Source organism: Bufo gargarizans, chromosome 6 (assembly GCF_014858855.1).
Source record: "Bufo gargarizans isolate SCDJY-AF-19 chromosome 6, ASM1485885v1, whole genome shotgun sequence".
NCBI classification, from domain to species: Eukaryota; Metazoa; Chordata; class Amphibia; order Anura; family Bufonidae; genus Bufo; species Bufo gargarizans.
The window spans coordinates 193,654,664-193,786,127 of NC_058085.1; the positions used below are offsets into that span (position 1 = coordinate 193,654,664).

General features: G+C 43.9%; 2 protein-coding genes and 1 non-coding gene across 3 annotated transcripts in view; all 3 read right to left on the reverse strand.

Annotated features, from left to right (window-relative positions):
• LOC122942382 (pulmonary surfactant-associated protein A-like) overlaps nt 1–14,126 on the reverse strand; it is a 16,802-nt gene extending 2,676 nt beyond the window's left edge. Inside the window, exons 1-3 of the mRNA XM_044299961.1 lie at nt 14,050–14,126; nt 13,170–13,353; nt 783–902 (exon numbers count right to left, since the gene is read on the reverse strand). Of these exons, the coding sequence (XP_044155896.1) occupies nt 783–902; nt 13,170–13,341 (292 nt within the window). The 5' untranslated portion in view covers nt 13,342–13,353; nt 14,050–14,126. The remainder of the gene's footprint in view (nt 1–782; nt 903–13,169; nt 13,354–14,049) is intronic.
• A 45,708-nt stretch (nt 14,127–59,834) lies between these two features.
• Nucleotides 59,835–100,921, reverse strand: LOC122941579 (pulmonary surfactant-associated protein D-like). Its single transcript, XM_044298928.1, has 10 exons — nt 100,896–100,921; nt 94,157–94,352; nt 83,560–83,676; nt 81,554–81,706; nt 75,593–75,745; nt 75,326–75,478; nt 73,076–73,228; nt 72,810–72,962; nt 70,494–70,574; nt 59,835–60,387 (listed from the first exon to the last, which is right to left on the reverse strand). Exons 1-10 carry the CDS (start codon nt 100,896–100,898, stop codon nt 60,011–60,013), a joined length of 1,539 nt encoding a protein of 512 aa, XP_044154863.1. The 5' UTR covers nt 100,899–100,921; the 3' UTR covers nt 59,835–60,010.
• Nucleotides 100,922–119,598: 18,677 nt separating this feature from the next.
• On the reverse strand, nt 119,599–119,706 carry LOC122942916. The gene has a single exon (XR_006390754.1). It is a non-coding gene; the product is annotated as a U6 spliceosomal RNA (small nuclear RNA).
• Nucleotides 119,707–131,464: the final 11,758 nt, after the last annotated feature.

Genomic DNA, 131,464 nt, shown 5'->3' on the forward strand with positions numbered 1-131,464 from the left:
CTTAAGACAGAATGCTAAATAAAAAGGCCATTGAGGGGTTAAAGATAATTTAAAAAAACTGACCTCATCCACTTGATCGCAGCCGGTATCCTCTTCATTCTTCAGGACCTGTGTGACGTCATTGCAGGTCCTGCTGAATGAAGATAGAAGGGATGCACGATCAAGTGGATGAGGTGAGTTTTTTTTATTTATTTTTAACCCCTCAATGGACATTTTATTTAGCATTCTGTCTTAAGATTGGTATTATTTTCCATTATAACCCTGTTATTATGGAAAATAATAAAATCACCCAAACACCGAACTTCAGTAAAAAAAAGTCCAGGTACCCGAGCTTGCAAAGTTCAGTAAGTTCAGTTTGGTCAACCCTAATCATAAGTACTATGGAGGAGATTTAGGAAAATCACTAGCAATGAGATTCCAATTTTTATTATTCAAAGCTCCTTTGGAAAATGAAAGGAGGAATCTGATTGGTTTCTAAGCCAGTATTCCTTTGCACAAGTTTGATTAATCTCCTCCTATGTGTGCGGTTATCTGAAGTCTTCGTCCAAATACATTTAAGCATGCTGGTGTTTACTGGCTTCTCCAGAAAATGTAAAAGCTACCAGAAGAAGAATTTCCAAATTTAGAATGCATTATTAGTTCTGATTGGAAAGCATATAACACAACAATAATAGAAACAAACATTAAATAATGCATATTCAACATTGCTTGAATGTACAGGAATGTTCAAAACAGAGGTTTGTGTTTTTCCTAACAAAAAGAAAATGCACATATTCATTTACCTGGAGGTCCAATGTTCCCCTTCTCACCCTTTAACCCTTGTACACCTGGTGCTCCTGGTGCTCCAGTAAGCCCATCTCTACCTGGTAGTCCGGGGTTTCCTCCTGGTGGACCCATTGGCCCTGAAATGCAATAGTAAATACTTTAATCTTCTAAAAAATAAAATGATTTCTGAAAATATCTGGCAACCGGAAAAAAAGAAATAAAAATTATATAATATATATAACCTCACAAAAGTGAGTACACCCTCACATTTTTGTAAATATTTTATTATACCTTTTCCTGGGACAACACTGAAGGTATGACACTTTGATACAATGTAAAGTAGTCTGTGTACGGCTTGTATAACTTGGTGTGCCCTCAAAAGATCTCAACACACAGCTATTAATGTCTAAACCGCTGGCAACAAAAGTGAGTACACCCCTCAGTGAAATTGTGCCCAATTAGCTATTTACCCTTCCCGTTTCATGTGACTCGTTAGTGTTATAAGGTTTCAGGTGTGAATGGGTAGCAGGGTGTTATATTTGGTGTTATAGCTCTTACACTGTTATACTGTTCACTGGAAGTTCAACATGGCACCTCATGGAATAGAACTCTCTAAGGATCTGAAAAAAAGAATTGTTGCTCTACATAAAGATTGCCTAGGCCATAAGAAGGTTGACAACACCCTGAAGCGGCGCCGCTGCACGGTGGCCAAGAACATACAGCAGTTTAACAAGATTCCATTCAGAACAGGCCTCGCCATGGTCGACCAAAGAAGTTGAGCGCACGTGCTCAGCGTCATATCAAGAGGTTGTCTTTTCAAAATAGACTTATGAATGCTGCCAGCATTGCTGCAGAGGTTAAAGGGGTAGGGGATCAGCCTTTAAATGCTCAGATCTTACACCCCATGAAATTTCCCAGAAGGTCCCAGAAGGATGCTGTCATGCCCCACTTTGACGATGTGCGGAGGTCGGCCAGGATAGCAGCACGAGTTTAGTATTTGTTTTGGTGCCATGCTGGATCCGCCTCTCATCAGGTGCACTGGGTGGAGTCATTCGTTTAAATGGCCTCCAGCTAAGTGCTCTGAGCGGATTATACTCATCATTGGTGTCTGGGAAGCTTGGAGGGAAGGTTGGCTGTCAGTTCCTGCTCTTAAAGATAAGTGTAATTTCTAGTTTAGTTGTTTGTGTCATCTATCCCATCCAGGTTCTGTGCGAGCAGGCTGCTCCTATTTCCCCACTTCACCATCTCAGGGAATTCAGGGTTTTGTCAGCCCAGGCTGGAGGACACATCACACCTACCGTCAAGGTCTACGTGTGGGCTGAGCAGTGCAGGGAAAGAGGCCAGGGATTAGCTAGGAGGTGACCCTTCCCCTGTCTCTCGTCCAGAGCCTGGTTGGTGCGTTATCTGTTATACTGAGTGCACGTCCGCCGTGACATTATAATCCGCCATACTGTGTCTGCCATTGCTCAGCGCTTTTGTGATGGCGTCAATTGATGCACTGGTTGACCGCATGCAGGGTTTATCCCTAGAGGTTGCGGATATGCATAGTTTGGTCACACAGTGTAAGAGGGTTCTGGCATCAGGTACAGGTCAAATTGTTGGGGAGCCTAAAGTCGCTCTTCCCGAGAAATTTACAGGGGGTACGGATGATTTTTTCAGCTTCAAAGAGTCATGTAATTTGTACTTTCGATTGTGTCCATTTTCATCAGGCAATGAAGATCAGAGGGTGGGTATCATCATGTCTTTGCTTAAAGGGGACGCGCAATCCTGGGCTTTTTCCTGCCGCCCGGTTCTCTGGCCATCCGGTCGGTGGAGGAATTTTTCAAAGCCCTGGGATTAATTTACGATGACCCAGATCGAGTCTTGATGGCAGAATCGAAATTACGTAACTTACTACAGGGTAAACATACTGCTGAGGTTTACTGCACAGAGTTTAGGAGTTGGGCTACTGAGTCGGGGTGGAACGACCCCGCGTTACGTAGTCAGTTTTGTCAGGGGTTATCTGAAGGGGTGAAAGAAGCCCTGGCTCTTCATGAGTACCCAGATACTTTGGAGAATGCAATGTCTTTGGCTATACGTTTGGATAGACGTATCAGAGAGAGGTGTAAGGGTCCCTCCGTGCAGGGGATTCCTCCCGCTTGTGGTTTTGTTTCACCAACTGCCCAGGGTGATATTACTTATTTCTCTGGGGAAGGGGAGGAACCCATGCAGTTAGGTCAGATATCTTGCCATTCTGATAGTAGAGCCTTTCGAAAAGTGCACAATCTATGTTACTATTGTGGGAAGAGGGGTCATTTTATTTTTTCTTGTCCTTTTGTTAAACCACAGGTGGAAGAGAAAAAAACAAAAAAAAAAACTTCCCTCACACTTGGTAGTATGAATGGTGTGGTGGAGCAGACGGGTATGCAAGCTCCCTGCAATTCCCGTTTTCTCCTTTCAGCTATGGTGGCGCTAGAGTCTAGAAATGTGTTTGTTGATGTTTTCCTTGATTGTGGTGCTGGGGTAAACCTAATTGACCTTATTTTTCTTCAAGACCTAGGACTAAGTACTTGTACGTTAGAGAACGAGATTCGTGTTTTTGCAATAGATTTTTCCCCTCTTTTTCAAAGGAGCCTTACTCACATTGTTCATGGTATTCATTTAAGGGTGGGTGATTCACATGCTGAAATTATTTCTTGTTTTGTCATGAAGGATTTGCCTGCTCCTATAGTTTTGGGGTTGCCATGGTTGTCTAGACATAACCCAATTATAGACTGGCAAGCGAGACAAATCATTGGTTGGAGCAAGTTTTGTTCGGATAATTGTCTTGTCACATCTATATCTGATGTGTCCATTACGGCCTTGCCTCAGTATCTCTCAGATTTTTCGGATGTCTTTTCGGAGGGTCGGGCTCAGGAATTGCCCCCTCATCGAGACTATGATTGTCCAGTGAATCTCATTCCAGGGGCTAAGTTGCCTAAGTCTCGGTTTTACAACCTCTCTCAACCCGAGAGAGAGGTTATGCGAAAGTATGTCGCCGAGAGTTTGGCAAAGGGTCATATTAGACCATCTAAGTCTCCAGTGGCAGTAGGTTTGTTCTTCATGAAGAAAAACGATGGATCACTGAGACCGTGTTTGGATTTCTGGGAGTTGAACCGTATTACAGTCCAGGATCCAAATCCCCTGCCTTTGATCTCTGATCTTTTTGATCAGATTGTTGGAGCCAAGGTGTTCTCCAAGTTGGATTTGAGAGGAGCATACAATCTGATCAGGATCAAGGAGGGGGATGAGTGGAAAACGGCCTTAAATACGCACGAGGGTCATTTTGAGAACCTGGTAATGCCTTTTGGGTTGACGAATGCCCCAGCAGTATTTCAGAGATTCGTCAATGACATTTTTCATCACTTGGTGGGGAGGTTCATAGTAGTTTACCTAGATGACATTTTAATTTATTCTCCTGATCTGAAGACCCATCAGGATCATGTGAGACAGGTTTTGACGATCCTTCGGGAGAATAAGTTATATGCCAAATTGGAGAAATGTTTGTTTGCGGTGCAAGAGCTTCAGTTCTTGGGATACATGCTTTCTGATTCCGGTTTTCGTATGAACCCCGAAAAGGTCTGGGCGGTTCTGGAGTGGGACCGACCGGAGAATCAGAAAGCTTTGATGCGGTTCTTGGGGTTTACAAATTATTATAGAAAATTTATTTCAAATTATTCCACCCTAGTCAAACCTCTTACTGATATGACCAAGAAGGGCGCCGATGTCTCTGTCTGGTCCTCCGGGAGAACAGTGATTTTGGTGGTAGTTGACCGTTTCAGTAAAATGGCTCACTTTATACCACTAACGAGTCTGTCTAACGCTAAGACTCTTGCGCAGATTTTTGTGGATAATATTGTGAAATTGCACGGTATTCCTTCAGATGTGGTCTCTGATAGGGGCACACAGTTTGTCTCCAGGTTTTGGAGGGCGTTCTGCTCTTGGCTTGGCATTCAACTTTCATTCTCGTTGAATGGTCAGACGGAGCATACCAATCAAAACCTGGAGACCTACTTGAGGTGCTTTGTGGCTGAGAATCAGGAGGACTGGTCCTCATTCTTGTCCTTAGCAGAATTTGCGTTTAATAACCATTTTTTTGCGCATACGGTTTCCATCCTCAGTTTGGTACCTTTTCTGGGTCTGGTTCCTCGGGGATGACAGAGGAGGAGAGATTCTCTTCTGCCTTGTCCTCTATCTGGTGGAGCATTCAAGGGAATTTGGAGAGGATGGGTGAGAGGCATAAACGAATGGCTGACAGGAGACGTGTGACTGGTCCGGACCTGTGTGTGGGTGATCTGGTGTGGTTGTCCACTAAGAATATCAAGTTGAGAGTGCCATCTTGGAAACTGGGTCCAAGATTTGTTGGTCCGTATAAAATTGCGGTGATCAATCCTGTGGCATTTCGGCTGGATCTTCCGCAGACTTGGAGGATCCATGATGTCTTCCACAGGTCTTTACTAAAGAAATACGTGAAACCGGTGGTACCATCGCCATTGCCTCCTCCTCCTGTTCTAGTCGAGGGAAACTTGGAGTTCGAGATCTCCAGGATTCTCGACTCGAGAGTTCTTTGGGGTTCCCTCCAGTACCTGGTACACTGGAGGGGACACGGTCCTGAGGAGAGGATGTGGGTTCCGGCATCAGATGTCAACGCCAGCCGACTGGTGAGGGCCTTTCATAGGTCCCATCCGGATAAGGTTGGTCCGGGGTGTCCAGAGGTCACCCGTAGAAGGGGGGGTACTGTCATGCCCCACTCTGACGATGTGCGGAGGTCGGCCAGGATAGCAGCACGAGTTTAGTATTTGTTTTGGTGCCGTGCTGGATCCGCCTCTCATCAGGTGCACTGGGTGGAGTAATTTGTTTAAATGGCCTCCAGCTAAGTGCTCCGAGCGGATTATACTCATCATTGTGGTCTGGGAAGCTTGGAGGGAAGGTTGGCTGTCAGTTCCTGCTCTTAAAGATAGGTGTCATTTCTAGTTTGGTTGTTTGTGTCATCTATCCCATCCAGGTTATGTGCGAGCAGGCTGCTCCTATTTCCCCACTTCACCATCTCAGGGAATTCAGGGTTTTGTCAGCCCAGGCTGGAGGACACATCACACCTACCTTCAAGGTCTGCATGTGGGCTGAGCAGTGCAGGGAAAGAGGTCAGGGATTAGCTAGGAGGTGACCCTTCCCCTGTCTCTCGTCCAGAGCCTGGTTGGTGCGTTATCTGTTACACTACGTGCAGAATTATTAGGCAAATGAGTATTTTGACCACATCATCCTCTTTATGCATGTTGTCTTACTCCAAGCTGTATAGGCTCGAAAGCCTACTACCAATGTAGCATATTAGGTGATGTGCATCTCTGTAATGAGAAGGGGTGTGGTCTAATGACATCAACACCCTATATCAGGTGTGCATAATTATTAGGCAACTTCCTTTCCTTTGGCAAAATGGGTCAAAAGAAGGACTTGACAGGCTCAGAAAAGTCAAAAATAGTGAGATATCTTGCAGAGGGATGCAGCACTCTTAAAATTGCAAAGCTTCTGAAGCGTGATCATCGAACAATCAAGCGTTTCATTCAAAATAGTCAACAGGGTCGCAAGAAGCGTGTGGAAAAACCAAGGCGCAAAATAACTGCCCATGAACTGAGAAAAGTCAAGCGTGCAGCTGCCAAGATGCCACTTGCCACCAGTTTGGCCATATTTCAGAGCTGCAACATCACTGGAGTGCCCAAAAGCACAAGGTGTGCAATACTCAGAGACATGGCCAAGGTAAGAAAGGCTGAAAGACGACCACCACTGAACAAGACACACAAGTTGAAACATCAAGACTGGGCCAGGAAATATCTCAAGACTGATTTTTCTAAGGTTTTATGGACTGATGAAATGAGAGTGAGTCTTGATGGGCCAGATGGCTGGATTGGTAAAGGGCAGAGAGCTCCAGTCCGACTCAGACGCCAGCAAGGTGGAGGTGGAGTACTGGTTTGGGCTGGTATCATCAAAGATGAGCTTGTGGGGCCTTTTTGGGTTGAGGATGGAGTCAAGCTCAACTCCCAGTCCTACTGCCAGTTTCTGGAAGACACCTTCTTCAAGCAGTGGTACAGGAAGAAGTCTGCAAGGTAAGAAAAACATGATTTTCATGCAGGACAATGCTCCATCACACGCGTCCAAGTACTCCACAACGTGGCTGGCAAGAAAGGGTATAAAAGAAGAAAATCTAATGACATGGCCTCCTTGTTCACCTGATCTGAACCCCATTGAGAACCTGTGGTCCATCATCAAATGTGAGATTTACAAGGAGGGAAAACAGTACACCTCTCTGAACAGTGTCTGGGAGGCTGTGGTTGCTGCTGCATGCAATGTTGATGGTGAACAGATCAAAACACTGACAGAATCCATGGATGGCAGGCTTTTGAGTGTCCTTGCAAAGAAAGGTGGCTATATTGGTCACTGATTTGTTTTTGTTTTGTTTTTGAATGTCAGAAATGTATATTTGTGAATGTTGAGATGTTATATTGGTTTCACTGGTAAAAATAAATAATTGAAATGGGTATATATTTGTTTTTTGTTAAGTTGCCTAATAATTATGCACAGTAATAGTCACCTGCACACACAGATATCCCCCTAAAATAGCTAAAACTAAAAACAAACTAAAAACTACTTCCAAAAATATTCAGCTTTGATATTAATGAGTTTTTTGGGTTCATTGAGAACATGGTTGATGTTCAATAATAAAATTAATCCTCAAAAATACAACTTGCCTAATAATTCTGCACTCCCTGTATACTGAGTGCACGTCCGCCTTGACAGATGCCTCTTCTAAAGATGATACACAAGAGAGCCAGCATACAGATTGTTTAAGACAGGCAAACTAAGGACATGGATTAATGGAACCATATTCTATGGTCTAATGAGACCAAGGTAAACTTATTTGGTTCAGATGGTGTCACGCGTGTGTGGCGGCATCCAAGTGAGGAGTACAAACACAAGTGTGTCTTTTCTACAGTAAAGCATGGTGAGAGTGTCATAGTTTGGGGCTGCATGAGTACTGCCAGCTGTGGGGAGCTACAGTTCACTAAGGGAACCATGAATGCCAAAATGTACTGTGACATAATGAAGCATAGCATGATCCCCTCCCTTCAGAAACTGGGCTGCAGGTCAGTATTCCAACATGGTAATGACCTCAAACAAACCTCCAAGACGACTGCTGCTTTGCCAAAAAATGAATGAGGGTAAAGGTGCTGGCCTGGCCAAGCATGTCTCCAGACCTAAACTCTATTGAGCATCTGTAGAGCATCCAAAAACAGTAGGTAGAGGAGCACAAGGTCTAAGTGGAAGAGCAATTCAGTGGCAACCTGTGAAACACTAGTGAACTCCATGCCAAGAGAGTTAAGGCAGTGCTGGAAAATAATAATGGTGGCCATACAAAGTACTGACACTTTTGGGCACAATTTGGCCATTTTCATTTAAAGGTGTACTTGTTGCCAGCAGTTTAGACATTAATGGCTGTGTTGAGTTATTTTGAGGGCACACCAAATTTACACTGTTATACAAGCTGGACACTAACTACTTTACATTGTATCAAAGTGTCATATCTTCAGTGTTGTCCAATGAAATGATGTAGTAAAATATTTCCAAAAATGTGAGGGGTGTACTCATTTTTGTGAGATACTGTATACACAAAGGCTTAATCTCAATATTGTCATGTTCCGAATGACAGGAAAACCTCTGGACACAGGCAGATTACCGACCAGGAAACAAACTGAGTACTTTTTCACACATGTAATAAATGAACATGACAGTAACACAACAACATCTAGCAAGGATAATAGTGATACCACTGAACCCAGTGCACCGGCAAGACAGGAGGCCTGGACCCCATGCAGAAGTCAGCTGTCTAAAATGTATACAAATAAGTCACAGGGGCCTGATGGGATACACCCAAAACTGTTAAAAGAGCTTAGTGGTGTACTAGCAAAACCATTAACAGATTTATTTAATCAATCACTAGTAACAGGAGTCGTCCCAGAAGATTGGAAATTAGCAAATGTCCATTCACAAGAAAGGTAGTAGAGAGGAATCGGGCAACTATAGGCCAGTAAGCCTGACATCAATAGTGGGGAAATTAATGAAAACCATACTTAAGGAGAGGATTGTGGAACATCTAAAATCCTATGGATTGAAAGATGAAAAACAGCATGGGTTTACTTCAGGGAGATCATGTCAAACTAATCTTATAGATATTTTTCATTGGGTGACTAAAATAATAGATGGCGGAGGTGCAGTAGACACCGCTTATCTAGACTTTAATAAGGCTTTTGATACTGTCCCACATAGAAGGCTTATCAATAAATTGTAGTCTTTGTGCAGTGGCTGAGGGACAGACAACAGAGGGTTGTAGTCAATGGAGTATATTCAGACCATGGTCTTGTTACCAGTGGGGTACCTCAGGGATCTGTTCTGGGACCCATATTGCTACTAAACTAGTACATGGATTGCAGGATAAAACTTACCAGGAAAGATTAAAGGACCTTAACATGTATAGCTTGGAAGAAAGACGAGACAGAGGGGATATGATAGAAACTTTTAAATACATGAAGGGAATCAACAAGGTAAAAGAGGAGAGACTATTTAAAAGAAGAAAAACTGCTACAAGAGGACACAGTTTTAAATTAGAGGGGCAAAGGTTTAAAAGTTATATCAGGAAGTATTACTTTACTGAGAGAGTAGTGGATGCATGGAATAGCCTTCCTGCAGAAGTGGTAGCTGCAAATACAGTGGAGGAGTTTAAGCATGCATGGGATAGGCATAAGGCCATCCTTCATATAAAATAGGGCCAGGGGCTATTCATAGTATTCAGTATATTGGGCAGACTAGAAGGGCCAAATGGTTTTCATCTGACAACACATTCTATGTTTCTTAATGTAAGCATGGCAGTCATCGGTAGAGCTGTGCACAGACTAGATGTCCTCCCTCCGGAGAACCCAGGAGCCTTCTCAGCAGAAAGCACAGCCAGGGTATACATGAAACATACAGGATCAGAAGCAGTTAGGCACTGCCAGACTAGAAATAGAACAGACAGGATCATAAGCAGTGAAACAATGCCAGGCTATACATGAAACAGACTGGATCAGACACAGAGCACTGCCATGCTATCAGAAGCAATTAAACACTGCCAGGCTATACATGAAACAGACTGGATCAGAAGCAGTTGGGCATTGACAAGCTAAACAAGGAACACATAGGATCAAGACACAGAACAGGTACAGAAGATAAGGCAAGGCATGGACAAGGATGCAACAACAACAATGCTTTACCAGGCAACACCACACAGAAGGGCATATGGCAAAACCTCCTGCGTCAGCAGGAAGGAACTACACCCAGCAAGGCACAAGATAGAACTGACCCCAAGCCCCACAACTTACAGAAAGAAATAGCTGCAATAATGAAGGCACCTGCTAAGCCACACCCAGGAGCAGATCAGGAAAAGTTAACCCCACCAGAACCAGGAGTAACAAGAACCAAAGAACAACAATATGTGTCAGTTCACACAGTCACAAAATGCTGCAGCCAGCACGCCTAAATAACAACCACCATACGCAGGTTAAACTGTAGTCAATACGAGGTAACAGGCAGCCAGCCTACACAACAAGATGTGACAGAACCGCACACTGCATCCATACTCAGACCCTGTTCACACTCAAGGCCGCAGCCAGCATGCATCACAGAGCCAGCATACATGGAACACCCACAGCCAGTACACAAGGTACATGCAGCCAGCCTGCACAGCACCAGTGACAGGAGCCACAGAGATATGGACGTGGGTAAACACCAACACAGACAACAGTTCACACACAACACTGCATCCAGCACGCAGCCCCAAGCAACTAGCATACACAGGAATCAGCCTGGAGCCAGTATGTGAGAGAGCATGCAGCCAGCCCTCATGGCCAACTGTCACAGTGAACCGCACTGTGACAATTATGCTCTTTACCAATGGGGTGCCAGTCCTAAAGAGGGAGAACACAGCCACAAAGGAGGTGCTTTTTTTTCGGATCAACCCATAAAAGGCCATAATGTTAACCACAGATGCCGCAATGAATGTGGCACCTGAGGGGGAATGGTGCAATCGCCGTTCCCTGTCATTGCACCCACTACATCCAAAGAAATACCTTCAGGACAAAGTACTTAGTAAAGAAGTGAATTTCTTTGTGAAATTTGATGAAGCAACCAAATCAAATCTTTCTTAACTTCACTTATCTGTATTGGTGAGCATACCCTGTAACCCCTTAGGGACCCATGACGTACCAGTACGGCATGGTTCCCGAGTCCTTAAGGACCCATGACGTACCTGTACGTCATGTATAGCTCCGATCAACGCTGCCCGGCGGGCGGTGATCGGAACCCGATGCCTGCTCAAATCATTGAGCAGGCACCTTGGCTCAATGCGCCGGGGAGTCCCATGACCCACCCGTGTCGGCGATCGCCGCAAACCGCAGGTCAATTTAGACCTGAGGTTTGTAACTTTTACCTGGTGCGGCGGTCGTGGTGCCATCGGGTACCCATGGGGCTGTAGGGGGGACCCGATGGCATGGAAGGCAGCGCGATGCCTTCCTGAGGCATCGTGCTGCCTTCCGGTGAAGAGCCTGTGAGTTCCAGCCCCCTGGATCTCACAGGCCGGAAGCTGTATGAGTAATACACACAGTATTACTCATACAGCCAATGCATTCCAATACAGAAGTATTGGAATGCATTGTAAAGGATTAGACCCCCAAAAGATCAAGTCTCAAAGTGGGACAAAAAATAAAGTGAAAAAATAAAGTTGAAAAAATAAAGTTTTCCCCCCCAAAAATTTAAAGTTTCAAGTAAAAATAAACAAAAACGTAATTTTCCCCAAATAAAGTTAAAAAAAATTGGTAAGAAATAAGGGGGAAAAAAAGTATACAAACTAGGTATCACCGCACCCGTATCGACCAGCTCTATAAGCATATCACATGACCTAACCCCTCAGATGAACACCGTAAAAAATAAAAAAGTGCTAAATAAACATTTTTTGGTCCCTTTACATCACAAAAAGTACAACAGCAAGAGATCAAAAAGGCGTTTGCCCACCATAATAGTACCAATCTAACCGTCACCTCATCCCACAAAAAATGAGCCCCTACCTGAGAAAATCGCCCAAAAAATAAAAAAAATATGGCTCAGAATATGGAGACACTAAAACATCATTTTTTTGTTTTAAAAAAGCTGGTATTGTAACATAGTAACATAGTACATAAGGCCGAAAAAGACATTTGTCCATCTAGTTCGGCCTGTCATCCTGCAAGTTGATCCATCCTGCATATGGAACTTACATAAATAAAAAAAATTATACATATTTTGTATTGCCGTGTTCATATCGACCGGCTCTATAAAAATATCACATTACCTAACCCCTCAGATGAACACAATAAAAAATAAAAAATAAAAACTGTTCTAAATAAACCATTTTTTGTCACCTTACATCACAAAAAGTGTAATAGCAAGCGATCAAAAAGTCACACACACCCCAAAATAGTGCCAATAAAATCATCACCTCGTCCCGGAAAAATCATACCCTGCCCAAGATAATCGCCCAAAAACTGAAAAAATTCTTTCTCTCAGACTATGGAAAAAATAAAACATGATTTTTCCCAATATTTTTTTTAAATGTTGTTCCCACAAAAGCGAAAGCATGTTTTAGATATTATATAAAAAAATGACAATGAATTATATGTTTCTGACTAATATATGTGTCAATATTATTTTTATTATTATGGGCCTGGCTGATGCAGATAGAAAATGAAAGGTAAATGATGAATACGAAATAGGGTCTGTGGGAATTACAGGAATAAATGTAATTTGCCTGTCCAAAAAAGTGTCAGCAAATTCAGTTTACAGATGCCGAGTACAGTCTATGCCCTGAGGACACGGGAATGGGAGGGAATTATCATATTAGCAATGAGCTGATTATGTCCCAGTCTCTACAGCAAATCTAAATAGTTAGCTGCAGAAAACAGGAAAAAACAAACTATTGTCTGTGCTCAAGTGGCCGACGTGAAAACTGGAATGTTTCAGGACTGTAGGGGATAGTATATTCCACTAAATTGAATTCTGGAGAAGATAGGCAGCCAATGAAATGACTGACGTAGTAGAAGCAGTTAGTGTAGTGAATGGACATACAGATCAACCTGACTGCTGCATTTAGGGTACGCAGCAAGAGGAGGTTGATTGAATGGTGCAATAAGAAGAGTCATACTGTATGTTTTTTCCCTTTGAAAAGAGTATGGATAGGGTACAACCAAATATATGGTAGGTAACTAACATGAGATTGCACTGGTACAAATTATTAAAAACACTAACTACTGTATATAACTGCTCACTCTTACCAGGTACACCTGCGTCCCCTTTCATGCCATCCCTGCCATCTCTTCCTGGAAGACCATTGTTTCCTGGTGTGCCTGGAATCCCTGGTGCTCCCATACATTTATCAGAAGACTGAGCATGACATGTCACTGAGATAAGTGTGACAATTAACACAACTGATAGCCGGAGCCACATTTTTTGGGTTACCTGCAAAGTAAATGTCATTTTGTATAAATTGAACATGTATCGCTTCAACATGTGTGTGGTCAATGTTTTGGCATGTACGCTGTGAAATTCTCCTGATAGATATGTCATGAACACAGCCTATTTCCACCTTAAAAGCAGACTCATATTTTGTATTGGATGACATGCAAAGGGAGCAATTTGTTGTTTTGAGAAATTGTAGTAAAACAACTTAATAAAAATGATAAAGCATTTGATTGCCTTCAAAAGAGTAAGCTAAAGAATGTCCACTGTTGCTAGTGGATTGTGGGATTCCATGCTGAGCTCCTTGCAAGTAATTGACTCCAATAATGTTCTTGCAATGGGGACTCTGCTCTTTTGTTCACCATTAGAACACATATGAAAGTAACCTCAATTTGTATTACACAGGCCTATGTTACTGCATAATGAAAAGTTACATGCTTTTAGTAAGCCATTACAGACAATCCAACTGAACCTAACAACCAGATTTGGTGTGAACCTAGGCTGGTGTTGTACATGTCTCGAATACCACGCATACTGTTATTGTTTACAAAACAATTAATACTCTTCTTGGTATAGATGTTGTGTGTGTAAGTATTCCCTAGCAATCATGGCCTAATCTACCTCATTCAAAATGTCTAGAATCATGCAATAATGAAATATATACAATATTTTTATAGGTTTACGGAAATATCATACCTTTTGGGAATTGATTGATCAATGAGATGGTAATGGCTGTCCCCTTGAATGAAGAATAGCAATGAATGTCACCTTTTTATACAGAATAAGGACCTCATTGTCGACACTCTATTGCTGCATTATCAGTAATTTCCATGGTTACACTGAACCACAAGTGTCTTGAGCAATATACTCTACAATCTTTCTGTAAAATAAGAGTTTACTTAAAAAATTCCTGCTAATATCTGGTAGTCACTAGAACTACTACTAGAAGTAGTAGAACACCAACAAATGTTCTGTGCAATATTTCCCTGTGTTATAATGACAATTATTTCCATGAACTAGATATTTCTAAACTAGAGATTCTGTAAAATTTAAATCCTAGGAGAGAGAAAGCATATATTAGCATTTTCTGCAGAAGTGCACATAAACATTTTTTTTTATACTTTGTATTGACAGAGCCTACCAAAACATACCATATAACACCAATTGTGTGACCTACAGTGTGACAATCCCCATGTGGCCACTAGTGGAAAATGCCCAACTGTGGCCACTAGTGGTCACATGAGTTTGCCACAAGCCTACGTGTCTATTGGTTTCTGTGGGTGAGTGTGGCTTGGCAGCTTGTGGCCAGTCACACAATGGGGTTGCAACTTAATAATTTCCAATAATAGTCTTGACATTTACTAGTTATATTACTAACATTTTAGTATAATATGTTGCTTATATAGTGTCAACATACTCAACACGTACAGAGATCACTCACATCAGTCTCTGTCCTCAAAGAAGCTTTTACAAATTGAAATTCCATATATTACACACAGAGCAATTTTCATAGCTAACTAACATATCACTATGCTTTTGGAGTGAAGTAGAAAACTGGAAAACTAAGTGGAAGCTCAAGCAAAATAGATGAATAAATCTCAAATAGTTACTGACAGACCTATTATATGAAAGAAGGCTATCTGTAAATGATAACGTACTCCTTTCTAGTTTTTTAACATCATGTATACTTATCTTTTCTTAGAATTAGACCTCATGCACATGACTGTGCCTGCATTTTGATCAGCAAAATACAGATAAATTACAAACAGATAAAATGTAAACAACTATTCTTGTCAGCAAGAATAGTTGTATAATTTGCAGAATGGCCACGCTGATCTGAAAAAAATACACATGTCCATGGCCCCCAAAAATTAATGGGTCTATGTGCTATCTGCAAAAAAGGTTAATAGCACACAGATTTAAAATGCCATCATGTCTATAAGGCCTTAAGGGGATTCTTAAAGGATTTGTGCAGCAATATTCTCAAGATAGATTATCAATATCAGATCGGTGCTGTTGGAAGAGAAAGAGGCACTCCATGTGAGTGCTGCTTCCTGTTTATTACACTACATGTTATTTCCTGTGGAGTGGTGGTGTAGTGTTATTACAAGTACTTGTTCCTTTCAAATGAATGGAGTTAGTACTTGTTATAACAGTGCCGCAAACTTCGGAGACAACAGGCATTGTAATGAAGAAGAAGCAGTGCTCATCTTCAAACAGCTGATCTACAGGGGTGTTGGCTGTCGGACCCCCACCAATCTGATACCAATGACCTTGAATTTTTTGAAGGAAGGATAATTGTAAGGTAGAAATTTGACCCAACTTGTTGACAGTAGACATATCTTTTCATTAGATATGAGAGAACCTGTTGAGGCTCAGTTTGGTTCAGGTTCAGCATTATGGAGGCAGCAGCAGTCATATGGAATATGATAGTAGGCAGGCAGCAGCAGTGTCACGATGGTGGCAGTGACATAATGGAGGCAACCACAGCAGCAGTCACATGGAACATGATGGTAGGCGGGCAGCAGCAGTTGCATAATGGCGGCAGTGGCATAATAGAGGCAACATCAGCCATTCAAAACATGATGGTAGGCAGGCAACATGGTGATAGGCAGGACGGTGGGCAGGCAGACATCAACAGTGGGAAGATAGGGCATCGTCATCATGAAGTGTGAAAATCCTCCTCAATCCAGGTTTGGTATATTTTCACAAAAGTGATGTATTTCACAACTTGGTATATTTGGGTGTCACCATGCTCCCTGGGATGACACTGGAGGCTGGGCGATAAGGAAGAAAGAGAGCATACTCTGTCAGTTCAGACAACTGTTCCAGTCTGCATGTCCAAAAATCCATGAGGTCAGGGAACAGGGTAAGTGCCGGAGGCAGGCCAGAGTGTAGGTAAGCCTGAACTTGGCCATTGAGGCAGGAGTGTTGGTTTGCTGGTTGGCCTCAGCCTGGCAGGGCATGTGAATTAGAACATGTCAGATAAAGTGTTGGAGAGCTTTCCTGCCACATAGGAATGGATGAAATTTGAGGAGAGTCTCCTGGAGATTGCTAGCACCTTGTGCAAGTCAGTGTACTTTGAAAAAAAATAGTTGCATGACTAGAAAAATTATGTGCCTAATGCATGGAACATTTATTATTTTCAGGTTCAGGGTGGCCACGATGTTGTAGCCATTGTTGCTGACCACCTTGTCCAGATGCAGTCAGCGGGTTGACAGCCAGTGGATTGGATTGCTGCTTGATGTACTTTGCTGCTCGTCTGTGTGGACACTGTAGCCAAGGCCAATCAGCTCCAACATCACATAGCAACACTTGACTTGACACGTGATAGAAAGGAGGGTGAGTGGGAGAGGGAGTGATGCTGTGCCCTGCTACTGTTGGGGACAGAAGGGTTCCCATGGAGGAGGAGGTGGATAAGTGCCTGGTATGGAAGCCAGACCAAAACACTCATAGGGGGTCAGAAGCACCTAGGCTTATTCCTGGGGTTCTGCCTCATGGCTATCATAAAAAACATTGATCCAGTTGGCAATGAAACACATGTACTGTCCATGCCCGTAACAGCTGCTCCAGGTGTCCACTGTGGCATACACCTTGCCGAATGGCAGCGATCACAAGGAGTGGCACGCATTCTCCACCGTGGGAGCTTGTAGGCAAGCTTAATTCTTGTTGAGAAAAGTTTTTTATAGCCACATAGATGTTTCACGATGGAGCAGAGGATAAGGAGGAGGAAAAGTCTTAGGAGAAGAAGAAGCTGATGATGACGAGGACACTGTATTGCATTAGGGTGTGGGTTTGCTGCCACAAAGAGGACCAGGAGAAGAAGGACAGACTTGTTCTGATTGGTAATGCTGGCCAGTTGCATTTTCCCAAAGGATCCAGTGATGCCACCTCACGTGCTGCAATAGAGCTCTGGTACTTATGTTTGTGTTTGAACAGCCATGGCTTATTTTAATCCTGCAAATCATGAACACAGCTGTGGTGTTGTATGTTCACCTTGTGGAGAAAAAACATCATATGGAAGTTGCTTGCACAGAACTAGCGGATGACAAGCTTGGTCTATGTCTGGCATGTTTTACGTCTGCGTCCACAGTATTAGTGGAATCTTTAGTTCCCGAGCTGACCGCAATATAAGCAGATCTGGCCCTACTAGTTCTTTGGGAGGTTTTGGCCGTACATTTCCTTCACTCTAAATTGCCACTGCGGCCACTACTGTCCTCCTCAGATTACTCCTGCTCCATTCCAGCACCTCATATTGGCTTCCAGATCCTGCCCACACACAATCATCATCAGAATCCTCTCCCTTATCATACTGTGACTGTGATCCTCCTCCCAATTCCCTGCTCTGTATTTTCACCAACTGCCACTATCGCTGCCCCCACCACCAATACCATTGATACGGGTGCTACTATTACCACACAACTATGTATAGAGTCCTCCGCCTCCTCCTGAACCTCCTCCTCAGGGCAGCCCAAACAGTGACTGCTTTCACTCAACTTGTCAATAGGGAGACTTTCTTGAGTATCTGCCATAGTGCATGATGGGGATTTCTTGCCATTTCTTAGAAAAATGGAAGGTGCCCACTAGGAAGGGGCAGTGATGACAGAGGAGTCCACTTAAAGCCTTCTCTGGGGTGGCAAGCAGGAGGAACAGGAGGAATTCTCCATGGCATGTTGTCAGACTCAGAAGTCATCCCCCACATCATCCAGCTGTGACTGGGAGGGACAGGAAGCTATCCAATACACAATCTTATCCTCTTTCTCCTCAATGATATTGTTATGCCTTTTCAAAAGCCAGGTACAACTGTGGCCTACTACTACTACTTCTGGCCAGATAGCTGGTGCTGCTACTAACCACATTTCAGCTCAGGGAGAACAAGGCCTGGCCCTAGGTCTTTTGTTTGGAAACCTTCTGTATGACATTTTTGGGTCTATTGTACACAGTCACACAGTATGGAATGGTTTGCAAGTCTGTTTTCTAGAACTTAAAAACTGAGAGGCATAATAAAATGTCCTTACCTTTCTACAAACACACTGCAGAACCTGCTACTGACTATTGATTTTGGAAATAATGCAGTATCAGCACCATCAATAGATTTGGGCCTAATGTCTTCTGTGCATTCAAATATGTAGATTTAGAAAAAAGCTTTCTGTAGTGTAAAACTTAAGTTGTTAACCTATTATGAGATTATTTTCATCCCCCCACCCCCACCCATAAACATTTGGACTGTCTGGAGATGCACCAACACAGAATTTGGCCTAGTATTTCATGTTTCCACTCAGAGATTTAAAGGGAATCTGTCAAAAACTTTATGTTGCCCATACTAATGGCAGTATAAAGTAGAGAGAGGTGAGTTGATTTCAGCGGTCTGTCATTTATAAGTTAAAAGTAAGTGGTTGCCGAGAACCAACATCACAATTATTTCAAATTGGGCCTGGAAAAGTCACGGCCACCTGAGAAGAGTCATGGTTATTCCTAAATTCCTGCTCTCCCGGCCCACCTGCTGATGACTGACAGATTTCTGCCTTGTTTTCTCCCTTTCTCTCTAGGAGAAAACTGCCAACCATCAGCAGATGGGCAAGAGATCAAGAGATTATGAATAACCATGACTCTTCTCAAGTAGATTTAACTCTTTTCAAGGCCTGGGCTGCAATGATTATGATGCTGTCTCTCAGAAACCATTTAGTTTTAGCTCATGAGTAGGGATGAGCGAACTCGAACTGTATAGTTCGGGTTCGTACCGAATTTTGGGGTGTCCGTGACACGGACCCGAACCCGGACATTTTCGTAAAAGTCCGGGTTCGGGTTCGGTGTTCGTCGCTTTCTTGGCGCTTTTGTGACGCTTTCTTGGCGCTTTTTGAAAGGCTGCAAAGCAGCCAATCAACAAGCGTCATACTACTTGCCCCAAGAGGCCATCACAGCCATGCCTACTATTGGCATGGCTGTGATTGGCCAGAGCACCATGTGACCCAGCCTCTATTTAAGCTGGAGTCACATAGCGCCGCCCGTCACTCGCTCTGATTAGCGTAGGGAGAGGTTGCGGCTGCGACAGTAGGGCGAGATTAGGCAGATTAACTCCTCCAAAGGACTTGATTAACTGATCGATCTGCAGCTGTGGATCATTGAGCTGCTGATCCTCAATTGCTCACTGTTTTTAGGCTGCCCAGACCGTTTGTCAGTCACATTTTTCTGGGGTGATCGGCGGCCATTTTGTGTCTTGTGGTGCGCCAGCACAAGCTGCGACCAAGTGCATTTAACCCTCAATGGTGTGGTTGTTTTTTGGCTAAAGCCTACATCAGGGTGAAGCTGTCACACCAAGTGCATTTAACCAGCAATAGTCTGTTTATTTTTTGGCCATATACTACATCAGGGGCAAGCTGCGCCTGTCACCAAGTGCATTTAACCCTCAATGGTGCGTTTGTTTTTTGGCTAAAGCCTACATCAGGGTGAAGCTGTCCCACCAAGTGCATTTAACCAGCAATAGTCTGTTTATTTTTTGGCCATATACTACATCAGGGGCAAGCTGCGCCCGTCACCAAGTGCATTTAACCCTCAGTAGTGTGGTTGGTCAAGCTATCACACCAAGTGCATTTAACCAGCAATAGTCTGTTCATTTTTTGGCCATATACTAAATCAGGGGCAAGCTGCGCCCGTCACCAAGTGCATTTAACCAGCAATAGTCTGTTCATTTTTTGGCCATATACTACATCAGGGGCAAGCTGCGCCTGTCACCAAGTGCATTTAACCCTCAGTAGTGTGGTTGGTCAAGCTGTGACACCAAGTGCATTTAACCAGCAATAGTCTGTTCATTTTTTGGCCATATACTACATCAGGGGCAAGCTGCGCCCGTCACCAAGTGCATTTAACCCTCAGTAGTGTGGTTGGTCAAGCTATCACACCAAGTGCATTTAACCAGCAATAGTCTGTTCATTTTTTGGCCATATACTACATCAGGGGCAAGCTGCGCCCGTCACCAAGTGCATTTAACCCTCAGTAGTGTGGTTGGTCAAGCTGTGACACCAAGTGCATTTAACCAGCAATAGTCTGTTCATTTTTTGGCCATATACTACATCAGGGGCAAGCTGCGCCCGTCACCAAGTGCATTTAACCCTCAGTAGTGTGGTTGGTCAAGCTATCACACCAAGTGCATTTAACCAGCAATAGTCTGTTCATTTTTTGGCCATAGACTACATCAGGGGCAAGCTGTGCCCGTCACCAAGTGCATTTAACCAGCAATAGTGTGGTTATTTTTTGGCCATATCCCAGTCTTATTCTGTCACTAAATCCATACCGGTCACCCAGCGCCTAAATACTAGGCCTCAAATGTATATGCCGCTAAATCTCTCGTTACCGCTGTCCTGTTGTGGCTGGGAAAGTTATTTAGTGTCCGTCAAAGCACATTTTTTGTTCTGGGTTGAAATACAATTCCCAATTTAGCAATTTAAAAATTTAGTGGTTTCTGCTATATCAGAGCTATTTGAAATCTATCCCTAAAAGGGTATATAATATTCAAGGTGCACATAGGGTCATTCAGAATAACTTCACACACACACGCTACTGTGCATATCCCAGTCTAATTCTGTCACTAAATCCATACCGGTCACCCAGCGCCTAAATACTAGGCCTCAAATTTATATCCCGCTAAATCTCTCGTTACCGCTGTACTGTTGTTGCTGGGCAAGTTATTTAGTGTCCGTCAAAGCACATTTTTTGTTCTGGGTTGAAATACAATTCCCAATTTAGCAATTTAAAAATTTAGTGGTTTCTGCTATATCAGAGCTATTTGAAATCTATCCCTAAAAGGGTATATAATATTCAAGGTGCACATAGGGTCATTCAGAATAACTTCACACACACACGCTACTGTGCATATCCCAGTCTAATTCTGTCACTAAATCCATACCGGTCACCCAGCGCCTAAATACTAGGCCTCAAATTTATATCCCGCTAAATCTCTCGTTACCGCTGTACTGTTGTTGCTGGGCAAGTTATTTAGTGTCCGTCAAAGCACATTTTTTGTTCTGGGTTGAAATACAATTCCCAATTTAGCAATTTCATAATTTAGTGGTTTCTGCTATATCAGAGCTATTTGAAATCTATCCCTAAAAGGGTATATAATATTCAAGGTGCACATAGGGTCATTCAGAATAACTTCACACACACCCGCTACTGTGCATTTCCAAGTCTAATTCTGTCACTAAACCCATACCTGTCACCCAGCGCCTAAATACTAGGCCTCAAATTTATATCCCGCTAAATCTCTCGTTACCGCTGTCCTGTTGTGGCTGGGAAAGTTATTTAGTGTCCGTCAAAGCACATTTTTTGTTCTGGGTTGAAATACAATTCCCAATTTAGCAATTTCATAATTTAGTGGTTTCTGCTATATCAGAGCTATTTGAAATCTATCCCTAAAAGGGTAAATCATATTCAAGGTGCACATAGGGTCATTCAGAATAACTTCACACACACCCGCTACTGTGCATTTCCAAGTCTAATTCTGTCACTAAACCCATACCTGTCACCCAGCGCCTAAATACTAGGCCTCAAATTTATATCCCGCTAAATCTCTCGTTACCGCTGTCCTGTTGTGGCTGGGAAAGTTATTTAGTGTCCGTCAAAGCACATTTTTTGTTCTGGGTTGAAATACAATTCCCAATTTAGCAATTTCATAATTTAGTGGTTTCTGCTATATTAGAGCTATTTGAAATCTATCACTAAAAGGGTAGATCATATTGAAGGTGCACATAGGGTCATTCAGAATAACTTCACACACCCGCTACTGTGCATTTCCAAGTCTAATTCTGTCACTAAACCCATACCTGTCACCCAGCGCCTAAATACTAGGCCTCAAATTTATATCCCGCTAAATCTCTCGTTACCGCTGTCCTGTTGTGGCTGGGAAAGTTATTTAGTGTCCGTCAAAGCACATTTTTTGTTCTGGGTTGAAATACAATTCCCAATTTAGCAATTTCATAATTTAGTGGTTTCTGCTATATCAGAGCTATTTGAAATCTATCCCTAAAAGGGTAGATCATATTGAAGGTGCACATAGGGTCATTCAGAATAACTTCACACACCCGCTACTGTGCATTTCCAAGTCTAATTCTGTCACTAAACCCATACCTGTCACCCAGCGCCTAAATACTAGGCCTCAAATTTATATCCCGCTAAATCTCTCGTTACCGCTGTCCTGTTGTGGCTGGGAAAGTTATTTAGTGTCCGTCAAAGCACATTTTTTGTTCTGGGTTGAAATACAATTCCCAATTTAGCAATTTCATAATTTAGTGGTTTCTGCTATATCAGAGCTATTTGAAATCTATCCCTAAAAGGGTAGATCATATTGAAGGTGCACATAGGGTCATTCAGAATAACTTCACACACCCGCTACGGTGCATTTCCAAGTCTAATTCTGTCACTAAACCCATACCTGTCACCCAGCGCCTAAATACTAGGCCTCAAATTTATATCCCGCTAAATCTCTCGTTACCGCTGTCCTGTTGTGGCTGGGAAAGTTATTTAGTGTCCGTCAAAGCACATTTTTTGTTCTGGGTTGAAATACAATTCCCAATTTAGCAATTTAAAAATTTAGTGGTTTCTGCTATATCAGAGCTATTTGAAATCTATCCCTAAAAGGGTATATAATATTCAAGGTGCACATAGGGTCATTCAGAATAACTTCACACACACACGCTACTGTGCATATCCCAGTCTAATTCTGTCACTAAATCCATACCGGTCACCCAGCGCCTAAATACTAGGCCTCAAATTTATATCCCGCTAAATCTCTCGTTACCGCTGTACTGTTGTTGCTGGGCAAGCTATTTAGTGTCCGTCAAAGCACATTTTTTGTTCTGGGTTGAAATACAATTCCCAATTTAGCAATTTAAAAATTTAGTGGTTTCTGCTATATCAGAGCTATTTAAAATCTATCCCTAAAAGGGTATATAATATTCAAGGTGCACATAGGGTCATTCAGAATAACTTCACACACACACGCTACTGTGCATATCCCAGTCTAATTCTGTCACTAAATCCATACCGGTCACCCAGCGCCTAAATACTAGGCCTCAAATTTATATCCCGCTAAATCTCTCGTTACCACTATACTGTTGTTGCTGGGCAAGTTATTTAGTGTCCGTCAAAGCACATTTTTTGTTCTGGGTTGAAATACAATTCCCAATTTAGCAATTTCATAATTTAGTGGTTTCTGCTATATCAGAGCTATTTGAAATCTATCCCTAAAAGGGTAGATCATATTGAAGGTGCACATAGGGTCATTCAGAATAACTTCACACACACACGCTACTGTGCATATCCCAGTCTAATTCTGTCACTAAACCCATACCTGTCACCCAGCGCCTAAATACTAGGCCTCAAATTTATATCCCGCTAAATCTCTCGTTACCGCTGTCCTGTTGTGGCTGGGAAAGTTATTTAGTGTCCGTCAAAGCACATTTTTTGTTCTGGGTTGAAATACAATTCCCAATTTAGCAATTTCATAATTTAGTGGTTTCTGCTATATCAGAGCTATTTGAAATCTATCCCTAAAAGGGTAGATCATATTGAAGGTGCACATAGGGTCATTCAGAATAACTTCACACACCCGCTACTGTGCATTTCCAAGTCTAATTCTGTCACTAAACCTATACCTGTCACCCAGCGCCTAAATACTAGGCCTCAAATTTATATCCAGCTGAATTTGAATACAATACATTGGGCCAAATAATATTTTTGTTGTTGTGGTGAACGATAACAATGAGGAAAACATCTAGTAAGGGACGCGGACATGGTCGTGGTGGTGTTAGTGGACCCTCTGGTGCTGGGAGAGGACGTGGCCGTTCTGCCACATCCACACGTCCTAGTGTACCAACTACCTCAGGTCCCAGTAGCCGCCAGAATTTACAGCGATATATGGTGGGGCCCAATGCCGTTCTAAGGATGGTAAGGCCTGAGCAGGTACAGGCATTAGTCAATTGGGTGGCCGACAGTGGATCCAGCACGTTCACATTATCTCCCACCCAGTCTTCTGCAGAAAGCGCACAGATGACGCCTGAAAACCAACCCCATCAGTCTGTCACATCACCCCCATGCATACCAGGGAAACTGTCTCAGCCTCAAGTTATGCAGCAGTCTCTTATGCTGTTTGAAGACTCCGCTGGCAGGGTTTCCCAAGGGCATCCACCTAGCCCTTCCCCAGCGGTGAAAGACATAGAATGCACTGACGCACAACCACTTATGTTTCCTGATGATGAGGACATGGGAATACCACCTCAGCATGTCTCTGATGATGACGAAACACAGGTGCCAACTGCTGTGTCTTTCTGCAGTGTGCAGACCGAACAGGAGGTCAGGGATCAAGACTGGGTGGAAGACGATGCAGGGGACGATGAGGTCCTAGACCCCACATGGATTGAAGGTCATGCCACTGACTTTCACAGTTCGGAGGAAGAGGCAGTGGTGAGACCGAGCCAACAGCGTAGCAAAAGAGGGAGCAGTGGGCAAAAGCAGAACACCCGCCGCCAAGAGACTCCGCCTGCTACTGACCGCCGCCATCTGGGACCGAGCACCCCAAAGGCAGCTTCAAGGAGTTCCCTGGCATGGCACTTCTTCAAACAATGTGCTGACGACAAGACCCGAGTGGTTTGCACGCTGTGCCATCAGAGCCTGAAGCGAGGCATTAACGTTCTGAACCTGAGCACAACCTGCATGACCAGGCACCTGCATGCAAAGCATGAACTGCAGTGGAGTAAACACCTTAAAACCAAGGAAGTCACTCAGGCTCCCCCTGCTCCCTCTTCTGCTGCTGCCGCCTCGGCCTCTTCTGCTGCTGCCGCCTCGGCCTCTTCCTCCGCCTCTGGAGGAACGTTGGCACCTGCCGCCCAGCAAACAGGGGATCTACCACCAACACCACCACCACCACCTCCGTCACCAAGCGTCTCAACCATGTCACACGCCAGCGTTCAGCTCTCCATCTCACAAACATTTGATAGAAAGCGTAAATTCCCACCTAGCCACCCTCGATCCCTGGCCCTGAATGCCCGCATTTCTAAACTACTGGCCTATGAAATGCTGTCATTTAGGCTGGTGGACACAGACAGCTTCAAACAGCTCATGTCGCTTGCTGTCCCACAGTATGTTGTTCCCAGCCGGCACTACTTCTCCAAGAGAGCCGTGCCTTCCCTGCACAACCAAGTATCCGATAAAATCAAGTGTGCACTGCGCAACGCCATCTGTAGCAAGGTCTACCTAACCACAGATACGTGGACCAGTAAGCACGGCCAGGGACGCTATATCTCCCTAACTGCACACTGGGTAAATGTAGTGGCAGCTGGGCCCCAGGCGGAGAGCTGTTTGGCGCACGTCCTTCTGGCGCCAAGGATCGCAGGGCAACATTCTTTGCCTCCTGTTGCCACCTCCTCCTTCTCGGCTTCCTCCTCCTCTTCTTCCACCTGCTCATCCAGTCAGCCACACACCTTCACCACCAACTTCAGCACAGCCCGGGGTAAACGTCAGCAGGCCATTCTGAAACTCATATGTTTCCACACCGCACAGGAGTTGTGGCGGGGTATAGAACAACAGACCGACGAGTGGTTGCTGCCGGTGAGCCTCAAGCCCGGCCTGGTGGTGTGCGATAATGGGCGAAATCTCGTTGCAGCTCTGGGACTAGCCAATTTGACGCACATCCCTTGCTTGGCGCATGTGCTGAATTTGGTGGTGCAGAATTTCATTCACAACTACCCCGACATGTCAGAGCTGCTGCATAAAGTGCGGGCCGTCTGTTCGCGCTTCCGGCGTTCACATCCTGCTGCTGCTCGCCTGTCTGCGCTACAGCGTAACTTCGGCCTTCCCGCTCACCGCCTCATATGCGACGTGCCCACCAGGTGGAACTCCACCTTGCACATGCTGGACAGACTGTGCGAGCAGCAGCAGGCCATAGTGGAGTTTCAGCTGCAGCACGCACGGGTCAGTCGCACTACAGAACAGCACCACTTCACCACCAATGACTGGGCCTCCATACGAGACCTGTGTACCCTGTTGCGCTGTTTCGAGTACTCCACCAACATGGCCAGTGGCGATGACGCCGTTATCAGCGTTACAATACCACTTCTATGTCTCCTTGAGAAAACACTTAGGGCGATGATGCAAGAGGAGGTGGCCCAGGAGGAGGAGGAGGAGGAGGAAGAGGAGGAAGAGGGGTCATTTTTAGCACTTTCAGGCCAGTCTCTTCGAAGTGACTCAGAGGGAGGTTTTTGGCAACAGCAGAGGCCAGGTACAAATGTGGCCAGACAGGGCCCACTACTGGAGGACGAGGAGGACGAGGATGAGGAGGAGGTGGAGGAGGATGAGGATGAAGCATGGTCACAGCGGGGTGGCACCCAACGCAGCTCGGGTCCATCACTGGTGCGTGGCTGGGGGGAAAGGCAGGACGATGACGATACGCCTCCCACAGAGGACAGCTTGTCCTTACCCCTGGGCAGCCTGGCACACATGAGCGACTACATGCTGCAGTGCCTGCGCAACGACAGCAGAGTTGCCCACATTTTAACCTGTGCGGACTACTGGGTTGCCACCCTGCTGGATCCACGCTACAAAGACAATGTGCCCACCTTACTTCCTGCACTGGAGCGTGATAGGAAGATGCGCGAGTACAAGCGCACGTTGGTAGACGCGCTACTGAGAGCATTCCCAAATGTCACAGGGGAACAAGTGGAAGCCCAAGGCCAAGGCAGAGGAGGAGCAAGAGGTCGCCAAGGCAGCTGTGTCAATGCCAGCTCCTTTGAGGGCAGGGTTAGCATGGCAGAGATGTGGAAAACTTTTGTCAACACGCCACAGCTAACTGCACCACCACCTGATACGCAACGTGTTAGCAGGAGGCAACATTTCACTAACATGGTGGAACAGTACATGTGCACACCCCTCCACGTACTGACTGATGGTTCGGCCCCATTCAACTTCTGGGTCTCTAAATTGTCCACGTGGCCAGAGCTAGCCTTTTATGCCTTGGAGGTGCTGGCCTGCCCGGCGGCCAGCGTTTTGTCTGAACGTGTATTCAGCACGGCAGGGGGCGTCATTACAGACAAACGCAGCCGCCTGTCTATAGCCAATGTGGACAAGCTGACGTTCATAAAAATGAACCAGGCATGGATCCCACAGGATCTGTCCGTCCCTTGTCCAGATTAGACATTAACTACCTCCCCTTAACCATATATTATTGGACTCCAGGGCACTTCCTCATTCAATCCTATTTTTATTTTCATTTTACCATTATATTGCGAGGCTACCCAAAGTTGAATGAACCTCTCCTCTGTCTGGGTGCCGGGGCCTAAATATATGCCAATGGACTGTTCCAATGTTGGGTGACGTGAAGCCTGATTCTCTGCTATGACATGCAGAATGATTCTCTGCTGACATGAAGCCAGATTGTCTGTTACGGGACCTCTCTCCTCTGCCTGTGTGCTGGGCCTAAATATATGCCAATGGACTGTTGCAGTGGTGGCTGACGTGAAGCCTCATTCTCTGCTATGACATGCAGACTGATTCTCTGCTGACATGAAGCCAGATTCTCTGTTACGGGACCTCCCTCCTCTGCCTGTGTGCTGGGCCTAAATATCTGACAATGGACTGTTGCAGTGGTGGCTGACGTGAAGCCTGATTCTCTGCTATGACATGCAGACTGATTCTCTGCTGACATGAAGACAGATTCTCTGTTACGGGACCTCCCTCCTCTGCCTGTGTGTGTGCTGGGCCTAAATATATGCCAATGGACTGTTGCAGTGGTGGCTGACGTGAAGCCTGATTCTCTGCTATGACATGCAGACTGATTCTCTGCTGACATGAAGCCAGATTCTCTGTTACGGGACCTCCCTCCTCTGCCTGGGTGCTGGGCCTAAATATATGCCAATGGACTGTTGCAGTGGTGGCTGACGTGAAGCCTGATTCTCTACTATGACATGCAGACTGATTCTCTGCTGACATGAAGACAGATTCTCTGTTACGGGACCTCTCTCCTCTGCCTGGGTGCCGGGGCCTAAATATCTGAGAATGGACTGTTCCAGTGGTGGGTGACGTGAAGCCAGATTCTCTGCTATGGGACCTCTCTCCAATTGATTTTGGTTAATTTTTATTTATTTAATTTTAATTTTAATTCATTTCCCTATCCACATTTGTTTGCAGGGGATTTACCTACATGTTGCTGCCTTTTGCAGCCCTCTAGCTCTTTCCTGGGCTGTTTTACAGCCTTTTTAGTGCCGAAAAGTTCGGGTCCCCATTGACTTCAATGGGGTTCGGGTTCGGGACGAAGTTCGGATCGGGTTCGGATCCCGAACCCGAACATTTCCGGGATGTTCGGCCGAACTTCTCGAACCCGAACATCCAGGTGTTTGCTCAACTCTACTCATGAGTAACAAACCGCTGAAATCAGCATTTCTGACACTATTTTATGCTGCCCTCAGGTCAGCATAAAGTTGATGACAGGTTCCCTTTAAAATGCTATTCTCAGTATTGTAAGACATGTGTATATTGCTATTTTCCCAAACCCCCCAAAAAAATTAAAAAATTAACCTGTCTGGAGATGTCCTGACACAGATTTCAGACACATGGCATTCAGAGATTTAAACCACTACCCTCTGTATTGTAAGCCATCCGTATATTGCTATTCACAAACAAACAAAAAAATAACTGTCTAGAGATGCTCTGACAAGGATTTCGGAGTAGTAGTAGTTCACGTTTTCACTCAAAGATTTAAACCAATACCCTCTGTACTATAAGACACATATATATGCTATTTTCCTAAACCCCCCCCCAAAAAATATGAATTTGAACTGTCTTGAGATGCTCTGACATGGATTTTCACGTTACTCAGAGCTTTAAACTGCTACCTTCTGGATTGTTATTTTTCTATATTCCCAACCCCATTCCCATCCAAAAAACATTCATTTAAACTGTCTGAAGATGCCCTGACATAGCTGCAGCTGTGTTATAAGGCAGTAATGCAGCTAGAAGGCACTGCCAGCACACCCAGCCTCAGCTCCTCACTCTCCCTGGATCAAAGATTTCCCTGCCTTTCCCTATTCTATAAAATTCTTCTTTCTAGCCTTTCACTTCTCTGTCCCTCACACTAGAATAGAAACTTGTTCATGACTGTACACTGTCCCTAAGATTGTTTTCTGTCAGACATTCCAGAATCCATCCACCTTCATTCACAGCCCAACAAAGAATGACTTTCTGCTTGTTCTGCAAGGTCCCCTTGCCTGTTGCACCACTGATTGGCTAATCTACGCTGTCTGTTGGCTTGTGAGCCAATCAGGGCAAGCCCTCTCCCCAACTTCCTCTTAGGGTTATGTGAGCATCCTTCTTCTTCCTACCTAGTACTTTTTCCCACTGGCATGTGCAGTAAAATGGCACTGTGCACCCTTCTATTGGATTCGTCTGAAGTTAACCTGAAAAACTTCAAGATCGTCTTACCAGACTAAATTTTGTCCCTTTTTTATTGTAAATTTGGAATTTGTCCAATGTCTCGAATAAATACTCAGGTGGCTTAAGTGTTTTTTAACCCCTTAGTGATGTAACTAATTTTGACCTTAACAACCAGTGACATTATCTCTGTTTTCCAGCAGTCTGTTTTAGTTTTCATCATTATACGTAGCTGTATGAGACCATATATTTTTTGTAGATTTTAGTGACCATTGTGTAGGAACCATTTTAGGGTACATAAAATAATGTATTAAATAACTCTTATTCATTTTTATTTGGGGGATAGAAAACAGCAATTTCAACATTGTTTTTGGAATTTATTCATAACACAAAGGGTTAATGTCTGAAGACATTTTAGGACAAAAGAAAGGTCTGTGAGCCTCCTCCTCTCCATCCATCTTGCATGTGGTGTTCCGCTGATTCTGGTTCTCAGTGGCTCCTGAAAAAGGCTGATCAGTGGGGATGCTGGAAGTCATAGCTCCACTAATCTGATATTGAGGTACTATTCTAAGGTATAAACTCTAGAATTAACCTTCCAAAGAACTTATTAACTGTAATGGCGTGTTCACTTATGGAAGACCTGTGGCATAGAATTCTGCTACTGTCTCATTCCTCTGAATGGAGTTTGTGCAACTCCATACCATCCAGTCTCAATCCATATCTATCTGGTCACATGTAATAGTGTGAGCATTTATGGTTGTAACAATTTTAGGAGAAGGTCATTGCAAATGAGTGCTAGTAGACTTACACAGAGGTCATTACTTATTTTCACTACTAGATTCCCCTCTGTAAGGCTGCTTTCACACTAGGTTTTCTGCGGATCCGTCATGGATCTGCAAAAACTTTATAATATTACAACAGCATACATCTATCATGAACGGATCTGGTTGTATTATGTCTTACAGTATATAGCCATGATGGATCCGTCATGAACATCATTGAAAATCAATGGGGAACGGATCAGTTTTCTATTGTGTCAGAGAAAACGGATCCGTCCCCATTGACTTACACTGTGTGTCATTATGGATCCGTCTTGCTGCACACCACATCGTTAACAGAAAAACGCTGCTGGCAGCGTTATTCTGTCCATTATGGGAGCACAACCAAGCAGAACGGAATGCATTCTGATGTATTCCGTTTTGTTCAGTTCAGTTTTGTCCCCATTGACAATGAATGGGCACAAAACTGAAGCGTTTTCATCCGCTATTGAGATCCTATTACTCTGGTAAGCAGTTTTTCATAGGTGTTAGGAGCTGCATTCTGAAAGGTACTATATTGTCTCATCAAGGATATGTGAAACAGGCCTTAGTGAATTGATTATAGTGTCCATGGTTGTGTACTATCTATTGAGTTTCAGTGTGGTGGGACATAAATAAATGGCTGACATTTATTGTATAAGCTTGAATTTTCTTTCATGTAATACGTGGTATATAACTAATAGATGGCTAGATATAACATGGCTAAGTGTCTGTGTATGTCAGCACCCTATGGCGGCCATTTACTAAGATCGGCATTTCACACACTAGCATAAAAACCTTGCCGAAAGAAGATCTGACCAATTTATTAAGAGGCGCATGCCTGTTAATACATTTGTGGCATCTTCCTCTGACTGTGCACAGGAGCTGGTGTACATTTCCAGTTTAATGTGTGTCAGTGTTCTGGCGCACAAGTTCTTAAATGGTCGTGGAGCTCCTGGCTACAGCATTCCTCCTTTCACCCTCTTTGTAAAGATGCCACTTGCAACTAAATTTGTGCCTTTTTTTAACTTCAGGAAACTGGTGTAGATATATGACCCCCTATGGCACCTACTTTTCTATGATTTTATGATCAGTTCTAAAAATGGCTCATAGCTGAAACATACAGTGATCAGCTGGTGTCTGCAAACGGGTGACCATGATTTTGTTGCAGAAATTTCCAAGACTGAAAATCAGTTCCATTCACCTAAACCGAGCACTCTATTGAAATTAATGCAACAAAATCTGCTGCGTGCGATTGTAACAGGTAAAGCAGTCTCCAAAGAGAGAAAAGAAAAAAAGCTGTTCCTTTCTTCAACCAGGTTACTAAAATTTAGTATTTGAATCAGTACCCCAGCAAATGGTCTGTTCGTATTTCTACTGTATATTTGGAGGTGGTTGCAAATAATGTTGTCTGGTATATTTCCTAAGTTCCCCAGAGGTCAACCTTCAAACTCATACTTTATGTCCTGATAGTTCTCATAAGTGTGCTTAGTCTCTTTGACTTTCATGCTATACTTCTTTACAAGTACGCCTTGTGTCATATTTTAGAGAAATCAGATAAGAACATATCAAAATTCTTAGCCAGTAAGTTGCAAAACCTTTTAAGAGTTTATTAAACCAGCCTAAAGAACACTTAATCTTCTGGGAAATTTTTATCCTAAGCAGGAAAAGCAATTTAAAAAAGTATGCATCTCTGTTTATGTATATTACAAACAAATATCTGACTGGAGAGACACATTATCAGATTGTACCTATCTCCCAATAAAATGGAATATTTATATTTGAAACAATCATGCTGCGTGAACACAAAAACAGCCAAGCAGTTGATAACTTTAAAAACTGTAGTTCAGAGCAGCAGCCTATATGGACACCATTTTCCAAATATTCACCAAATATTCATGGCTCTCAGAGATAGAACCCTATCAAATATGCATGGAATATTTTGTGAATATGCCATACATGTCTCAGGTGGGAAGACTGTTCTAATGGCTAAATATAGGCAAAACAAGTAAGAGGTGCTTTAAAGAGGTTGTCCCACTTCCTATATTGATGACCTAGGCTCAGGATCATATCAGAAGAGGTCTAACTGTTGGTACCATCATCAATTACCTGTTTGAAGACAACGCAGCTCTTCTCTTCACTGTTTACCTGCTTGCTGTTGACATCACTGTGGCAAGCAGGTGTAATTGCAGCTCCTCCTTCCACATTTACTTCAATGGGAAGAAGCAGCTACACACCATCTGCTTCTTCCCATTGAAGTGAAGTGGGGATAGAGGAGCTGCAATTACACCTGCTTGCAGCTGCAATGTCGACGGTGGGCAGGTAAACAGTGAATAGAAGGCAACGCTCATACGAATGCCTTATTCTCTTCAAATAGTTGATTGGCGGGGGGCCATAAGTTGGACCCCTACCAGTCTGATATTGATAACCTAGCCTGAGGATAGGTCATTGTGATGAAACACCTTCGTCACTGGGAGTTGGAGAGGCCTGCTTGCCAGTGTGACTATGGCCCCTCGGACACTATTTGGGCATATTGGATATCAAAAGTTCTGTTTCTGCCCCGTGGACTTTTTATTGGAACTATTTAGGGCACAGTGGGGCAAAAATAAGACTTCCAGGAAATTCCTGTACCCCTGAACCCATCTGGATGATTTTTGGATGGGTTGTACACCTTGATCGAGGCAATCAGGGGATGTAACTTTTATGGGGATATGTGGTGTTTTGGGGTGTTGTTCTGTGGTTGGGAAAAATGTGTATTTTATGCCTGTGAGTAATTAAGTCCATTAAGTTTGTTAAATATATCACAGACAGAGTCCATTGTGTTTGTTATACATGTCACAGGCAATGCCATTGTGTTGTTAATTGTGTCACAGACAATGCCTATTCTGTTATTGATTGCGTCACAAGCAATGCCATTGTGTTTGTTGAATGTATAGTTTTTGTGTTTAAACTGTTCCTGGTTCCTTTGGTGGTTACAGTGTCAAGCGGAGTGCTTGGAGCCCTCGGGAAGCACTAGGAGCATCCATCGCCGGAGGTACCCAGTCGGGGTGCCAGGAGATCTGTTACAGTCATCAATATAGGAAATTGGATAACCCCTTTAAGAAAAGTCAAATGGGGACGGAGCTTGGCTGCGGAGCAAGATGCACATGCTTGTGTGAGCTCTGCTGCAAACATGGTGCAAACAAGCTAAATCAGCACACCAAGAGCGGCGATAATGGCAAAAATCGGACGAGAGATGGAGAAGTTTTTCAAGAAAAGAGCCCAGATACCCCGGGCAGAATCCAAGATGGCGCGGGAGAGAGTAGCAGCAGCGCGAGACAAAAAGGCAGATGCATCTGCAGATTCGGACAGAGGTAGGGAAAGCGAAGAAGAATCCCTACACACTGGAGAAAATCTCCCAGTCTCTAGATCTTTTATAAGAGAGGCTTTAGGGGTGGCATTAGCCCCTTTAAAACAGGACTTGCAAGATATAAAAGTGACCAGAAACAATTGAGAGAGTGGAGGTGCTTGAGGCTAGTCATAAAGAGTCAATTGCTTTTAACACCGCTGCATACCACAGTTTTGAACATGCACAAGCCCACACAAATCATCTGTATAACCTGGTCGAAGACCAAGATAATAGGGGACGGAGACACAACCTCCGAATTAAGAGCATTCCAGAGACTGTATTGTCTGATTCTATCATGCCTGCGCTGAAAGAGCTGTTTCTAAACCTATTAGGCCCTGTAACTACAGATGACCTCACTATGGACTGGGCTCATAGGGTGCTTCGCCCACTTCCCAAGCCGCAAGAACCCCCACAGGACATAATTTATAAACTGGTCACCTTTAGCACCAAAGAAAAATTGCTTAAAGTGGCGCGAGAAAAACATCCACTTGCCTGCTTCGGAACTACCGTTTTTTTGTTCCAAGATCTATCTCCAATGACATTACAGAAAAGAAGAGCGCTCAAACCTCTCCTGGGAATTTTGCAGCAGAAATCTATCACCTATCGATGGCTTCATCCGTTTGGATTATTGATTAACAATCCAGGGCGCAAGTTAGTGGTCAGATCCCCCTCTGACCTACTCTAGAAATTGACCCGTTGGATAGACTGGACTGGTACATTGTTAAAAACGTAACAAACCAGCTAAACCTGTGTTGGAACCCTGGACCCCGAGTGCTTCCTCCAGATCCCAACGCCTGAGGAGAAAAATGATGAAGACGATCCCGAGGAGGATTTCCTTGGATCTGGACTGATCCCCTACATGAAGATCACCTGATACCTTCTCTTCTCCTCAATCACTTGATGGATCCTTCATTCCTGGACCACAAATACTGCACAATCCAAATGGATTTGTAGTACTTTAGAATATCTGCAAAACTTTGCGGAGAGGTCAGTTATCATAGGAGGTGACTTAAACCTGGCACTATATCCACAACTAGACTCCTCAACCGGCTTATCCTCCAAATCCAGAACAGCTCTGGCGAGAGTCAGGTCCATATTGGAATCGCTCGGGCTAATGGATGGTTGGAGATCTTTACACCCCAATACTAAAGATTACCCTTTTTACTCGGTGGCACACCGTTCGTACCAACGCCTAGATTACCTTTTCTTACCCATTCAGCTTTTATCCACCTGCAGAAAAGCACAAATAGGCTCCCTATTGCTTTCAGATCACGCACCGGTGTTCTTGGAGGTGATCCTCAGACAGCTCCCCAAACCTATGTCTAATTGGTGGTTGAATGAGTCTTTGCTCGATTCTCCAGACCATACTAAGAAGATTGCTGAGCTGCTTGAGGAATACTTCAAACTCAACAACACTCCTGACGTGAAATATAGCTCTATCTGGGAAGCACACAAAACGGTAGTTAGGGGCCACGTAATGACTAGGATCTTACATTAAAAAGCAAAAAGAACAACAAATATTGGCCCTGTCTAGGCAAATCCAGAAACTTGAAAATATTCATAAGAAACAAATATCTGAGAAGACCCTGAGCCAACTCACAATGCTAAGATCTACCTGTCACTACCAGAGCTTTGAGACGTTCTCACAGCTCTGTGTCTCCACCCCTGTGATGATGTCACTTAGAGTTTGGAGGTGTTCTCACTGTTCTGTTTCTCCGCCCCTGTGATGAGGTATTTACTCCCAGCTGTCTCTCCTGCGTTTGATTTCCCTGCCTTTAAATCACCCCTCCTCCTATTGCAGGGCGTGGATTATATTTCTCTTTTCAGTTGTAGCTCTGCCTTGAGTATCTTCACTTTTTAAGCTACTAGTTCTCTGGACCTGTGTTCTGCTGCTGCAAGCACTCCGGATATTGCCAGCGGCCCTTGGATCCGTCTTCTCTGCGGCTGCAGCTCCATCAGCTAAGTGTGCAGACTTTGTTGTGTACCTGGTGATTTCCTGACTGGATCTGAGGTGGCCACGGTTCCCTCCATATTCTGAGCAGGGCATCGGTGGCCGTGCCCCTTCCACTATTGTAGGGGTTACAGGGCTCATCAGTCTAAGGTACGCGGGCATGCCTCGTTCCACCATTTGGATCCAGGCATGTGCTTTAGCAGCATAGGGAGAGTGTTGAGGGTCTGACAGGGGTCACCCTTTCTCTTCCCTAGTTTGGGTCCGGTCAGTAGCTCTTCTTACTGTGTATGCTCTGGTTACCCTTAAACAGCCGTGACATTATAATCCACCAAAACCGTCCTTGTTGACATGGATCCGCTTTCTGGCTTGGTTGACCGCATGCAGGGTCTTTCTTTGGAAGTAGCGGATCTCCGTCAATCTGTGACTCAGCTACAAACATTGGGCTCTGCTTCGGCTCATGGAGTCTGTTGCGAGCCAAAGGTCTCACTTCCGGAAACGTTCTCCGGGGGCAGTGAGAATTTTGTTCGCTTCAGAGAGGCATGTAAACTCCATTTTTGTTTGTGTCCCCACTCCTCTGGTAATGAGGAACAGAGGGTGAGGATTGTCATCTCCCTGCTCAGGGGTAATGCTCAGACTTGGGCTTTTTCGCTGTCATCAGGGGATCCCTCCCTTCGATCCGTGGAAAGATTTTTTGTGGCCCTGGGGCAGATATATGATGACCCGGATCGTGTTGCTCTGGCAGAATCAAACTTACGTGTTTTAAGCCAGAACAAACTGTCTGCGGAGCTTTATTGTTCTGAATTTCGGAGATGGGCAGCTGATTCAGGCTGGAATGATGCTGCACTCCGAAGTCAGTTCTGTCATGGTCTCTCAGAGGGTTTGAAAGATGCCTTTGCTTTCCATGAGAGACCAACGTCCTTAGAGTCTGCCATGTCATTGGCGGTACGCCTTGACAGGCGTCTAAGGGAAAGAAACAAGACCTCTCCGTCCAGCCATTGTCAGTCTAGGGGCAATGGTGCGGACTCATTCAGTATGCAGGGGTCTCATCCTGTCTCGCTCCCCTCTGAGGAGGAGCCCATGCAGCTAGGCCGACTTGCCCCTGATAAAATTTAGTCCTCAGAACATGGTGTGTTTTTGTTGTGGGGGCATAGGTCATTTGGCAAATGTTTGTCCGTCTAGGAGATTCCTGAACTGTACTAAGAGCGATAATAAGAGAAAAACCTCAAGAGGTAGATCATCAAGTTCTGCTTCATCTGCTACTTTGGGCAAAGTTGATGTGGGAATTGATGCTATTCCTCTGACCTGCAGTTCCCGTTTTCTCCTGTCTGCCAGGGTGGCGCTAGAGAGCAAAGTAATTCCTTGTGAGATTTTTGTCGATAGTGGAGCGGCCGTCAATCTTATTGACACTCAATTTGTAGCCTTGCATGGTTTTCAGGTTTGTACATTAGAAAAGGATATACCTGTTTTTGCTATCGACTCTGCTCCACTCTCGCAGAGATCTCTGAAAGGCATTGTTCACAATATCCGGCTAGCTGTAGGTGACACTCATGTGGAGGAGATATCTTGTTTTGTCCTTAACGGATTGCCTTCTCCTCTAGTTTTGGGGCTACCCTGGCTCACTAGACATAACCCCACTATTGATTGGCAAGGAAGGCAAATAAATGAGTGGAGTGACTTTTGTAGAGAGAATTGTCTCACAGCGACTTTTGCAGAGGTGTCTACTAAAACTGTGCCATCATTTCTCTCTGATTTCTCGGATGTGTTTTCCGAGAGCGGTGTTCAGGAGCTACCTCCTCACCGGGAGTTTGACTGTCCCATTAACCTCATTCCCGGCGCCAAGCTGCCAAAAGCACGCCTCTACAATCTCTCACAACCGGAAAGACTCGCAATGCGAACCTATATCTCCGAGAGTCTCGAGAAGGGGCATATTCGTCCCTCAAAGTCACCTGTTGCCGCGGGTTTTTTTTTTGTTAAAAAAAAAGATGGCTCTCCGAGACCTTGTTTAGATTTTAGGGAGCTGAACCGTATCACGATTCGCGATCCCTATCCCCTTCCTCTGATCCCGGACCTCTTCAACCAAATTGTTGGGGCCAAGGTGTTTTCCAAATTGGATCTGAGAGGCGCGTACAACCTGGTCAGGGTCAGAGAGGGGGATGAATGGAAAACGGCCTTTAATACCCCTAACGGGCATTTTGAGAATCTCGTTATGCCTTTCGGCCTGATGAATGCTCCGGCCGTCTTTCAGCATTTTGTTAATAGTATTTTCTATCATTTAATGGGGAAATTTGTATTGGTGTATCTTGATGATATTTTGATTTTTTCCCCTGATGTTCAGACCCATCAGGATCATCTTTTTCAGGTCCTGCAGATACTGCGGGAGAATAAACTGTATGCCAAGCTGGAGAAATGTCTTTTTATGGTATCGGAGATTCAATTTCTGGGTTTTCTCCTCTCTGCTTCTGGTTTTCGCATGGATCCGGAGAAGGTCCGTGCTGTGCTGGAGTGGGAGCTTCCTGAAAATCAGAAGGCATTGATGCGCTTTCTGGGTTTTGCTAACTACTACAGAAAGTTCATTTTGAATTATTCCTCTATTGTCAAACCCCTTACTGACATGACAAAAAAGGGGACGGATTTTTCCTCTTGGTCGGAGGAGGCGCTTGCAGCCTTTTCTAAGATTAAAGAGAGTTTTGCGTCTGCTCCCATCTTGGTGCATCCCGATGTTTCCTTACCTTTTATTGTTGAGGTGGATGCTTCCGAGGTGGGTGTGGGTGCAGTTTTGTCCCAGGGCCCCTCTCCTGCCAAATGGCGACCTTGTGCCTTTTTCTCTAGAAAACTCTCCCCGGCAGAGAGAAACTATGATGTGGGAGATAGGGAGTTGTTGGCCATCAAGTTGGCTTTCGAGGAATGGCGCCATTGGTTGGAGGGGGCCAGGCACCCTCTCACCGTTTTTACCGACCATAAGAATCTGGCGTACTTGGAGTCGGCCAGGCGTATGAATCCGAGACAGGCCAGATGGTCTCTGTTCTTCTCCAGATTCAATTTTGTTGTTACTTTCCGCCCTGGGATCAAGAATGTGAAGGCTGATGCTCTCTCTTGCTGTTTTCCGGGAGGAGGAAACTCCGAGGACCCGGGTCCCATTTTGGCGGAGGGGGTAGTTGTTTCTGCTCTATATTCCGATTTGGAGGCCGAGGTCCAGGCTGCCCAGACTGAGGCACCTGCCCGTTGTCCCTCCGGGAAGTTGTTCGTGCCTCCTGAGCTACGTCACAAACTCTTTAAGGAACATCATGATACGGTTCTTGCTGGTCACCCCGGGAGTAGAGCCACGGTAGATCTCATTGCTCGGAGATTTTGGTGGCCGGCTCTTCGTAAGTCTGTGGAGGGTTTTGTGGCTGCTTGTGAGACGTGCGCTCGCGCTAAGGTCCCTCGTTCACGACCTTCAGGTTCCCTTCTCCCTTTACCCATACCTTCCCGTCCTTGGACACACATGTCCATGGACTTTATCACGGATCTTCCTCGTTCCTCTGGGAAGTCGGTGATCCTGGTGGTCGTGGACCGTTTTAGCAAGATGGCTCATTTCGTTCCTTTCCCTGGTTTACCCAATGCTAAAACGTTGGCGCAAGCTTTTGTCGACCATATTGTTAAATTGCACGGCATTCCCTCTGATATTGTTTTCGATAGAGGCACGCAGTTTGTGTCCAGGTTCTGGAAGGCTTTCTGTTCTCGCCTGGGGGTTCGGCTGTCCTTCTCTTCTGCTTTTCACCTGCAGTCGAATGGTCAGACTGAGCGCCTCAATCAGAATCTGGAGACATATTTGCGCTGTTTTGTGGCGGAGAACCAGGAGGATTGGTGTTCATTTCTCCCTCTTGCTGAGTTTGCTTTGAACAACCGTCGTCAGGAATCTTCTGATAAGTCACAATTTTTTGGTGCATATGGGTTCCATCCGCAGTTTGGGACATTCTCGGGAGGGGCTCTTTCTGGTTTACCTGAGGAGGAGAGATTTTCCTCGTCTTTGTCTACCATTTGGCAAAAGATTCAGAGTAATCTCAGAAAGATGAGTGAGAAGTATAAGCGTGTGGCTGATAAGAGACGTGTGCCTGGTCCGGACCTGAATGTGGATGATCTGGTGTGGTTGTCTACAAGAAATATTAAACTGAAGGTTCCCTCCTGGAAATTGGGTCCCAAGTTTATTGGGCCTTATAAAATTTTGTCAGTCATCAATCCTGTTGCCTTCCGTCTTGATCTTCCACGGGTTTGGAAGATACATAATGTATTTCACAGATCTCTCTTAAAACCATATGTCCAGCCCACGGTACCCTCCTCTTTGCCTCCTCCTCCGATTTTGGTTGATGGAAATCTGGAGTTTGAGGTTTCCAAAATTGTGGACTCTCGCATTGTCCGCGGTTCTCTTCAGTACCTCGTTCATTGGAAGGGTTATGGTCCTGAGGAGAGGATGTGGGTTCCGATGTCGGACATTAAAGCCACTCGCCTTATCAGGGCATTTTATAGGGCTCATTCTGGGAAGGTGGGTCCTGGGTGTCCGGAGTCCACCCGTAGAGGGGGGGGTACTGTCACTACCAGAGCTTTGAGACGTTCTCACAGCTCTGTGTCTCCACCCCTGTGATAATGTCACTTAGAGTTTGGAGGTGTTCTCACTGTTCTGTTTCTCCGCCCCTGTGATGAGGTATTTACTCCCAGCTGTCTCTCCTGCGTTTGATTTCCCTGCCTTTAAATCACCCCTCCTCCTATTGCAGGGCGTGGATTATATTTCTCTTTTCAGTTGTAGCTCTGCCTTGAGTATCTTCACTTCTTAAGCTACTAGTTCTCTGGACCTGTGTTCTGCTGCTGCAAGCACTCCGGATATTGCCAGCGGCCCTTGGATCCGTCTTCTCTGCGGCTGCAGCTCCATCAGCTAAGTGTGCAGACTTTGTTGTGTACCTGGTGATTTCCTGACTGGATCTGAGGTGGCCACGGTTCCCTCCATATTCTGAGCAGGGCATCGGTGGCCGTGCCCCTTCCACTATTGTAGGGGTTACAGGGCTCATCAGTCTAAGGTACGCGGGCATGCCTCGTTCCACCATTTGGATCCGGGCATGTGCTTTAGCAGCATAGGGAGAGTGTTGAGGGTCTGACAGGGGTCACCCTTTCTCTTCCCTAGTTTGGGTCCGGTCAGTAGCTCTTCTTACTGTGTATGCTCTGGTTACCCTTAAAGAGCCGTGACACTACCCTTAAGGACATCCTAAACGTCCGCACAGCCTAACTATTTTTATCTGCTAAATATAAATATTATGCACATGGCGACACAGCCTCAAAGTTCATGCTCTCACAGATTAAAAAACGGAAAACCAAATCCTATATTCATATGATCCGGTCTTCCTCTTCAACCCCTCTAAGAAACACAGGCAGCACACTCTGGGATCTGCATATGTAAAGCAGATGATGACTCATGCTTTCTGCTTCTAAAACCAGGAAGTGCTGATCTGACATGGTGGAAGCACTGTTCTTTGAGAGACTGAATCCGATTCCATCCTGGCTTGCAGAAGTCCGGTAGTGAATGGACACGCAGAGGAAGGATATTAGCTGTCGTCCCCTTACTGGATCTGGCTCTTTGAAAGTAAAATTGTTCAAGCAGGGCCGCACGGTTGCTGAGAGGTTGGTGGCCATCCCGGGTAAGCGGCATCCTCTGGCCCAGAACGGACGCAGGTCAGTACACCTGGTTACTGATTGTATTCTACTGTGTGGCGCCTGAAGTAACAGAGACTAGCCTAGGCCTTATGGTAGTTATATAGTTAGGTTATATGTTTTGCTAGGCCTTACTGTACTGGACTGCGGTGCAGTATTTGACTTGCAGGCTCTGCTGCATCCGCCACCGGCTAGGTGTGTCCTCTTTAGCGGCACAGCACGACTTGCAGGCTCTGCTGTGTGCGTGCCATTGGGCTAGGCCTGTCCCTTGGACAGGGACGGTGACTGTGGGCCTGGGGTATAACTTAGTTGGTGTATACTTTATATTGTTGTGTTTTCACTATTGTTAAAGCAAAGTTTATGTTCTTCCATATAAAGCTGGTGTCAGTGTCGCTTTTCTTGTCTGTGACTTTGCTGTATCCTGGGGAGCCCACCCCGATACACGGCTTACAGTACTACACCCTGGAGGTCTTGCACAAAATATACCCAGATGTCAGTCAACTATGCTGGCTTTGTAAACAGGAAACCGGAACATTTATACACACATGGTGGCAATGTATCTACATAGCCTCCTTTTGGAAGACAATATGCTCTACCATAAGTGAGATTTGTAAGGCTAAAATTCAACCCACACCACAACTTTTCCTACTTAACCTGATGGATCCGATAACACTCCCTAGACATGCAAAAAAATTGATAACTTCCTTCAGCTAGGATACTCATAGCTTCTAAATGGAGATGCGACTCACCTCCTACATTAGCCATGTGATATAATAAATGTGATGATATTTACAGAATAAAGCAGATAGCTGGTTGGGAAACTAGATGTACCCCAGCTTTTCAGAAGACCTGGAATCCTTGGGTGGCGTTTAGAGGCTTAGAAACTATACAACTCATAAACACTAAACATATACCTATGGTCGACTGAATCCTCCAGGTAGTATATATTCCAGACTTGACAGTCAATCCTGCTGCAAATCCCATTCCCCCTTTCCCTCCCCTCTCCTTCCCCCCCATACCTTACCCAGTTTTTTCTCTTTATTTTAAATGATAATACCATATCTTTATCATATGTAAAAATACTACTGTATTTCTGATCTTTAAAAATTTTACTTTTTATTGAAACATGAAACACAAAATGATACATTTAAGTAAACTATACTCCTCAATAAAAAATGTTTTGAAACTAAAACTAAGAAAAGTCAAATAATGTATTGGTTAACAAATGACTGTATTTCTATAAACAGTGGACCAAATCCTTGAAGGTTTTATGTCACACTTAAACTGTGCAGAATCTCAACGTAGTGCTCACTTTTGAGAAGTCCTTTACTAACGCAGTATTACGAGTCAGGCTGCAAGAGAAAATTAGACTTTATCCTTCCTTCATTCCCACTATAGGCCAGGGCTTGTCCCAACTAGGCATTTCTCATGGGGTTGTAGCAGCCATTTCTAAAAAGGTTTGCTTTGTGCCTCTGTGGGTTCTTGGCACTGCTAAATCACGTTGCCCCACTCTCTCTTCAACAAGAGTATTGTCCCAGGTTACTAAGTGTCCACACAATCACAGTTCAAGTTCTTATTGTCAAAATGCCGCTGTATTTCAAAAGACAACTCACTTTTGGCAGCAACTCAGTCGTATAATTTCAACAGTAGTTCAAAAATGTTGTTAATTTGATTAACTTCACACGAGTTACTCTTTTACTGTATACAGGAATGGGTTACTCCTCTAACCTCAATTTGCCTTGCAGGGGCCCCTTGAGCTTTTCCTATTCTAAAGCTCTCACACAGCCCAGAGGGTCCACAGACTCAATACCAGGGCTGAAGTCTTCATACAGTCCACACAGTCGTTCAGAGTTGGGTATTACAGGGTATGCAGCCTCACATAGTACAACAGTTCACAGGTCACTTCACTCAGCTAGATAATCGACTCTTCTTGATGACCTTGCTATGTTTTACTGTTTTGATACTTCTGGATTTCTAGGTCCCATTCACAACTTCACTACACTAATCACACTTCCTCTGCATGGACGGAGTAATGAGTGTCTGGGTCTCAAGTTTGTGGCTGCTCTCTTTTTTGGAGTATCATTGTCCTAATTGGGTTGGTATTATATGATTTGATCTACAGTAAACTTGCAGCTTATTGTAAACTGTGAATACTAATTTGAATTATTATTTTGTCTGCAAACTGACATGGCAAAAAGGACCTGTAGCCAACATCTTTTCTTAAAGAGGCAGATAACATTTCTTTCTGTTTATCGAAAGAGGTTATCCTAGGTGGATGTCACAGAGTACCCTACATAAAACTACCAAAAAGTCCTTTCATGATTTACTATTTAAACACACCATTAATAAAAACATATCCAATCTACCTGTTCTCACAAGTTGGAACATTTATTAGAAAAGGCCCTCCCACTGGAAGTCAGGTGTCCACGTTTTTCTGCATCCTGTAGAGCATAAAAATAATTGGGTTACACTGCTCTAAATTCTACAGGTGCGGTTCTCACTCCTTCAAATTGTTTTCTTTTGTGAAACCAGCCAAATTATTCATTTAGGGCATCTTCATATGCTGCCAATTTTGTTGCAGAATTTTTGACGCTTGAAAATCAGTTCCATTTACCTCAATGTGGCTTGCAGAAATCCATGTTCTTGCCTCAGATTTTTATTTTATTTTTTTTATTTAACAATTTTTATTTTCCAAGAAATAAAAAACTGTATACGGTACATATTAGACATGTAAAGCGTCTGACACGACACATCAGTAAGTACAGATATCATATAATCTGAGAGAGGAGAGGAAGAGAAATGAGAACAATTACGCATTCCAAGATCCTAAACCATAAGTTTGTAGACAGGTACAATCTTACAACCAGAGATTGAAAAACAACAACCTAGTGAGATCCCTATGTAGTCAGAAGATCTTTCACCAAATACAAAATACAATAAGATACGGAAAGGTACAAAGGATTAATAGTACAACCCTTTCTTGAATCGAGATGGAGAGAGCATGTTGGTCAATGAGAGAACCTGAATTCCCGCCAGAGCTTCCATTGTTTTACAAATTTTTGGTGGTTCCTAGCCTCCCAGGCAGAGAGTTCCTCAAAACAATATTATTGATCTATTTTTTGCCTCCATTGTTTCATTAAAGGAAGGGTAGTAGAAGGCCAGTGGTTCGGGACTAGCAAACGGACAGCTATAATCAATTGCCTGAACAGAAAAGGGGGGGGGGGGCGAGTATCAGTGGGTTCATTCGAATCATATATATTAAGTAAAGCTTTTAGAGGGGAGACTGTTACTGAGGTTTGGCAAATCTGGTTGCTAAGGCGAAAGATTTCCTTCCACCAGTTTTTTATAATGGGACAGTCCTACCAAATATGCAGGAAAGATCCTCTATTATCCAAGCACCTCCAGCATCTATCCGACGCTGATTCAGCAAAAAGACATCTCACGTCTGCAGTTTTATACCATCTGGTTAACAACTTGTAACCGTTTTCTTGTATACGGACACATCGAGACGTGATATGCGGAGTTAGAAGTATGTCAGGTAGTTTGGACATAGGAAAATCTTGACCCAAATCTCGCTCCCAATGCTTTATGAAGGCGGGTTTAGTGATAAGTGGGGGAGAGTTCAGTCTATGAAATAGTTGGGAAATCAATTTTTTAGGTGGTATGGGGTTGTTGATAAGGGCTTCGGTCCAGACGAGTGGTCGGAAAAAGTCACTTCTAGAGACATGTTGTGAGAGATAAGAATGTATGTAAGATAATGGGGAAATACAATGTTGGTGTGAGGGAAACTTTTTTTGGAGCTCTAGTAAGGGTGGCACTTTACCATCCGAGTCAAACAAAGAATAAATAGGAATAACTGATTCTTTCAGGGTTCGAGGGGTACATTCAGTCACCAAGGTAAGAGCAGTGCCCAATACATCTTTCAGAGAAAGGAGAGGAGACGGAAAGGGTATTGAGCAATGTGTAGTTTGAAACCATTTCCACGCCTTCAGTGTGGCTTGTATGATAGGGTAAGGTGAAGAAGGAATATTCATGAAACTGGAATTACCCAACAATAAAGAGCGAAATGGTTTTCCTAGAAGTTCTTGCTCCATCAACACCCATGGTTTGGGGTTGGAGTTTCTGAAGCCAATCAACTGCCCTGGAAATAAGAACCGCTTTCCCGTATAACTCAGGATCCGGTAGAGACATCCCACCATACTTTTTGGGGCGAGATAAGGTGTGATATGACAATCTGGGACTTTTGTCATTCCACACAAATTTGCGGAAGATCTTTCTAAGTGATTCATAGTAAGTGTTGGGTAAAGGTATGGGTAAGACCTGTTGCAAATATGTGAGGCGAGGTATTATCAGGGACATGAGAAGATTTTTCCTACCTATCCACGAAATTATATGGGTGTTCAGTTTATCTATACTAGAGGATATGGATTGTAGTAGTGGGGCGTAGTTGAGGGAGAAGAGATCAGAGACATTAGGGCTTATTTTGATTCCTAGATAAGTTAGGTGTGGGGATGACCAATCAAATGCTGAGTCCTTTTTTAGCCTTTGTTGCTTTGTTAGTGGGATTCCAAAACAGATGACAAGTGATTTTTGCTGATTAATTTTAAAATTGGAGAGAGTACTATATTCGTCTAGATGATTTTGGATAGCTATAAGGGATACCTCTGGGTTTGTGGTCATAATCATAATATCGTCCGCAAATGCAGCCAATTTATGTTCACGACCCCCCAATAAAATGCCTTTTATAGCAGGGTCCATCCTTAACTGTGTTAAGAGAGGTTAAAGGGCTAATACAAATATAAGGGGTGAAAGAGGGCATCCTTGACGAGTGCCGTTTCGTATCGAAGGGCTCTGATAGATCACTATTAACTAAGACCGAAGCTGAAGCCTGGGAGTACATGGTGAAGATAGCTTGAACAAAGGGACCAGGTAGGCCAAATCCCAGCAGGACTTGTCTTAGATAGGCCCATTGTATCCTATCGCACTGCTTTCTCCGCATCTGTGCTCAGAAGGAGAAGAGGTTTAGATCGGAGAGCAGAATGGTAAACAATATTGAGGACTCTAGATGTATTGTCTCTTCCCTCTCTGCCCCAGACGAAGCCCACCTGGTCCCCATGTATCAAGGATGAGAGGACCGTAGATAGTCGGTTCGCTAACATCTTCGCCAGTAGCTTAAGGTCGATGTTAAGAAGTGAAATGGGTCTGTAGTTAGCACACTGGTTAGGGTTCTTCCCCTCTTTGGGTATCAAAGTTATATGGGCCATTGTCATGTCTCTCGAAAGTTGTTTACCATGAAGAGTCGAATTGCACACTGAAAGCAAGTGGGGGAGAACATATTGTTGGAAAGTTTTGTAATAGGAGACAGTCAGACCGTCTGGGCCTGGGCATTGAGGACAATTTCCGCTTGGCTTCTGTGGAAAGAGTTGGAAGGTTAAGTGAACTCAAAAAGGAGGTTGTTAGGGAGGAGTGGGATTCTGGTGTAATTGTGGAAGGTAGATTATATAGGGATTCATAGAATTCCCTAAAACGGGTTGCTATTGCTGTGGAGGAGAAAAGTGGGGTGCCCTGGGGAGAATCTATTTGGTGAATATAATTTGCTGCTTTCCTATTTTTTATTCTGCTCATCATGAACTTTGATGCTATGTCGCCATGGGCAAAATATTTGTGTTGTGAACTAAGGAAGTATTTAGCTGATGAATATTGTAGAAGGGATTTTATTTCTGCTCTAAGATTGGAAAGCTCCTGTAAATGGGAATCTGATAGAGAACGTTTATGTAGAGATTCAAGGGATTTTATTTTCTGGCATAGGTCGTCTAGCTTTTTTCCCTTTCTTTTTAAGGAACGAACCCAGGCTAATAAAGTGGCCTCTGATATAAGGTTTATGGGCGTCCCATAGAGATTGGTTCGAAGTTTCTGGGCAATTGTTCAAAGTAAAGTACTCTTCTAAAAGGTTCAGCTATCTTTTCTTTAGGCCATATTATTGCCCAAAAGTGACTCATTCAGTCGCCATCTAAATGTATTCGGGTTTGGGGTAGGGGCTGAGACAGAAAGAAAAGATGGGGGCATGGTCGGATAAATGGATTGAGCCCAGTTTAGCCTCTCGGCACAGTTCCAGGTGAGTTTTAGAAATAAATAGGTAATCCAACCTTTGATATGTCCCATGCACGTGAGAGTAAAAACTATAGTCCCTTGCTTTAGGATGCAATGTGCGCCATACATCTACCAGGTGTAAGTTCCAAAGACTTTCCCTTATCCAACGTAGAGCGCTAGTGGATAAAGCGGATCTCTGGGTGGAGGAATCAATTTGTGGGGTTAGTGTAGCGTTGAGATCCCCTCCCAGGATCACCAGACCCTCTGCAAAGCTCTCAATGATGGGGAAAACTATGGAAAACCATTTAGCTTGGCCCGAATTGGGTGCATAGAGGTTAATGATAGTGTACAGCTGAGGGCCTATATTACCCTTGACTAAAATGTACCTCCCTTCTGGGTCCTGTCTATGGGATGCATATTTAAACGGTACTTTTCTCTGAAACCCAACGCTCACCCCGCCGGATGCAGATGAATTCCCACCACAGTGATACCACTGAGAATAGTGAGAGTGAGATAGATTAGGATAATGGTTGAATTTAAAGTGCGTCTCCTGGAGAAGCAAGACACTAGCCCCAGATTTGCGCAGCAATGTAAAAATCTGACTCCTCTTAGAGGGGGAGTTGAAACCCCTAACATTATAGGACGCAATCGACAAGTCAGCCAATATATCTTAAACGATGGGGGTTACCTTGCTGGGGCGCGTCTGTTCCCCCAGGAGACGCACTTCTCTCACTAGAGAATCAAGCTATCAGGTCGGGTCGGTTGGGTGTCAGATGCTTTCTATACAAATTCTGTATGATCAGAAAAGGTGAAATATGTACCTTTAACAAAATAAATGTAAAAACAACAACAAGTAAAACAGAAAAAGAAACTGTCAGCATGGTGAGCCTTTGAAAGTAGGTCATCACAGTATAGAGTGGGGGTCGTAAGGGGGGGAAAAGGTTGAACAACCCATTTGCGATCCCCATCGCACCGGGTAAGGCCTCACATAGGAGGCTATCAGACAGACACGAGAGAGATGCCAAGAACGGCCTAGCAATGGATAGGCATAGTATGAGAAAGTAGGAGAGAAAGGGCAGCTGGAAATGGAGGGGAGTAAGCAAGATGAGACATGAAACATGAGGGTAGAGGTGCTTCATAAGGAGTGAATAGGTAAGGGATAGCCCAAACTAAGCATGTAATAAACATTTAGTGAAGAAGGAATTATCACTAGTGCAGGATCCTCATGGAGTGAACTGTATATTTCTTCGCTTAGCCTTCTGCGACTTTGGAGTGCGAGGGTGTTCAAAGGGTGCGATCACGAGAAGCTCCGGTAACTCCAGGATGTCTTGATATAGCTCCCAGTTCTCGATTTCCATGCGCGGAATCTGTAGATGGTCGAATACTCCGGCTAAATCGGCGAATGCGGAGATTGTGAGACGGCGACCCTCATGGGCAAAGGTAAGTCCAAATGGAAAGTTCCACCGATACAGGATCTTGTTGGACCGAAGCCAATCGGTCAGGGGCTTCAAGGAGCGCCGTTTTCTTAATGTTGAGGGAGCTAAGTCCTGAAAAATCGTAACAGGCGACCCCTCGCACGTTATGTTGTCTTGATTTCTGGCCGCCTCCAGCACTGCTGCTTTAACCTGAAAATTTAGGAAGCGGCATATGACATCCCTGGGGGGGGTCAGAATGGCTTCGGTTTAGGCCTCAACGCTCTGTGAGCGCGTTCGATAGTAATGTCCATCGGATGTTCCAGGCCTAGCAGGGACTTGCACAACTCCATGACAGTAAGTTGGTATTTCAGAGGCAAGGACTGTTTCGGGTATCCCCCTGAGCCGGAGAATATTCCTCCGTCCTCGGTTTTCCTGATCCTCCATAGCACTGTGGAGGTCATTTAAGTGAGTATGGCACTTTTGTAGGGAGGATGCTGTGGCTGTTTGGTGCGCCAAAATCGCAGCCTGGTGGGACTCTAATGAAACCACTCTATCCCCGACATGCAGCATGTCCTGGCGGAGAGCCGTGAGTTCGGTCAGTATTGGCTCCATAGCTTTACTAAGTGCTTGCTTTAGAAATCTGCGGGTGATCGGGAGCGCTGTTCTGTTATGAGAATCTTTGGTGTCCGTCTCCCCTTCAGAGAGGTCCGCAGCGCGCTCACTGACCTTAAGCGAGGGTGTCGGCGCCATCTTGGGCTCCCGGGCTTCAACTGTGGCGGCTGCTTTTCGGATAAATTTATCCATTTCTCCACCCGGGTTAGCAGTTTTGTTGGAGCTAGATGAGTCTCCATACTTGGATTGGCCTATCTTGACCATCTCTCCAGCTGTCAGCTAACGTAAGCTGGTGCTTTATGGGATCTGTGACGGAGAGCTCCTGACTAAGCTGCCATCACGGTCCGGCGCTGGCTCTGCCCCCTTGCCTCGGATTTTGAGTCGTGGAAAATACTGCAACAAAATCTGTAGCGTGTGAAAACTCAGACAACTCCCACATTTGTTATATAAAGGATTATATTACTTGTTATTCAGTGAGTTAGTGAGTTACTTGATCACTTGTAAATTATGCCATAAGAACTGAACATCTCAATAATATTCAAAAATCTGTAGACGGTACTATTTTTGGAGCTTCCAAACATTTTAGAGAATGGAATGGAGAAAGGATTGTTTTGTTTGAGGTATTTAGAAGGTCAGGGTTCCCCCTTGAGGTGGTAATGTGAAACACTATCTATTAGACTAAGGCCTCATGCACTCAACCGTTTTTGTGGTCCGTATTGGAGCCACATTTTTTGCGGCTCGGGTGTGGACCCATTCACTTCAATGGGGCCACAAAAGATGCGGACAGCACTCTGTGTGCTGTCCGCATCCGTTGCTCCATTACGAGGCCCCGTAAAAAAAAATATAGCATGTCCTATTCTTGTCTGTTTTGCGGACAAGAATAGGCATTTCTACAATGAGCCGCCTGTTCCGTTCCGCAAATTGCGGAAGGCACACGGGCGGCTTCCGTTTTTTGCGGAAAGCAAAAAATGCCACGGTCGTGTGCATGAGGCCTAAGGCACATATTGAATTTTAAAGTAATGAAGAATTTCATAGATTTTATGTTTCACTATTAAAACCATTGCTTATTTATTTATTTGTTCTGTATTATCTGCCTAATCTATAATGTTTTTAATTTATTACATATTGTATATAATTAGGTGGTAACTTGCACCTGAATTCCCTTACTACTGTACATACTGTAGTTTGGAGGTGTTAGTCTAACTCTCTTTTGCATGATAATGTATAGTACTATATATAGTGAAAATTTACGCACCTGAAATTTTCATTTCCTGTAGTCCTTAGGCAGCACAAATACATATGTTTTTTTTCCCCATAGGTACAACCAAAAGAGACAGGTTAACAAGCTTAATAAAAAAACTAAATTAATCAACCAATCACATGCCAGGTCCACCCATAAAACCCTGACACCTGTAAAGCCTCCTTGTATTATAATGAAGCAAAACATTTAATTATTAAGGGAGGGAAAGATGTGCTACCTAAGGACTACAGGAAACAAAAATTTCAGGTGGGTAAATTTTCACTTCCTGGACGTCCTACGGCAGCACAAATACATATGGGATTTGAAAAGCAAAAAGTGAATGGGGGGGTATAGAAGATGCTAACTTAAGCACTCTTTTTGCCAAAAGTAAAGCCCTCTGCTTCCAACAGATCCAGTTGATAATGTTTCATGAAGGTGGAATTTGAGGAACAGGTTGCCACCAAGCAGATCTGGTGAAGGGACACCTGCGCTAGCTCTGTCCATGAATTTGCCATTGATCTGGTTGAGTGACCTTGATGTTAAGGCATCACTGAACTTCCTTCCATTCTTTCTACTGTACTGTGTATCCATCTGGCAGGAGTGGCCTTTCTCGCTCTGTTACTCTTTTTGGACCATGATGCTGTATGAACAGATTCTCTGCTGATCTAAACTGTTCTGTCTTCTCTAGATAACACAAGATACTGTAGCTCTTCTTACATCTAACAGATGAAGTGATGCCTGTTCTTCTCCAACAGGATCTGGACATAGCACAGGTAAGGTGATGTCTTGATTTATAATATTATTACTGGAAGCCATCTTTGGAAGGGATCCAGGTTCGAAAAACCAGACAGTGACCCAGGTCTCTGAGATATAGGTCCTGGATAGACAGAGCTTGCTTGGAGCTCACTTATTCTTCTGGCTGATGTTACGGTCACAAGAAATAATATATTTAAGGTAATCAAGTGCAAAGAAGCTGTAAAGGTTCCGCTAACGTGCCAAAAAATAAATATTCTAGGAACTCGCCATGCCCCTCACGGAATATCTTGGGATGTCTTCTTTCCAAAATGGGGTCAGTTATGGGGTATTTATACTGCCCTGACATTTTAGGGGCCCTAAAGTGTGAGAAGAAGTGTGGAATATAAATGTCAAATTTTTTTTACACATTTGTATTCCGTGAGGGGTATGGTGAGTTCATGTGAGATTTTATTTGTGTCACAAGTTAGTGGAATATGAGACTTTGTAAGAAAAAACAAAAAAAAATAAAAAAATTCTGCTAACTTGTGCCAAAAAATAAAAAATCTTCTATGAACTCGCCATGCCCCTCAAAAGTGATCTTTACAGCACTGCAGCGATTTTACAGTGTTTTTGCAGTGATCAGAAAAAAATATATTCTGTCACTGCGGTGGGGCGGACTGAACGCAAGTGTGCGCACAAGATCAGTCCTGATCTGGCGAGCACTGCGTTTTTTGTAGAGCCTATAGAACATGTCCTATTCTTGTCTGCAATTGCGGACAAGAAATTGCATTTTCTATATAGTTCTGGCAATGTGCGGATCCGCAAAATGCAGAAAGCACATTGCCGGTGTCTGTGTTTTGCAGATCCGCGGTGTCCATGTTTTGTGGATCCGCAAAACACATACGGGCATTTGAATGGAGCTTTACAGGGGGGTGATCAATGACAGGGGGGGTGATCAGGGGTTAATAAGGGGTTATTAAGTGACAGGGGGGGTGTAGTGTAGTGTAGTGTGGTGCTTGGTGCTACTTATTACAGAGCTGCCTGTGTCCTCTGGTGGTCGATCCAAGCAAAAGGGACCACCAGAGGACCAGGCATATCAGACGCTGTTAACAAAACAGCGTCTGATATACCTTTCAGGGGTTAAAAATCACATCTACAGCCTGCCAGCGAATGATCACCACTGGCAGGCTGTAGATCCACTGGTTTACCTTCAGTTCCTGTGAACGCACGCTCCTATGTGCGCGCGTTCACAGGAAAACTCACCTCTCGCGAGATGACGCACCGCATCCCTCAAATCTCCATCAACTGCAAGATGCCATCCTATCAATATGGGCCAACATTTCTAAAGAATGCTATCAGCACCTTGTTGAATCAATGCCACGTAGAATTAAGGCAGTTCTGAAGGCAAAAGGGGGTCCAACACCGTATTAGTATGGTGTTCCTAATAATTTTTTAGGTGAGTGTATCTCCTATAAAAGAGGGGCATTGTGGGGGGAATAGTAACCACTGAGGAAGGGGTTATCCAATATCCCGAAACGCGTCTGGTTCAAACGCCCCAAAGGATCACTTGCAATGGAATATTGATATAAGAAATTGCCCGTCCAAATACTGTCTGCTACGCAATAGGCGATTTAAAGCTTGATGAAGCAAAGATCGTGCACAAATATTGAAGTCCATGTGCAAACAAGCAGCCGGCTTGGGGAATTCAGACAGAAGTAATTCGTACAACTCGCAAGACTACGGTTGATTACATCGAAAGACCAATGTCTAGAGCATCGTAAGGGCTTTTGTTGCATCGAATGGTAAGACTGTTCGAATTTTTATATCATCTTATGTGTGTTGGAAATACACATCAAAGCATTTCAGCGGGGCGCCGATGAGAACCCAATTATAGCGGGACGCCGCTTGGACAAACTTTGGGCGAACAATCCACCACAAGTTATATTCAATTTTAAGAGATTACTATTGTTTATTCGAAGTAATCCATATGGGACTGAGACTTTTATCTTCCTACACTTAGTTCGGATCGAACATTTAGATTTGAATGTCATATACTTTTACACCTATGAATGCTGCTATTGAATGCAAATATTTATATAGGCATTACAATTAGTGATTTTATCTAACGATTTTTTATTGAATATTTATCCATTTTATTGTTACAATTGTGTATGTTTTTTATTTTTTATTTTTGCCTAGTACCCATTATCATATGGAAGCACATAGTATTATTCAATAAATCCAATATTGGTCACAATATCCGAGAGTGCCCAGTGTATTTGTTGTTTTTATTGTGATTCCATTGAATAGATTGGGTGAATCTACTCTACTGAGAGCACCTCATTTGATCTCAGGTTTATCCAGTGCATCATATTATTTTATATTTATAAATACATTTGACAGCTTTATCAGTAAAGGCAGAAAAATACAGCACATAAAGGGGTTATTCCACAGAAAGTATAACCTATCCACAGTCATGTCTGTGTAAATAATGGAGCTTGCTGATAGAGTGGACTGCCACTAACTTCAGAGATTAGACTTGGGGACCTTGCATTATTGGGATCAAGCGAAGGGGGGCTCTTTTCTATAGAGAGGCGATAAATACTTTTTGTGGGTTAACTCCTTTAAAGTAGTTTTCCAGGAGTTTAATATTGATGGTCTATCCTTGGAATACATCATCAATATCTGATTGCTGGGGGTCCGACTTAACAATCAGCTGTTTGAAGAGGCTGCAGAGCTCACCCATCAGACATTGAAGACTAGTGATAAGCGGCAGGGGCTATATTCAAATTTGCGATATTTCACAAATATTTGGGCGAATATTTGTCATAAATTTGCAAATTCAAGATAATTTTTTTGATCGTGAAAAATCAGCAATGTAATATTCATGCAATGCGTGCGAAATACAGGCGTGGGTCACTTTTGCTACATTTTCCAAGCTGCTAGAAGTTTCCTGAGACTGGAGAAAATGGTTGACATGGCAGAACATTAAAAATGGCTTTATATGCAGTTAGAGTGCTCCAATATATTGGCGATTGCGCAAATCGCCACCAACGATGTGACTATTTTGGCACAATACGTGAAACTTCACATTTTAGCAGGTCTGCATGTATGTATGGACAGGAGAACCTATCACACTACCTAACACCCTGCACTGCAACAGCTACACTATATCAGGATATAACCTACACTGACTATCTCCCACTATCTGTATTATATATATAAGCTATTTAACTATCTATCTAATGTAGTGGGGAAAGCACAGAGCACAATGACACTGCTCGTTCTCAGAACTTTAAAAAAACTGGAGAAAATGGCTGCTGGGGAGTTTCTTATATAGTAAGGGGCAGGCAACTTTCCTAGTTGTTGCCAAGGATGTTGCTAAGCTCAGACAAAGACATTGCAGCCTTCTCATTGTCCCATAAGCAAGAGGGAGGTTACTGATAAAAAAAAAAAATCTAGAATATTCAAAATTACGAATATATATCACTTTATTCTAAATATTAGCAAATTTTCAAAGTGCTGATATTCACGATTAATATTCACGATTCGAATATTCGTGATCAACACCATTGAAGACCTTTCCTGAGGACAGGTCATCAATATTCTACTCCCAGAAAACCCCTTCAATATACCATAACACCAAAATGTTCTTCTAATTAATAAAGCCACAGACTGCATTTATTTGAAATATCGCAAAAATAAACTTTATTTTTGGGTTTATTATATTTAAATTGATAATAAACAGAATATATACTTGTGCATTAAGCTATGCATGTTAAATTACACTGTAAGGCCCCTTTTACACAAGCAAGTTTTCCACATGGGTGCAATGCGTGCCGCATAGCACCTGCACTGAATCCTGACCCATTCATTTCAATGGGTCTGTGTACATGAGCGTTTTTTTTTCACGCATCAGTTCTGCGTTGCGTGAAAAAAGCAGCATGTTCTATATTCTAAGTTTTTCATGCAGCCCTGGCCCCTCAGAAGTGAATGGGGCTTTAGTGAAATAATGGATGCAATGCGTTTTTCACTAATGGTTGCCAGGAGATGTTGTTGTCACACGCGTGAAAAACGCATCAAAACACATTGAACACAATCACAGACAAAACTGACTGAACTTGCTTGAACGCATCCAGACCTAATATGTCACGCTTGTGTAAAAGTTTTTTGGGTTTTTTTTTGTGCTCAAAATAATGATATCATAATTACAGTATACACAAGTACATTCCTTGTCTGAAATTATATTTCCAGAAAATCATCTGGAAAAAAAAATCACAATAAATTATTGAATTTTAAGTATTTGCTAATTACTATAAGGATCCGCAATACACACGGCCGGCACCCCCATAGAACTGCCTATTCTTGACCGCAATTGCGGACAAGAATAGAACATGTTCTACTTTTATTCGGGAGCCGTGGACCGGAAGATCTAGGCCGCATTCCGGAAATGCGGATGCGAACAGCACACTGTGTGCTGTCCGCATCTCTTCCGGCCCCATAGAGAATGAATGGATCTGGATTTGTTCCGCAATGTTGCGGAACAGATCCAGACCCATTCTTCAGACATCTGAATGGACCCTAAATTGTCTCCTTTATATTGATGTCCTTTTGATTTACAGTATAGGCATAATAGATTATAATAGATTATACAACCAGCAACCATTTTTAGCAACATACAAAGTTGCACCTTTTAGGAAGTAAAATTACATGTAGTTCATTCACACACACAGCAGACATCACTATTCTCCAACATTTGAGCTCAGGTCTTCAAGCACTAGCTATCTGTTCAGTTGGTGTACAAAGCTTGTTCTAGTCTTAAAAGGGACTCTTCAGGATAAGGCCTCATGTACACAGCCGCAGATTCAGTCTGCATCCAATCCCACAAACAAATAGAACGTGGAATAAGACATTTCTGCAGGAGTAAAAGAAAATATGGCGGTGTACGCTCTGCCAGTATCCATGTTTTGCGGATCAGAGATTTGCGGCCCACAAAACACGGCCGTGTACATGAACCTTTTGCCAAATTTGGGCCATTTGTTCCATAAGCAGCACGGAACTATAATACCAGACTCAACCCACAGAACTGTTTGCGGAAGAAAGGAGCCATATTTTACAAATCCTTTAGAACCTGTTTAAATGAGACAGGTCTTTGTGGATTTCCCTTGGTAAAATAAAGTGTACAGGAACTGCCCAATGTCATCAAGAACTTATATTTCATGTGAATAATCTTTTGTTCAAATAGGAAATAATTGGAGCCAGGGGTGTTTGGCACAAGTTCAATCTCCTCTCCCTGTGGCAATAAACTTTAATGCATGACCACTGGATTTCTTATACTTACTACCTTCTAGTGTTCTAAGCTCTTATGTTTTACACTCTGTTGATAGTGTTGGGGGGGTGTTCTGAATTCATTTTAGGGGTCTCAGTCTGGGGTCTCAGAATTTATTTTGGGGGTCTAAGTCTGTGGTCTGAGTTACATTGTGGGTCTGTTTATAGAATCTGAATTACATTATTGGTTTAAATCTGGCGTCTGAATAAATGTTGGTGGTTTAAGTCATTGGTGTGCATTTTTGGTCTGGGTCTGAGTTACATTGTGGGTCTGAATATGGGATCTGAATGATTTGGCATGAGTTTGCATCATGGTTCTGAATTTTCTGTCGTATTCTGTATAAAATGATACATTTGACAAAAAAACAGTACCTTTTAACAGTGGCGTACATAGCAAGGATCAAACCAGGCCCCCTACACAGGACAGAAGGGTTTCCGCCTAAACCCGTTTCATTGACCCATGGGCCATTTTTCCACTGCCTCATTTGCTAAAAGTTGTTCCTTTAGAGGGTAGAGTCCTGACCAAGTTTTCACCACTAGTAGAAAAAAGCAGCATGTTCTATATTCTAAGTTTTTCATGCAGCCCTGGCCCCTCAGAAGTGAATGGGGCTTTAGTGAAATAATGGATGCAATGCGTTTTTCACTAATGGTTGCCAGGAGATGTTGTTGTCACACGCGTGAAAAACGCATCAAAACACATTGAACACAATCACAGACAAAACTGACTGAACTTGCTTGAACGCATCCAGACCTAATATGTCACGCTTGTGTAAAAGTTTTTTGGGTTTTTTTTTGTGCTCAAAATAATGATATCATAATTACAGTATACACAAGTACATTCCTTGTCTGAAATTATATTTCCAGAAAATCATCTGGAAAAAAAAATCACAATAAATTATTGAATTTTAAGTATTTGCTAATTACTATAAGGATCCGCAATACACACGGCCGGCACCCCCATAGAACTGCCTATTCTTGACCGCAATTGCGGACAAGAATAGAACATGTTCTACTTTTATTCGGGAGCCGTGGACCGGAAGATCTAGGCCGCATTCCGGAAATGCGGATGCGAACAGCACACTGTGTGCTGTCCGCATCTCTTCCGGCCCCATAGAGAATGAATGGATCTGGATTTGTTCCGCAATGTTGCGGAACAGATCCAGACCCATTCTTCAGACATCTGAATGGACCCTAAATTGTCTCCTTTATATTGATGTCCTTTTGATTTACAGTATAGGCATAATAGATTATAATAGATTATACAACCAGCAACCATTTTTAGCAACATACAAAGTTGCACCTTTTAGGAAGTAAAATTACATGTAGTTCATTCACACACACAGCAGACATCACTATTCTCCAACATTTGAGCTCAGGTCTTCAAGCACTAGCTATCTGTTCAGTTGGTGTACAAAGCTTGTTCTAGTCTTAAAAGGGACTCTTCAGGATAAGGCCTCATGTACACAGCCGCAGATTCAGTCTGCATCCAATCCCACAAACAAATAGAACGTGGAATAAGACATTTCTGCAGGAGTAAAAGAAAATATGGCGGTGTACGCTCTGCCAGTATCCATGTTTTGCGGATCAGAGATTTGCGGCCCACAAAACACGGCCGTGTACATGAACCTTTTGCCAAATTTGGGCCATTTGTTCCATAAGCAGCACGGAACTATAATACCAGACTCAACCCACAGAACTGTTTGCGGAAGAAAGGAGCCATATTTTACAAATCCTTTAGAACCTGTTTAAATGAGACAGGTCTTTGTGGATTTCCCTTGGTAAAATAAAGTGTACAGGAACTGCCCAATGTCATCAAGAACTTATATTTCATGTGAATAATCTTTTGTTCAAATAGGAAATAATTGGAGCCAGGGGTGTTTGGCACAAGTTCAATCTCCTCTCCCTGTGGCAATAAACTTTAATGCATGACCACTGGATTTCTTATACTTACTACCTTCTAGTGTTCTAAGCTCTTATGTTTTACACTCTGTTGATAGTGTTGGGGGGGTGTTCTGAATTCATTTTAGGGGTCTCAGTCTGGGGTCTCAGAATTTATTTTGGGGGTCTAAGTCTGTGGTCTGAGTTACATTGTGGGTCTGTTTATAGAATCTGAATTACATTATTGGTTTAAATCTGGCGTCTGAATAAATGTTGGTGGTTTAAGTCATTGGTGTGCATTTTTGGTCTGGGTCTGAGTTACATTGTGGGTCTGAATATGGGATCTGAATGATTTGGCATGAGTTTGCATCATGGTTCTGAATTTTCTGTCGTATTCTGTATAAAATGATACATTTGACAAAAAAACAGTACCTTTTAACAGTGGCGTACATAGCAAGGATCAAACCAGGCCCCCTACACAGGACAGAAGGGTTTCCGCCTAAACCCGTTTCATTGACCCATGGGCCATTTTTCCACTGCCTCATTTGCTAAAAGTTGTTCCTTTAGAGGGTAGAGTCCTGACCAAGTTTTCACCACTAGTAGAAGACGATATACTCCAACTACAACTGGGCCCCCTCTTGCCCTGGGCCCCATAGCAGTCGCCTGGTCTGCCGCTATGGTAATTACGCCCCTGTCTTTTAGGTCTTATGCACACGACCGTTGTTCTGGTCCGCATCCGAGCCGCAGTTTTTGCTGCTCGGGTGTGGACCTATTCACTTCAATGGGTCCGCTAAAGATGCGGACAGCACTCTATGTGCTGTCTGCATCTGTTGCTCCGTTCTGTAGCCCCGCAAAAAAAATATAACATGTCCTATTCTGGTCTGTTTTGCAGACAAGAATAGGCATTTCTGGGCCACCTGTTCTGTTCCGCAAATTGCTGAAGGCACATGGGCGGCTTCAGTGTTTTGCAGATCTGCAATTTGCGGACCGCAAAAAACGGAACGATCGTGTGCATGAGGCCTTAATAGGATTTAAAATATAGTGTGAATCTGACTTCATTTATTCACTAATTTCCATTTCCCTCTGCATTGACTGAGTACAGCAGGTAAAAAAGGAAATTATGCTTTATTCCTAGAATTCACAGACAATAATATTTCTGTGTTCACAAGATCTATCAATCCATTGTCCTTGTTCAATTAATTCTACGCAGTTTTCCTTTCGGCCACCATTAGGCTCATTTGGATGCCAGTTCTTATAAGTAATTTGGTTGCCATTAGAGTATACATATTTATTTTCTTCTTTTTCATCATTAATGCCAAGAAAGGTTCTTTTTCCTCTAGCCTTCACAATTTGCTGTATGGCAGCATTTTCAGCACTGTTGAGTGGTGTGGCTATCATTCCTTGGGCTCCTTGGCAAAAAGCTTTGGCTGCATTGTAATTAGCTTCCATTCCATTTGTCACATATAGTTTGTTTCCAGATGTCACAACTCCACTTTGGAAATAGCTCACTGTCAAAGAAAGGAAGTTTGAGTTTACGGTACAATTTTGTAACATGTAGTGTAAAAAGAATTAACAGAAAACCACAGGATCGCATGTTTTCACGGCAATCGTATTTTGCAAGTAAGTTTAGTAAATGTTCATGAAGCAAAATGTATTTCATTTCAATAAAAAGGCAAAATTTAGCCTTACAGGACTGATGCAGCTTTATGTAAAAAAAAAAAAACAACTTACAATAGCACTGCAGGATTTTGTTAAGCTAGAATACAGTCCACGTTTTACAGTATTGTGTACTATAGCCATAATATGCATTTACTGACTGTAAAAATTGCACCAGTTTGCATGTGCACCAGTTTGGCCTGATTTTCTGCTGCATTCAGTGAAATGAAAATCCCACCCCAGCGTTGTTATGCTGCCTGACTCACTGCCTAGTAATGCAAGTTCCACTGTGCCCTATTATTTGACCCCTCATGGAGTGGAGGTCACAGATGCAGTGCTACAAGTCAGAGAGGAAAATAATGGGAGGGCGAGGAAGAGAATGGAAGAAGCAGGGAGGATCAGGAGGGACTAGTTATACAACAAATACTGTAGTTCACAGAAAGTCAGGTACTCAATATAATGTCTTATTCACACAGTCAGTGTTCAGCCAGTGATTTCCCTCAGTGATTTTGAGCCAAAACCAGGTGTGGCTCTAAACACAGAATAGGTGCGGATATTTCCCTTAGACCTTTTCTCTGTGTAGGCTCTAATCCTGGTTTTGGCTCACAGTCACTGAAGGAAATCACTGACCAAATATTGACGTATGAAAAAGCGTTAAGACTAAGCTTCTGTGAACACAGAGATTAACAGATACCAAGTTAAAAGGGTTTTCTGGGATTTATTAACTGATGACCTATCCTCTGTATAGGTCATCAGTTTCTGATCATGGAGGTCCAACACCCGGCACCCCTGCCAATCAGCTGTTTTGAAAAGGTAGCAGCAATCCTGTGAGCCTACCAAGCACAGCGTCGTCCATTGTATGGCAGCTGTACTCAGTATCACGCTCACCCCCATTCACTTGACAAATATCCTCTTCCTCCAATTCCTAAGTTGTTCGACTGCCTCAGGAGAGCAAAGATCTTCTCCAAATTAGATATACTTTGAGCATCTAACTTGATCAGGATCCATCAAGGGGATGAGCTGAAGACCGTTTTTAACAACCAAGATGGTCACTATGAGTACTTGGTGATGCCCTTTGGCCTAAGCAATGCCCCAGCAGTCTTCCAAGAGTTTATGAATTACATCTTCAGAGACTTCCTCTATTCCTGAATTGTGGTGTACCTTGACAACATTCTTGTTTTCTCTCCAGATTTGGCTTCCCACCAGACACAAGTCTGTCAGGTCTTGCTAAGATTAAGAGAGAATTATCTGAATTCGAAGATCGAAAAATTTATTTTTGAGCAGTCCTCCGATTTCTGGGATATATAATTTCTGATATTGGCCTACAGATAGATCCTGACAAGCGATTTTAAAGTGGCCTCGTCCTTCTGGTTTGAAAGCAATCCAGCGTTTCCTGGGGTTTGTCAACTATTACCTCTAGTTTGTGCCTAATTTCTTGTTTTTGACAGCTCTCATCTCAGCCTTGACCTTCAAAGGAGTGAATCCCAAGAATTGGACAGCTGAGGCTGAATCGGCCTTTCAAGCTCTAAAGAAGACCTTCTCTATGGCTCCTGTGCTCCAATGTCCTGATGCAATTAAGCAATTTTTTCTTGAGGTGGGTGCATCGTATATTGGGGCTGGGGCGGTGCTGTCACAAATATCTTCCTCTGGCAAGATGACAACCTGTGGCTTCTTCTCCAGAGCCTTCTCTGCTCCTGAGCACAACTAATCGATTAGGGACAGAGAGTTGTTGGACATCAAGATAGCACTGGGGGAATGGAGTTACCTTCTGGAGGGAGCAGCTGATCATGTGGTGATCTATACTGATCACAAGAATCTTACCGATTTGCAGTCTGCACAAAGACTTAATCCTTGTCAAGCTAGATGCTCATTGCTCTTTGCCCGCTTTGATTTCTTTCTCCACTTCCGAGCGACAGATAAAAACATCAAAGCAGATACTCTTTCCAGGTCTTTTGATTAAACTGGTCAGGAGAGGAGCCTCAACGCATCATTGATCCAGCTAAGATTGCTGTTTCCCCTGTCAAGTTATCTGAGATCCCACCTGCAAAGACTTTTGTTGCTGAGTCTCTCAGTAGATGGGTCCTACACCGGGGTCACTCCTGGAAAGTCGCAGGTCATGACAATCAGCAAAAGACCTTCCAATTCATTGCTCAATGGTACTGGTGGTTATCCATGCGGAAGGATATTCGAGATTTTGTCTTGTCCCTTGTGTGCACAGAATAAGATGCCTAAACAGCGCCCTGCTGGTTTCCTGCTTCTTTTTATTGAGGATTCCTGGAAGCAAATAGCCATGGATTTTATCACAGATTTGCCTGTTTCTTCTGGCTGTTCCGTCATTTGGTTAGTCGTGGACAGATTTTCCAAAATGACGCATTTTGTCCCTCCATCAGGTCTTCCTTTTCAGCTCCTCAACTGGCCAAGAGATTCATCCATCACATTTTCCATCTTCATGGTTTTCCTCATTGTATTGTCTCCGATAGAGGCATTCAATTCACTTCTAGGTTTTGGAGGACACTTTGCAAGCTGTTGAATGTGTCTCTGGACTTCCCGTCAGCATATCATCCTCAGTCTAATGGCCAAGTGGAGCAGGTCAACCAGATCCTTACAAATTTTCTGCGCCATTTTGTTAATCTCCATCATGACGACTGGGTCCTATAGTTATCATGTCAACAAAGCCTCCCAGAAATCACTGTTCTTCATTGTTTATGTGCAGCAACCAAATATCCCACTTCCAGTACCATATACTTTGGGTCTTCCTTATACTGGAGATTTTTTTAAGATTTGGAAGGAAACCGAGATTGCCTTGAAGGAAACAGCTGCAAAAATTAAGGACTTTGCAGATAGGAGGAGCAGGAGTCCTCCTCAATTTCATCCTGGCATTAAAGCCGGATATATTTAGAAGACAGCCAGACCTTAAAGAGGTTGTCTCATTTCAGCAAGTGGCATTTATCATGTAGAGAAAGTTAATACAAGGCACTTGCTAATGTATTGTGATTGTCCATATTGCTTCCTTTGCTGGCTGGATTCATATTTTCATCACATTATACACTGTTTGTTTCCATGGTTACAGACCACCTTGCAATCCATCAGTCGTGGTCGTGCTTGCACACTACAGGAAAAATAGTCAGCCTCTTCTTCCTATGTGAGACAGCATGCGCACGTCTCCTATCTACCCCAGACTATGGCTGGTCTTCAGGAGGTATTTAAAGGCGTCTCCTTCTGCAGGAAGATGCCTGAGAAACTTAGGTTTCTAGCTACTCTGTTTGAGCTAAGATGTTCTGTTGGTTCTTGTCTTTCTGTGTACCGGATTTTGGATTACGTATTACTGACTTTGCCTGATTGCCGCCTGCCCTGACCCTGATCTACGTTTACGGACATTGCCTGACTGCTGCTTGCCCTGACTTCTGCCTTCGTACCTTGACCGTCTGATCAGTCTCTGGCCTCCCAGCATCCACTGGGTATATTGTGTCAACTGGAGGTCAGTCCAGTGGATTCACACTCTGGTCCCGATGTGTTCTAATTCCTCTCTGAGATTGCACCTGGTACTGGCTGTGCTCAGACATTGCCCTCAGAGTGAGTTGTTCACATGGAGCTTTGGGTTCCCACCCTCTGGTCATAACACAAACCAGTGCAAAACTATTCCTTCTTTAAGCTGAGAAGAGGATGCAGCTGTATCTAGTCTAGGCAACATTGTGAACTAAACAGTCTGGAATGCAGAATAAGGGCTGTATTACACCAACAGATTATCTGACTAATATCTGGCCAATCAGACCAATAGTTGATGTATATAACAACAGATCTGTGTGTGTAATAGGCCATCTGACAAATGATTAGTAAGTAATCTGTCAGATATCTGTCAGATAATCTTTTGGTGTAATATGGCCCTAAGGCCTTATTTACACAAGTGTTTAATCAGTGTTTTCCAATAGTGATTATGAGGCCACAACCAGGTGGGGGTCAGACACACAGAACAGGTGCAAATCTTTCTATTACACCTTATCTCTGTGTAGTCTTAAAGGGCTTCTGTCACCCTCCAAACAGCAATTTTCAGTTTTGGACTTAATATATTTGCTAATGTACGCAGATTCCATATATACCCCTCTTACCTCTGGCTATGCTGTAATTTCAGTAAAAATCTTACTTTTGTGATATGCAAATTTCTTCACTACCAGCAAGTTGGGTGGACTTGCTGGTAGCCGCCGCATCCTCGGTCTGAAAAAACGCCCCTCCTCCACTTGATTGACAGGGCCAGCGAGTGCTCTCATCCTCCAGCTGGCCCTGCCTGCAGCTCAAATCCTGCGCCGTATCGGTCCTCATTCGGCGCAGATGCTCTGAGAGAAGGACGCTCGCTTGGCTGCCCCCTCAGTGCGCCGATGACGTCTGCCCTTCACCCGGAAGAGAGTCTGGTAGTGAAGTAATTTGCATATCACAAAAGTACCATTACAGCACAGCCAGAGGTAAGAGGGGTATATATGGAATCTGCGTACATTAAGAAATGTATTAAGTCCAAAACTGAAAATTGCTGTTAGGGGGTGACAGAAGCCCTTTAACTCCTAGTTTTGGCTCACAATCACTGATGGAAATCACTGATCGAACGCTGGATGTGTAAATAAAGCCTAACAATATAGAACTGAGCAGTGACATTGCTATCACAGAGCATACACATTGGCTTGATTCCCCAAGTGACCAACACATTCATATGCCACTTAATTTACTATAGTGTGAAAAACAAAGCTTGTTAGCACCTCTAAACAAGGGATAAATATATAAATGCCCCTTCATTTACTATAGAAGGTCTACAAGATATGTGGGCCATATAAAGGCTGTCAATACTGATGTTACATAGTTTGTGCAGTTAAAAAAGGCATAAGCCCATCAAGTTCAACCAGTTTAAAATTGTGCAAACATCTTTGCCCCTAAGGCATCACCTTATAACCAGTTACCAATGGAGGGTCACTTTTACTGTGGGGGCACTTAGAGGGGCATTGGCAGGATGTGGAATGTGTGTGCGTGTGTAACATGCTCTGATATTAAATAATAATGGCCTAGACATGTGGGCAATTGTAGTCCTCTCCTCTTATATCTCCTGTAATGTGCTCTTATATTACATAATAATGGCCTAGACATGCTGGGAGTTATAGTCCTCTGCTCTTAAACCATAGCTCCTTCTGTGACGTGCTTTGATATTAAATAATAATGGCATAGACATGCTAGGACTTGTAGTCCTCTCCTTTTATACCTCCTCCTGGGCATGCTGGGAGTAATGTTGCATGCTGGGAGTAGGTAACTCATCGGCCAAGCTGGTAACTTAGTGGCTGCCGGTACTGGAGATTTTTGCCAGTAGATTCCTATATGGACTGTTACTAATGAGCGCTTCCATTGTGGAGCGCTCATTAGTAGAGTTTAGAGGACACCTGGATGTTCGGGCTCGATGGGTTCGGCCGAACTTCACAAAAAAGTCATGGAAAGGGCTAGAGGGCTGCAAAAGGCAGCAAAATGTGGTTAAGAGCATGGTAAGTGCTCTGCAAACAAATGTGGATAGGGAAATTACTTAAAATAACATAAAATACGTAAAAATAAAAAATTCTAATCTTTGTTTTGGAGGAGGAGGTCCATATGGAGTAGGAGGTTGAGGAGGCGCTGGATGTGGCAGTGTAGGTGCAAGCGACGGTGGAGGAGGAGGAGATAGCCAACACTGGTTTTTGTTTTTTAATTTTATTTCATTATTATTATTTTTTTGTTTAAATTTGGGTAGACCCCAAAACATTGGGAAATATAAAAAATTAAAGATAGAGAATGTGCGCTGGAGTACAACAATGGCTGGGTGAGGCCGGCATACATGTCTATTCTGTACAAGGTACGGACAAGTCCTATGGGATCCCTGCCTGGTTCATTTTACTGAAAGTGAGCTTGTCCACATTGACTGTGGACAGGCGGCTGCACTTGTCTGTGATAACCCTCTCCTGCCGTGCTAAACAAACGTTCAGACAATACACTGGCTGCAGGTCAGCACTTCCAAGGCGTAAAGGGCAAGCTCAGGCCATGTGCCCAATTTGGAGACCCAGAAGTTGAAGGGGACAGACTCATCAGTCTGTACGTGTAGGTGTGTGCACACATATTGCTCCACCATGTCGCACGTCCCCGTGACGTCCACGATCCAATTGGAAATCTTCTCAATCAACTTTCGATGTTCTTTTGTGCGGCTATCATGGTGATCACGGGTAACGAGGAATCAGGGTTCCATGCCGGAGAGGGAGCGTGAGAAATGGCTACTACATCCAATTGAGGTCAATGGCTGAAATGTGATCTTGCGAAAATGTGGGACAAGTTATTGAAACAGAAGCATCCAAGTAAAGGAGGGGGCGCGCAGCAATTACCCACTCCCGACTCGGGGAGGTACTAGTGACGATAAATAACAATACAGGACTCTTAAGATGCCCTGTTATTGGAATGAGTAATAAAAAATTTAAGGGAATGTCACTGCAGTATTTTGGATTAGGAAACATTATACAGGAGAGGCCCTGCTGCCGCTTTGTTGACTCTAGATAACTTTTGCCTGATCGCACGGATCCAATTGGATATCTTCTCTATCAACTTTCGATGTTCTTTTATGCGCCTACCATGGTGATCACGGGTAACGGGGAATCAGGGTTCCATGCCGGAGAGGGAGCGTGAGAAAGGGATACCACATCCAAGGGAGGTCAATGTGGGACAAGTTATTAAAGCAGAAGAATCGAATGAACGGAGGGGGAAGAGACCACCGCCTCTTCCTCCAAACTGCTCACGTCACTCACATGACCTTGATTCCATGTGGGGTCTAGTACCTCATCTTCCTCCACATCATCTTCCACCCAGCGTGGCCACCCAGTAATCAGCACAAGTTAGAATGTGTCCAACTCGGCGGTTGTTGCAGAGACACTGCAGCATGTAATCGCTCATGTGTCCCAGGCTGCCCTGAAGCAATGACAAGCTGTCATCTGTGGGAGATTAATCGTCTGTGTCCTCTGTATCCTCCCAGCCATGCACCAGTGATGGCCTAGAGCTGGTTTGGGTGCCACCCTGCTGTAAACACAGTTCCTCCTCCTCCATCTCCTCCTTCTCATCCTCCACCTCATCATCCTCCAGAACTGTGCCCTGGCTGGACAATTGTGTGCCTGGCGTATGTTGATGCAGGAACCCACCCTCTTAGCCACTTGTGAATGACTGGCCTGAAACCCTTGTAAATGATCCCTCTTCCTCCTCCTCCTTTGCCACATCCTTTTCCATCATCGCCCGAAGCGTTTTTTAAAGGAGGCATAGAAGTGGTATAGTAACACTATCCATTGTTGGAGTTCCAGCTTGTGGGAACGTCGCATATGAGCCGGTTACGCTGCAGCGCTGACTGGCGAGCAGCAGCAGGTTGAGAACGTCGAAAGCGCGCACAGACGGCCTGCACTTTCTGCAGCAGCTCTGATATATTGGGGTAATTTTTTAGGAATTTCTGCACCACCAAATTCAGCACATGCGCCAGGCAAGGGATGTGCATCAAGCCGGCTAGTCCCAGAGCTGCTACGAGATTTCGCCCATTATCGCACACCACCAGGCCGGGCTTGAGCCTCACTGGCACCAAGCACTCATAGGTCTGTTGTTCCATAGCCATCCACAGCTCCTTCGCGGTGTGGGCTTTGTCCCCCAAACAGATACGTTTTTTAAACTGCCTGCTGTCGTTTACCCCTGGCTGTGCTGAAGTTGGTGGTGAAGGTGTTATGCTGACCGGATGAGGAGGCGGTAGAGGATGAGGAAGCAGAGTTAGAGGAGAAAGCAACAGGAGGCAAAGAGAAACATCCTGCAATCCTCTGTGGTGGAAGGACATGCACCAAACTTCTATCAGCCTCAGGCCCAGCCACCACTGCATTTACCCAGTGTGCTGTTAGTGAGATATAACGTCCCTGACCGCGCTTACTGGTCCACGTATCCGTATTTAGGTGGACCTTGCCTCAGATGGAGTTGCGCAGTGCACGCCTGATTTTGTCCCCCACTTGAATGTGCAGGGAAGGGATGGCTCGCCTGGAAAAGTAGTGGTGGCTGGGAACGACGTACTGTGGGACAGCCACCTCCATAAGGTGTTTTTAAAACTCTCCGTCTCCACCGGACAGAATTTCAACGGCCAGGAATTTTAAAATGCTGGCATTCAGGTCCAGGGATCGCTGTTGGGTAGGGGGTACTTCCTCTTTCGCTCCAGTGTTTGGGAGACAGAGAGTTGAACGCTTCCATTAGACATTGTAGAGATGCTTGGCTTGGTGACCAAGGTGGTGGCGTTCCTGGCACATCCTCTGTTTGCGGGGTGGCAGGTGGCACTGTCACTCCAGAGGTGGATGAAGAGGCCAAGACTGCAGTAGAAGAGGAAGCAGGAGGAGCCAGAGACCTTTCTTGGTTTGTGAGGTGTCTACTCCACTGCAGCTCGTGCTTTGCACTTAGATGCCTGGTCATGCAGGTTGTGCTCAGGTTGAGAACGTTTTTGCCTCGCTTCAGGCTCTGATTGCACAGCGCGCAAACCACTTGTGTCTTGTCGTCAGCACATTGCCTGAGGAACTGCCAGGCTAGGGAACTCCTTGGAGCTGGCTTTGGTGTGCTCGGTCCCTTGGTGCGGTTGGCAGTAGCATGCACACTGTCTAGGGGACGGCCGCTCCACTTTTGCACCCTGCTCCCTCTTCTGCTGTGCTGGTGGCTCTGTGCGACCACCGCCTCTTCCTACGAACTAGACAGGTCATTCGCATGACCTTGATTCCATGTGGGATCAAGGACCTCATCATTCTCCACATCATCTTCCACCCAGTCTTCACCCCTGCCCTCCTTGTTGGTCTGCACACTGCAGAAAGCCACAGCAGTTGACACCTGTGTTTCATCATCATCCGAGACATGCTGCAGTGGTCCTTCCATGTACCCATCTTGAAACATAAGTGGTTGCACTCAATCTCTTCCACTTCTGGGGCAGGACTATGTGGATGGGCCTGGGAAACCCTGCTAGCAGAGTCATCAAAAAGCAGAAGAGACTGCTGCATGACTTGGGGCTCAGACTGCTTGGCTAATTTGCAAGGGGGTGAGGTGAAAGACTGATGGCCATTGGCTGCAGGTGTCAACTCTGGTCTTTCAGCAGGGGACTGGGTGGGAGACAATGTAAAGGAACTGGAGGCACTGTTAGCCACCCAATGTACTATGGCCTGTACTTCTTCTGGCCTCACCATTCGTAGAGCTGCATTCATCCCTACCAAATACCGCTGAAGGTTCTGCCGCCTACTCGCACCTGAGGAAGGTGTTTAACTTGTGCGTGTAGCTGGCACAGATTGACCACGTCCTCTCCCTGCAACAAGAGCTCCACCAACAACAGCAGCACCACGACCAGGGCCACATCACTTATTTGACACTCTCCTCATTCTTTGCGTTCACCCACCAAACTAACAGATGGTTTATGTCAGCTGATAATGTAACCGCCAATAGTCAATAATTAGGTTCACTGACAGTAAGGCTGTGCCAGTTTCATAAATATAAAAAAAATTCTTGAGGTCATGGCTGTGATGGCTTCTAAGGGCACACGAGTTAAATGCTTGTTGATTGGCTGCCCTACAGCCTTTAAAAAAGCGCCATTAATTTGCCGAACACTGAACTAATTGCCGAACCGAACACTTAATGAAATGTTTGGGTTCGGGGTCAAAAAATCCTAAAGTTCGGTACGAACCATACAGTTCGGGTTCGCTCAACCCTATTCATTAGTACAGTTGTTTAACTCCCTCCCTCTCCCTCACTTGTGTCTGGGATTTCATGAAGAAACAAAAGGATTTGAGCCAGCTGACATCCACATATGATCTGTGGTAAATTCTCCATGAGGCTTGGAACAATCTGACTAAAATGTTTTTTACAATACCGTATGTACTAACGTTATTAACCATTTTTTATGATCAAGCCAGGGAAAAATATTTACCTTTTTTGAGAGAAAGAAGACTTTTTTCTAGAATGGCTACTTTGTTTTCTAGGTTTACAATTTTTGTTGAAAGAGTAGCATCTAAAATGAAAAAAATCACAGTAAATAGAAACATAGAAACATAGAATGTGTCGGCAGATAAGAACCATTTAGCCCATCTAGTCTGCCCAATATACTAAATACTATGGATAGCCCCTGGCCCTATCTTATATGAAGTATGGCCTTATGCCTATCCCATGCATGCTTAAACTCCTCCACTGTATTTGCAGCTACCACTTCTGCAGGAAGGTTATTCCATGCATCCACTACTCTCTCAGTAAAGTAATACTTCCTGATATTACTTTTAAACCTTTGCCCCTCTAATTTAAAACTATGTCCTCTTGTAGCAGTTTTTCTTCTTTGAAATATTCTTTCCTCTTTTACCTTGTTGATTCCCTTTATGTATTTAAAAGTTTCTATCATATCCCCTCTGTCTCGTCTTTCTTCCAAGCTATACATGTTAAGGTCCTTTAATCTTTCCTGGTAAGTTTTATCCTGCAATCCATGTACCAGTTTAGTAGCTCTTCTCTGAACTCTCTCCAAAGTATCAATATCCTTCTGGAGATATGGTCTCCAGTACTGAGCACAATACTCCAAATGAGGTCTCACTAGTGCTCTGTAGAGCGGCATGAGCACCTCCCTCTTTCTACTGGTAATTCCTTTTGCTATACACCCAAGCATTCTGCTAGCATTTCCTGCTGCTCTGTGACATTGTCTGCCTACCTTTAAGTCTTCTGAAATAATGATCCCTAAATCCCTTTCCTCAGATACTGAGGTTAGGACTGTATCACTGATTTTATATTCTGCTCTTGGGTTTTTACGTCCCAGGTGCATTATCTTGCACTTATCAACATAAAATTTTAGTTGCCAGATTTTTGACCATTCCTCTAGTTTTCCTAAGTCCTTTTCCATTTGGTGTATTCCTCCAGGAGCATCAACCCTGTTACAAATCTTTGTGTCATCAGCAAAAAGACACACCTTACCATTGAGGCCTTCTGCAATTTCGCTGATAAAGATATTAAACAATATGGGTCCCAGAACAGATCCCTGAGGTACCCCACTGGTAACAAGACCTTGGTCTGAATATACTCCATTGACTACAACCCTCTGTTGTCTGTCCCTCAGCCACTGCCTAATCCATTCAACAATATGGGAGTCCAAGCCCAATGACTGCACTTTATTGATGAACATCAAATAGTTTTAAAAAAAAATTCATTAATGCATTTTCTTTTAAGTATAGACATTTATCTTTAAAATATGTTAAATAGAGGTACAACATTGTCATAAAGAGAAAAGATTAAAAAAAAGTTTGTTCAAAGCCTCATTAACACGTCAGTGTATTGGTCAGTGATTTCCATCAGTGATTGTGAGCCAAAACTAGGATTGGAGCCTCCACAGACATCAGGTATAAGGGAATGATCTGCACCTGCTCTGTGTTTAAAGCTGCTCCAGGTTTTGGCTCAAAATCAATGATGGAAATCACTGACAAAACAATGATGTATGAATCAGACATAAGGCAATGGTCTTTGACCTATGGCTGTTGTTAAATTACAACTCCCAGCATACTTTAATAGCCTGGAGTTTTACTTTTGCAACAGTCTAAAGGCTGTATTAGACAGCCCGATTTAACAGGCGATTGTCAGGAAGGAAGAGTTCCTGCCCAGCAATCGTCTGCTCGTTAGTGGAGGAGACTTCTGCTATTACATGCAGGAGAGATTATTATTAGTGTTGAGCTTGAATATTCGAATCGCGAATTTTAATCATGAATATCGCCACTTGTTGAATATTCTAATCTAATTTATCGTGAAAATATTACATTGCCGATTTTCGCAATCAAGTAAACAATGACTGGAGATCACGAGTTCTCGAATTTGCAAATTTATGGCGAATATTAGGCCAAAAATTTGTGAATTATTGCGAATTTGAATATTGCCTATGCCGCTCATCACTAATTATTATACCATCACTCTTCCCTATACTGAATCATTGTTTGCCAGTAGCAGATCGTGATTAGACACCACAATCTGCCGCCAGCAAACAATGATTTTTTAACCTGTCAAAAGATTTGGATTGCCCGATAAATGAGCATCAGTAGTACACTGCCAGATGAGCGCTAACGAGCATTGCTATAAACGCTCATTATCGATCATCTGTCAAAAAATCAACAAGTGTAATACAGGAGCTACATGCTGAAAAAGAGAACAATGAACTTTGGCATTGCTTCTCATTGTTCTTAAGTTACCTCTACAAATGTTGTCACACTACTAACAAACGTACCTAAACCTCCTTTGTCTCCTTTAGCACCAGTTGCACCTTTGGCTCCTGGAGTACCTGGTGCTCCTGTTGCTCCTTTAGCGCCTGCTATACCAGGAGCACCAGCAGCACCTGAAGGGCCTGGAAGGCCTCTGTCTCCTTTTACTCCTTGAATACCTTTGAATATAAATTGCAAATGAGTTACATTTACTACTTAGGACAATATATATTGGTAAAGAGTTTATTATATCAATGAAATCCTCAGATAAGGTATGTTTTTTTTTATATACCTGGACTTCCATTGTTTCCTTTTGCACCTGGGCTTCCATTTAAACCTTGACTGCCTGGAGATCCTGTTGCACCAACAGAGCCCTTTGCACCTGCAATGCCTGGTGTCCCAGTAGCACCAGGTAGTCCCTTCTCCCCTTTAATTCCTTGAGCACCTTAGAAAAACAATATACATTTATAATAATTGGTTTTCATTTTTTCATCCCTTCTTTTTAAAAGCATTGTAGCTGTATGAGAACTTACTTATTTTTCTTAGGTTAAAGTTGTATTTATGTAATGACATTATTGAAAATGCATTAAAAACAGCAATTCAGAAATTTTAGGGGTTTGTTTTTCATAGGGTAAAAGAAAGCACATACAGTACAATTATGTTTAAAAGGGGGTTTAGGTGCAAACTACCATGGCTGCAATGTAAAACAAATGAGAACTACAAATAACCATAGACCAAGTATTGACCCGGAATGCAACAGGTAAACCTAAAAATCTAAGCACAACACTGTTAGTTTAAATTGAAAAAGGTCTCTACTTTAGTAGTAAGGGTCAATGTGAAAAAATTTGCTTACGGGCTAATGCACACGGCCGTTGGTCGGCCCTTCCGTGCATTGGGGACTTCAATTCTGCAGACAGATCCAGACCCATTCAACTTTAAAATAATAGAGCAAAAAATTGAACATTTAGCACCGGACCTTCTGGATTGCGGACCCAGGCAACGGCCGTGTGCATGAGCCCTTACTCAAAAAGGAGCAATCTACTCACCAGCAATGTAGACACTGTCCTTGTTGACGATCCCTCCTGTAGACTTTGTTTGGATCACCACAAGTTGGTGTAGATAGCAAAATAGTAGGAATCCATGGATTCAACAGGATTTCTACTATTTTACTACATGTTTTATAGAAGATGTTCATCTTGTGAATATTCTGAATAAAAACAGCAGGCTGTTTTATCTTAATGATCCTGCACAAGGCTCTGTCTCTTTGTGTCTCCATATTCCTGTGAGTGTTGGAATCATGATCTAAGATACACAGCTCCAGCTGGTAAACTGTGATTTGAAAGTGTGAGGGGCTGCCGAGTGGCTACCTACAGCAACTTGTGGTGATCCATACAAGTCTACAGGAGGGACCATTGATGAGGACTAGAGATGAGAAAATTATTCAAAATTTCCATTCGACTGCTTCACCAAATTTTACAAAATAATATCTTTGTGACGAATTACTTCATCATGAAGGGCATTTCTTTGTAAGTAGTGGATGCAATGACAAGGATCAGCGATTGCACCGGTCCCCATCATTGTACCCCTCAGATGCTGAGTTCATACTTTGTTTTCTAAGTTTACAATTTTTGTTGAAAGAGTAGCATCTAAAATAAAAAAAACTCACAGTAAATGAACATCAAAAAGTTTTGAATATTTTTTTTTCATTAATGCATTTTCATTTAAGTATAGAAATATATCTTTAAAATATGTTAAATAGAGGTACAACATTGTCAAAAAGAGAAGAGATAAAAAAAGTTTGTTCAAAGCCTCATTCACACGTCCGTGTTTTAATCAGTGATTGTGAGCCAAAACCTGGATTGAAGCCTCCACAGACATAAGGTATAAAGGAAATATCTGCACCAGTTCTGTGTTTAGAGCTGCTCCTGGTTTGGGCTGAAAATCACTTATGGAAATCACTGACAAAACAATGATGTATGAATCAGACATAAGGCAGTGGTCTTTGACACATGGCTGTTGTGAAATTACAACTTCCAGCATACTTTGATATCCTGGAGTTTTACTTTTGCAACAGCTTAAAGGCTGTATTAGACAGCCCAATTTAACAGGCGATTGTCGAGAAGGAAGCGTTCCTGCCCAGCAATAGTCTGCTTGTTAGTGGAGGAGACTGCTGCTATTACATGCAGCGATCTCCTCCTCAGTATGGGGAGGAGAGATTATTATACCATCACTCTTCCCTATAATGAATCATTGTTTGCCGGCAGCAGATTGTGATTAGACTCCACAATCTGCCGCCAGCATACAATGATTTTTTTTACCTGTAAAAAGATTTGGATTGCCCGATGAACGAGCATCAGTACTACACTTCCAGATGAGCGCTAACGAGCATTACTGTAAATGCTCATTATCAATCATCTGTCAAAAAATCAACAAGTGTAATACAGGAGCCACATGCTGAAAAAGAGAACAATGAGCTTTGGCATTGCTTCTCATTGTTCTTAAGTTACCTCTACAAATGTTATCATACTACTAACAAACGTACCTAAATCTCCTTTGTCTCCTTTAGCACCAGTTGCACCTTTGGCTCCTGGAGTACCTGGTGCTCCTGTTGCTCCTTTAGCGCCTGCTATACCAGGAGCACCAGCAGCACCTGAAGGGCCTGGAAGGCCTCTGTCTCCTTTTACTCCTTGAATACCTTTGAATATAAACTGCAAATGAGTTAAATGTACTACTTAGGACAAGATATATTGATAAAGAGTTTATTATATCAATGAAATCCTCAGATAAGGTATGTTTTTTTTTTATATACCTGGACTCCCATTGTTTCCTTTTGCACCTGGGCTTCCATTTAAACCTTGACTGCCTGGAGATCCTGTTGCACCAACAGAGCCCTTTGCACCTGCAATGCCTGGTGTCCCAGTAGCACCAGGTAGTCCCTTTTCTCCTTTAATTCCTTGAGCACCTTAGAAAAACAATATACATTTATAATAATTGTTTATCATTTTTTCATTCCTTCTTTTTGAAAGCATTGCAGCTGTATGAGAACTTACTTATTGTTCTTAGGTTAAAGTTACAAAACAGAAAAGTACAGCTCTCTCCTGCGTCTTCTTGCCACGAGCGCGGACATAGCGCCTGGTTTGTACTATATCAAACCTCGAAAAAGAACTTGTGAAGTTCAGATCAAATGTTTAAGGAGCAAACTTTATTCCAGCGGCTTTAAAAACTTGCGGTTTTTAAAGCCGCTGGAATAAAGTTTACTCCTTGAACATTTGAGCTGGACTTGACTAGTTATTTTTAGGTTAGAGTTGTATTTTTTTAATGGCAATATTAAAAATGCATTAAAAACAGCAATTCACATACAGTACAATTATGTTTAAAAAGGGGGTTTAGGTGCAAACTACCCTGGCTGCAATGTAAAACCAATGAGAACTACAAATAACCATAGACCAAGTAATGACCCAGAGTGCAACAGGTAAACCTAAAAATCTAAGCACAACACTGTTAGTATACTGTAAATTGAAAATGGCCTCAACTTTAGTAGTAAGGGTCAGCAGTGCAGTCAATGTGAAAACATCTGCTTAAGGGCTCATGCACACGGCCGTTCGTCGGCCATTCCGTGCATTGGGGACTTCAATTTGCGGTCCCCAATGCACGGGCAACATCCGTGCGGATTCCGCAGACAGATCCAGACCCATTAAACTTAAAAATAATAGAGCAAAAAATAGAACATTTAGCACCAGACCTTCTGCATTGCGGACCCAGGCAACGGCCGTGTGCATGAGCCCTTACTCAAAAAGGAGCAATATACTCACCAGCAATGTAGACACTGTCCTTGTTGACAATCCCTCCTGTAGACTTTGTTTGGACCACCACAAGTTGGTGTAGATAGCAAAATAATAGGAATCAATGGATTCAACAGGATTTCTACTATTTTACTACATGTTTTTTTACATGTTTATCCTGTGATTATTCTGAATAAATACAGCAGGCTGTTTTATCTTAAAGGGAACCTGTCACCTGGAAAACGCATATTAAACCGACAACAGCACCTTACAGGATTCCCCAGTGTGTTGCTAATCATGTTTTTCTTTCCTCTTTGTGTTTCTTCATACTTGTTAAAAATGCTGTTTTAATGACGGTTGGCGCTGTCTCCGAGTCAGGCTTGAAGTCAAGGGGGCAGCGGCCTCCTTGCTTCAAGTAAAGCTAAGCCCGCCCCTTACCCCTCCTCTACAATTAGATGGACGTGATGCCGGGATCATGCTCTTCTAGCACATGCGCGGTACGCTGCATGTTACAGTGTGACGGCCGGGCGCGCGATTGAACTGGCCGGCGTATCCGCAGTCAGCAAAAGGCAGGCGGGTGAGTGAGGATCGCGCTGTAACAGGCAACGTACTGCGCATGCGCTAGAAGAGCGCGACCCCAGCATCACGGCAGCATGTCTATCTTATTGTAGAGGAGGGGTAAGGGGCGGGCTTAGCTTTACTTGAAGCAAGGAGGCCGCTGCCCCCTTGACTTCAAGCCTGACTCGGAGACAGCGCCAACCGTATGAAGAAACACAAAGAGGAAAGAAAAACATGATTAGCAACACACTGGGGAATCCTGTAAGGTACTGTGGTCGGTTTAATACGCGTTTTCCAGATGACAGGTTCCCTTTAAATGATCCTGCACAAGGCTCTGTCTCTTTGTGTCTCCATATTCCTGTGAGTGTTGGAATCATGGTCTAAGATACACAGCTCCAGCTGGTAAACTGTGATTTGAAAGTGTGAGGGGCTGCCGAGTGGCTACCTACAGCAACTTGTGGTGATCCACACAAGTCTACAGGAGGGACCATTGATGAGGACTAGAGATGAGCAAATTATTCAAAAGTTCGATTCGACTGCTTCAACAATTTTTTTTTTTTTATTGCTTTGTGTTGAATTATTTCATCACGAAGTGCATTTCTTTGTAAGTAGTGGATTCAATGACAGGGAGCGGCGATTGCACCGCACCCCGTCATTGTACCAGATGCAGAGTTCATACATGATTGCGGCGTCTGATAATAGCAGAGTGTAAAATTGCTTGAAGATCTGGCACAAAATCTTGCAAAGTTCATGATGTCATCATCACACTGGCTGGCATGATGACATCATATGTCACCGCGCACAGGATCTTGTGCGAGATCTTCACACAAGATGGTGGAGGCTGGCCTGTTGTGAGCAAATAGATCGGGTTAGTATGATTTTTTTGTTTTTTTACACTAGTTCAGATTAAATCGATTCGCCACCACAAAGCACGAGGAAATTTGGCTTCGCCGCAAATTGAATTTATCCTAAAATTCGGATCGAAGTCCACTTTGTGGACTTCAATAAGCTCAACACTAATGAGGATGCTACAAGGAGACCATTTACCACTTAAAGGGGTATTCCCATCACATACAATGGGTGCATATTGCTAGAATATGCCCCCATTGTCTGATAGGTGCGGTTTCCAGAGGTGGAGAGGAAAGCGGAGCTGGGAGAGCTGTGGCAGGACGAACTCAGGGTCCGTCCACCACCAATCGCTGCTCCCCGCTGCTCCCACACAAGTGAATGGGAGCACACCGTGCATCCGCGGCCCCTGCTCCCATTCATTTCTATAGGGCAGACGGAAATAGCCAAACCAGCGCTTGGCTATTTTCGGCGGCCCCTTTGCAATGAATGGAGGGTGGCTGCGCATGCGCAGTGCGCCCTCCATTAATTTCCCTGCTCCATTCTCGTTGTAGGTGTGGGTCCCAGAGGAGTGACCCACACCTTTAAGACAATGGGGGCATATCCTAGCGATAGGCCCCCATTGTATGTGATGCGAAAACCCCTTTAATGACCCATGAAGTATTGTGTACGTCATGATCTGATGCTAGTTCCCGCATGAAGGACACAGTATGTCATGAACTACAAGTGTCACCTGCTTTGTGCATGCCGACACCGGCATGTAAACAGATTTCACGGACAGCTGAGTGGTCCGGGCACCCGACAGAGGACCGATCAGCATGGTCCCTGCTCTGCAATCAATATGATTGGTCAGTCAAATCTGACTGACCAATCCCAGCATGAGCCTGCTTGGCGGCAGGCTCAAATGTAAAAGCACAGCTGCAGTCTCCTTATCCTGTCAGTGACCGATGAGGAGAAAGAAGCTGCACTGTCATACGAGTCCTCTTTGTGCCCCTATGGGGCCCCGCAGCCCCCCCCCAATGTCACTGATCCCCCAATTCACTTTCATGATAGCTAAGCATCCCCCCAATATCACCCCCCCCCCAATCATTTTCAGGATGGCTGAGAGCCTTCGTAGCAAGTGTCATCTGTAACATACAGCTAACATTCTGCTGCAATGGCCGACATCAGTGCTGGCACCGATGTTGGCCATTGAACCCCTTCCATGCAGCAGTCTGTAGAGGATGTCCCTCACTCTGCTATCGGGCCGCTGTTCTGCCATGGCAGCATCCAGATGGTTGAGGGTTTAACAGAGGGAGCTCTCTCCCTCTCCCATCTGGCTGCTGCACTGCTGTGGCAGCATCCCAATGACTACCATGGCAACTGGAGGCTTTACAAAAGCCTCCTGGCTTGCCATGTACCAGTCAGACAGCTCCTGCCAGAGGCAGGAGCCTGATCAGGCTTAGTGTAAGTGAAAATATACTGCAATACACTATTTCAGTTTATTGTACAGCTAATAGACCCACAGGGTACAAAAAAAGTGTTAGTAGTTAACAAAAGAAAACGTGATAAAAGTAAAAACAAAAACATTTCAATAATAAAAAATATATATAGCTTTTTACTGTATCCACATATTTATAATTGGTTAAAAAGAAAAAGAAAATGCATTACAAATGTTTCGTATCGTCACATCCGTAATGAGTATGTGGCGATGCAAAATCTAACTTCTGAGGTATTGCCATAACCGTATCGACCTACAGAATAAAGTTATGATATAATATTTACCACATGGAATACCTCATAAGAAATAGAAATTAAAAACACTGACTGAATTGCAATTTTTCCTACCTCACCTCCCAAAAAATGTGATAAAAATTGATCAAAAAAGTCATATGTACCCCAAAATGGTACAAAAAAGACCTACAGCTTCTCATGCAAAACATAAGTCCCCACACAGCTCAGTCAACAACAAAAAAATAAGAAACTTATGGCACCTAAAATCAATTTAGGCACATTCCATTGTTAGCCCAGCGCTCCGTGCCTGTGCCGCTGGCCCTACACGCGGGCATGAGCTCCCTCATTCCCTTCTGCTAACGTGCGTCATGCTGACAACCGTGGGCAGCAGGTAGCTTAACTGTTGTATCTGTGCTCCCTGCCAAAGTTTACTTCCTGCTTGAGTCTTGTACTGTTGTTGGGCATGTCTCTCCTCCCTTGTAAGGCAGCACGTACACATCCTCTGTCTCCCCAGCCTATGGTTGTGTTGCAGGAAGTATTTAAAGCTGCTTACTTCCCCAGGAAGGCACCTGAGCAATCTTGGTCACTAGCTTGTCTAGTTTCTTGTGTTGTGTAAAGGTGTTTTGGATGTTTATGCTTTTCTGTGTACTGGACCCTGCTTCTTGATTTGACAGATTTTTCATGTTTGTCTGCCTGACCTTGGACTTCGATTACGGACTTTGCTTGATCACTGCCTGCCCTGACTCCGGACTTCATGACTACGTCTTTCCCCTTTGTGATTGCACCGATATCTGACACCCAGGTCAGCTGCCACTGACCCGGGAACTGCTCTGGAGTGGCACCTGTTAACTACCCTAATGGCACAATGCCTATCCTTACCATCAGAGGCTCTAGTGAAGACCAGGTAGTTACTTAGTCACGCCCCTCCAGGGTATAGCCGGTTAGTAGCGCATGGGTCCACATCCACTTGCATAACATCCATGTTAGAAAATCCTGATGCTGCTCCTTCCCTTCTGAACACAGCTGTGCCCCCAAACAGCAGTTTACAATCACAATGTTGGGTTAACATAGTCAGAAAAAAAAATGCCTACCAAGTTTTGGGATGCATTTCCTTCTGTTACCCCTTGTGAAAATGAAATTTTGGGACTAAAGTAACATTTTATTGTAAACAATTACATTTTTCCTTTTCAAAGCCAAGTGTTTCTATATGTTATGAAACATTTATTGGGTCAATACACTCACCACACCCCTCAATGAATGCCTTGAGGGGTGTTGTTTATAAAATGAGGCCACTTTTTAGTGTTTTCCTTTCTAGGGGTACCTCTGGGTCTCTTCAAATATGATATGGCATCCGAAAACCATCCCAGCAAATTCTGCCCACCAAAAGCCATATGGTTGTCCATCCCTTCTGATCCCTACCATGTGCCCATACAGCAGTTTATGACCACATATGGGGTGCTGATATATTAAGGAGAAAACGAATAACAAATAGCGGGGTGCATTTTCTTGTGTTGCCCCTTGTTAAAATAAAAAAATTGGGCTAAAGTGACATTTTCTTGAAAAATATGTAATGTTTCATTTTCATGTCCAAGTGTTTATTTTTTCTATGAAACAAAGTGCTCACAGCCCCCCTTGAAATATTCCTCGGTGGTGTAGTTTCCAACATGGGGTCACTTTTTGGGGGTTTCCACTGTAGGGGTGCATCAGGTGGTCTTCAAATGCAACATGGGCCCATAAAATTATTCAATCAAAGTCTGCGCTCCAAATACCATATGTTGCTCCTTCCCTCCACTCAGCTACTACAGTTGGAACACAGACAAAATGGCACAATTGATGATATCATAAGTACAAAATATAATGTCGTAAATTACCTAGGTCACCTTTATCTCCTTTGGCACCAGTGGCTCCATTAATGCCCGGAGTCCCAGGGGCTCCAGCTGCACCAGTAGCACCTTTAGCACCAGGAACTCCAGCAGCACCTGTGGGACCCAGGGAACCCTTTTCTCCTTTAAGACCCTGTGGACCTTGAACCAGAAATAATTAACATATAATTGTTGTAATTCATAGAATTCAACACAGGTTTGACAGCTATTTTGATACAAATGTCAAGGCAATTAATATTTAACTTTTTAACACTGAAAAGGATTTCCATAAGTACAATATTGATGACCTATCCCCAAGAATATCAGATTGGTGGGGGTATAACTCCCAGCACCAATCTGAACAACTGTCTAAAAAGTTGCATCGTATGGTGATGCCCTGCAGCCTCCTCACAGTATATCAGTATACCATGTACAGCACCATATATAACCTTTAAAAAAAATTGTTGCGGACCCCTTTGGCGTTGCCTAGACCTTGATTGAATAAACTTCACAATTGAAGTGTCTGGTATTAAGAGATCTTTTATTATTATACGATATAGTCAACGCGTTTCTGGGCCAGGATTACCCCCTTCGTCAGGACTATTAATAGAGTAATAGTCCTGACGAAGGGGGTAATCCTGCCCCAGAAACGCGTTGACTATATCGTATAATAATAAAAGATCTCTTAATACCAGGCACTTCAATTGTGAAGTTTATTCAATCAGGTCTAGGCAGCGCCAAAGGGGTCTGCAACAACATTTTTTAAAGGTTATTTCTTCGTCTGCCACCTGCCTTGAGCACACGCAGAGAACCGTGGCCGCAGCCCAAAACATCCACACGCTGGTCGGAACACCAAATAACCAGCAAAGCGATCTACAGTTGTTGTGACTCTTCACAACAACATCTCGTAAGCAGACTCGTAAGCTTTTTAACTCAATAAGGAAGCGTTTAATGCACATGTGGCACTCTACTCTCCCAATTTTATCTCTACACATGTACAGCACCATACATATATAGTGGCTGGGCTTGGTATTGCAGCCCAGGCCCATTGACTTGAATAGGACTAAGCTACACATACTGTGGATCATGTAACCAATGAACAGGACATCAATAGCTTAAAGGGAACCTGTCATCAACTTTATGCTGACCTCACTGAGGGTGGCAGGATTAAATAGTGACAGAAATGTTGATTTCAGTGGTGTGTCACTCATGAGCTAAAAGTAAGTGGTTGCTGAGAACCAGCATCATAATAATTGCAGCCCAGGCCTTGAAAAGAGTCAAATCTACTTGAAAAAAAAGAGTCATGGTTATTCATAATCTCCTGGTCTCCCTGCCCATCTGCTGATGATTGGCAGTTCTCTCCTAAAGAGAAAGAGAAAACTAGGTAGAAGACTGTCAGTCATCAGCAGGTGGGCAGGGAGAGCAGGAATTCATGGATAACCAGGACTCTTCTCAAGTGGCCATGTCTCTTTTCCAGGCCCAGTCTGCAATAATTGTGATGTTGGTTCTCGGCAACCACTTACTTTTAACTTATAAATAACAGACCGCTGAAATCAACTCACCTGTCTCTACTTTATTCAGCCTTTAGTATGGGCAGCATAAAGTTGATTCTCTTTAAGAAAAGGCTGCAGCATTCAAACAGCTGATCAGTGATAATGCCAGGAGTCAGATTCTCCACTGGTCTGATATTATCCTGACGATAGATCATTAATATTTTACTCCCATAAAATGCCTTTCAGCAATGGCCTGCAAGCCCTTATGTGTATGTTATGTTTATTTCGCATAGAGATAATATATAAACCTACCATAAACATCTTTTGTCTATTTTAGCATACAGTGAACCATGAGACTAGCCACCATTTAGAAAGGAAAATTATTTTTATACTAATACCTACTGGATATTTTGGGACAATCCCCAATATTTATACCAGCCATTGTCAGGAAATTACATTTACTGTGGATTTTTTCCAAATTGTATGATATACTGTACATTCTATAATTGCGACTTGTGTTACCTGGTGTCCCATTTATCCCTTTATCACCCCGATCGCCTTTCAGACCTTGGGGGCCTGCTTTGCCTGGAATTCCTGGATTTCCTTTTAAACCTGAGCTTCCTGTTGGCCCAATCAAACCTAGAATAAAAAAAAAAAACACATGACAATAATGATATATATAAAGCAGTATTTTAGGTAAAAATATTAGTGTGATAGAAACATTGGGTCACCTTTATTAAGACCGCCGTTTTAGACACTGGTCTTAATAAAGGCCCTGTGCTGGCGCGACCTTTCCATAACTTCTGCGCATCCAGCGCCAGTTCTAAATGTAAGACAGCTTCCAAGCGGTCTTACATTTAGACCATTTTCCATGCCATCTTTGTCCCCCCATGCCATGCCCACAATTTTATTCCTAATGCGAGCAGGGCAAAGTCGCAAATAGCTGTGCAACTAACCGTTGCGGCGCCATCTGCGCCTGAAATACACCAAATTTATGAGAATTTCAGTATACTAACCAGTATAGTAAATTATTATTTTTTATTTTTAATAACACAGGGTTAGATTTATAGCATTGTATTACTGTTCAGTTATTTTGAAGCAGAACATCTATGCCAGGGATGGCCAACCTGTGGCTCTCCAGCTGTTGCAAAACTACAACTCCCAGCATGCCCAGACAGCCTACAGCTATCATCCTACAGCAGGGCATGGTGGGAATTGCAGTTTTACAACAGCTGGAGAACCGCAGGTTGGCCAGCCCTGATTATAGCTATAAAAGACAGATGTGTTGTAGAAACAGGGACAGAGCATTCAGGCATTAAAGGGAATATATTTCAATTTTTATACCATCCTGAGGGCAGAATAAACTAATGACAGGTTCCCTTTGCAAAATGCTGGGTCACTTTTTTAACTGCTAAAATATTGCATAGAACAGCTCCAGTATAGTGTCAATGAGTACTGATTAAGGATGAGTAGTGATGGACGAACATCGGCCGAGACAGTTCGCGAACGTGATCGCGCAAACGCATTCAAATGTTCGCGAAACCGCAAATTCGCGGCGGGCCCCATTCACTTGAATGGCAGGCAAACCTGAAAAACCTTCAGCTCATATTTGCAGCCACCAAATAATTACAAGAAGTTCACAAATCGTCCCACAACATGGACAGTGACATACCAGATGCATTATTCGAATTTGCAATCTCCATTCATTATTTTTTTCAATGCAAAATATCGGCAATGTCATTTTCGCTTATGCGCATGCGCAAATTATGCGCGGCCTACTACAACAACTGGGTTTCCACCAGAACGAAGTTGGATGCGATCAGGAAAGATGTTTGGCAACAATTTTTGCGACGTTGAGGAAGAATTTCTGATCACTGTAAATAATTTGATATTAAAGTGTATTTGATAACATTTCACATGCATGTTATAACAATCGCTGTATATGAAGATCGAGTGTTTAAAAAAAGCGCCATTGCAAAAATCCCTAATGATGCGATTTATTTTTTCGCGGTACACACAACTTGACATTTTATAAGGTCTCATGACATATTAGTGATTGGCCGCTCCAGTACAAGCCCCAAAAATTATCCAATAGGCATTCCCCTGACAGCACACAAGTTTGTAGGATTCTGTGGCTGGAGGTACATTAGGTGGTCACAGGATAAATATATAACTGTCGGCCAGTACAGGAACAGAAACGGGTACTCTGATGCCACTTATGCAGTGGGCGAGGATGCTCTCCCTCCCTCCCCTGCAGCTGACAGAAGTAGATTTTTACCTTTATTTTTTCAATCTGGAGTGGGAGGGGCGTTGCCTAACCAGATCTGGCTGTGGCTTAGCAGGGCTGGGGGCAGGGTTTTAAGTCTTTTGAGGGTGGACACATTGTGGCAGGGGGGTCTTCTGGGCTTCTTCCTGCAAGAGTGATGCCCCTCTGGGCACCTTAATGGCTCATTTGCATACCAAATAAAATGCATTTTCAAAGGATGAAAACATCTATTGCTGGAACAAAGGCACATCTTGAAATCTTAAGGTACTAAGTGCTATTAGACCATGGCTTTACTTCAATAGCGATTATCCTGGTGACAGATTTACTTTAAAGCTCTCCTACAGCAGTAAAGATAAATGGCTGGGTTGTTATGGAAACCTGGAGTAAAACTGTGTATGTGGAGGCTAGAGGACCTGCAAGCTTCTATTGGCTGATAAGGGTCATGTGACCAAGCTTCTATTGGCTAATGCATTTTTTGGGAATATCTGAGGAACGGTACGTGCTAGAGAGCAGAGACCTGGTCTAAAAGCTTCCCGGACACCTGATGTACCTGTGTGCCAAATTTTGTGATTGTAAATGCGACAGTACGGATTCCTTTTGCGGACATACATACATACATACATACACACACACGCATACACTCAGCTTCATATATAAGATAGACTGTAGATGTGTAATTGTTTTAATAAATTCCTTTTTATTATTCAAAGTACAGCGAATAGTCATTTATTGTAGTAGTCGCTGCAGTAGTAGTATAACGCACGTAGTTCAGGGAAAACGTGTAAATGCAACAGAGGTAGTTTCTTTTAAGGTATAAATAGGCGGAGTCATCAATAGATGCCTATTTATACATTAAAAGAATCTACCTCTGTTGCACTTACACGTTTTCCCTGAACTACGTGCGTTATACTACTACTGCGACGACTACTACAATAAATGACTATTTGCTATACTTTGAATAATAAAAAGGAATTTATTAAATAAATTACACGTCTACAGTCTATTAGTGCTATAATTATATATATTTATATCAATAGACATATAAATATACACTACGTGCAGAATTATTAGGCAAATGAGTATTTTGACCACATCATCCTCTTTATGCATGTTGTCTTACTCCAAGCTGTATAGGCTCGAAAGCCTACTACCAATTAAGCATATTAGGTGATGTGCATCTCTGTAATGAGAAGGGGTGTGGTCTAATGACATCAACACCCTATATCAGGTGTGCATAATTATTAGGCAACTTCCTTTCCTTTGGCAAAATGGGTCAAAAGAAGGACTTGACAGGCTCAGAAAAGTCAAAAATAGTGAGATATCTTGCAGAGGGATGCAGCACTCTTAAAATTGCAAAGCTTCTGAAGCGTGATCATCGAACGATCAAGCGTTTAATTCAAAATAGTCAACAGGGTCGCAAGAAGCGTGTGGAAAAACCAAGGCGCAAAATAACTGCCCATGAACTGAGAAAAGTCAAGCGTGCAGCTTCCAAGATGCCACTTGCCACCAGTTTGGCCATATTTCAGAGCTGCAACATCACTGGAGTGCCCAAAAGCACAAGGTGTGCAATACTCAGAGACATGGCCAAGGTAAGAAAGGCTGGAAGACGACCACCACTGAACAAGACACACAAGCTGAAACGTCAAGACTGGGCCAAGAAATATCTCAAGACTGATTTTTCTAAGGTTTTATGGACTGATGAAATGAGAGTGAGTCTTGATGGGCCAGATGGCTGGATTGGTAAAGGGCAGAGAGCTCCAGTCCGACTCAGATGCCAGCAAGGTGGAGGTGGAGTACTGGTTTGGGCTGGTATCATCAAAGATGAGCTTGTGGGGCCTTTTTGGGTTGAGGATGGAGTCAAGCTCAACTCCCAGTCCTACTGCCAGTTTCTGGAAGACACCTTCTTCAAGCAGTGGTACAGGAAGAAGTCTGCATCCTTCAAGAAAAACATGATTTTCATGCAGGACAATGCTCCATCACACGCGTCCAAGTACTCCACAGCGTGGCTGACAAGAAAGGGTATAAAAGAAGAAAATCTAATGACATGGCCTCCTTGTTCACCTGATCTGAACCCCATTGAGAACCTGTGGTCCATCATCAAATGTGAGATTTACAAGGAGGGAAAACAGTACACCTCTCTGAACAGTGTCTGGGAGGCTGTGGTTGCTGCTGCACGCAATGTTGATGGTGAACAGATCAAAACACTGACAGAATCCATGGATGGCAGGCTTTTGAGTGTCCTTGCAAAGAAAGGTGGCTATATTGGTCACTGATTTGTTTTTGTTTTGTTTTTGAATGTCAGAAATGTATATTTGTGAATGTTGAGATGTTATATTGGTTTCACTGGTAAAAATAAATAATTGAAATGGGTATATATTTGTTTTTTGTTAAGTTGCCTAATAATTATGTACAGTAATAGTCACCTGCACACACAGATATCCCCCTAAAATAGCTAAAACTAAAAACAAACTAAAAACTACTTCCAAAAATATTCAGCTTTGATATTAATGAGTTTTTTGGGTTCATTGAGAACATGGTTGTTGTTCAATAATAAAATTAATCCTCAAAAATACAACTTGCCTAATAATTCTGCACTCCCTGTATATAACTATCGTCGCACACGGTAACGACACCCCTCAATCTGTATTTGGTGGAAGCAGGTATATAGAACCCCTTAATCAATATTTGGTGGAAGCGGGTATATCGCACCCCTCAATCAGTATTTTGTGGAAGCAAATATATCACACCCCTCAATCAGTACTTTGTGAAAGCAGGTGTATCAAACCCCTTAATCAGTATTTTGTTAATGCAGGTGTATCCCAGGCCTAAATCAATATTTAGTGGAAGCAGGTATATCAATACCCCTAATAGTTTTTTTGTGGAAACAGGTGTATAGCAGGCCTCAATCAATATTTTGTGGAAACAGGTATATCAATCCCCTTAATCAGTATTTTGTGGAAGCAGGTATATAGAATCCATTAATCAATATTCGGTGGATGTAAGTATATTGCACCCCTCAATTAGTATTTTGTGGGAGCAGGTATATAAAAGTCCCTTAATCATTATTTTGTGGAAGCCGGTATATTGCACACCTCAATTAGTATTTTGTGAAAGCAGGAATATAGAACCCCTTAATCAATATTTAGTGGAAGCAGGTATATTGCACCCCTCAATCAGTAGTTTGTGGAAGCAGGTATATAAAAAACCCTTAAAGGGACACTGACAGGCCTTCTGAGCATAATTAGCTCTTTATATGCCCCCCTAGGTCTTATAATAAGTTCCCAATTCATATAAGTATTATCCCTGTGCGCATTATAAAACGTTAAAAATAATCTTTATAATCACCTGTCCTTTCTGCCCAAGGGGAGTTCTTTGTGCCGCATTTGTGCCCAGCCGCGTCCCAACTGCCGGAACCTTAGACACGCCCAACTCATTAGTACTCACTTGGCGCAATGTGATCCCGGCGAGCGAGGGTGCCGGGCGCATGCGCAGGATCGCCGAATGTCGGGGACTGGAAAATACCGCCCAGCGAAGTGAATACTAATGAGATGGGCGTGTCTAAGGATCCGGCAGTTGGGACGCGGCTGGGCACAAATGCGGCACAAAGAACGCCCCTTGGGCAGAAAGGACAGGTGATTATAAAGATTATTTTAAACGTTTTATTATGCGCACAGTGATAATACTTATATGAATTGGGAACTTATTATAAGACCTAGGGGGGCATATAAAGAGCTAATTATGCTCAGAAGGTCTGTCAGTGTCCCTTTAATCAGTATTTTGTGGAAGCAGGAATATCGCACCCCTCAATCAGTTTTTTTGTCGAAGCAGGTATATAAAACCCCCTTAATCGATATTTGGTGGAAGCAGGTATATCGCACCACTCAATCAGTATTTTGTGGAAGCAGGTATATCGCACCCATCAATCAGTATTTTGTGGAAGCAGGTATATTAAACTCCTTACTCAAAATTTTGTGGAAGCAAGTGTATCGCAGGCCTCAATAAATATTTGGTGGAAGCAGGTATATCAATACCCCAAATCAGTATTTTGTGTAAACAGGTCTATTGCAGGCTTCAATCAATAGTTTGTGGAAACAGGTATATCAATCCCCTTAATCAGTATTTTGTGGAAGAAGGTATATAAAACCCCTTAATCAATATTTGGTGGAAGCAAGTATATTGCATCCCTCAATCAGTATTTTGTGTGAGCAGGTATATAAAAGCCCCTTAATCATTATTTTGTGGAAGCAGGTATATAGCACATCTCAATCTGTATTTTGTAGAAGCAGGTATATAGAACCCCTTAATCAATATTTGGTGGAAGCAGGTATATTGCACCCCTCAATCAGTATTTTGTAAAAAGCAGATATATAAAAACCCCTTAATCAGAATTTTGTGGAAGCAGGTATATAGCACATCTCAATCTGTATTTTGTAGAAGCAGGTATATAGAACCCCTTAATAATTTTTGGGTGGAAGCAGGTATATTGCACCCCTCAATCTGTATTTTGTGGAAGCAGGTATATAAAAAACCCTTAATTAGTATTTTGTGGAAGCAGGAATATCGCACACCTCAATCAGTATTTTGTGGAAGCAGGTATATTGCACCCCTCAATCAGTATTTTGTGGAAGCAGGTATATCATCCTTTTAATCAGTATTTTGTGAAAGCAGGTGTATTGCAGTCCTCAATTAATATTTTGTGGAAGCAGGTATATCAATCCCCTTAAACAGTATTTTTTGGAAGCAGGTAAATAGAACCCCTTAATCAATTTTTCGTGGAAGCAGGTATATTGCACCTCTCAATCAGTGTTTTGTGGAAGCAGGTATATAAAAAACCCTCAATCAGTATTTTGTGGAAGCCAGTATATCACACCCCTCAATATGTATTTTGTGGAAGCAGGTATAAAAAAACTTAATTAATATTTTGTGGAAGCAGGTATATCGCACACCTCAATCTCTATTCTGTGGAAGCAGGTATATTGAACCCCTCAATTACTATATTGTTGAAGCAGGTATATAGAACACCTTAATCAATATTTTGTGGAAGCAGGTATATCACACCCCTCAATAAGTATTTTGTGGAAGCAGGTTTATCAAACCCATTAATCAGTATTTTGTGGAAGCAGGTGTATCACACCCCTCAATCTATATTTGGTCGAAACAGTTATATCAATCCTCTTAATCAGTATTTTGTGGAAGAAGGTACATAAAAACCCTTTAATCAGTATTTTGTGATAGCAGGTATATCACACCCCTCAATCTTTTATTTGTGGAAGCAGGTATATAAAACCCCATAATCAGTATTTTGTCAAAGCAGGTATATCACACCCCTCAATCTGTATTTTGTGGAAGCAGGTATATTTAAACCCTAAATTAATATTTGGTGGAAGCAGGTCTATTGCACCCCTTAATCTGTATTTTGTGGAAACAGGTATATAGAACCCCTTAAACAGTATTTTGTGGAAGCATGTGTATCACAGGTCTCAATCAATATATGGTGGAATCTGGTATATCAAACCCCTTATTTTGTGGAAGCAGGTGTATCGCAGGCCTCAATAAATATTTGGTGGAAGCAGGTATATCAATCCCCTTAATCAGTATTTTGTGGAAGCAGGTGTATCGTAGGCCTCAATCAATATTTGGTGGAAGCAGGTATATCGCACCCCTCAATCAGTTTTTTAGGGGGCAACAGGTATATCACACCCGTTGCAAATAGTTGTTCCAATAGCGCTTGTCCCTCTACATACCTCCAGTATCGCAGCAGAACCGGACACAACTGCTGCACAATACAAATGCACTATATACTTTCTATGTTAGAAAGTATATTATAGGTATATCACACCCATCAATCAGTTTTTTGGGGGGCAACAGGTATATCACACCAGTTGCGATTAGTTACTCCAATAGAGTTTGTCCCTCTATATAGCTGCGGTGTTGCAGCAGAACCGCACATAACTGCTGCACAATACAAATACGCTATAATATACTTTCTATGTTAGAAAGTATATTATAAGTATATCACACCCCTCATTATATCACACCTATCGATAGCACACCTATACCAGTCCTTAAAAGGACTTTTGTGGCCCTATTAGCTAGCGTTTTGTGTCCCTAGCAGTCTGTCCCTGCTCCACAAAGCAAACTTTCCCTACACTGGCAAAATACAGAATGTAAAATGGCTGCCAGATCGGGTTCTGTTATAGGGTGGGGGTGTGTCCATGTGCTGAAACATCTCAATTGGTTGTCCTGTCTCACCTGATGTGTGTGTCATGGATCAAAGTTGGGCACAATGCAAAAGAACATGGCGCCCACGGACATCGCCATATGTTTGCATGTTCGGCGAATAGCGAGCATACAAATTTCGCAGGGGTCGAGTGGAGGGGGAACGCATGGGAACGGCGTTCCTGCACTTTTTTCATGGCAGGAACGCCGTTCCCTTTCAGCCTCAGCCCTTTCACGGCTGAATCAGATTCACAGGGGGAGACGGAGCGCACTGTGCAGGGCAGGTTAAGGGAGGAGGGGCGGCTTCAGTTGAGAGGAAGCTGTCTGTGCGGTGCCGCTGCCTGCGACTCCTCTCATGGCGCCCCGCCCCCTAATGACATCATCTCCTTCACTACGAGATCATTTAGAATGTCTTTTAGAAAAGTTTGTCCTGGGATTCGAACTCACAACCTCTACACATCAGAGGAAGGCATTTACCCTCACAGCCATGAAAGCCGTCTAGGTAAATGCTTAAAAAAAAAAATATAAGACTTTTAATTATACCTAGTGTACTGATATCTAGTGTACAACCATACACATGACAGCTGCCCACTGTGTATGGATGTAGCAGAGCTGGGTGTGTTGGGGCAGCTGTCATGTGTATGGTTGTACACTAGATATCAGTACACTAGGTATAAGTAGAAGTCTTATTTTTTTTTTTTTAAACAGCTACCTTGACAGCTTTTATGGCTGTGAGGGTAAATGCCTTGCCTCTGATGTGTAGAGGTCATGAGTTCGAATCCCAGGACAAACTTTTCTAAAAGTGTTTTTTTTTTTTTATAAGACTTCTACTGATACCTAGTTTACTGATACCAAGTGTACAACCATACACATGACAGCTGCCCACTGTGTATGGATGTAGCAGGGCTGGGTGTGTTGGGGCAGCTGTCATGTGTATGGTTGTACACTAGGTATCAGTACACTAGGTATAAGTAGAAGTCTTAGTTTTTTTTTTTTTAAGCAACTACCTCAACAGCTTTTATGGCTGTGAGGGTAAATGCCTTGCCTGTAATGTGTAGAGGTCATGAGTTCGAATCCCAGGACAAACTTTTCTAAAAGTGTTTTTTTTTTTTTATAAGACTTCTACTGATACCTAGTTTACTGATACCAAGTGTACAACCATACACATGACAGCTGCCCACTGTGTATGGATGTAGCAGAGCTGGGTGTGTTGGGGCAGCTGTCATGTGTATGGTTGTACACTAGGTATCAGTACACTAGGTATAAGTAGAAGTCTTAGTTTTTTTTTTTTAAGCAACTACCTCAACAGCTTTTATGGCTGTGAGGGTAAATGCCTTGCCTGTAATGTGTAGAGGTCATGAGTTCGAATCCCAGGACAAACTAAAAGTGTTTTTTTTTCTTTTTCTGATACTTCTACTGATACCTTGTGTACTGATACCTAGTGTACAACCATACACATGACAGCTGCCCCAACACACCCAGCTCTGCTACATCCATACACAGTGGGCAAAGTTACCTACAGTAGAAGTCTTATATATATATTTTTTTTAAGTAGCAAGCTAGACAGCTTTCATAGCTGTGAGGGCATATGCCTTGCTTCTGCTGTGTAGAGGTCATGAGATCGAATCCCAGGACAAACTTTTCTAAAAGTGCTATTTTTTTAATTTATTTTTTAGTCCGCAGCGACACAAATTACAGCATGCTAGATTTTCTGTGCTTTTTTATTTTTTGGAGGGGGGGGGGGTTGCAGTGGATCTTGGGTGAGTTCCCACACTTTTTTTCCCAGGACTTGACCCCTGAAATTTCGCCATGAAACGACCGCAGGGCAAACCGCAAGGCCATCACTATTGGCTGGCTGCATGGCATAATGGGTCATATTGCATTCCTGGGCCGCCATATTAGGAAAAAAAAAGGATTTTATACAACAAAGCGACAGGAAATTCGGATTTGTGGCAAATCTTTTTTTTCTGAAATTTGGATCGAAGTCAATTCATTTGACTTGAATTCGCTCAACACTTACCAAAAAGTATCATAACTGCAAGAATTTTATTTTGTTCCTCTTAATGAGAGCAATATATCAGGTAATAAAAATAGATTACAAAATTATATCCACCTTTATAAAAGATTATTTTAAAAGATGTTTATGCAAACCAGTAAAACCCTTTTATTCCACGTATACTACAATGACCATTTTAGCTGCTAAATTGCATAAAAATAAAACTGTAACATAATAACTAGTGATGAGCAAAGTTTTGAAAAGTTTGATTTGACTGCTTTGACGAACTTCAACACAAAATTAGATTTGAGACGTCGCCATGTCTGTCCAGCGTGATGATATGGATATGGTGTCACACATCCGCACATGGAAGATTTGGAGCATTTTCTTTAATCAAGATGGCTGCAATGGCCTCTCCGCAGCAAATGGATAATGTGAGTATGTTTTTTTTTAATGTTTTTTTTTAAGTAATTCGTTACCACAAAGCTCCACAAATTTCCGATTTTACGGCAAATCAAATTTTTCCTGAAATGCAGAGCCAGGTCAATTCATTTGTCTTTGCTCAACACTAATAATATGTGACAAATAAGTAATTTACTGTAATATAAAAAGAATTACATCTGTTTGTCTGAATTTACCTGGTTCACCCTTGGTACCAGGAGGACCATCTCTACCATCTCTGCCATTAAGACCTTGAAATCCTTGGATAACTGAGCATACAACTGGTTTTTCTGGAGCTTCACATGATGCCAGGAGGAAGGATGTCAGCATAATAATGAAAACTTTTTTGCAGAACCCCATATTCTTCTGGAAGTTCTGGATAAGTTCACACATCTATGGTATATCAAGAGCATATTTTGGTTACATCTCAGAAGTGTGTACTGTACATGGAAATGTATTTTCATTAAAAGGGTTATCCCATGACTAATAGTGTTGAGCATGCATTTTCGAATGGCAAATTTTTATCACGATTATCGCCACTTCGAGAATTCGCAAATATTTAGAATATAGTGCTACATATTTATTATACCAAATATTCAGCATTTTTTCCATCTGAACACATGATTCCTCTCTGCTTCTTGCTTGTGGGCCAATGAGAAGGAAGCAATGTCAAGTTCACAACAATACTTCACCAATCAGTAATCTTTAGTCAGACCTGCTAAAATGTAAAGTTGCACGTAAAAATATTCTAATCACTGACGATTAGCGCAATCGCGAATATATTGGAGCACTTGACTATCTGCATATAAAGCTATTCTAATGTCCTGCCATGCCAACCATTTTCTCCAGTCTCGTTAAACTTATGCCAGCTTGAAAAATGTAGCCAAAGTGACCCACGCCTGTATTTAGCGTTACGAATTCACATTACGTGATTTTTAAATTGCCGATTTTTCGCATTCAATAAAATTATTTAGAATTTTCAAAATTTGCAAATATATGACGAATATTCTACAAAATATTTGTGAAATATCGCAAATTTGAATATAGCCCCTGCAGCTCATAACTAGTGACTAATGAAAATCAGACATCATATAGTACATCGGGCCTCTTTCTAACCAAACTAGAACCCACTCTGTACCTCACATGGATCCAGAGATCCATTCATTGCTCTGCTAGATTTATATCAAGCTGAAAGCTTAAGGAGTTCTGCACTTTCATTTAACTGATGATCTATCCTCTGGATAGATCAGCTTCTGATCGGCAGGGGTCCGACACCCAGGACCCCCGCTGATAAGCTGTTTGAGAAGGCAGCGGCGCTCCAGCAGCACCGCGGCCTTCTCACTGTTACCGCCGGGCCACTGACGTCACGATTAGTATCAACTAGCGTGGGCGCGGTTAAGCTCTGTTCACTTGAATGGAGCTTAGCCGAGTCCACGCTAGTTGATACTAGTCATGACGTCAGTGGCCCGGCGGTAAACAGTGAGAAGGCCGCGGCGCTACTGGAGCGCTGCTGTCTTAAACAGCTGATCGGCAGAGGATAGATCATCAGTTAAATTAAAGTGCAGAACCCCTTTAAGGGGAGTGTCTTTTCTGCTGCAGCTAAGGAAGCTTGTCTCAGCTCTCCCTATCACGGCTCAGGAGGCAGTTGAAGAAAGAAACCGAGCATGTGCGACCTTCTTAGTGAGCAAATCAAAGAAATAGGAAAAAAACAAACAAACAGCAGGTGGTGCTATACAGATATATTGTATTGAATAACTGAGTGGCTATGCTAAATTTTCAATTACATTCAATTACAAAAGTTAATTCAATAGAGAATGGTGTCATTAGCTAATTTCTAAATCACTTCAATTAAAAGGTCATCCTGCATTCACCTGAAAAATAAAAAATGCTGTAAAGTCATGGCCACTAGAGATCTCACTTCTACCTAATTAGCAGTCTACTGTCTGTTGTTAGGCTAGATTCATCTCTAGTAAAAGAGAGTAACAGAGAAGATTCACAGGAAATCGGGGCATGTCAGACCTAGCTAAGCTCTTCAGCCCGATAGAAACATATCCTCTACACACCTTTTAAAGAGCAGAGAAGCTCCTATGTGTCTATAAGCCTGATCTACTCCTCCTTATCAGCTTTCTAAAGGGAAGTGAGGTAACTCCATTACCGTGCTTGAAGATTCTATGGAAGGGAGACACCTGCTGCTTGTGAGAGAAATGCATCTAGTGGTGCTGATGTAGCAGGGAATAATATGGCTGAGAAAGACATTAGAAAATCCTATATAATACCTGTTGCTTCATAGTTAAGATTCTACAATGAAGCACAACCATTATGCAAACATAAAAATAAAAACTCAGGTATGCTTTTAAGGGGTTGTCTCACTTTGTCTACATAATGAATGCTATTTGTAAAGTTCATACAAGGCACTTACTAATGTATTTTTTTATTATCCATATTGCTCTCTTTGCTGGCTAGATTCATTTTTCTATCACATTATGCACTGCTTTTTTCCATGGTTATAACCACCCTGCAATGCAGTCGTGGTAGTGCTTGCACAGGAAACAGCACTAGCCTACATGCCCTGCCACAGTCCTGGCCACCAGAGAGGTCGGGGCTTTTTCTTACAGTGTGCAAGCACAGCCACCACTGATGGATTATAGGGTGGTCGTAATCGTGGAAACGAGCAGTGTATAATGTGATGAAAAAAATGAATCTAGCCAGCAAAGGAAGCAATATGGACAATCACAATACATTAGTAAGTGCCTTGTATTAACTTTCTCTACATGATGAATGCCATTTGCTGAAGTGAGAAACAACCCCATTTAAGGCTATGTTCACATACTTAATTTGCTAAAGATTTTCACATTTCTCTGCAGAGAAAAAACAGCTCTGCAATCCCTCTGAAATCACAGCATGTAGCAATTTAACAAAATTGCTAGCTAGGCACTTGTCTGTAGTAATTTCAGAACAGTTATATTGAAGACATTTTCAAGCTACACAAATCATTCCCTATGGACAGTGATTTCATAGTGCCTTTTTGTAGTGTGACAAACATTCTAGGGATAGTGCCAGCTTTAACCACCTCCGTACCGCCTAACGCAGATGTGCGCTCCGGAGGTGGCAGCTCTGCGCAGAGTCACGCATATATGCGTCATCTCGCGAGAGCCGTGATTTCCTGTGAACGCGCGCACACAGGCGCGCGCGCTCACAGGAACGGAAGGTAAGCGAGTGGATCTCCAGCCTGCCAACGGCGATCGCTCGCTGGCAGGCTGGAGATGTCATTTTTTTAACCCCTAACAGGTATATTAGACGCTGTTTTGATAACAGCATCTAATATACCTGCTACCTGGTCCTCTGGTGGTCCCTTTTTGTTTGGATCGACCACCAGAGGACACAGGCAGCTCAGTAAAGTAGCACCAAACACCACTACACTACACCACACCCCCCTGTCACTTATTAACCCTTTATGAACCACTGATCACCCCTGATCACCCCATATAGACTCCCTGATCACCCCCCTGTCATTGATCACCCCCCTGTAAGGCTACATTCAGAGGTCCGTATGATTTTTACGGATCCACGGATACATGGATCGGATCCGCAAAACACATGCGGACGTCTGAATGGAGCCTTACAGGGGGTGATCAATGACAGAGGGGTGATCACCCAAATAGACTCCCTGATCACCTCCGTCATTGATCACCCCCCTGTAAGGCTCCATTCAGATGTCCGTATGATTTTTACGGATCCACTGATACATGGATCGGATCTGCAAAACACATGCGGACGTCTGAATGGAGCCTTACAGGGGGGTGATCAATGACAGAGGGGTGATCACCCATATAGACTCCCTGATCACCTCCGTCATTGATCACCTCCCTGTAAGGCTCCATTCAGACGTCCGTATGATTTTTACGGATCCACTGATACATGGATCGGATCCGCAAAACACATGCGGACGTCTGAATGGAGCCTTACAGGGGGGTGATCAATGACAGAGGGGTGATCACCCATATAGACTCCCTGATCACCTCAGTCATTGATCACCCCCCTGTAAGGCTCCATTCAGACGTCCGTATGATTTTTACGGATCCACTGATACATGGATCGGATCCGCAAAACACATGCGGACGTCTGAATGGAGCCTTACAGGGGGGTGATCAATGACAAGGGGGTGATCACGCATATAGACTTCCTGATCACTTCCCTGTCATTGATCACCACCCTGTCATTGATCACCCCCCTGTAAGGCTCCATTCAGACGTCCGTATGATTTTTACGGATCCACGGATACATGGATCGGATCCGCAAAACACATACGGACGTCTGAATGGAGCCTTACAGGGGGGTGATCAATGACAGGGGGGTGATCACCCATATAGACTCCCTGATCACCCCCCTGTCATTGATCACCCCCCTGTAAGGCTCCATTCAGACGTCCGTATGCGTTTTGCGGATCCGATCCACGTATCCGTGGATCCGTAAAAAATCATACGGACGTCTGACTGGAGCCTTACAGGGGGGTGATCACCCATATAGACTCCCTGATCACCCCCCTGTCATTGATCACCCCCCTGTAAGGCTCTATTCAGACGTCCGTATGCGTTTTGCGGATCCGATCCATGTATCCGTGGATCCGTAAAAAATCATACGGACGTCTGACTGGAGCCTTACAGGGGGGTGATCACCCCATATAGACTCCCTGATCACCCCCCTGTCATTGATCACCCCCTGTAAGGCTCCATTCAGACATTTTTTTGGGCACAAGTTAGCGGAAATGTTTTGTTTGTTTTTGTTTTTTCTTACTAAGTCTCATATTTCACTAACTTGTGTCAAAAAATAAAATCTCACATGAACTCACCATACCCCTCACGGAATCCAAATGCGTAAATTTTTTTAGACATTTATATTCCAGACTTCTTCTCACGCTTTAGGGCCCCTAAAATGCCAGGGCAGTATAAATACCCCACATGTGACCCCATTTCGGAAAGAAGACACCCCAAGGTATTCCGTGAGGGGCATATTGAGTCCATGAAAGATTGAAATTTTTGTCCCAAGTTAGCGGAAAGGGAGACTTTGTGAGAAAATACAAAAAAAAAAAATTTCCGCTAACTTGTGCCAAAAAAATAAAAAATTCTAGGAACTCGCCATGCCCCTCACGGAATACCTTGGGGTGTCTTCTTTCCAAAATGGGGTCACATGTGGGGTATTTATACTGCCCTGGCATGTTAGGGGCCCGAAAGCGTGAGAAGAAGTCTGGGATCCAAATGTCTAAAAATGCCCTCCTAAAAGGAATTTGGGCCGCTTTGCGCATCTAGGCTGCAAAAAAGTGTCACACATGTGGTATCGCCGTACTCAGGAGAAGTTCGGGAATGTGTTTTGGGGTGTCATTTTACATATACCCATGCTGGGTGAGATAAATATCTTGGTCAAATGCCAACTTTGTATAAAAAAATTTGAAAAGTTGTCTTTTGCCAAGATATTTCTCTCACCCAGCATGGGTATATGTAAAATGACACCCCAAAACACATTTCCCAACTTCTCCTGAGTACGGCGATACCAGATGTGTGACACTTTATTGCAGCCTAGGTGGGCAAAGGGACCCACATTCCAAAGAGCACCTTTCGGATTTCGCAGGCAATTTTTTACACATTTTGATTGCAAAGTACTTCTCACATATATGGGCCCCTAAATTGCCAGGGCAGTATAACTGCGCCACAAGTGACCCCATTTTGGAAAGAAGACACCCCAAGGTATTCCGTGAGGGGCATGGCGAGTTCCTAGAATTTTTTATTTTTTGTCGCAAGTTAGTGGAATATGAGACTTTGTAAGAAAAAAAATAAATCATCATTTTCCGCTAACTTGTGACAAAAAATAAAAAGTTCTATGAACTCACTATGCCCATTAGCGAATACCTTAGGGTGTCTACTTTCCGAAATGGGGGTAATTTGTGGAGTTTTTCTACTGTCTGGGCATTGTAGAACCTCAGGAAACATGACAGGTGCTCAGAAAGTCAGAGCTGCTTCAAAAAGCGGAAATTCACATTTTTGTACCATAGTTTGTAAACGCTATAACTTTTACCCAAACCATTTTTTTTTGCCCAAATATTTTTTTTTTATCAAAGACATGTAGAACAATAAATTTAGCAAAAAATTTATATATGGATGTCGTTTTTTTTGCTAAATTTTACAGCTGAAAGTGAAAACTTTTATTTTTTTGCAAAAAAATCTTTACATTTCGATTAATAACAAAAAAAGTAAAAATGTCAGCAGCAATAAAATACCACCAAATGAAAGCTCTATTAGTGAGAAGAAAAGGAGGTAAAATTCATTTTGGTGGTAAGTTGCATGACCGAGCAATAAACTGTGAAAGTAGTGTAGTGCAGAAGTGTAAAAAGTGGCCTGGTCATTAAGGGGGTTTTAGCTAGCGGGGTTAAAGTGGTTAAAGAGGTTGTTCATCTTTAGTGACCTTTACTACAGACTTCACTGAGTGGATTTGCAGTGATAATCATACCTAACTGATCCCTTTTGGTTAGTTCCTGTTCCATTGTTGCCATGTTGGCTCTGCAGGTCCTGGGTCTCCCCGTGTCAACATCCAGTTGAACAATAACCTTTAGTATAGTTTTAAAATCTAAGTAAGCCCCACTCACTTTTTGAAAAGTGCCATAAGTGGTGAATTTTTTTTTCACAAAATGTAGTCAGAAAATTGGATTAAATACCCCCCATAATGTACAGTATTATTACTTTATTACAATGCAACATCATTGTGTTACCTATTAAATAATTTTTTTTTTTTTTTTTTTTTAGAAAAGTGAACCTAAACTAGTCTAAAGTATTTAGTCACAGGATTGCAGCTTTTCATCTAGTTTAATTTTTTTAGTAAAGATTTGTAATAAAAGATTATATACTTTATATATAAAAGCTTAGACTGACAGAGAAAATAACTTACCATATACTGGTATGCCTTGTTTGCAATATAGCAAAGACACACTGTAGCCTAGATCCCTTTTATAAGTTCAAGACAGGTATTGGGAAACAAAACATACCTTCGTAAAAATTTTGTGGGAAATTTGATTGCAAAACATCCTTAGAGTTATGGTAGCTGCAAAACCTGGACTTTCTCAGATGTTACAAGAGTGTTGCAATCATTCCTTGCATAGTTAACTAAACAACCAAAAGTTCACTAAGTCACAGAAGGCATAGTGATAGTATTAGCAATAATATTTTAAGCTGAACTGACATTTACTTTAGCATATATAATAGCACCAGGAAGCTGCAACAATAGTTTATGTTAGGAATCTACATTTGAATAGATGGAAGACAGCCAGTGATGATGACTCATTTACATCAAGCAATTTCACTACAAATTCTTATGGAGAAGCTTATCATGGCTTAGTCTGCTTTGGCCTTTTGGCATGTGTATTTGCCTGCCTGCCTCTTTATGTGACCCAAATGAAAAATGTTTGATCATGTAATTAAAACATTAGTACATCTTTGCATTTATCACATGCTAGTTTTTCATGAACATCTTTTTATTAAGCACAAAGATTATACAAAAAATGTAGCTAGACATCAACGAGGGTGTTAAAACCCTGTGAAATCAAGAGTCCACCATTAATCAATGAATCATCCTCTTTAAAGGTATGACAAATATAATATGTTAGACTGCTGTATTAGCATATGAGCTTAATTGTATCACAGAGTATACAGACCTAAGTTGGGTTTCACTGTGCACTTAAGAGTTGAATAATAATTCAAATCAAAACAGAATAAAAAACATTGCTTCTGTATAGATATCCTTCAGCAGCACAGCGCGTGTGAAACCCAATAAATGGGTCAGAAATAGAGTTGTAGGTAGAAATGCAAGAAAGATAGGATGTTCCACAGGTATAAATATAAATGTGAAAAGGTCTGCATTGGTCAACTCAATATTTTTGGTAAATTGATGAGGGAAACCATATCTTAAGAAATGTTTCATTGTAGAAGTCCATTCTGGAGGAGATGTCTTCTGCCAGGCTTGGTGAAGGATGGGTTCATACAGCCAATTTAGGGGGATTAGCCTTTTTGATGCAAGTATAAAATATGTAGCAACTCCTCTTTTATGGGGGTGAAAGAAAAGGGATATATCTAGACAAACAGGACCCAGGAGGAAGTTAGGAGGGTGTTTCGTATGGTGAAAAGACAGGGTACAGGTTTGCATACTTCTTATGGTGCTCTCTCTTCTGTTCATATATTGGTCTCAGAGAGAGAGAGAGATGATGTAAGGGTAACTAATAATTGTAAGTGTAGCTAATAAACCTTAACTTTAACTGATAAAAAATATACACACATGGCCTATCAAAAAGGGATATAAGTCAGTTTTTGCTCCAAGTACAAACTAATTCTTTGGGAAGGAGTGACTTGTAGATGGGATTCCATGTTACAGACAATGGTTGTGGAACCACTGTGCCAACACACTGGTTTGATATTGGGCTAGACCTGTTGGTTCCCTGGTATTCACCCTTTAGCCTCTATACAGGAATCTGGACTTCACTGCAGGGAAGCCACCAGGCTACCTCTTGGAATAATTCTGGTATAGGTCGGAGCTGTCACACTGGGTCAGAACTACCAGTGCACTGGAAGCACAGGCAAGATCACAGACACAACCAGGCAAGAACTAACAGTCAGAACACAAGCAAATCCAAGGCAAAACATGAACAGAACCAGACTTCAGACAAACAATCATAGAACATGCAAAATCCACAGAACAGACTTCAGGTGAAACATGATGAAACAGGCATAAGACTGTAGGAAACAGTTCACACACAACACGTCCAAGTGCAGGAACTTGGCTAGGCAAATCAGACAAAAAATAAAACGTTGAAATCCATTGGCAAACAGAACTAGGATCAAGTTCAGACATACACAGAATTTGGGAAGAATTTGGACATGCACAGGCAGTATCCATGAAACAGACATCATAGAATCCAGATGCAGACATAACGTGCAAAGATCCAACAGAATCAATGTTGCACAGCCAGGGTAGGTCACAGAATTCAAAACATATCAGACTGACACAGAACTCGAGAAATATATAGCAGACTTAAACTCATTAGTCAAACAGATGCAGACACAAGGCCAGGAAACATTAATCATTGCAATATCGCATTAAAGAGAAATACAAGCACATTAGCACAATTCACGCCCACAAGTAACCTATGCAGGGATATGCAAAGTAGTGGTAGTATGAACTGTCATTGAACACAATGGCTGTAATTCAAAACCACAAGCTGCCAACTCTAATGTACAAGGAAGGCGCAATGGCAATAAGTGAAACACCATAGTAATACCTTGTACACTGGCTGAATGGAAGGAGATTATGCTTATCTGTATATGAAGTGGAGCAGCCACCCTTGGAGAAGGGTGACCCCTAAATCTGGTACTGAAACCTATGTTGAAAACTATCAGCCAGTGGTACCGTCTCATCAGGGAGCAGTTTGGCAGCATGTCTGGTAAGAAATGTGAGGGAAGGCAGTGGCTCTGTGTGCCGAAGATGGCAGTCATCACGCCTGGCCCTATCAATCACCACATTGCTCCTAGAGGCTCATTTGCATGTATTAAAACATAATTTTTTTCAGCAGTGTGAGCACATAAGAAAGTCAAACACAGATGCCTTCAGCTGCCAAGCGCATATGCAACAGGTCAGCCAGTTACATAGGCACAAATCTGCTGACAGATGCCCTTTAATACAAGATGTCCAACCTCCTGAGAATGATCTAGGTTGTTTAAATTCCTAACAGTCACGTTAAAATTGGAAAAACCCTCCCAAAAATGTCACTATTTTTATTGTAGATTTTTAATGTGTGTCTGTAGTAAATCTTGTTGGCGCATAACTCAGGGGACACTATTGCGTTTTAAGCACCTTAGTGACATTATACATTTTTGCCTTAACCACCTCAGGACCGCCGCACACAGGGATGCGTCTTTGCGGCGGCCCTGTAATTCCTCCTGGACTCCCCGGCGCGTCATCTCGCGAGACGCGAGATTTCGGTCAGAGCCGGCCCGCGCATGCGCATCGTGGGCAGGCAAAAGTTAAATCACAATTTTGTCATCAGCCTGCCAGCCAATGATCGTGGCTGGCAGGCTGATGATTTAAAAAAATAATAATAATCAGAAGCCAGTTAGCACATTATATTTATAAATATAGCAGAGGAGCACAGATCACAGTGAATACACAAGACACATCACTTAGCCCCCAGATCAACCCCCAACACCCCAATTAACCCCTTGATAGCCCCTGTTAATCACCTAGTGAATAGGAAAAAAGTGATCAGTGTAAACTGTAACTATTTTTTTTCACTGGTATTGACTGATAGTTTTAGGATAGTTTAGGCCCCTTGGTTAGGTAGTTAGCGATCGTTTAGCGCCTAACCCACCGAACCGCAGTCACTGATTCGCTGATTAGCGTATCGCTAATCAGCATTTGTACTGTTATAGTATCTATAAGTGATCAGAACTGATCACAGTCAGATCTATAATAGTATTAGTGTCACCTTAGTTCGCCCTCCACCCAAAACGCAGTGTTTGCCTGATCAGGCCTGATCGGTCGCGCATACGTGCGTTCACCCACGCCCGCCCCGCCGCAGTGACAAAAAAAAAGATCACTGCACAATCACTTTACAAGCGCTGCGGAGATAAAAAAAAACTGTTTCGATATTTTTTATCAATCGTAGCGGCCTCCGGTACTTCGCTAGCCTCCCATTTGTAAGACAGGCTTGCTTTTTTTCTTAGGTAGTCTCAGGGAATACCCCCTAAATTTAGTTGACCAAATGGCAAACAAAGGGTATTCTTCTGAAGAGGCCTACAGTAGAGATGAGGGAACCCAAACTGTATAGTTCGGGTTCGTACCGAATTTTGGGGTGTCCGTGACACGGACCCGAACATTTTTGTAAAAGTCTGGGTTCGGGTTCGGTGTTCGTCGCTTTCTTGGCGCTTTTTGAAAGGCTGCAAAGCAGCCAATCAACAAGCGTCATACTACTTGCCCCAAGAGGCCGTCACAGCCATGCCTACTATTGGCATGGCTGTGATTGGCCAGTGCAGCATGTGACCCAGCCTCTATTTAAGCTGGAGTCACGTAGCGCCGCACGTCACTCTGCTCTGATCAGTGTAGGGAGAGGTTGCAGCTGCGATGTTAGGGCGAGATTAGGCAGTGATTAACTCCTCCAAAAGACTTCATTCAGAGATCGATCTGCAGCTGTGGATGATTGAACTGCTGCTATTCAATTGCTCGATGTTTTTAGGCTGCCCAGAGCGTTTTTCAGTCACTTTTTTCTGGGGTGATCGGCGGCCATTTTGTGCCTTGTGGTGCGCCAGTACAAGCTGCCACCAAGTACATTTAACCCTCAATAGTGTGGTTATTTTTTGGCTATATCCTACATCAGGGTGAAGCTGTAACACCAAGTGCATTTAACCATCAATAGTGTGGTTATTTTTTGGCCATATACTACATCAGGGGCAAGCTGTCACCAAGTGCATTTAACCCTTAATAGTGTGGTTGTTTTTTGGCTATATCCTACATCAGGGTAAAGCTGTCACACCAAGTGCATTTAACCATCAATAGTGTGGTTATTTTTTGGCCATATACTAAATCAGGGGCAAGCTGTCACCAAGTGCATTTAACCCTCAATAGTGTGGTTGTTTTTTGGCTATATCCTACATCAGGGTGAAGCTGTCACACCAAGTGCATTTAACCATCAATAGTGTGGTTATTTTTTGGCCATATCCCAGTCTAATTCTGTCTGTAAACCTATACCTGTCACCCAGCACCTAAATAATAGGCCTCAAATTAATATTCAGCTAAATCAATTCCCAATTTAGCAATTCTCTAAATTAGTGGTTTCTGCTGTATCAGGCGTACTTTAAATTTATCCCTAAAAGGGTATATTAGATTTAAGGTGCTGATAGGGTCATTCTCAATAACTTCACACACACGCTACTGTGCATATCCAAGTCTAATTCTGTCTGTAAACGTATACCTGTCACCCAGCGCCTAAATAATAAGCCTCAAATTTATATTCAGCTAAATCTGTGGTTATTGCAGTAGCTGGGCAAGTGTTTTAGTGTCTGTCAAAGCACAGTTTTTGTTCTGGGTTGAAATACAATTCCCAATTTAGCAATTCTCTAAATTAGTGGTTTCTGCTGTATCAGGCCTACTTTAAATTTATCCCTAAAAGGGTATATTAGATTCAAGGTGCTGATAGGGTCATTCTCAATAACTTCACACACACGCTACTGTGCATATCCAAGTCCAATTCTGTCTGTAAACGTATACCTGTCACCCAGCGCCTAAATAATAGGCCTCAAATTTATATTCAGCTAAATCTATGGTTACTGCTGTGCCTGTATTAGGGTAATACGGTACCTAAATAGATAGCCAGATAGTGTTAGGTGTCTGTAAAAAAAGGCCTGAATTTGAATTCAATACATTGGGCCAAATAATATTTTTGTTGTTGTGGTGAACCATAACAATGAGGAAAACATCTAGTAGAGGACGCGGACGTGGACATGGTCGTGGTGGTGTTAGTGGACCCTCTGGTGCTGGGAGAGGACGTGGCCGTTCTGCCACAGCCACATGTCCTAGCGTACCAACTACCTCAGGTCCCAGTAGCCGGCATAATTTACAGCGATATTTGGTGGGGCCCAATGCCGTTCTAAGGGTGGTAAGGCCTGAGCAGGTACAGGCATTAGTCAATTGGGTGGCCGACAGTGGCCATTCACATTCACATTATCTCCCACCCAGTCTTCTGCAGAAAGCGCACAGATGGCGCCTGAAAACCAAGCCCATCAGTCTGTCACATCACCCCCATGCATACCAGGGAAACTGTCTGAGCCTCAAGTTATGCAGCAGTCTCTTATGCTGTTTGAAGACTCCGCTGGCAGGGTTTCCCAAGGGCATCCACCTAGCCCTTCCCCAGCGGTGGAAGACATAGAATGCACTGACGCACAACCACTTATGTTTCCTGATGATAAGGACATGGAAATACCACCTCAGCACATCTCTGATGATGACAGAACACAGGTGCCAACTGCTGCGTCTTTCTGCAGTGTGCAGACTGAACAGGAGGTCAGGGATCAAGACTGGGTGGAAGACGATGCAGGGGACGATGAGGTCCTAGACCCCACATGGAATGAAGGTCGTGCCACTGACTTTCACAGTTCGGAGGAAGAGGCAGTGGTGAGACCGAGCCAACAGCGTAGCAAAAGAGGGAGCAGTGGGCAAAAGCAGAACACCCGCCGCCAAGAGACTCCGCCTGCTACTGACTGCCGCCATCTGGGACCGAGCACCCCAAAGGCAGCTTCAAGGAGTCCCCTGGCATGGCACTCCTTCAAACAATGTGCTGACGACAAGACCCGAGTGGATTGCACGCTGTACAATCAGAGCCTGAAGCGAGGCATTAACGTTCTGAACCTTAGCACAACCTGCATGACCAGGCACCTGCATGCAAAGCATGAACTGCAGTGGAGTAAACACCTTAAAAACAAGGAAGTCACTCAGGCTCCCCCTGCTACCTCTTCTGCTGCTGCCGCCACGGCCTCTTCTGCTGCTGCAGCCTCGGCCTCTTCTGCTGCTGCCGCCTCGGCCTCTTCCTCCGCCTCTGGAGGAACGTTGGCACCTGCCGCTCAGCAAACAGGGGATGTACCACCAACACCACCACTTCAGTCACCAAGCATCTCAACCATGTCACACGCCAGCGTTCAGCTCTCCATCTCACAAACATTTGAGAGAAAGCGTAAATTCCCACCTAGCCACCCTCGATCCCTGGCCCTGAATGCCAGCATTTCTAAAGTACTGGCCTATGAAATGCTGTCACTTAGGCTGGTGGACACAGACAGCTTCAAACAGCTCATGTCGCTTGCTGTCCCACAGTATGTTGTTCCCAGCTGGCACTACTTCTCCAAGAGAGCCGTGCCTTCCCTGCACAACCAAGTATCCGATAAAATCAAGTGTGCACTGCGCAACGCCATCTGTGGCAAGGTCCACCTAACCACAGATACGTGGACCAGTAAGCACGGCCAGGGACGCTATATCTCCCTAACTGCACACTGGGTAAATGTAGTGGCAGGCTGGGCCCCAGGCGGAGAGCTGTTTGGCGCACGTCCTTCCGCCGCCAAGGATCGCAGGGCAACATTCTTTGCCTCCTGTTGCCACCTCCTCCTACTCAGCTTCCTCCTCCTCTTTTTCCACCTGCTCATCCAGTCAGCCACACACCTTCACCACCAACTTCAGCACAGCCCGGGGTAAACGTCAGCAGGCCATTCTGAAACTCATATGTTTGGGGGACAGGCCCCACACCGCACAGGAGTTGTGGCGGGGTATAGAACAACAGACCGACGAGTGGTTGCTGCCGGTGAGCCTCAAGCCCGGCCTGGTGGTGTGCGATAATGGGCGAAATCTCGTTGCAGCTCTGGGACTAGCCGGTTTGACGCACATCCCTTGCTTGGCGCATGTGCTGAATTTGGTGGTGCAGAAGTTCATTCACAACTACCCCGACATGTCAGAGCTGCTGCATAAAGTGCGGGCCGTCTGTTCGCGCTTCCGGCGTTCACATCCTGCCGCTGCTCGCCTGTCTGCGCTACAGCGTAACTTCGGCCTTCCCGCTCACCGCCTCATATGCGACGTGCCCACCAGGTGGAACTCCACCTTGCACATGCTGGACAGACTGTGCGAGCAGCAGCAGGCCATAGTGGAGTTTCAGCTGCAGCACGCACGGGTCAGTCGCACTGCGGAACAGCACCACTTCACCACCAATGACTGGGCCTCCATGCGAGACCTGTGTGCCCTGTTGCGCTGTTTCGAGTACTCCACCAACATGGCCAGTGGCGATGACGCCGTTATCAGCGTTACAATACCACTTCTATGTCTCCTTGAGAAACACTTAGGGCGATGATGGAAGAGGAGGTGGCCCAGGAGGAGGAGGAGGAGGAGGAAGAGGGGTCATTTTTAGCACTTTCAGGCCAGTCTCTTCGAAGTGACTCAGAGGGAGGTTTTTTGCAACAGCAGAGGCCAGGTACAAATGTGGCCAGCCAGGGCCCACTACTGGAGGATGAGGAGGACGAGGATGAGGAGGAGGTGGAGGAGGATGAGGATGAAGCATGGTCACAGCGGGGTGGCACCCAACGCAGCTCGGGCCCATCACTGGTGCGTGGCTGGGGGGAAACGCAGGACGATGACGATACGCCTCCCACAGAGGACAGCTTGTCCTTACCCCTGGGCAGCCTGGCACACATGAGCGACTACATGCTGCAGTGCCTGCGCAACGACAGCAGAGTTGCCCACATTTTAACGTGTGCTTACTACTGGGTTGCCACCCTGCTGGATCCATGGTACAAAGACAATGTGCCCACCTTACTTCCTGCACTGGAGCGTGATAGGAAGATGCGCGAGTACAAGCGCACGTTGGTAGACGCGCTACTGAGAGTATTCCCAAATGTCACAGGGGAACAAGTGGAAGCCCAAGGCCAAGGCAGAGGAGGAGCAAGAGGTCGCCAAGGCAGCTGTGTCACGGCCAGCTCCTCTGAGGGCAGGGTTAGCATGGCAGAGATGTGGAAAAGTTTTGTCAACACGCCACAGCTAACTGCACCACCACCTGATACGCAACGTGTTAGCAGGAGGCAACATTTCACTAACATGGTGGAACAGTACGTGTGCACACCACTCCACGTACTGACTGATGGTTCAGCCCCATTCAACTTCTGGGTCTCTAAATTGTCCACGTGGCCAGAGCTAGCCTTTTATGCCTTGGAGGTGCTGGCCTGCCCGGCGGCCAGCGTTTTTTTCTGAACGTGTATTCAGCACGGCAGGGGGCATCATTACAGACAAACGCAGCCGCCTGTCTACAGCCAATGTGGACAAGCTGACGTTCATAAAAATGAACCAGGCATGGATCCCACAGGACCTGTCCATCCCTTGTGCAGATTAGACATTAACTACCTCCCCTTAACCATATATTATTGTACTCCAGGGCACTTCCTCATTCAATCCTATTTTTATTTTTATTTTACCATTATATTGCGAGGCAACCCAAAGTTGAATGAACCTCTCCTCTGTCTGGGTGTCGGGGCCTAAATATATGACAATGGACTGTTACAATGTTGGGTGACGTGAAGCATGATTCTCTGCTATGACATGCAGACTGATTCTCTGCTGACATGAAGCCAGATTCTCTTACGGGACCTCTCTCCTCTGCCTGGGTGCCTGGGCCTAAATATATGACAATGGATTTTTACAGTGGTGGCTGACGTGAAGCCTGATTCTCTGCTATGACATGCAGACTGATTCTCTGCTGACATGAAGCCAGATTCTCTGTTACGGGACCTCTCTCCTCTGCCTGGGTGCCTGGGCCTAAATATATGACAATGGACTGTTACAGTGGTGGCTGACGTGAAGCCTGATTCTCTGCTATGACATGCAGACTGATTCTCTGCTGACATGAAGCCAGATTCTCTGTTATGGGACCTCTCTCCTCTGCCTGGGTGCCTGGGCCTAAATATATGACAATGGACTGTTACAGTGGTGGCTGACGTGAAGCCTGATTCTCTGCTATGATATGCAGACTGATTCTCTGCTGACATGAAGCCAGATTCTCTGTTATGGGACCTCTCTCCTCTGCCTGGGTGCCTGGGCCTAAATATATGACAATGGACTGTTACAGTGGTGGCTGACGTGAAGCCTGATTCTCTGCTATGACATGCAGACTGATTCTCTGCTGACATGAAGCCAGATTCTCTGTTACAGGACCTCTCTCCTCTGCCTGGGTGCCTGGGCCTAAATATATGACAATGGACTGTTACAGTGGTGGCTGACGTGAAGCATGATTCTCTGCTATGACATGCAGACCGATTCTCTGCTGACATGAAGCCAGATTCTCTGTTAAGGGACCTCTCTCCTCTGCCTGGGTGCCTGGGACTAAATATCTGACAATGGACTGTTACAGTGGTGGGTGACGTGAAGCCAGATTCTCTGCTATGGGACCTCTCTCCAATTGATATTGGTTAATTTTTATTTATTTTATTTTTATTTTTATTCATTTCCCTATCCACATTTGTTTGCAGGGGATTTACCTACATGTTGCTGCCTTTTGCAGCCCTCTAGTTCTTTCCTGGGCTGTTTTACAGCCTTTTTAGTGCAGAAAAGTTTGGGTCCCCATTGACTTCAATGGGGTTCGGGTTCGGGACGAAGTTCGGGCCGGGTTCGGATCCCGAACTTGAACATTTCCGGGAAGTTCGGCCGAACTTCTCGAACCCGAACATCCAGGTGTTTGCTCAACTCATATTTTAGTATGGGCATTTTCGTCTGCGGCAATGTTTGTGATGTTTATTTTTTTTTATTGGTTAAGTATAGTATTTTTATTTTGGGGAAAGGGTGGTGATTTAAACTTTTAGATCTTATTTTCTTTTATATTTTAAAAAACTTTTTTTACTTTTTGTTTAACTTTTTTTTTAAGTCACCCCGGGGGACTATAACTGGCAATCATTAGATTGCCTATTGTGTTCATTGATGGGTATATAGCCATCATTAAACAGTTCATTTCGAATATACAGTGCTGCCACCTAGTGGCCTCTATTGGTATATTCCACTAATAGCTGCTGAAGCTTTCTTGAGGTAAAGGCTCCCCTATCTCAGCCAGGGAATGCTGTTAAGGGAGCAGGAGCGGCTCCTTCCTCCAGCCGGCTCAGATGCCGTTGTCACATTTGAGGGGGAAAAATATATTCGATCAACCTTATGGCTGTTTACATACAAGTGCAGTGGGTCTCTGCTGATTTAAACAGCAGAAACCCGGCGGATATGGCACCCATTGAATGCGCGGGCAGGGGGCCATGTTTAAAGGCATGACTTCCGCCATATATGTACGACAGAGGTCGCAAAGGGGTTAAGGTCTGATATTTAGGGGTCTAGCATGGAGGTCTAATAGGGGTATGATATCGGGGAGGGGGGCTGAAATGGAGTCCAATTCTGAGGTCTGATGTTGGGCTCTGACATGGAGGTCTAAAGGAGGTCTGATTTGAGGTGTGATATTAGGGTCTTACATGTAGGTCTAATGGGGATCTGACCTGAGGTCTGAAATGGGGGTCTCACATGGAAGTCTAATGGGTATCTGACCTGAGGTCTGATATGGGGGGGGTTCTGACATGGAGGTCTAATGGAGGTCTAATGGGGGTCTGATGTGAGGTCTGAAACTGGGATCGTATCTGAGGTCTGATATGGGGGCTTGCCATGGAGATCTAAAGGGGGTCTGATCTGAGGTCTGATATGGGGGGTCTCATATGGAGGTCTAATGGGGATCTGACCTGAGGTCTGATATAGGGGTCTGACATGGAGATCTAAAGGAGGTCTGATATGGGGGGGATCGAACATGAAGGTCTGATGGGTGTCTCATCTGAGGTTTGATATAGGAGTCTGAAGATCCTATATTGGGGTCTGGGGATCAGATTTGGGGGTCTAATTTAAGGTCTGATAAGGGGGTGTTTTTTGTACTGGCGCACATTATAAGGGGGTATTTGTTGTAATGTTGCACATTATAAGGAGTAATTTTAGTACTGAGTCATATCAGAAGACATTTTTCAACTGGCACACATTATAAGAAGTCGTCTAAGTACTGGGGGGCCATGGGAAACATGGTAACTAATATGGGCACAATGGGGACATTTTTATTAATTGGGGCACTATTAACACTATGCACTCTGGGAGATAATTATTTCTATTGGTGGGACTTTGGGGAGCACTGTGGTAATAGAGGGATCCAGATATTAAAATTATTGTTAGGAGTAGGCAACTCCTCCCTTTACATTCCTGTAGGGGGTCAGTGCATCTGCACCGATTGAAGACAGGAACGGCGCAGGCGCGTTATTTTGAATTCAAACAGGGCTAGCAGAGGACGATCCCGTTCCCTGGCCCTGTCAATCAACATGCGGAGGGGGCGTCTTTAGGATCAGAGGATGCGGCTGCTACCAGCAAGTAGCCGCCCTACTTGCTGGTAGACAGGTAATTTGCATATTTTAAAATTAAGTTTTTAACAAATTCTACTGGACCGAAATAATTATTTAGCTTATGTATGCAGAAATCGCACTATAGGGATTATAAGTAAACCAAAAAAAAAAAAAGGTTTAGTGGGGTGACAGAAGCCCTTTAATGGACTGAGCGATATTTCTGCTTCCCCAGGCAACCGTTGCATAACATATTAAGTTCTGTTTTTAACCCTTTTATTTTACAAACTGTTATTTTGCACTGTATGTATATGTCTGTGTTTTTTGTTATATTTTCTATAATAACCCCATTGTTTGTACACACTGTCCCTTTTTGATATTAAAACTTCACTTTAATAAGAGCCTTCTTGTGTTCTAATGATTCAATGACCTTAGAAGGTGTCTCGTCAGGCTGATATGATGAGTGGTGACAGCTAAGATTGATTAGTTTCAGATGATGGAGTGCTGACAGAGCGAGGTCCAATGTGACCCTGCAGGCTCACCTCTAAAGCCACGGATCCTGACATATTAGGGTGCATTCACATGACCGTTTAGCTTTGCGTCCTGCATGCAGTACTTTTTTTCTGTCTAAAATAAAACAGATCTCAGGCAGAAATGGTTCAAACGGTTGACAACTGATGAAGCAGGATCCATTTTTTTACAGGATCCTGCATAAAAATAAAAATAAATGATCCTATGCAATTCTATGCACAAGGGTGGGTTCACACTAGAGTTTTGGTATTCCGTTATAGGTTCTGTTTATAACGGAATTCACAGACAGAATGCAAAATAGAAGCCTTTAAGAAGCATTCTGTTTGGATCAGCCCTAATAAAAGTCTATGGACAAGCATAACGGATCTCTGCCTGGTTTCCGTTATACAGGATGACAGGACTTTGTTTCCATCCTGTATAACAGAAACCAGACGGATGCGTTAATCTTGGCCCTACACTTCTATTAGGGCAGATCAAAACAGAATGCCTCTTAAAGGCTTCCGTTTTGCATTCTGTCTGTACATTCCATTGTATTCCGTTATAAACGGAACCTATAACGGAATGTCATAACGCTAGTGCGAACCCACCCTAACTGATGCAACAGGATCCGTTTTTTACAGGATCTTAATTATTTTTCTCTTTCTCTTCTTCTGAAAGCTAAACAGTCATGTGAACCTGGCCTTACTGTGAGGGGACACCCTGGCACAGTATTAGCACAATTATTTTGGGGGGACATTATGTTTACACTACTAGTGTCAGGGACACTATTTGTTTGGCACAGTTTTTTATTTATTTATTTTTACGGCACTGTGATCCAATATATATTGAAGGATGCACTGTGTGATCTGTGTGGTACTAGTATTTTCATGGGGACTGTTTCTGCAGTATAGTATTGGAGAGCCGAAAAATATATACCTACAACCATCGAATAATTACTTATTCAGACATAAACCAACCTTTGGCAATACATTAAATACAAAACCTACATAGACAAATGCCAGACCGCTGGTATCATTAGTTGATTTGTTTGTAAAACTGGTCTCTAGAGAATTTGAGAGTATGGCAATGTTTACCCCGAAGGACAATCTGTCAAGAGTTCAACAGCTCAGTCTGAAGAACCTTGGCAGATTGCAGGATGTCGCGTTTAAACCTTCCGACAAAGGTGGTAACATTGTAGTGTGGCCTCATGACTTATACGAACGGGAAGCCTACAGACAATTAAGGGAAGGAGCTTGTTACAAGAAGCTTACGTTTAATCCTCTAAAGACATTTGAGAAGAATTTATATGGGATTTTGGGGAAAGCAGTGGATAATCAGACAATATCCAAGGCCTTACATGAGGCCTTAATTGTAAAGGAACCAGTGGTACCTACCCTGTACCTACTACCCAAAATTCATAAAAATACCATCTGGAAGGCCAATCATTTCAGGCCAGGGTAGTTTGATAGAGAAAATAGGACGGTACCTTGATTCTCAATTGAAAAACATGGTGGCCAGTCTTCCATCCCATGTTAAGGATACGACTGATTTTCTACGGAAAATTGATGGTATCCATTTGGGGGATGACACATTTATGGTGACCTGCGACGTGGAGTCGTTATACACGAGTATAAGACACATGGATGGCATCCAAGCGGTGGATTTTTTCCTCATACAAGAAAATCTGGAGGACAATCATAGAGGGTTCCTTTTGGAGCTTCTCTCTTTTGTCCTGACGCACAACTTTTTCTCCTTCGGTAGGTCCTTCTACCTACAACTCCAGGGGACTGCGATGGGGGCGCCCTGTGCGCCGTCATACGCAAACCTGTTCCTGGGGCTGTGGGAGAGGGACCTTTTCCTATCAGATCAGTACTTGTGGATGGACCGCACCATTTTCTGGGCGCGGTACATCGACGACGTATTCATGATCTGGCAGGGAAGCACCGAGGAGTTAGAGGAATTTTTTGTGGGGTTAAATAATAATACCAAAAATATCAGACTAGCGTATAAATATAGCAAGGAATCCATTGAATTCTTGGATGTGCAGCTAGAGAAAGGTATTGATGGATGTATAGTGACGAACGTTTTCAGGAAACCTACAGCAGTAAACTCATATTTACATGCTTCTTCGTCGCATCCCCCACAGATGATTAATTCAATTCCGATTAGACAATACTTACGGGCTTGGAGGATTTGCTCGACGGATGACATCTTTGAGCAACAAGCAAAAGTGTTGAAGGAGAGATTCACAAGTCGTGGATATAGCCAACGTGTAATCAAAAGGGCTTATAGGAGAGCAAAGACAAGTTCTAGGCAGGACTTGCTATTCTCTGGAGTCCAAAGAAGTAATGATAACAAGACACGATATATTACAGGATACCATGGAAGATGGATGGAGATGAAAGATGCTTTGAGAAGATCATGGCCTATTCTGTTGACTGATCCCATTCTGACAAAACTTATAGCACCATATCCTATGGTAACCGCCAGGAGATCTAAAAATCTAAAAGATCACCTTGTACGCAGCCTGTTTGTAAAACAGAATCGACCTTTGTTTCCAGGAATAGGAAAGCCCAAATGGGGTTTTGTCCCTTGTGGGAAATGTATAGCGTGCCCAAACATGGAGAGGGCAACCTCTTTTGATGACACAACCAATACGAAGACTTTCAAAATAACACAGTGCCTCACATGCACTAGTACAGCAGTCGTGTATTATGCTAAGTGTTCCTGTCCAAAAATTTATATAAGTTTAACCACAAGAGAATTGAAGGTGAGGGTGCGAGAACACGTCAGAGACATAATGGCAGCAACAGATGAAGAAGATCTGTGCAATTTAAAACCAGTTGCAAGACATTTTAAGACATATCACGACTGCAATCCTGTGCATTTGAAGGTACGGGCGATTGATTGTGTCATGAAAAATATCAGGGGAGGTAACATAACTAAAAGATTGGGACAACTTGAATGTAAGTGGATTTGGAAATTGCATACGCTGCATCCGGGTGGTTTGAATGAATCGACTGGTTTCTCCTCCTTCTTGTAGGTATGATGGATCACATGGGTCTCCACACCCAAAAGGGGCATTTTGTGTAATTTTTATTTTATTTTAATCACTTTTGCACCCCTGATCTTCTAGGGTCATCACTGGTCTGACTTTGGTTCCCCACCTTGCATTCCTCAGTCCGCATTGCGTATGCGCACTGGGGAATGTGATGTGGTGATAATTAAGTAGACAATAGGAATGGAGCAACTGATAGTCCCAGTATGGTATATACATGGTATATGTGTTGGTATCTCTTACGGATACCCTTTTGATCAACACAAATATAGTCAGAGGTTATTGATTATGAATTTGGAATCTGTAGGGTTTTCTTTCCCTTCTTTTTCCTTCTGGTTTTTGTTCTTTCTATTCCTCCCTCTTTTCCTTCTCCCCCCCCTCCCCCCCTCCCCCCCCCCCTTCGCCCCCCTTCCCTCCCCCCCCCTTCGCCCCCCTTCCCCCCCCCCCCTTCGCCCCCTTCCCTCCCCCCCCTTCGCCCCCCTTCCCTCCCCCCCCTTCGCCCCCCTTCCCTCCCCCCCCTTCGCCCCCCTTCCCTCCCCCTTCTTCTCCTCCCTCCCCCTTCTTCTTCTCCTCTTTCTTTCTCCTTTTTCCTTTCTTTCTTTAGTCAGGTTGGCTCTGGGATTCCCCCATTAATGAATTCTGCATGGGTAATATATATATTTTTATACACTTTAATGTATTTTCTAATAGATTATGTTTTTTATACACTTTCATTTTTTGCATGGTTTATGCATGCGTCTTCTAATTGATTATGAATTGATTATAAAGCACAATGCACTTTAATAATATCATAGGATCACTTTATATTATGGTATATGTACATGAGTTCTATATTTATATACCCACACTATGGAATAGATTATAGGATCGAGATGCTGCTATATAATTGAAAATTGGGATAAATAGCGGTCACGCACTAATGTATAGGTGATATTATTTTAAGGGAGGATACGGGACCTTATTATCTATATACCTGTAATAATATATTTTTTATATATATATTTTTTGTATCTACAATTCTGTGAATTATATTTTAATATAACGTGTATATCTTAAGATTCATATCAAGGTGAACATAATGCATATACATAATGTATAGATTCCTCTGTCTAATGTATTTTCGTGCCTTTTGATTAAGTGAGCATGCCAATATAAGGGTCGATAGATGGCCAAATATTTAGGAAGGGAGGATGACGCCACGGGATCACGACCTAGTGTGCGCGGTCAAGTGACGTCATCCGGATCACGTGACCAGAGAGGATCATGTGTTCCTAGGCGGTCACGCGCTCCCTCAGATGCCGGCAGTGAGGATGAATATAAGACAAGTTCCGGCCCGGTATAATGACGATCGAACCAACGATTAATTGGTATGGAATGATTGGCTGATATCTATATTTAAACCAGGTCCTCCAGTGATGACGCTACCCCCAACGAAGGTACGCCTAAACGCGCGTTGGGGTTGGCGCCATCCTGGAGGAGACGCAGTATGGGAAAATGTCCTATTGTCCTTTTTGATGAATCTCCATACATGCATTTTTGTGAATAATCATGTTGAAGGGATAGGGACTTTGTCCACTGTATGCCTCCTCCAGTGATGTTGCTTTTTTATCTCCTGTACTGTTTCTCTTTTAATCATGTATGTTATTAATTATAATGTTTTTGTAATAAATAATTAATGATACCAGCGGTCTGGCATTTGTCTATGTAGGTTTAGTATTGGAGAGCACAGTGTGTACAGTATTAGGGGTGGCAGGATGGGGTGTTGAGAAGATGTGAGGATGGAAAAGTATGAAACTAAGATGTCTGTTCGTCAAACTCTGCAGGGATGAGAGATGGCTGAAAGATATCATCATGGTGGTCTGGTCTGAAAGGAGAAGATGAGGAAAGAGAATATCTACATCTGAGGAGATGTCACTTGATGTAAGAGGTATATGCACTGTACTAACCTGTATGTTTGTAGCGCTGTATGCAATGTTTTCCAAGTATGTTTTTAAGGCCTCTTGCACACGAACGATACGGATTAGGTCCGGATGCGTTCAGGGTGTGTTCAGGAAAACTCACACCATTTTGCAAGCAAGTTTAGTCAGTTTTGTCCGCGATTGCGTTCAGTGGTTAATTTTTTTTGCGCAGGTGAAATGCTCATTGATGCATTTTTCAAGCACGTGATAAAAAACTGAAGGTTTACAAACATCTCTTAGCAACCATCAGTGAAAAACGCATCGCATCCGCACTTGCTTGCGGATGTGATGCGCTTTTCAAGCAGCCATATTCACTTCTATGGGGCCAGGGCTGAGTGAAAAGCCCAGAATATAGAACATGCTGCGATTTTCACGCAGTGCACAAGTGACGCGTGAAAAACAACATGTACACAGACCCATTGAAATAAATGGGTCCGGATTCATTGCGGGTGCAATGCATTCGCATCACGCATTGCATTCGCGCTGAAAATTCACTCGTGTGAAGGGGCCTAACAGTAAGGCTGGAGGGAAGGGGTTAGGTTGAGAATTTGGCATTGGCGGGGCTTGCCGTTTCCAGTTTTACCTCAGGCAGCAGAAAAGCTAGGAGCACCCCTGCCCCTTGCCACAAAGCATTGAGGGAAGGGGGTCCCAAGCTGAACTCTTGCACCAGGGCCCATGAGCCTTTAGCTATGCCCAGGGCCGGTGCAAGGATTTTTGCCAACACAAGCGAAGCAACATTTTGGCGCCCCCCCCCCCCCCCACGCTTCTCCTCTCTGTGGTCCTGGTATCTTCTCTCTGCTTCAGACAATGGACCATATTTTTCGCCCTCTAAGACACACCTAGGTTTTAGAGGAGGATAATAAGAAAAAAATATTTTCCATTACACCTCAGGTCAGACCAGCAATCAGACCCCCAATGTTAAATCAGACCTCAGATCAGAACCCTATGTCAGACATCATCCCCCAGCCATCAGCCCCCAATGTCAGCCATCAGACCCCCATGTCACATTTCTCCCCCTCCATGTCACATTTTTCCGCCCTCCCCCAGGGTGCGCCCTAAGGCAGCTGCTTGGTCTGCCTTATGGTAGCACCGGCCCTGGCTATGCCCCTGACTCCACGGCTTCACAGCAAACGGATTAACTCTAATTGCCAGATTGCACCTGTACAGCACTTGACCTGGTTTCTATGTTAGCGTGTCATCCTTGCGCAGGGGCCATGCTAATCTTCACTGTATCTTTCCAATTTTAGTATATGTGCTGCCGAAGCGAACACCTGGTTTCCATGTTAGTACTGGTCCAGCACGACAATATTCAGTTGTGCACTGCATAGTATAATTTTTTTTTATATGCTTTCACTGCCATCTGTTGGTCAAGAGAGATGTTTCAGATAAATATAGCAGATAATAAAACTACAAAGTTGCATAAAGAGATCATCTTAAAGGGGTTTTAAGCTGCTTAAAGGGGCTGTGGCACTAGTCCTAGAGCTGTGTTCTCTTCAATGTTTAGCTGTACGTTGTCTATATTGTAAAGGTGATGCAGGTAGACATTATAGACGGCATGCAAGTAAACATTGAAGAGGATGCTTCTCTCGCTCTAGCGCCGCAGCCCCTAAAAGCAGCTGATCGGCTAGGATGGTGGGAGTTCGATCTCCACCAATATCTAATTGATTACCTATTTTGAGGATAGGTTATATGAAACTGGAATACTTTTTTAAAGGGATTCTGTCACCAGATTTAACCCTATAAGGCTAGTGATGTGCTAATGTCAGCTAAACCTAACTAGCCTATTTTTACTTTTATCTATGCCCCCGTTATGCCAGAAATCAAACTTTTGTAATATGCTAATTAGCCTCTAGGAGCAGGGTTGCGTTGTTCCTGCCCCTAGAGGCTCCGTTCTCCTACCTTTGTCGCTTTCCTTCAAGCGCTCGCATCTGTCTTCCAGCCCTATGCTCTGGTGAAATCTCGTGCCATTCGGCACAGGCGAGGTGAGGGAAAGACGCTCGCAGGGTGCCAGCTTCCTCACCGCGCCTGCGCCACCTGCACGAGATTTCACCAGAACACAGGGCTGGCAGACAGATGCGAGCAGTCCCTGGCCCTGTTAATCAGGACTTGGAGGGAGGCGACAAAGGTAGGAGAACGGAGACTCTAGAAGCAGGAACAATGCCCCCCCCCCACTCCTAGCGGCTAATTAGCATATTATAAAAGTTTGATTTCTGGCGTACTGGGGGAACAGATAAACGTAGGAATAGGTTAGTTAGATTTAGCTGACATTAGCACATCGCTAGTGTCAGCTAGCTTAATAGGGTTAAATCTGGTGACAGAATCCGTTTAAGGCCCTTTCAGGCCCGATCATTAAGAGGTTTGCTACACCCCTCACCCCGTTTTTACATCAAAATTCAAGAAAATACTGTAGCTTTATAAAATCTCTTATTGTATGTTCACTTGGAGCAGATTTGTTGCTGAAATGTACATGTGAACACACTTATACAGCTAATCTTCGTACAAATTGACCTGGTTCACCTTTTGGACCTGGAAGACCATCTCTCCCATCTTTAGCAATAAAATCTTGTACTCCTTGGATAACTAAACATACAGCTGTTTTATCTGAAACTTCACATGTTGACAGGAGGAATGATGTCACTATCACAATGGTAACATTGATACCAAAACACATACTTATATCAACATTTATTAAAGTAAAGTATGGTTATAAAAAAAAATCATACGTACATGCATATAGTAAAATGTACAGATGTAGCAGAATGGAGTTTGTGATTTAGAACAGCCCTTTTAAAAACACTGTATTATTGTCTGAGGCTTTTGCTGTGTGTAAACCTATTATACAGATACAGTAAATGGGAAGTAAGGTTGAAAAAGCTAATCTATCTTATTCAACCAATGTGTCTCCATGGTGACAGACAACACTCAAACCCTGTGTATTCAGATCTTGCAGTCATACTCCATTTATGCTCTTCTTCATCCTAACACCTATTTGTTAGAACCAGATTAGAGATGAGCGAATCGAAGCTGACGAAGTGCAATTCGATCCAAATTTAAGGAAAAATGTGATTTACAATGAATGAAATTTTCCTTGCGAATCATGGTAACGTATCGCAACTGAGGACATAGGGCAAAGAACTCTGGGAAGGTGGGATCACCCAAATTGATATGCCTGCATGCAGCCAATCAGCAGCCAGCCAACCCTGTGATGTCACAGCCCTATAAAAACGTCAGCCATTTTAGATTCTGCCATTTTCCAGCGTTCAGAGTGCAGGGACAGATGTGTGAAGGCGCTAGGGATAGCAATTGGAAAAACCTCTATGTTTAAAAAAAAAAAAAGGGATTTATAAGTGCACGGAAAGGATAGGGAGTAGGGTTGAACTTTAAGATTTTTGGACCCCATTTCGGTGAAAGTTCGAGGTCGGTGTTCAGCTATTTTATGGCGCTTTTTGAAAGCCTGCAGAGCAGCCAATCAACAAGCAATTAACTCTGTGCCCTTAGAAGCCATCACAGCCATGCTTACTAATGGCATGGCTGTGATTGGCCAGTGTAGCATGTGACCCAGCCTCTATATAAGCTGGAGTCACGTAGCGCTGCACGTCGCTCTGCTGTGCTTAGTGTAGGGAGAGGATGCTGCTGCTGTGAGGGAGAGAATAGGAAAGCATCTTTAGGCCCCATGCACACTGCCGTGTTTCACAGCCGTGTGCGGGCCGTGGAACCGCGGCCTGGATCCCTCCTGAGAGCAGGAGCGCACGGCGTCACTGGTTGCTATGACGCCGTGCGCTCCCTGCTGCCGGCACAGTACAGTAATACACTGGTATAGATCATACCAGTGTATTACTGTACTGTGCCGGCAGCAGGGAGCGCACGGCGTCATAGCAACCAGTGACGCTGTGCGCTCCTGCTCTCAGGAGGGATCCAGGCCGCGGTTCCACGGCCCGCACACGGCTGTGAAACACGGCAGTGTGCATGGGGCCTTAATCAGAAGTGCTTGTTAACTCAGCGATCTACCTAGATTTTGTTTTGTGGGTGCAGTGCACAATCTTTTTACACTGCCCTGAGCCCAGTCACAGAGAGAAAAAAACTTATCCATCTGTTAGTAAGGTAGGCGGTGGCAGTCGTTTTATGCAAGCTCAGTGCACCAGCACTGCATATGTGCTATTGTGACATTGAAATCCAAGCTTGAAATACTGCAATAATAATATGGGTTTAAAAAAAAACACACATTTTTGACAATATCCTACATCTGGTGCCTTTGTAGCATTTGTCAGTGTGCAATTGAAGCTAGAAATATAGCTATATTTTTCTGGATTTAAAAAAAACACCCTTTTTGTGCAAAATACTCAATTTTACAGCCCTTGCTGCATCTGTACATGTGAAATTCAAGTGTTATATACTGCTGTCATATTCTGTTTTTCAAAAGACTTTGTGCAAAATACTTAATTTGCAGACTTGTCTGCATCTGTCAGTGTGAGATACACATTTTAGATACTGCTGTGCTATTCTAGTATTAAAAAAACACCCATTTTAGGCAAAATGTTTTATTTGCAGCCTTGTCTGCATCTGTACGTGTGAGATACACGCTTTAGATACTGCTGTGCTATTCTGGCATAAAAAAAACTGCCATTTTAGGCAAAATACTTAATTTGCGACCTTGTCTGCATCTGTACGTGTGAGATACACACTTTAGATACTGTTGTTCTATTCTGCTATTAAAAAACACCCAAATAGGGCAAAATCTTAATTTTGCAGTCTTTGATGCATCTGTACGTGTGAGATACACACTTTAGATACTGCTGTGGTATTCTGGTATTTAAAAAACACAGATTTTAGGCAAAATTCGTAATTTTGTAGCCTTTGCTGCATCTGTCATTGTGAGATACACCCTTTAGATACTGTTGTTCTATTCTGCTATTAAAAAAACACCCATTTAGGGCAGAAATCTAATGTTTTAGCCTTTGCTGCATCTGTCATTGTGCGACACACCCTTTACATACTACTGTGCTATTTTGGTATTAAAAAAACACCAATTTTGGGCAAAAACCTTAATTTGCGTCCTTGTCTGCATCTGTATGTGTTAGATACATGCTTTAGACACTGCTCTCAGGGGCGTCTTTGCCACAGGGCAAAAGGGGCAGCTGCCCCGGGCCCAGTTGCTCCTGGGGGCCCAAGGGAGCTCCGTTTCCCGACTCCCATTACCAGGGGCATCGCTGGGTTAAAACATTCGGGGCCTGGGCCCCGGATGTTTTGTCCCAGGCCCCGAATGTCCTGCCTGCCTGCTAGAGTATTGCCTTACACAGAACGGCAATACAATTGAATGTTATCCACTGGGAAGAGGTGAAGGACCTGTGGTGACATCACAGGTCATGTGATCAGCAAAACAGGCTGTGATAGGATGACCTGGATGATGTCACCATCATGTGACCAGTGCAGGGTGGACCGGAGTGAAGAGGAGAAGGAGCCTAATGCTGATGTTTTATTTTGAGGACTGGAGAGGTAAGTGAAGGGGGAGGCAGAGCAATTCTGGGAGTTGTGGTAATTTAACTGGGATGTATGTTAGGGCTGAAGGGAGGGATGTTATTGACATGGAACTGTGTGCTTGAGGTGGCTGGGGGAGGGAGTGATGTTATTTACATGGGACTGTATGTTGAAAGTGGATGGTGGGGGGGAATGATGTTTATGTACATGGGACTTAATGTTTAGGCTACGTTCACATTTGCGTTTGGGTATCTGCTTGTGAGATCCGTTTCAGGTCTCTCACAAGCAGCCCCAAATGCATCAGTTTAACCCCAATGCATTCTGAATGGATGCGGATCCATTCAGAATGCATTCGTTCGGCTCCGTACGGCCCCCCGTTCCGTTTTGGAGGCGGACCCCAAAATGCTGCAAGCAGCGTTTTGTTTTTGTGTCCGCATGGCCTTGCGGAGCCAAACGAATCCGTCCTGACTTACAATGTAAGTAAATGGGGACGGATCCCTTTGCATTAACACAAAATGGTGCAATTGTAAATATATCCGTCCCCCATTGACTTTCAATGTAAGTCAGGACGGATCCGTATTGGTCCTGAACGGATGCATTTGTTTGTATTATCGGTGCAGATCCGTCCTGTACAAGTATAGGACAGATCCGCACGAACGCAAGTGTGAAAGTAGCCTTAGGGGGTGATGTTTACATTGGATTGTGCGGTGGAGGCGGCTGGGAAGGAGGTGATGTTATTTACATGGGACTGTATGGTGGAGGGAGGAGTATAACTGCAGGGGGCACTGCAAATCCAGGGGACATTATAGGCGGTCTTATTACTACTGGGGGCTCTATAGGAGGGTCTTATAGATCCGCCTTATTTCTACTAAGCGCACTATGGGGGCCTTATTACTGCTGAGGGGTCTGTAGGGAGCTTTATTACCACTGGGGGAACAATAGGGGGCCTTATTTCTACTGGGGACTCTGTGAGGGTATTATTAATATGGGAGGGCTCTTCTAATAATGGGGGCATTGTTGAGGAGCATAATCACAGTTGGGGCAGTGTTACTAATGAGGGCATTCTAGAAGGAAATTACTATTGGTGGGACTATGAGGAGCACTATTACTATGGGAGGCAGTACTGTTTCTTCAGGATAGTATTTGGGGGTATTGGGGGGGGGGGCAGGGGCGTAACTAAAGGCTTATGGTCTCCGGTGCAAGAGTTCAGCTTGGGCTCCCCTTCCCTCAGTGCATTGTGTGTCTTCTTATGCGGCACAAGTGTCTTTGGGCCCCTTTATGCTCCTGGGCCCGGTAGCGACTGCTACCTCTGCACCCCCTATAGCTACACCCCTGGGGGGGGGGGGGGGCACAGCAAGCAGCAGGATAACACTGTGGGTACTCCAGTTGGGGGATAATGATAGAATGTGAGGAAGCTAAGATGTCTGTGTGTCACACTCTGCAGAGACAAGGCGGCTGAGAGAAGTTGTCCAGACCGAGTGGAGAAGATGATGAGAGAGAAGATCTACAGGGAAGATGATGACAGAGAGGAGACGTCACCTGGAGGCCCTGGACGTGACAGGTAAGTGTTGCTGTATAGCTAGTACAGCAAAGTGTGGGGGGGCGGGATCCAGGGGCCCAAGTAAATTCTTGCCCAGGGTCCAATCAATATTAAAGACAGCCCTGGGTTGACTCGGTCTTCGACTTTGTCTCAAGTGACATCAGACACCCCCAGTGAAGTGTTTCTCTAACGCGATGCTTAGTTGGCATGGCCCGGGAACAGGCCCTGTGCCCCCACCTGTCCTCAACCTTCATCTGTCATTTTCATTTCCCTCACTGCGAGAAGTATTATATGCCGTACACACCTATTATATGCTCGGCTACACTTTTCAGCGAGGACGAGGTACTAGAAGACTGTCAGCAGCTACTACCCAGCCAAACCTGGAGGAGACATCTACCGCTTCCTCCGGAAGGCGGGCAAATAGTGATGAGGAGAGTCGCGTGGGAGCAGGTGTTTCGAGCGGTCAGGCTCCTGGCTATGAGACCGTTGAAGGAGGCATCAGTGACGTGCAGACAGTAGCGGATGATGATGATGTAGCCGTTCACACTTGGGAGCTGGGTGAAGAAGGGGCTTCATCATCAAGACAGGAGGGTGGCAGCTTTAGCGGGAGGCAGTGGCTGAGCCAGCAGGGTGGTAGTGTGGCTGTGAGTCAGCAGGGGTGGGACGTCAAGAGCAAACGTGCCCGGAGTAGATCACCCATTTCGCAGGAGCCTACCTGCCCCGAAAATAGCGGTGCAGGGGTTCACACAGGCAGTGGTAGCAGGCAGTCAGCAAGGAGTGTAGGGGGAAACATGCCATACTCGGCGGTCTGGCAATATTTTTGTTAAGCCGCCGGAAGAGGTGAACATGGCCATTTGCCCAATTTGTGGGCAAAAGGTGAAGCGTGGCCAGGGTGCCAATGCACATAACTGAGAATGGGCAATACCCCTCCGGGGACAACAGGAACCCTCTTCTGAAGGCGGACATGGATAGACATAAACGGAACACCAGAAGCAGTAAGGACTGCCATACAGACAATAATAGGAACAGATGTGAACAGGAATAGACGCAGATCAGTTCTGCTAGGCTATCAGAATACAGGACAGGAACAAGGCATGATACTGAACAGGTACATGAACAAGGCATAAAGACAACATGCAAAACCAGGAGACACCATGCAGAAGGGTACATGGAAAAAACCCAGGAACAGAAGTGAGGTGCTGCAGCTAGCGGCCACAGACAGGACTCAGGACAGACTGACAAAGACTGACCCCCATGACCACAGCTCACAAGTCTATATAGCTGGGAAACAAGACACGGAGACACAACAGACAGGGAGAGTTAACCCTATCAGAACCAGAGCTCAGAACAACAGGATACATAGGTACAGAACCCGGTGTTGCCTCTGGCATCCGGCATACATGGAGACACCCGCAGCCAGTTCGCCAGAGCACAATCAACATGGCACCACAGACAATCAGAAGCATTACGGGGAAAAAAACTCTCGTGACACTGCAAAGACGGAGAGAGCAAACATACACAAACGGTTCACAACAGACCATGCAGCCAGCACGTAGCCCCTAGCAACCAGCCTTCACGGGATTTCGGTCTGCAGCCAGAACACAAGAGTGCATGCAGCCAGACTACACGGAAAACGTCACCGTGAACCGCACTGTGACACATATGTAGAACACAAGGCAGTGCCAACGTGTGGATTTCTTACTACGGTCAAGGATGATATTTGTTCTTTATGGCCCACTGGGTAAATGTGGTTCCTGCCCAGCCACACCAGCAACTTGGCCAGGTAACATCGCTTCCACCTCCATGTTCTCATGCCATTGGTCCTGCAACAATGTCCCCCTCTGCCTCCTCATCCTCCACCGTGTCCTCAGCCTCCATTGCAGGGGCAATTCACAGTACACCTCCAGCATACCACATGTGCAGGGCACGGTGATGTTATACTGTTCTGCACCTAGTTTACCTGGGCAAACAGAGTCACACAGGGGAGGAACTGCTCCGCGTCCTTCATCAAGAAATCGAAACCTGGCTTTCTCCATGACAACTCAAAATAGGAATCATGGTGACCGACAATGGGAAGAACATGGTGTTGGCGCTGCATCAATGAGGGTTGAGCTGCATGGCGCACGTTTTCATTCTGATTGTAAAGCGGTTCCTAAAGTCTTCTGCCCATCTGCAAGACATCCAGAAAATCGGCAGAAAACTTTGCATGCACTTCAGCCACTCGTACACCGCAAAACACACCCTCCTTGAGCTGCAGCGGCAGAACGGCATCCCCCAACATAGGCTGATATGCAATGTTTCCACCCATTGGAATTCCACCTTCCATATGTTGGACCGATTACAGTTGCAAGAAAAAGTATGTGAACCCTTTGGAATGATATGGATTTCTGCACAAATTGGTCATAAAATGTGATCTGATCTTCATCTAAGTAACAACAAAAGACAATCACAGTCTGCTTAAACTAATAACACACAAAGAATTTAATGTTACCATGTTTTTATTGAACACACCATGTAAACATTCACAGTGCAGGTGGAAAAAGTATGTGAACCCTTGGATTTAATAACTGGTTGAACCACCTTTGGTAGCAATGATTTCAACCAAGCGTTTCCTGTAGTTGCAGATCAGACGTGCACAACGGTCAGGAGTAGAGTTGCGCGAACACCTGGATGTTCGGGTTCGAGAAGTTCGGCCGAACTTCCCCGAAATGTTCGGGTTCGAGATCCGAACCCAACTCGAACTTCGTCCCGAAGTCAATAGGGACCCGAACTTTTCGGCACTAAGAAGGCTGTAAAACAGCCCAGGAAAGGGCTAGAGGGCTGCAAAAGGCAGCAAAATGTAGTTAAATCCCCTGCAAACAAATGTGGATAGGGAAATTAATAAAAATTTAAATAAAAAAAAATAAAAAATTAATATAAATATCAATTGGAGAGAGGTCCCATAGCAGAGAATCAGGCTTCACGTCACCCACCACTGGAACAGGCCATTGTCAGATATTTTGGCCCTGGCACCCAGACAGAGGAGAGAGGTCGCATAGCAGAGAATCAGGCTTCATGTCATAGCAGAGAATCAAGCTTCACGTCACCCACCACTGGAACAGACCATTGTCAGATATGTTGGCCCTGGCACCCAGACAGAGGAGAGAGGTCCCATAGCAGAGATTCAGGCTTCATGTCATAGCAGAGATTCAGGCCATTGTCAGATATTTAGGCCCCGACACCCAGACAGAGGAGAGAGGTCCCATAGCAGAGATTCAGGCTTCATGTCAGCAGAGAATCAGGCTTCATGTCATAGCAGAGACTCAGGCTTCACGTCAGCCAAAACTGGAATAGTCCATTGTCAGATATTTAGGCCCCGGCACCCAGACAGAGGAGAGAGGTCCCATAGCAGAGAATCAGGCTTCACGTCAGCCAAAACTGGAACAATCCATTGTCAGATATTTAGGCCCCGGCACCCAGACAGAGGAGAGATGTCCCATAGCAGAGAATCAGGCTTCACGTCATAGCAGAGAATCAGGCTCACGTCAGCCAAAACTGGAACAGTCCATTGTCAGATATTTAGTCCCCGGCACCCAGACAGAGGAGAGAGGTCCCATAGCAGAGATTCAGGCTTCATATCAGCAGAGAATCAGGCTTCATATCAGCAGAGAATCAGGCTTCATGTCATAGCAGAGAATCAGGCTTCACGTCAGCCAAAACTGGAACAGTTCATTGTCAGATATTTAGGCCCCGGCACCCAGACAGAGGAGAGAGGTCCCATAGCAGAGATTCAGGCTTCATATCAGCAGAGATTCAGTCTTCATGTCAGCAGAGAATCAGGCTTCATGTCATAGCAGAGAATCAGGCTTCACGTCAGCCAAAACTGGAACAGTCCATTGTCAGATATTTAGGCCCCGGCACCCAGACAGAGGAGAGAGGTCCCATAGCAGAGATTTAGGCTTCATGTCATAGCAGAGAATCATGCTTCACGTCACCCAACACTGGAACAGGCCACTGTCAGATATTTTTAGGCCCCGGCACCCAGACAAAGGAGAGGTTCATTCAACTTTGGGTTGCCCCGCAATATAATGGTAAAATGAAAATAAAAATAGGATTGAATGAGGAAGTGCCCTGGAGTACAATAATATATGGTTAAGGGTCGGTAGTTAATGTCTAATCTGCAAAAGGGATGGACAGGTCCTGTGGAATCCATGCCTGGTTCATTTTTATGAACGTCAGCTTGTCCACATTGGCTGTAGACAGGCGGCTGCGTTTGTCTGTAATGACGCCCCCTGCCGTGCTGAATACACGTTCAGACAAAACGCTGGCCACCGGGCAGGCCAGCACCTCCAAGGCATAAAAGGCTAGCTCTGGCCACGTGGACAATTTGGAGACCCAGAAGTTGAATGGGGCCAAACCATCAGTCAGTACGTGGAGGGGTGTGCACACGTACTGTTCCACCATGTTAGTGAAATGTTGCCTCCTGCTAACACGTTCCGTATCAGGTGGTGGTGCAGTTAGCTGTGGCATGTTGACAAAACTTTTCCACATCTCTGCCATGCTAACCCTGCCCTCAGAGGAGCTGGCCGTGACACAGCTGCCTTGGCGGCCTCTTGCTCCTCCTCTGCCTTCGCCTTGGGCTTCCACTTGTTCCCCTGTGACATTTGGGAATGCTCTCAGTAGCACGTCTACCAATGTGCGCTTGTACTCGCGCATCTTCCTATCACGCTCCAGTGCAGGAAGTAAGGTGGGCACATTGTCTTTGTACCGGGGATCCAGCAGGGTGGCAACCCAGTAGTCCGCACACGTTTAAATGTGGGCAACTCTGCTGTCGTTGCGCAGGCACTGCAGCATATAGTCGCTCCTGTGTGCCAGGCTGCCCAGAGGTAAGGACAAGCTGCCCTCTGTGGGAGGCGTATCGTCATCGTCCTGCGTTTCCCCCCAGCCACGCACCAGTGATGGGCCTGAGCTGCGTTGGGTGCCACCCCGCTGTGAACATGCTTCATCCTCATACTCCTCCACCTCCTCCTCATCCTCCAGTAGTGGGCCCTGGCTGGCCACATTTGTACCTGGCCTCTGCTGTTGCAAAAAACCTTCCTCTGAGTCACTTCGAAGAGACTGGCCTGAAAGTGCTAAAAATGACCCCTCTTCTTCCTCCTCCTCCTCCTCCTCCTCCTCCTGGGCCACCTCCTTTTCCATCATCGCCCTAAGTGTTTTCTCAAGGAGACATAGAAGTGGTATTGTAACGCGGATAACGGCGTCATCGCCACTGGCCATGTTGGTGGAGTACTTGAAACAGCGCAACAGGGAACACAGGTCTCGCATGGAGGCCCAGTCATTGGTGGTGAAGTGGTGCTGTTCCGCAGTGCGACTGACCCGTGCGTGCTGCAGCTGAAACTCCACTATGGCCTGCTGCTGCTCGCACAGTCTGTCCAGCATGTGCAAGGTGGAGTTCCACCTGGTGGGCACATCGCAAATGAGGCGGTGAGCGGGAAGGCCGAAGTTACGCTGTAGCGCAGACAGGCGAGCAGCGGCAGGATGTGAACGCCGGAAGCGCGAACAGACGGCCCGCACTTTATACAGCAGCTCTGACATGTCGGAGTAGTTGTGAATGAACTTCTGCACCACCAAATTCAGCACATGCGCCAGGCAAGGGATGTGCGTCAAACCGGCAAGTCCCAGAGCTGCATCGAGATTTCGCCCATTATCGCACACCACCAGGCCGGGCTTGAGGCTCACCGGCAGCAACCACTCGTCGGTCTGTTGTTCTATACCACGCCACAACTCCTGTGCGGTGTGGGGCCTGTCCCCCAAACATATGAGTTTCAGAATGGCCTGCTGACGTTTACCCCGGGCTGTGCTGAAGTTGGTGGTGAAGGTGTGTGGCTGACTGGATGAGCAGGTGGAAGAAGAGGAGGAGGAAGACGAGTAGGAGGAGGAGGCAACAGGAGGCAAAGAATGTTGCCCTGCGATCCTTGGCGGCGGAAGGACGTGCGCCAAACAGCTCTCCGTCTGGGGCCCAGCCGCCACTACAT

Excerpts from the sequence above, each read along its gene's own strand:
- LOC122941579 (XM_044298928.1), bottom strand. Across the intron at positions 83,677-94,156 it reads TGGTACCAAGGGTGAACCAG|GTTTGATTGGGCCAACAGGA; the intron begins GTAAATTCAGAC and ends TTTTTATTCTAG. Across the intron at positions 73,229-75,325 it reads AGGAGACAAAGGAGATTTAG|GTGCTCAAGGAATTAAAGGG; the intron begins GTACGTTTGTTA and ends TGTTTTTCTAAG.